The sequence below is a fragment of the Ursus americanus genome, chromosome 12 (assembly GCF_024610735.1).
Source record: "Ursus americanus isolate L20-20 chromosome 12, mUrsAme1.1.p, whole genome shotgun sequence".
NCBI lineage: Eukaryota > Metazoa > Chordata > Mammalia > Carnivora > Ursidae > Ursus > Ursus americanus.
In genome coordinates, this window is record NC_142138.1 from 64,044,827 (window position 1) to 64,156,875 (window position 112,049).

Below are 112,049 nucleotides of genomic sequence, written 5' to 3' on the forward strand. Positions count from 1 at the left end.
CAACTAGCTTAGATTTCCTTATAGGCCACCTTGACCATGCCTGTCCCTGGAGCAAGAACCTTCAAATGGTTCCCAGGGGCTGAGCCAGTGGCCTCTATGTGGCATGTGTGTGTCGTGATCAATTGGGATACAGAAAATAGATAGATTATCTTTAATACTTATTTGGCCTCTGCCTCAATTTCTAGTCCTGAATGGGTTGTATAACATACATCGTATGTTAGTACAGCTGTGATGAGTATTCATTTCAACCAGGGGTGTGCAAAAGGTGTCATATTTTGATCAGGTTGCATGATGAAAAAGGTTCGGAAGACTGGTCTAAGCAAGATGAACCACCTTAGCCTGCTGTTTGAGGTCCCCTGCAATTATCTGTCCTACCTCCTGTCCTGCCATTTCACTTCTCAGCGCACCCACTGTAAGAAAGTGGATCCGATCATCCGGAGAGTCCTGAGGTTTTTGGTCTGTGTTTGTTTTCAACACTTTCTTGCTTTTGCGTCTTGGCTGGTCGAACACCTGCAAATGAGGTCGTGTTCGCTTAGATCCATTGAGCCTCCAACCACTGTACCTACCAGCAGAGATTCCAGTCCTTTCTAGAATACCCCGTCCTAAATAAGCTCCCCAAGAGTCACTAAGGTGCTCGTAATTCTGCACGAAACAGAGCCCACTGTTGCCTGGATAGGTGGTGACTCAGCTATAATCAACTCTCATGGACAAATGCTACATTTACCACCTCCGCCACTCACAGCTGTCCCCAGTGCTTGGGAGACCACAAAGCATCAGTGTCATGGGAACGATTACCAGCTATGTACCTAGCCACACCAGCCTTGGTGATAAGATGCCGGTGTCATGAAGTAAAAATAATTCCAGGAGGTACAATATGGAGATCCAGAAAACATTCCTCTCCTTCAATTCACGCAGTCAGGGGTCTTCCCTGTGGCCAAGGGTGCCACATATGTTTCTGTAGCAGGCGCACTGCACGATGGTGCTCAGTGGGGCGGTAGATCAAGCCTTCAGTCTGCTAGCTTTTCCCAAGCCCCCTGGCAGCCTGCATTTTCCAAATATGATAGCCTTGATATCTCTTCTCCATCTTGTTCTTCTGACAACGTGACCTGGACCCTCCTCCCGTCTAGTGGTGAGGCCGAAATCCCCTCCGTTCAAGCATGGGGAGATCTCTGTGATTGCTTCTATTAACAGAGCATGGCGGAAATGACGTGTGACCTCTGAAGTTAGGTCATAAACATGCCATGCACTTCTACAAAGATCTCCCCAGATGCTTCATCGCCTGGGGCACCTACCACGGTACGATCCAGATGAGCTGTGTGACTGCGGCCAAGCTGCCTAAACTCTAGGAACCTTCATTTCCCCCATCCATAGAATGGGGATAATACTCATGCCTGTTACATGAGGGTGAAATAAGGCAATCCATGCGAGTGCTTAGTGCAATGCCCGGCATATAGTAAGCACTCATGGTTAGCAAGTCTTACGATCACCACCTGCCATTTGGTAAGTGGCCAACTGACATTTGCCCACTAATTAGTCAAATTGTGCTATCCACAGACTGAAAGAAGATAAGGATCCAATCTGTATGCAAAGGCACGGGAGGCTTTTTGTGTCCTGGCTCCGGGAATGCCTCCGGCCTCAAGCCTCTGCACCAGCGGCCAGGGCACACCACTCCATGGCATCACCGGGGCACCCCCTCCCCCAGGCTTCTTTGCGTCTGCCCTCAAACTCCATGTTGGCTCTGGGCATTGGCTTTCGCAGTTCCCTTTTCCTGAGGGATTCCCTTCAGCTCCTCATTCCCCTTTCAACTAATTTTTACCGGGACTTCAGTTCTCAGCCTTGAGGGCACCTCTTTAGAAGCCTTTGCTGACCTCAAGATTAGATAAAGTCCTCACTCCGCTCCTCCTGTTATGACAGGAGCTCCCCGTACGGCAATTGCTTGCTGATTCTCTGTCTCCTGCAGCACCCGAAAGCTCTGGGAGGGCAGGATTTGTGTCCTGTTCACCAGTGCATTCTCCGCGGGAGCAATAGTTACTTAATAAACACTTGTTGAACATATAATTGCAAATGAATAAGAACCCGAAATCATTAAACCCCAAATAGCTATGTAATATTCAGCACCATCACTTTAAGAAAACAGAGGCCTGTGTAATACATTTTGAAAAGATTTCCATCAAAACAGATTCAAATCAAATCTTGGCACATAATGGAGTAAGCTTCAGTTATCTGGAAAAATAATTTGCTTGCAATGCTTTAACAGAAGATGTTAAGTAAACGCGAGTGTTCTCCAGTTTTTTCATAGGTTTCTCAGATGGAGAAGCTCTTGGGAGGGTGGGGGGGGGGGGTGGGAAGGAAAAAAGCACATAATTTCCACTGTGCCAGGGATGGAGCACTGAACACTTGGTTGCACAATCAATACTTGATGACAGACTTGTAGAAATTTAAAGCTGAAAGGGACCTTGATGGCTGACAGAAGATTGTTTGGTTGAAAACTGAACCGATTAGGAGCCTGCGGAGAGGACCACAGAGCAGCTGTCACTGGCCAGGAGAAGAAGGGAATACCTCTGTTGCTCCAAGGATGTGGCCTCAGGTGTCTGCACTGAAGAGCTTTCCAGGAACCCCAGCGGTCCCTGCCAAGACTGCATTTTCTGGTTTAACTGCTACAGCTTTCTGTATGGAACAAGGAAATCTCTGCGATACTATTTGTCCAAATGTGATTAGCACAGCATTCTGTATATTCCTTCCCAAGGAAAGCACACCCTACTTATAAGGGCTGGGAAAACACCCCAAATTTCCATTGTGATAGGGTCCACCAGGGTGAGGCAAACTTCAATTACTGACATAAGTCAGGCCATTTAAATCTCCCACGGAAAGGTTTCTACCACCCACCCAAGGTTCCACCTTGGCTCGTGTGGCCAGAACCTGTTGGAGCACTGCGTGCCCTAACCTGTGCTCCTCGGTCTGCCGCCTCTTATCAGAAAGCCCGGGACTATGACATCATGGTGGTTCTCTGCAGAATGCCGAATGAGTCTCCTTCTTGCCTGGGAAAGCCCTCTTCTAGACAGGATGTGACATGTTGATCTGGGAGACCTCGGGTTACATTTTTCTGCCACCACCCAGGGGAATATGGAGGTCGGTATGTCCACTCACACTGGGTCCATTGTTTCTAAACCTTCTTTAGGTTCTTCTCCCCCCCTCCCCCCCAAAAGTACCACACTGACAGTCCTGCCCAATAAAGCCTAGGATAGGTGATTCAACACACATCATCAAGTTTTAGTACAATAGGAAAAAACGTGGGGGTCCAGAGAATCCAAGCACAACTCCAGGGGGCGTTGTTCACACACAGCTATTCTGCCGACAACTTGGAGTGGCTGTCTCACATCATTTCTTAGTTCTCTTGGCACAAATATAACATCTCTAACATCGGATTCCTAGATGTCTCTCTCCTCTTACAGCCCCTTCCTCTAGGCTGTGACCTTGGGAGTTGACATTTCTTCTGGTTAGTCATAATAGCTTGCTTACTTTCATTTACAGTTAAGAAAACACTTTCAAGTACTTCGTATCACTAGAAACTCAATACTCCTTTGAAGGGGCTAGGCAGTTATTGAGAACAGGCTCACAGAGGTCACGGACTCGCCAATGGTCCCCCAAGCCAGGAAAAGCAGAGTTCTTGACTCCTGGTTTATTGTTTATTCCATCAGACAAAGGAGCTTTAGGATGCAAGCAGAATTAGCTTTGTAAGTGCTATTGCTGGCTCTCCAATCAACCTCGAAGTCTCTCGTCCTTATTTTTGGGACCCCTGGAAAACGCATGTGTGCTCACCCACGAGCCCTTTCAGCTGTCACGTGACATCCTCCATTCTCTTCTCTGCTTTTCCATCCGTCCCAGATGCTCTGCTGCTGGTGCCGGGAGTGAGGAACCCTAGTCCTCAATGCCAGAGCTGCCATTCTGGGTCAGGATCACCATTCTAGAGTGGAAAGAGGAAGGGGAGGAAGCCAGGGAACAACCCAAGAGCCCCTGCTCTTGTCCTGGGGTAGAGGGGTATCGCCAGAGAATGGGAGGTCTGGGCACAAGATTGTAGGTCTCACTCTTTGGGATGACTCTTTTTCCAATAGTTGAAACACTCCCGGCCCCTTCATGCAAATCGTCTGCTGGCAGCCTGTGCTTTTAATCCTCCAGATATGCCCAGACGCATCTGAATTTCAATCAGAGATAGATTAAGAAGATCTAGCCAAGCAACTGCCCAGGGTAGCAGAACACCACTGTTAGAAATGGGAATGATTGCCACTTAATTCAGATATCCCCCCAAGTCATGTGAACATTGGTCTCTTTCCTGAAAACACACAGCATGCTTGAGTGATAAATTTAAAAACACTACCAGACTGACCTATCTCTGCGAATAAGACTCAGATAGGCCACCTCCACGTGCTTGATGCAACCAAACCGAAACCAAAAGTCGCAATTAAACAAATTCGGAACCAGAATGGGGCAGGGCACCCTAGTGCTACTTACTGAGACTGAGTGATCTAATTCTTTTTGTTTAAATTTTAAACCCTTTCATATTCTTCTCATGAAGCTGCCTTGTTTAGAAAATTGTGAAAGAAAACTGAATCGAGAACAAGGACATCAGAAGAGAGGAAAATATTTTGCCAAAAATTTTTTTTTTTTTTGCAAAAACATCGAGTCTGTGTTGGCCAGTGGGTGTAAATGAACAAGAGAATCTGTTTCTAGATGCAATTTTTATTAATAGAAGATCAGTTTATTCCTCGAGTCACTAAATAAATGTTGAACAAATATTTCAAAACAGCTCTGTAGCCTGCCAGGTGCTGACGGTTTTGGTCTAGCACCGATGCTGTGGGGGCAGAGCACACAGGCTCCTTCGACCTCAGTTGGCCTTTGGTTTGCGGTCCTGTGAAAGGAAGGAGTTAAAGTCGAAGCCTAACAAATGTTGGTTAATTGAGTACCTTTAAAAATCACATGAGTCTTTGAAGGTCTTCCTCGGGAGACATAGACAGTTAGCTGGAATGTAGAAATCGTGATGGTGCTAGGGATTCTGCGGTAATAAGATTGGATCTGAGGAAGGAGTGATGGTTTCATTGCGCTGAATGGAGCCCCACCCAGGCCGGCGGGATTCCCCTCCATTGCAGCTCATTTTTCGATACTTCTTATATAATTTAAGGAAACTGTGGACAAGACCAGAAGCCAGCTTGAGTGATCAGAGGGGATGCTTCTAGAGGCTGCCAATTAGGACCTCGCTTGGGGGTGGCCAGACCCCATAAAAAGTGCATGGGAATTCATAAACACAGGCTCACCATTCACCTCTATCAGCCTCTAAACCATGGCTTCTCAAAGTGGAATATGCATGCAGGTCGCCTGGGGATCCTGGAAAAGGCAGGTTCCGACTGAATCAGTCTGGGGGACGTGATGGGTCGGAGAGTCTGCACTGTTAATCAGCGGCCAAGGACGCCAGTGCTGCTGGTGTTCAGACCACACCTTGAGGAGAGAGGCTCTCATCTGACCTCAGAGCATAGCCCCCATGGCATTAGGGTCCAGGGACCGGGTTGAGTCAGGGAAATGAGTGTCTAGAACGGGAGATAAATATATAAGCCAGTGATTATATTAGAATGCAGGGAGTGTTAACAAAGGTTCATATAAATGCATGTAAGTACAGGGGCGAAAGGAACAGAGTAGTAGGGCACAAAGACTTGAAAACAAGAAAAAAAAAGAAAGAAAAGGTCAGGCAGAATTAGATGGATTTCTATCGATGGGTTCTCTGGACGGGGTCTAGGGAGGAAAGCAGGCCAGTCTGGCACGGCTGTATTTGGCACCTTGGAAGGGGACAGTAATACTTTGGACTCACTTCCGTATTCTGCTTAGTACAGCACTGGCATATAAGTTCTTCATAAATGCTTGTTGACTGAATGAGTTACTCAGTTACTTATTACATTTCATTTCGCTTTTTTGTAGTTGGTCAAATATACAAAACATACATTTACCAGTTTAACCATTTTTAGGTGAACAATTCAGATGGCATTAAGTATATTCACCTATGCTGTGTGACCAACACCAGTATCCATCTCCAGAATTTTCTCCTCATCGCAAACTGACGTGCCATACTCATTAACAATAACTCCCCATTCTCGCCTTCCCCCGGCAGCCACCATTCTATTGTCTGTCTTTCTCAATTTGACTACTCTAGGTACCTCATAAAAGTAGAATCATAAGACATTTGTGGGTTTTATGTTTGGCTTATTTACTGAGCATAATGTCTTCAAGGTCCATCCATGTTATAGCACGTGTCCCAATTGCCCTCCTTTTTAAGGCTGAATAATATTCCACTGTGTATTTATACCACATTTTGCTTATCTACCCACCTGTTGATGGACATTTGGGTTGTTTCCACCTTTTTGGCTATGGTGAATAGTGCTGCTGTGAACGTGGGTGTGCAAATATCTGTCTGAGTCCCTGCTTTCAATTCCCTGGTGGAATTGCTGGGTCATATGGTACTTCTATGTTTAACTTTTTTCAGGAACCTCCCTACCATTTGATTTCATTTTAAATTTTAAAAACTTAATTAAGTAGTACAGGAGATAAGCAATTTAAACATCTAGGTTCTCCTTGTTGGGAGAAAGGAGGAATGACCTTCAAATCTGGTGATTTATAAAATGGCTTAGCTTTGCTTCACCTCCCCTGTAAGATGCCCTAAAGGAAAAGCTGGAAGGCTGGCTGTGGGTCACATCATCCTACCCAGCCTGGATCATTTAGCAAGGGAACTGCCAGGCCTTCGCATTTCTTGACTGCCCAGCCCATGCCTTTCGGAAAGTCTCTCTGCTCACCCTCCAATGCAGAGAAGAGAGATGGCCCCATGTCAGTGCTGCGTGGCTTTCTCCCACGGGAGAGCCTGAGGAAAGCGAAGCCAGTGAGGCTCCTTATGCCAAAGGCAGTATGGTTTCCGCAACTGGTGACTCTAGCAGTAACATTTTCCAGGGAGCCAATCTAACTCAGAGACAGCCAAACCTCGGGAAGCACACATTCTGCCCAAAAAGCAAAACGCAGAGCGCCCTGAGGGTGTGGCTAAGGCCCCAGGGAGGGGCTGGTCCAGCAGCTGGAGGCCATTAAAATGTGGCAAAGGCTCCCTTCTTTGTTCTCAGGATCAATTTAAAGTGCTACCAGCCTCTTGGGCAGGGGCTTCAATTCCAGGAACAGGGACTCAGGGCTCTCCAGACAGAATCCTGACTCAAGCACAGGATGTCATTTTTAAAAAGCTCTTTTTTGAAATAACAGACTTAAGAAAAAAATCATGCACAGTCCCACCCCACACCCCAGCAAATTCACTGTTTTCATTTGTCCATGTTCTCCTCCATAGCTAAGGCAGTTTTTAGTGCTCTTTTTACTCAATCAGTCACACCCAGATTTCTCTTGTCTCCTCCCTACCTCTGAAGGCAGTTCTCCCCAAACTATTGTCATTTGCAGGTTTCTGGAATCAAAGGGGGGAAAGAGTGACGGTTCTCCTTCCTTCTCTATGTCTCTTGGCTCACTCCCCCCAACACACACATACACACACACACACACACACACACACACTCCCACACTCCTTCCCTCCAGGTGCCCTCCTTTCTGCTGGTGATGTGTCTTCAATGACCAGCTGACTCCAGCTCATTGCCCACCTTCTTTGGGAAGGGCACTTGTTAGGAACAGAAATGTGATTTTCCAGCCGCCTGCGCTGTCTGTGTGTGTCATTGCAGAAGGACGGGTAAGTGCAATTGACCTCCTGACCTCCGGGAGCCCAGCCTGGCATGCTGCCCCGGGCCAGAATCGCCCCTCCCCGTCCCTGCTCCCGCTCCACAGTTCTCTCTCCCTGTCCTCTGATAACAGCTCTCAGAACCTCCGTTTACATTAAGTGACTAAGGGAAGGGTTTTCAAAAGGATTTATAGTGTTTGTGTACCATCATAATGCATCCCATCTTTTACATTTCTCAAAGTCTTAAAACCATGACTTCGGTATTCCTAGCAGGCACAGACTATGATTTAGGGACGGTGGCTTTTTGCAGTATGTCTAAACTAGCACCGTTCAGGTTCTTGCCCATAACGGGACCACTGACACAGGTCTTGGGGCCTCCCTCCCCCCACCCCACTCCGCCCCTGCAAATTCTGTTTCCCACTTCCTGTGTCACTCACTCCCAGTCCTTCCTTAGGTTCTGAGCCCCCCCCCCCCCTCCGTGATGCTCCCCCTAGCTGCTCATTCCAACCTCACCACACATCCGTGCCTCTTGTTTCAGGGGACCTATTTCATGGGTGCTGGCTTGTTTAGGGTTTCTGTTGCAGTAACTGTCTGACTGCGCTGACTGTCATGACTTAGCAGAAGGTGTGCAACCCGGTAGCTCAGAAATGGGCAGGCGGGGAAGTTAGGACCCAGGACTCAGTTTGGAACTCTCCATCCGCTGAGTCTGGACTAATACTCGGTGTCCTGGATCCCTGTCTTGAAGGGTATTTCTTTTTCATTGATCAGTTTTCTACTTTTTAGTGAAAAGAACTTTGGTCTAGATTAAGTTCAAGGACCTGAAAACCAATGCTGGAAGACTAAATAACCGTGTAACTTTGAAGGCAGAGAGGCCGGGATTAGACCCTGGTCGTGCCATAGGCTAAACATTGTAAGCCTGAAAAATGTTCAGATCCTGCATGTGTAAAATGGGGTTACTACTAACTCCCTCGTAGGTTTGCTGTGATAGTAGGTGAGATAATGGGTGTAAAACTCTTAGCACACCACCTAGGTGGCACACAGTGCTTGACAATCCTATTTTAAAAATTACCTCCTGGCAATTACTAAGCAATCACAGTTTTATTAGTACACTAATTTGTATTAATTAGGGTACTTTTAATGTCAAATCGCAAAAATCCCAACTCTACTGGCTTAAAATTAAGAAAAAAAATTTTTTTTTTCACGTAGCAATAAGTCTCCGAAGTGGGGGGCTCCTGGGTTAATTGGATCAGTGGATCAACAATGTCACCAAGGACCCAGGTAATTTCCATCTTTGTTCTCTGCCATTCTTGTCATATTGGCTTTGTCTGTAGGCCAGCTCTCTTCATGTCTGTAAATTGGCTTACACATAACCAGCACCACAGCCAGGCACAACAACATCCAAGCAAGAGGAGAGCATATGTGTATATGAGTTTTTGTTTTGTTTTGTTAAAAATGAGACTTTTCCATTTCTGGCCATGAACGTGTGGCTGATATTGAAATTGCCTTTTGCCATAAAGAATTACAAAATTGGACAAAATATATGAAAAAACTGTTTTCCACCATTGTACACAGGCAGTGCAGGATGATTCTCAAGAGAAGTGGAAAAATTAGATGAACTCTACAATTGCCCTGGCTTTCTTCCTGGAGACACTTCTGGATCCCAGGGCAAGAGGCGGACCCACACAGAGCATGGCAACCTCTAAGTTTAGGAAACAGAGATCAGAGTTTGGGTACATGGAGTTTAGAATGGGGGGGGGGCAGTCAGAGCCCTGGAGAGATGAAAGCCACACAAAAAGTCGCCCCAGCAATCTGCTTGAGGGGAAATTTTGAGCCTTTGGTTGAAACTAAGCTGTGTGAATTCAGAGTAAAACTGCACGGGGCTGGGTAATAAAACAACTCTTGAAGCTGCCTAATTCTGTGTTCCCACGGGAATCACAGTTGTTTGTATCCTGGCTGGCTAGAGTGGAGAATCTTCTCTGGATGCCTGGGCATTCGCTAGGGACTCCTGAAGGGTCATGCCTTAGGAATAAGGCTAAACTAACTCCGGATTAAAAGCAACTTGCTTAACAATAGTTAAAAAGTGCTCAAAAGAATCAAGTTGTTTGTTTTTTGGGGTTGTTTTTGTTTTGTCTCATGCAATACTTAGGATATACTTGTACTAAAAAATTGCTCATTGAGGTTCAAGATTAACTGGGCATTCTGTGTTTTTAGTTGCTAAATCTGGCAACACTGGATAAATGTACTGGAGTTATGGAGATGTTAACATCAAGGGAAGCTAGGGGAAGGAGACGCAGGAACTCTGTGCTACCTTTATAACTCTTCTGTAATTCTAACATTACTTCAAAATAAAAGGCTAAAAAATTTGAGTTTATAAAAAATTTTCAATGACACAAGAAAACGTTCTTATGTGAAAAAGAGCAAGAGACAGAACTGTGTATTCATTATGATAATATCTATGTATTTTTAAAAATAAGATGTATCCTTTAAAAAGAGAAAAAAGACATTGAAAAGAAATCTATAAATATTAACAGGAGTTATTGTTGGATAATTATATTCTGGACTGCTTTATTTTATTTTTTTATACTTTCTAGATTTCTGACTCTTGTATAAAAAGGAAACATTACTGCTAATAATAAAAACATCTGAAGTAGTTAAAGAGAACTGAGCCGATCTGCAGGTAACCTAATTGCCTCTTCATGCAAAGCCTATCACTCTTTCAAGGAAGACAGCAAAATCCAAATACTTAACATAACACTCATAATACCTAGCATCCAATAGTTACTAAGCATGCAAAGGAGCAGAGAAATAGGACTCTTAACCAGAAGAAAAATCAGACTTAAAGGTGATAGTCATGGTGGAATTTTCAAAGAAGGAATTTAAATAGCTATTATAAACCTGTCCAAGAATTTAAGACCCAACATGAAAATAAGAAAGATATAAATGGGGGGCACCTGGGTGGCTCAGTCGTTAAGCATCTGATTTCGGCTCAGGGCGTGATCCCAGGGTCCTGGGATTGAGCCCTGCATCGGGCTCCCTGCTCTGCTGGGAGCCTGCTTCTTCCTCTCCCACTCCCCCTGCTTGTGTTCCCTCTCTTGCTGGCTGTCTCTCTGTCAAAAAAAAAAAAAAAAAAAAAAAAAAAAAAACTAAAAAAATAAAGATGAAAATGGAAACTACTACAAAAATAATGAAATAGAACTTCTAGAACTGAAAATACAATATCTGGAATAAAAAATTCACTGGATGGGCTTACCAGAATAATCAACACTGCAGAAGAAAAGATGAATGAACTTGAAGACATAGCAATAAAAGCTATCAAAACTGAAGCACAGACAGGAAAAGCTCTTCAAATAATGGGCAGAACTACAGAGACCCATGGAATAATATCAAATGACTAATATACATATAACTGGAGTTCGGAAAAAGAAAAAAGGACAATGAGGGCCAAAAATATATTTGAGGAAATAGTAGCCAAAATTTTTCAAAATTCACTAAAAACTATAAAAGCACAGATCTTAAAATTTTAATAAACTCCCGACAGGACAAACACAAAATCACAGCAGAACACATCAGAATAAAATTGCTGAAAACCAGTGATAAAGAGGAAAACATAAAGAGAAAGAGATACATTGTAAACAAGCAAACAAAGATAAGACTAACGGCTGACTTCTTTTCAAAAACCCTGCAAGCCAGAGACAATGAAATGACATCTTTAAAGTTCTGAGAGAAAAAGAAAGCTCACAACCTAGAATTCTATATCCAGGGGAAATAATATCCTTCAAAAATGAAGACGAAACAAAGACATTTTTAGGTAAACAAAAGCTGAGAGGATTTGTCACCAGCAGACTTACACTACAAGAAATGTTAAGAAAATTTTTGAAATGGAAGGAAAACCATACCAGATGGAAGCTGGGAACCACACACAGAAATGAAGAGCTCTAGAAATGTAAGGATGTGGACAAATAGGAGACATTTTTCTTATTAAAAATTTTTTTTAAAGTAATTGTCTAAAGCAAAAATAACAATGTTGTAGCCTGAGATTTATAACATATATAGAACAAAATTAATGGGAAAAATAGTACAAAGGAGGAAAAGAGGAAATGGAAGTACAATGTTGTAAGACTTTCATATTTACACGAGGTAGATCATGACGAGTTGAAGACACATATTGTAAACGCAGAAACCACTTTAAAAAAGGGTAGCAAAGAGGTATAGCTAAAAGCCAAAAGAAGAAATAAAATAGAATACTAAAATACATAATGAAAATCAGACCAAATAAAGGCAGAAAAAGAAAAGAACGGAACAGATGGGACAAATAGAAAACAAATAGCAGGGCGCCTGGGTGGCTCAGTGGATTAAGCATCTGCCTTCAGCTCAGGGTCCTGGGATCGAGCCCCATATCAGGCTCCCTGCTCAGCAGGGAGTCTGCTTCTCCCTCTCTCTCTGCCCCACCCTCCCTGCTCAGGCTCTCTCTCTCAAAATAAATAAATAAAATCTTAAAAAAAAAAAAGAAAACAAATAGCAGGATCATAGACTTAAACTCAATTACATTGAAAGTGCATTAAATGTAAATGTTTCAGATATCCTAATTATAAGGCAGAGATTGTCAGATTGGATAAGAAAGCAAAACCCAACTATATACGATCTAATAAAATTGCACTTTAAATATAAAGCCACCAACAGGTAAAGGTAAAAGGATGAAAAAAGATAAACCATGAAAACACAACTCTGGAAAAAACGTCTGTATAACATGTATTGGATGAAGAACTTGTATTCAAAATATCTAATGAACTTTTATAACTCATGAAGAAGGACACGAACATCCCAATTTAAAATTGGCAAAGTATTTAATTAGACATTTTACCAAAGAAGATATACAGATGGCAAATAAGCACATGAAAAGATACTCCACATAGTCAGCCACTAAGGAAATGCAAATTAAAACCCCAGTGAAATTCTATTACAGACCCACTAGGATAGTTTAAATTGAACATGTCTGACGATACCAAGTGTTGCCAAGGGCACAGAGGAACTGAAACGGTACTTCAGAAATAGTTGGGCAGTGTCTTATAAATTTAAACATAAAAGTTGACATATGATCCAATAGTACCATTTCCAGGTATTTTCTTAAGAGAAACAAAAAGGTATAGCCACACAAACACTTTCTTGCAAGTGTTCTAGTACCTTTATTCATAATAAACAAAAACTGGGAAGAACCCAAATATTCATCAGCTGGTAGATGGATAAGCAAATGGGGTTATATCTACATAATGGAATATTCCTCAGCAATAAAAGGGAGGGAAGTGCTGACCCATACAACAACATGGATGAAGCTTAGAAGCATTATGCTATGTGAAAGAAGCCAGCATACAAGACTCTATCTGTATGATTTGACTTACATAAAATTTGGGAAGGGTAAAACTATAGTGATAGAAAATTAATCAGTGGTTGCCAGGGCCTAGGTGTGAAGGGAGGGCATTGACTACAAATTGACTACAAAAGGGGGCACAGGGATCTTTAGTGGGAGATGGAAATATTCCTTTTTTTTTTTTTTAAGATTTTATTTTTTAAGTAATCTCTACATCCAACAGGGGACTTGAACTCACAACCCTGAGATCAAGAGTCACATACTGTTCTGACTGAGCCAGCCAGGTGCCCTGGAAATATTCTTTATCATGATTGTGGTGGTGATTACATGACTTTGTAAAAACTCCTCAAACTGTATACTTAAATTGGTGAATTTTATTAAATATGAATCATGCCTCAATAAAGCTTAAAAATGACTAAGAAGAAAAGAGAAACAAGGAAAAGCAATAATCATAAAAAAGCTGGAGGGACATTGATGTAGGAAGAGATCTTTGCAAGACCCCTCCCAGAAGACTTTGCCTTAGATCTCTATGGCCAGAGTTTTCTCACCTGGTCATGCTTAAACTGATCACTGACAAGGGAATTAAACTTATTAAGTCTTCAAGTTTAGAGCTTTAGGGACCTCTAGTTGTAGAGCAATCAAGAATTCCCCTGGGGATGGGGCCAGCCTCCCTTGGGGCATATGGTTCAACAGAGGTGGGCAGACTCCTTGGCAACAATGAGCTTTCTTAGAAAAGAAGGCGGGAGGTATACTATTTGGGGTAACTGTAGCAGCTGGAACAAAGAAGCCCCACATTCCAGTGACTTAACACCATCGAAGCTCATTTCTCCCTAGCATAACAGGACAACGCAGGTGTTCCTGGCTGGCGGCAGCTTTCCTCCGTGTAGCGATTTGGGGACACTTGTTTCTTTCCCATCTTGAGGATCTGTCATCGTAAGCCTCTGCTTCCAACTAGCAGATGGGAAGAGAGTATAAAAAAAGCCACATAACCACTTTTTAACCTACTCCCCTCCAAGTTACATGTGTAATTTCTGTCATATCATCTAGGTGGAAAGGGAGCTGGAATTGTAGTCTCCAGTGGGAGAACCCATTGCCAGTGATGATTCAACAATGGGGAAAGGGGCACAGATTTTGTTTGGTAGGCAGTCGTGGTGGAGGTGGGGACACTCACTGTTGAGGGACAAACCAACAGCTTCTACCGCATGAATATGTAATGAACCCTTTCTCAATTCCTAAAATAACGCTTTGCCATAAATATTATTATCGTTCCCATTTTACAGATGTGGAAACTGAGACCCAGAGAGGTTAAATAACTTGTGCCAGGTTGGAGGGCTTTTGTAAGTGGCAGAGCATGACCAGTCTCCTACACTGTGTGACTTCAGCCCTCGTAACCTTCATTTCTACATTGCCTGAAGAAGACTGTCACCACTTCTTTGTCACTTCACTTTTGGAGCTTCTGGCCGAGGTAAGTGTCAGAAGGAAAACTTTAGAGAACAGGCCATGCAGATGAGAAGCAGGAGTCTGCTTTACACTCATCAGGTTGTTTTTTTTGGGTTTTTGTCACAGTATTATGGACTCTGAAAACACTAAACCAGCTCCTCTTTTCTAGACTAATGTTGGTGCATGTCCGGGCAAATGAGAAAAGTTTAGTACAAGTTCAAATGAGTCCTAACTCTCTCATTTGGCAGGACGACTAGTTCTCCCACTGCCCGCTTAAGTTAAAGTTTTTCACTGTTGTTGTTGGTTTTGTTTTTGTTTTTGTTTTTAGCATGCAGTGAGAAATGGTAAACTTTTATTTTTCTTGGTTTTCATCATAATCTTTGACCATCCCTGGCATTCTGTCCCTCACACATGTGCTCAAGACTGCAGCAGCGGGTTTTCCAGGGGTAGGAAGGAGCACAGGTGAAGGGGAGGGCTTCGGAAGGTTTTTTCAATTTATTAAGATAGTAGAATCCACATCTCATTTTTGTATTAAAAACTAAACCGCCTCTCTCTATAGCTGCCACTGTCGGATGAATGGGTTGGAGGAAGAGAATGCTAAGTAAGTTCATTCTGATTCAAAGTCCTTGGTACATTACTTGAAAATGTGTTTACAGAGGGTGAATTCCTTCTCCTCGAAGAGAGAGCCCCATTCAAGCCATTCACCTCTTTAATCAGAGCTCAGGAACTTTCCAAGTTAATTTATTTTAAGCAATTTCCTGCTGGAAATTCAGCACAGAGTGGTCATACCCTCCATTTGAAGTGCTAATAATTTACATTGTAACTCCCACCGGCTCCCTTGTCCGCATTTGGCGTTCTTTGTGGAATCATTTTAATATTCCATAATCACTTTAATATACTGTGTAATCTCAGACAAGTTACTCAGGCTCTCTGGGCCTCCACTGCCTCATCTGTAAAACAAGGGAGTTGGACTAAATAAGTGGGTTTGGATTATTTTTTTTCCCAGATAAAATGTTATGGACACCAGTCCGAACGGACACATTTATTGAACAAATCTACCCTGTGTTAGGCACTGTGCTGGGCGCTGGGTACAAAGCTGAGCAGAATGCAGCCTCTGCTCTCACTAGCGGGGAGACAGACACATACAGGGCTGGCGTTTCACTCTAAGGCACACATTAAATGAAGAGCTAGGGATACCCACAGGGCATTGCGGGGGGAGGGACACCAGCCTGGAAATAAGAGCGAGGAGTGGCTATAGCAGATGCCCCGAGTCGCATCCCTTGGCCTCTCCTGTGGTTTCCACAAAGCTGTGGGGGACAGCTCAGTGCATGCCATCAGTGACCCACCTCCAGGACACCTGTGTCTGCTCCACCCCCCCCCCTCCACCTGCCTTCATCAAGACTCTAGGCTAGGACAGGGGCAGACCAGATGAATGGAGGAGTTAATGCCACGGAGAAGGGGGGAGCAACTCCAGCTGTTGAGGCTGGAGAACGAGAGAGTAATGCCTGAACCTTCTGTTTCCACTGGGGGCAGAGGGGACAGTAGAGAGGCCCGTTCTACACAGTCGACCCACAGCGGTACCCCGTCGGTAACACATGCTTTACTGACTCTCTCTCCCCCACGGACTGCCTCCCCCTGCTTCCTCACTGCGGCTTTCTGAGCTCACTTCCCAAATAAATGACTCACACCCAAGTCAGTGTCTCACGTTTTGCTTTCAAGGGAACCCAGCCCGGCAGAGTGGCCATGGGGAGAAGTATGAAGAGCATTTCAGAGGTTGGGCAGGGTGGCAGCAAACCAGAAGTGAGAAGCAGCAGAGGGTGGGGAACCCTGAGCAGTTCAGGGCTGGCTGGACCTTCACAGTTGAGCCGTTGACTGTGTAGAGCCCGAGGTCAGTGACCACCCATCCACCCAGGACCTGCTCGGACCCCTCCAACCCTCCACCCATCGTGTGCTTAGAGAAAGCAAGTGAATTCTAATATTCGCCAGCCAGTGTGGACAGGTGCCCAGGGCCCTGTGCTAGGGTGAGGGGAGGAGAGGCAGCTGTCTGCTAGTCTCAGAGAGGATGTCCTTTCTCAGGAGCTCGTGGATCTCTGATGGGATGCCACACCTTTCCCACACGGGAACCTCAAGTTCCCGTTCAGCCTCATCACATGCAGCCTTTCCCTGGAAGCAGAGTTCATTATGATTATTACCTCATTGTATTTAATCTGCAAATGAGGAGTTAGAGTGTAAAATGTCTCTTGAAGGGCAGGAGGTGTGCAATAGAATATGACGGTAGTAGGGAGGATGGGAAACGGTTCCTACCGTGTGCATGTGCATGAGACTAAAAGAAAGGACAATGGAGAGAGTCAAACGAGAGAAAGGGAAAATAACGGTGGCAAGTAAGGTTATTCAAAATTTGTGCTTTTTGTCCTATTCATCTGTTGGGGGAGGTGGGGGCAGCAAGGGAGGGGGGCATAGATCTGACCAGAAGTGTTCTAATACTGCCATGAAAAGAAAAACACCACCAGTTATAACATTTACAGAGTCTATAAGGTAAAAAGAAACCAGTCGCTAAGGAAAAGCACAGTCATTTGTAGTACTGAGAATAGAGTAAACATTTTCCACAAGTCCTAAGGAGAGAGGCTGGTGCCTGATGTAATGAAGAGCATCTGTAAACCTGTCCTTCCAGGGAAGACGATGACAAAGTGCACAGGACTGTTTGTTAGGTCATCCCTCAATATAAACTGATGGCATCATGACAAAATGGAATTCAGTAAAAGCAACTTTATGGGGGTGCCAATATGATCTAGCTAGGTATCAAACTTACGGATGGTCTACTTAATTCATAATTCAGGGGGATCTTACGGTAGCTAGAAGAATGTGCAGGCTGCATTTACTTCAGAGAATCTTCCATAAATATTGTTGCTCTCAGCTGGGCTTTTAAAAATATTGAGGAGCAGTAAGTTTGCAATTATCTGGATGATGGCTGTTCCGGGTGGCTGGTTGAGCACAGACACACTTACCCTACCCATCAATCAGCCCAGCTGGGGCGGGGCTGAAAGACTCTGGCGAAGACGCTGGGGCCACGCCCGGATAGCCCGCCGCGGTTCAGAAGTGGACCCCAGTGTTTCCATGGGCAAGGTGCCCAAGAGGGTCCTCAGAAAGGAACTCTGCGTTCTTCCTAACTCAGAGGCAAGTGGCTGATTAAGGCCCCCACAAGCTTTATGTCACAAAGCATGGATACAATTTCAGGCCAGAAAAAAATATTAAAGCAGGTGCTACAAAGCTGCTTCTGTGATAGGGGACAAAAGTCATTCGCTCAAGTACCATGAAGTGGCTGGCTGGCAAAATGCCACTCCCCACACACCTTCCAAGATAGACAAAATTGCAAAATGTACCCCTCTGCTAAGTGACTTGCTGAGGGGGATTATGAGCGACAGAGTGGATAAAAAATGGGAGACATCTCCCAAAAATAGCGGCTGGGTTTTAGAATAACTCATCTGAGTACTCTCCAGTAGACAGTAGGTAGCAGGGGTAGTAATCCTAGTTTTTCCACAATAAAACTGTGGCATCTGCATGAATTCGCTATGTTCTCTGAACTGCAGGACAGCCAGCCAGCCCAGCCCCAAGGGGTAGAAGTTCCAGAAAAGGGAGGAGCGGCATAGACAAAGATTTCACTTTGGAAGAGGGACTAGGAAAGAGTTGGCTGGCCTTAGATAAATCACACGATCTTGAGGTTGGAAACGATTGCCTCTGAGATCGGCTTCTCTGAACCCCCTATCCAATGCAGTAATCCCCCTGTGGCTGCCCTCACAGGTAGGCATTTAGTGTCTGGCGCACTGCTTTTTAGAGAGGAGAGGATTCCAGCAAATAATGCGGCTCCCCCATCACTGAGCTCCCTCTGGTTACGGCAAATGAGGCCAATTCTGTCTCTTGGCAATTTTTACCCAGTGACTCAACATAACGCCCCAGAGCGAGTCTATTCCTCCTTTGAAATGCAAAACTCCAAAATAATCGGAAGATAACTGCTTAGAGCTCCCTGTTGTCTTCCAGAAGAACCTATTCCCATATAAGGTAACTTCTCTCTGGTCAAGGGTTGCCAGATTCAGCAAATAAAAATACAGGATGCCTAGTTGACTTTGAGTTTCTGATAAATGAGGAATACTTTTTAGGTATGGTGGTGCTCTGTGCAATATCTGGGGACCTATTTATCCTAAAAAGCATTCCTCGTTTATTTGAAATTCAATTTAACTGGCCCTACTGTATTTTAGCTAGCAGCCTTACTCTGCATGCATTTTAGGTTGCAAATATTTTAAATATGTAGTGCCTAGGACTCGAGATGGTGTTCCAGTGGAACCCTGAAGCAGAGCTCAAATGGGGTGAGAGAGGCTGGTGGGAGGAAATGGTAAGGGGAAGGAAGGAGGACCTCCCTGCTTCACCTCCCGCCCCACCCATGCACACATGTGAATGCTGTGCTGAGGAGCCTTCCTAGGAGGGCATGAAGGCCCTGCCCTGGCCCATCAGCTGCCAGGCACAAGTCAGGCCTAGGGGGCAGCCGTGGTCTTGGGTAAAGAGCCTCCCATGACATCCTGAAGCCCCTTCTAGAGGCTTCTAACCTCTGGCACGTGGCAGCTCTTCTTCCTCATCACTGAGGCTGTTGTGTCTGTTCACTGGGGGAGGTGTTTCCAACCCAGGGAGGGTGTAGCTGCAGAATGCTACACACGTTGGCTGAGCCTCCCTTACCTACTTACTCCCCGTTGGATTTTCTTTGCTCTGGCCTCAGTCTTCTTCCCTTCCTTTGCAGCACTGCAGCTCTTCTTACACATTCAACTAGATTAGAAGCCCCTCTAGGGCAAGGTCCAGACAACGCTCTACTTCATGCGAATGCTTCACTTTTCTAGAGGGCTTTTATTGCAAAAGGCCTGCCTCCTGCTCTGGCTCTGCCGTGTCTTGGGGGGAGTCAGTGCTGCAGGGCGGGGACTCAGGAGACACTTTTGACCTGGTGGAAGTGCAATCAGCGGCAGGTCTGGTCATCTAAGAGCACTTTCTCCACTATCTCCCTGTCAGCCTGGGGCTGGAGGTCACAGAGCACAGCCCTTGGCAGGACTGTGCTTACCCCATTCAAAGAAATGAGGCCCTTACCGTTTTCCAAGCTGGTCGGTTGGGCATTTCATAACTTCCCCTGTGGGCTTCCCGGCGGTGGTGAATGACTGTCACTCCTCAGGAAAGGAAGGCCTCCTCTCCCCACTCTTCCCTTGTAATTCATTGTTTTTAAAGATTTTATTTATTTCTTTGAGAGAGAGAAAGAGAGCAGGAGAGGGGCAGGAGCAGAGGGATAGGGAGAGAATTTCAAGCAGACTCCACTCTGAGCACAGAGCCTGAGGAGCTGGGCCGCGATCTCCTGAGAGCATGACCTGAGCTGAAATCAAGAGTTGGTCGCTTCACTGAGCCACCCAGGTGTCCCCCTCTCTTAACTCTTAATTCCATCCTCTAATTCTATGATTAAATCTTATATTTCTTTTTAATTAGTAATCCCTTAACTTCCGTAGGGGAAAGACACCTGGAAAAAAAAAACAAGGGCTTATTTTAATGAAAATGATTAATGGAATGAAAGGTTGAACACACTCCTTCCCCTGCCACTCTGCTGAAATAGGGTCAGGGTCATCTGAAGACTTTGTGTGTGTGTGTATGTGTGTACATGGGCTGGTGGCATGGCAGAACTAACACACCAGGTCTCAGTGAATCTTAGAACAATCAGCAAATTCATTCATTGGGACCTTTTAATATTTCCATTGCCAACCTTAAATAATAGGGTGACTTTCCTGATCTCAGGAGGAAAATCTGTCAGGAGTGAGAGTGTGAGAACTTCATGGGGTTTTCAGAGGCAATGCCTGTAGGGAGATAGGTGTAATCAAGAGACAAGGATTGGCTGTTGTGACCAGAGCCTCCCAGGGTCACTGTGATCTGGCAAAGGAAACCCAGGGTAGGACTCACGTCCTTGGGGATGGGTGTGGGTCAAAGCTGTTGAAGAAATGAGCCCTTCTGCCCCAGGCAAGCCTGCAGACTAACCAAACTGAGAACAACTGGTTGGGGCGAAAGCCTTACCTGTATAGGAGGTTACTCACTCCGGCAAATAAATATCTTTCATAATAAAAGCATCATCGGATTCCAGAGTCGTGAATTAACAAAGTATGCTAGTCTGCTGTGGGTGTTCTGTTCCTTTAGGATTTTATCCTTTGGTAGTCAGGGCTATGCAAAGGGTGGTGGTTATGAGCGACTGTCTGGAGTTGACTTATTAATTTACACCCATTTTCTGCTACAAAATGGCTGTCTTGGGCTGACTCTTATGACACAGCTGACTGCCCACTACCAACAGGCTATCCACTTTAGTCCTCATTCTGCTTCCCTTGCCCGGACAGTCTTATTTATTATTTCCATTTCAACTACTAACCACTGTTATTTCCATGATTGAAAATGCACCATTAATTTAATAACACCTGGGGGTGAGAGAGGAGGGAGGAAGAATCCCTACCATATTAAATATACAACAACAGCTGTAAGCACATCCCCACACCTCACAGCTAAAGACTTCCTGATTGTTCCAAACTCATTTCACAGACATCCCCTCTGAACAAGTTTTTTGGACAACCTTTCCCAGGACTGACCACTCCCTGTGTCACACCTGCACCTCACATCTGCTGTCACACCTACCAAGTCATGAAGCACAGACTGTAAGGGCCTTAACGGTAGGGACTGTCTTCTCCATCTCTGTATTGCCAGGGTCTAGCCCAGTGCCTGGCATGAATTCAGTCTCTAAATATTTATTGAAGACCTATCACGTACCAGGCACACCTCCAGACTTGTACTTATTTGTTAAACAAAAGAGTTTTTGGCATTGACTCATTCCTTTATTAGACAAAAATGGGAGTGGTGTATATGTTGTGCTGTTTTAGTCGGCTCCAGGTGCCATGGCAAATGCCATAGACCAGGTGGCTTCAACGAGAAACATTTATCATAGTTTTGGAGGCTGGACGTCTGAGATTTAGTTCCTGATGAGGGCCTTCCTCCTGGTTTGCTCGCAGATACTGTCTAGCTGTATCCTTACACGGTGGAGAGATCATCTGTTCCGTGTTTCTTCTTATAAGGGCACTAATCGTGAGGGCTCTATCCCATCCTCAGGACCTAATTACCCCCCAGAGGTCCCACTAGGGATTAGGGCTTTAATATATGGGGGGGGGGATACAAACATTCAGTCCATAGCATGTGCTAACCTGAATGTGACCAAGTGCCACAATGTGTGGTCCAGACAGTAAGTGCTGTGGGTGGTTAAGAAAGGAAAAGATCCGTGTTTCCCGAGGGGCCAGGCCTTACTCTTCCTTTCTGTAGTTCCAGCATCTCCTAAGGCCTAACTTTAGGCTTGCATTTGAGGTCCATTGAATTCAATTCAAAAACTTCCCAGAGATATTCTAGAGGGTTCCATGAGATGGGAAGTAGAAAGGGATTTCAGGGTGGGTGAACAGTATGAAGAAAGGCTCGGTGGCAAAAATGAAATAAAATTTTTTTTCTTCATTGTGTTAAAACAGAATTTACCATTTTCACCATTTTTAAGTGTATGGTTCAGCGGCATTAGGGCATTCACAGTGTTGTGCTACCAGGAAAGAATTTTTGAGTCCCTTTCGGAGGGCTCCATACCTGGCTAATCACACACTTGTGAGTGGAAGTAAAAATGGTGGATCAGATGGATTAAAGCAGTGCTCCTCTCCCCAGGCTGGGCAGCTTGTCCATGCACATCTGTGATGTGTTTTGCTTGTATTAATGAAAGGCTGTGGTCTTGGGGGGCATTGGGCACGAGGGTTGCTCACTATAGGAGCACCCTTGTGAAGTTTTGAACAACGAACACTAATTTTTTTTTTCAATACTGGGCCTTTTGTATTCAAATTAGAAGCACAAAACCCTATTGTGGGGAAAGAAGTCTTTACTGGTAACCAGTTGTGTCCACTTCAAGTAACACATACTCAGCCTTAACAGTACATTCCATATGAAGAACTGTAGCTATTAATACACTTGGTTTGTTTGTTTTCTTCCCCATGGGTGTACTTGTGGGAAGTGTTCTAATCCATGCCATAGGCACCCTGGAGAGGGAAGGGAGGCCCAAAGCCTGTGAGGGCTAGGTTCTGCTCTTGCCACTTGGCTGCGAATCCTTGGGTAGGTCACCTGGACACTGACGGCCTCTGGACTACGAAGAGGTTGGAACCCATGACCTTTAAAGTCCTTTCATCTCTGGGAAAGTCCTACCTGAGTAATTTTTAGCAACAGCCCAGCGCGTGGTTGGTGGGATGCTGAGCCGGGGACGAGTGGGCGGACGGCGGGGAGGTAGCTGAGGGCATAGCAGACACGCGTGGGTGACTCCAGAGGGACCGGAACGCGGGGTGTCCCGGAATGGAGCTCAGGCGTTGGGGTTTCCAGACGAGTCCTTCCCAGGCCAACTTTTAAAGGTCGGAGGAAAGTTTGTCGTGGGGCGGGGGCCCGAGGGGAGAGCGGGGTGGGCTCCGACGCCTCCTCCCCTTTAAGCGGGTGGCTGGGCGCTGCCTCCGTTACCTGGAGCGGGGAGGGGCTTGGGAAAGTTTGTGTTTGTTGCTGGCAGAGCGCCGGATGGGAGGCGCGGGCGGGCGGGCGCTGCGGCTCTTCCCTTTTGCTTTCGGGAAGCGGCCGGGACTGCGCGCTCGGCTCGGCGGGGCGGCTCCGGCGCCCGGCTCCCGGTGCCCGGCCGGCGGGAGGCGGGAGGCGGGCGGCGGGCGGGGGTAGGCGGGCGGGCGGCGCGGAGCGAGGGGCGCGCGTACGGCCCAGCGCTGGGATTTCTCGGCTCGCGAGGAGAGCGGAGCAGGCGCGCGGCCCAGGCGGGGGAGCGCGGACTCTGGAGCAGCTGGAGCTGGAGGAGGAGGAGGAGGAGAGGCGGCGGGGACGCAGGAGGCGGGGGAGAGTCGCTCCCGCCCGGCGAGCATGGGGCGCCTGGCGCCGAGGCCGCTGCTGCTGGCGCTCCTGGGGCTGGGTGAGTGCGCGCGGGGCTCGGCGGGGCGCGGGGGCCGGGGGAGGCTCGGCGGGGCGCAGCCGCGCCGCGCGGCCTGGGGCGCCGAGGTGTCGGGCGGCTCCCGGGAGAGGCGGCGGGGTCCGCGGGCGGCGCGGGCCGGCGGGGAACGGCGCGGGGCCGCCCGGAGCCGGGCGCGAATCCGGCCGGGCCGCCCGGCCAGGCCGCGCCTCGCCCCACCTGTGCGGGGGGGAGTGGCCCGTGGCCGGCTTCCCCCAGCCCTCCCTACCTGTTGGCCGCCGGGAGCCCGGCTCACCTTGAACTCTGGGCCCCGAAGGTGCCCGCGGTCCCCCGCCGCGTCCCCAGCGGGGGGGGGGGGCGGAAATATGCGCCTTTGATGTGCCCCGCCATAGCCGAGACAGGCCGAATGGTCCCTGGCACATGCCAGCCCACGCTGAGTTGCCTTTCCAGGGAAGGGAGACAATCCGCCAACTTCCTTCTACGAAGGTCACGGGGTGGCCCAGAGCGCTACAGGAAAAATCGGTGTGCGCGTCCTTCGTCATGTTGGCGGTGGCTCGATATTCTGCCTCAGTCTTTTCCTTTAGCTCTTCTTGAGGCTGCCTAGCTGCACATTTGCACACAAAGACCTGAGAGCCTTGGCTTCTCCAACTTTTCCTACCTGTTACTTTTCTTCCCTTTATGGCCCCCTGTCTTCCACCCTCCCCGAACCTGGGTGCCTCTTGATAATTTGACCCAGCGCCGTCCCCCAACCCAAGGAATCTTTGGTGTTTTTTTTTTTTCCCTCCTCTCCATTTTCCTTTACCCCATACTCACAGACACCATTTTCGTGTAGATACACATGATTATGGTAATATGGTTATTTAACATAACTATGCAGTTATCAGCCATAGAAATACATGTTTGTTAAGTCCCCGTCCAGGTGCTGGAGGACTGACCTTAGTGTTTTGATATTCTTTAATATTCTTGGATCCCTTTGGTCTGTGTCAGCCAGGACAGAAGGAGTCCTGTGACATGACCCAGGGTTCCCTTCCAAGCCCCTAGAGAAGGCAGATCTGAATCTTTTGCAGAATGCATGGTGTGTGGTGTTTGTCCCAGCCAGGCCCCAGCTGCACACAGGGCAAATGACTACTCTGCACTTACAGTCAGAGGGTCCCAGTGGAAGCTTTCCACAGCCATTCCCATCCTGCTGACACCAGGGCCCACATTGTCCCCACCCCCATGACTCCTGCTGCTGGTGGGCCAGCCTTTCTAGCTGCTACTGTGTTTTCTTTCTTCATCTTTGAAGGGTTTTCTGGAATTCACTCCCCAAGAGAGCTCATCCAGCCATATTGCTTGAGCTGCAACCATGTCCAGAAAGCTACCAGATCTTTCACTTAGTTTTGTAGCATGCCTTGTATGGTCTCGGGTCCTAGAGCTTTCTCTTTCACGCTGGGACCCCTGAAGCTCTCCGTCTGTTGTGATAGTCCATACCCGTTAATTGGCTAATGTGTCTGGGTCAAGCCAGGCCATGCCCCATGGTCCCAGTTGTGCACTGCGCAACCCTAGGACTGCTCTTCCCTTTGTAGCCAAGGTGAATGACCCCCTAGAGTTGTGCGGTTGACAGCCCATGTGCCAGCTGAGATGGTGGGCTCACGGAGAAGTCTGGAAAGAATGCCCTTGAGGAACTATCATGGGGGAGAAGAAGGGAGAGGGGGCAGAGAGAGATTGGCAAAAGCAAAAATAGAAGTGGGGAAAGCATAGCTTGGAGAGGTCTTGGTTGTATGTGCACCCGTGTATCCTGTGCTGATGGGGCATTTCATGTTAACTACACGTAAGCAGGAGTCGCCAGCCAATGCCTTTCCACCCATCAGCTCCTGAACTTGGTGTTCAGGTGACAGACAGCTCTGCCTCCAGCATCTCACTACTGAGTGAGTCTTTGTGACCTCTGGGAAGCCCTCCATGTTATACTGGCTCCGGAAACTTAATATGTCGATAAACAAGCTCATCTTTCCTCTTGTATTGCATCCTGGGCATAATCTTGCCATCACTGCCCTCTGTGACCTCTGTGTTCACACTGTCCCTCAATTCTGTGGCTTTTCGCCTAGCACAGACTCAGGCTTTTTCCCATTCTTCCTGTTTCTACAGCTACTATCCTCACCCAGGTTCTGATAATTCCTCACACAGATAACTCCAGTTGACCTTTTCCTCCAGCCTCCCTTCTTAGTTCATCATTTTCCAGAAGGATCAGTTTTGTGGGTCCCACCTTTGCTCATTGGTTCTTTATGGTTTTTCTTCCCAGGCTATTCTGCCCCTTGTGTTCACTTCCCTCTGAATCAAACACTTCATTCTAAGGAATCTGTTTGTGTGAACCTTCTGGCCTTTCCCTTTTCCATGGCCTGGGAACGTCCCTCCTGCTTCTTTTCTCTCACCTATGTATTCCCTTTCCCCCTAAAACTCGTTTCCTCCACGAAATTTTCCTAAGTCTCCCTCTCAGCGATCACATCAGAACCTACTCAGCTTCATGGAGCAGGTGCGTGTGTCTGACCTGTCTTGTCCATCCATTCACTATGGCATTTCTTGAGTGCCCATCAGAGTCCACAGAACATCCCAGGCGCATGTCTCCCCGAGTGGTCGGTGCGGGTGGACAGACAGATAATAAGTAAAATGGTTAACTGCAAGACAGAGCGAAATACCTGACAGACATACCACGTGCTGGTAGGCATTAGGGAAGAGGATGATTAACTTTGACTTGGGGTTGGGGTTGATTTTGCCGAAGAGGTGACTTGTGAGCTGAGCCTTGAGGGTGATCAGAATTTTGAAAGAAGGGTGGGAGAGCATTTCAGGAAAGACATATTTGTGGAAGGGCGTCGAGTGTGGCCGAGTGAAAGTGCTCGGCTCATTCAGGAGGGGCGTGAAAGTTCCATGGAGCTGGAGGTCAGAGGGGGAGGTTCTGATGGGAGAGCAAGCTGGAAGGGTGGGTTTCTGAAGGCTTTTGGTGCCGGGCCGAGAAGTCTGGGCTGTGAGGGGTGCGTCAGTTGGTTTTGGTGAGGCTGCCAGGCAGCCTGTACTTTTCCTGTCGGGTCACCGATTGATCTCACTGTATATAATTGTCTGTTTCTGGTCTGAATCCCCACCCTGATTATATCCCCAGGGACAGGGATCACATTCATCCTGTTCACTGTAGTATTCCTGTTACTAATTGGGCTTCTGGCGGGCAGCGCATAGTAGGTATTTGGTAAATGTTGGCCAACTGAGAGGATATGTGCATATATCCCTTTATCTGTGGGTAATGGGTAGCCATTAGAAGCTCTCAGGGTGAAATGACCACAACACAGCAATGTGCTTGTGGAGGTCAGTCCTCACTAGTGTGCAGCATGAATTAGAGAGTGAAAGGTAGGAAGATTGTGGGGAGGGATTAAGATATTCTCTTCATTTGTGTCTTTAAAAAAAAATACTTTCAAATCCATTGAAATGGTTTTTAAATGACAAAAGCATTACATCTGTATTTTCATATTCAAATGAGATAGAAGAGTTTTATATTAATTAGGTAGGCCAAACTGCTTTAACAAAGGAAGAGACTCAAAGCATCCTGGTTCAAACAATAGAAGTGTCTTTCCTAACAGTGCCAAGGGGATTCTTCAGATGACAAGGTGAGGGGTATCCCTGCTCCTGGTAGCCATTCTGGGCCCAGGCTGAGGGCAGCTCTCCCGTCTTCAGCCCACCTAAGATCACTTTGGGTGTCCTCATCCCCTCTCCCACCCCGTAAAGGGGCAAGAGCATGGGGGAGAACACATGGAGGTTTCATAGGCCAGGCTTGGAAGGGGCACGCATCATTTCTGCACATATTCCACTCAAGAGAACTTAGTCTCATCACACTAGCTGCAAGGGAAGCCGAGAAATGCCAAGTAGTCTGGCAGCCAAGTGCCAGCCATGGTGGGAGAAAAGAATGGATTTGGGGGGAGAGCTAGCAGTCTCTGTGTCAGTTACGAAGGGTGTAAGGTAAGAAGCTTAGCCCCAGCTAAGCCACTGCTATAATGTGCGTGGGTCTGTCCTACTGAATGTTTTGTTTCTTCCCTTCTCTTAGTTTTTATAGAGGGGTCTGTACCGAACAGAGTAATAATAGTTGCTGTTTAGGGAGTACATATCGAGCATCAGGTTTTATGTGCATTCTCTTATTTAATAGTCACAACCCTTTGAGAAAGGTACTGTTCTTTGCTCCACATTGCCCATGAGGAAAGCGACGCCCCGGAAAGTTCAATCACGTGTCCGGAGTCCTCCAGCTGTTCGGAGGCAAAGCCAGGATGTGATCACCGGACTCCATTGTGCCTGTACTCAGAAAAAAGTTGACTGATGCTCGCCTTAACCTCATGCTGTGTGTTGCCTGAGACTAGTTATTGTACAGAAAAGGATGGTTGTGCCTTCACAGGCAGAGCGGAGTTGCAAATAAGAGGGTCTGAGGTAAGTGCAGTCCGGGGGCAATTCCCAGAGCGGCTGTACCAAGCACCACCTCCCGGATGTGGCGACTTCTAACCCCTGGCAGGTCACCACACCTGCTCAGAGGATTGGGACCCAAAGGCAGCTTCCTCCAGAAAGTACAGGGGGAAGGCTGGCAGGAGGAACCCTAGTGAATCCATCCAGCTTAACAGTCTTTGAAGTGCTGTGGCCTTCAGAGATTCCTTGGCACTCATTTTAACCTTGTTAACAGAATTCCTGTATCTGCCAAGCTGATTAATGCCTGCCCTGGCTATAATTATTCTTATTAGCCTGCTGAATAGGAACCCTAGTTGTCAGTGATCGTTTCTTACAAGGCAGTCGGGCTGGTCGGCATTTATATGGCTATTTTGTTTTAGTGACAAGCTGTGGAGCTGATTTTTAGCCTGTAGATTGGATGTACATTTTCATATTGGCGCTGTGTCTGGCAGTTAAATAAGGTGTGTGCTTGTCTGTCAGTGTGTGTCTGCGTCTCACTTTATCAGATGAAGTTGGGGGGAAGCTGTCAGGGCAGTTCATAGCCATTCAGTTTAATTGCATCGGTTTCTTAAAGGCAGGGTAGCAAGGCCATTCGACTCTCTGCTTTGGGAAAATAACTTGAACTGGCAAAAATTCTTCATAATTTATCTTCTGGAAAAGGCAAAGTGCTGCAGTTGGCACAGTCAGTGGTTTTTAGATCTTGGAATATTTTTCCCCCACACCAACTGTATAGTCTTTGCAAAGCAACAGACTTAGACCCAGTAGTTAACACTGTTGTGGACCAGCGATGTGATTTCCAATAGGCTAGAGGTAATGGCACTGTGTACACGTTTGTGTTCTTCGAATGCTGATGTCTCCACAATACTCCCTAAGTGTTTGTGTGAGATTGCGGAGTCGCTAAGCAGCATGATTGGAGTTTCAGCATGATGTTCTGGGACCTTAATTGCATCCTGCTTCGCACCTTTATAAGCAGCTGGAATGTGAGCATTTGCATCACGAAGGATATTTCAGGGGAGAAACACTGGCTAGTGTTGCTGTGTTTGGGATGAATTTGGCTTAGCACCGTGAAGAACAGAATTATGATTAAGGTTCAGGGCACATTTCAGAATGGGCGCTACCTTCGAATCCTAATGAACCAGAAGCGGTGCGCAGACAGTCGGGTTACTTCTCAGACCTCAATACGTACGCCAGGCCAAGAGCATCCTGACAGTGGCTCTTCTTTGTCCTGACTTCGAGCTCGACGGGGCCAGAACTTGGCAGCTTGTGGGCCATGGTAAGGGGACCCAGGTGGAGGTGTGTCGTGATGCCGAGGCGCTCGGCCCCCAGAGCCGAGGTCAGAGCTGCCTCTAAACCAGAAGCCCTGTTTACTGAAGAGAGTCATACAGACATTATCACTGCCCCTGTGTTCTCTGATCTGATGGGGATTGCTAGTTGTCTTTTACCCGGTGAACCGCAGCCCGTTAGCCCCAGCCTGGCCTTGGGATGAGCTGTTCGAAGATGGAAGTTGAGCGGCCCAGTGACCTGGCGAGGAGGTCATTTATTCATTCAGTGACTTCCGAGAGAGTGCACACTGCTTCAGCCCCAGCATTGTTCCCAGTGCTGATTCCTCAGTGACGCGAGCTGACTCAGGGCTGCCGTCCCGGGTGGGACAGGGTGCTGCACAGATGTGTGGTGGGTGATGTCACCACGAGGTGCGGCACCACCTGGATGATTGAGATGAGGGGCAAGGGCAAGTTCTTGGGAATGATGGCGGTGAGGGGGCAAGACCAGGAAAGGAGAGTTCTAGAAGGAGTAGTCAGGGATGGAGGGAGAGCCTGGAGAGCACTCTGTCAGAAGCAAGCCGAGAGGGTTTGAGGAGACTTGCTAAAGGGATTGGGCAGATGCTGATGAAAATGTGGGAAGATCGGGATGAAGAGACGCTCTGGACTGGGAGACTGTGAGTCTGACTCAGCAGTGAAGGAGGAGGCAGGATCACGGACGTGGAGGAGTGAGCGGGGTGGGGTCCCCCGTGGGAGACCACCGTGAGGGGAGAAGCTTGGGGTGCAGCAGGACCAGGGACTCCAGCGTGCCTACAGGGAGGGCCAGGCTGAGTCTGACTGCTGGGGCTGCACTCCGGGGAAAGTGGGGCAGTGTGGGGTGGGGGTGGGGGGCTCCCAGGGCACCCCTGGCCTTGGAGGTCAGAGTGCTAGGCCTTCTCCCAGAGAGGAGGGAAGGGTGAGGTGGAGGGTGGATGTACAGGGAGCACTGTGGTGTGGGAAACATGGTCTCCGCCATCCTCTCAACCCTTTTAGCCTGAAGAGTGACCACAAAGTCCCCAGACGTAGCAGTTAGAGGTTATCTGTGTGTTCCCTTTCATTCCCTGCACAAATGGAACGTTTTCCCCCCTGTTCCCCTGGATGTCTTCTTCCATGTTGATTGGTGGAATTAACCTACTTTCTGAGAGCTGCTTTTAGGCCTTCAGCTGTTAGGTGGCCTCGCCAGCACAGGGACTCTGTGGCCGTTTTATAACCCACCTTTATCTCATCCTCATCAACTAAGAAGATTGCGTGTTATGAATAAGCCATTCCATGTGCTTTTCTAAACGATTTCTGCTCCTGGAAATTCCTTATGTGGAGCAGAAGTAGGCGTCAGGCTTTGGAATCTGCCCCCTAGCAGCCCTCCGGCCTTGGACAGGTTTCTCACCCTCTCTGAACCTCAGTTTCTACAGCTGTAAAATGGGCTGAATATGTCTCTTGCAGTCTTGTCATGAAGATTAAAAAGAACAGATCTAGAACGATGCAAACATTGAACTCTATGTGATCCCTCAAACTCCGCCACTCAAAGTGGGGCCTGGGGACCAGCAGCGTTGGCAGCACCAGGGGGGATCTCAGGGCCCAGTCCAATCTGCTAAATTGGAGTCTGCATTTTAACCAGATCCCAGGGGATTCGGATGCCCGCTGAAGTCTGAGAAGCCCCAGTCCGGAAGAGAGCTTGTCATCTAGGTTGTCTGGTAGCCTTGGCTTCCTTGGTGAACTCTGAGGCAAAGGCCATGGTCAGAGTCAGAGCTAGAGGAGAAAGGGCCGGGGTGGGCTCCATGGCAATGTGGCAGGCCTCCAGTTAGCCGTGAAGGGTGAGGTTAGCATACGTCTGTTCTGGAGGCAGTCGGCCTCGTTTCTTGACTGTTCCACCAAGTTTGGCAGCCTGGGAGCGATGTGGTGTGATCTCTCCATGAGATGGGGGCTGCAGGAATCTTGTGGAAAGCTGCTGACAGCATCACAGAGAAGGTTGGTCAGGGAGTCCAGGTAGGACAGGCAGGTAAGCGAGGTTGGAAGGCCTTGTGGTTACAGGAGGTTTGAGGGACTAGAGTGCATGGTGAGGGTAAAAAAGCGGATCCCAAGGCTCATAGGAGTGGGTGGGGTTGGGAAGGTAGGAGGTCTGAGTCCACGGTCTCGGAAGTGGAAATCTGAAGGGGCAGCAGGCCAGGCGGGCAGTAGCCAAAATAGACACTTAGCCATAATTTGTACCTCTGGGGATCTTAGCCAGTTTACCTCTAATAACTGACTGGGTTGGGCCTGAATGGATGAAGAGGCAGCGGTGTGAGGTTTTAGATGCGTTATGTCCAGGTATTGTAGGGAAAAGGCGGTAACCTGTGATTAAGATGAACTGGGGCCTGGGGAGAAACCAGTATCCTCCCTAAGACATTCCTTCCTACCTTTTCCATAGTGCTTATCTTGTGCCAGGCACTGCACTTAGCACATATGACCTCATTCAGGAGGCTTCCATGAGATAGGTGGTTATTACCCCCAGTTGACAGATGCGAACACTGAGTCGCAGAGGCATGAAGTGACTTGCTCCAGATTACAAAGACTGACAGAGCTGCTGGGATTCAAACCCACAGGGCCCGGCTCCAGAGTCGGGGCTCATTACCACAGTAGGCTGTTCGCATCTCTGTGTCAGTATAGATACTCAGAGGCAAACGTGTGTCTGAAAACATTGGAGAGAAATTGATACAATTAGCCAAAATGCGATAACACATGTTTCCTTGGCTTTTAAAGCAAGAGGTGTAGACTCTGGCCCTTGACCTTCCATGCACCAGCTTTGTGTCCTTGGACAAGTCAAGACTAGCTCTCAGCCTCAGTCAAGTGGGGCCTGGGCTGGTTGATCCCAAAGACCCCCCTTCCATCTCCAGAGCTCACTGAATCCATGCTGACCCCTGCTGGTGGCCATATGGGCTGCTTCGTGCAGCCCTGGAGTCCCTGGCTGCTGGCCCATCCCTCTTCCCCAGCACTCCCCCTGTCTGCAGCCTGCCTTTCTCACCTCTCACCTGCCTGGTACCTGGTGCCTCGTGCCTCAGAGGGCTCTGGGAAGCGGTCCTTGTTTTGTCCCCATTTGGCAACTACTTCCTCCTTCCAGACTACTTCCCATGCTGGGAAACAGGGCATTTTCCCCTGTGGCTCTCCAGCTGATGGAGGTGTCCCCACCCCCAGGCTAACTGCACCTTCAGGCAGACTTCTGGGAGAAGTTGCAGAAACAATGAAACCAATAGGCTTATCTAGATGGCAGACTTTTTCTTATTGCTATTTGTTTTTTTGTTGTTGTTGTTTTCTGCACGTTTTTGAGGAAATCAGCCATGAGTAAGTTGGGGTTGAAATAATCGAGTCTCGGGGCGCCTGGGTGGCACAGCGGTTAAGCGTCTACCTTTGGCTCAGGGCGTGATCCCGGCGTTATGGGATCGAGCACCACATCAGGCTCCTCCGCTATGAGCCTGCTTCTTCCTCTCCCACTCCCCCTGCTTGTGTTCCCTCTCTTGCTGGCTGTCTCTATCTCTTTCGAATAGATAAATAAAATCTTTAAAAAAAAAAAAGAAATAATCGAGTCTCAGCCCTCAGAAATGTGACTTGTGGGTTCTTCCCCATTTAGGCTTCTAGTCTAGGGGAGAGCCTGGCAGACAGTCATGCTGCGTGAGCTCCCCTTTCCCGAATACTCTCCACACCACAGGGAGAAGAGACAAAGACATCCTCACTGTGTCCAAATATTGACACTAGTTTGGATTTTCCACTTTCCTAAAGGACAGGAGAGTCGAAACACAGACGTTTCCAATCAATAGCCTTAATTGGCTAAGAAATGTGTTCCTAGTGTTTGGGGACTTTCTTCCTTTTCACTCTCTTCATCTGAAAAATGACAGGGGATGCAACACCAGCTAAAAGGGTGTAACCTGGAGAACCTCCATGTTGTTGCTAGGGAGCCGTGTTTATGGCCTTCGTCTTCACTGCAGCCTGGCTACTTGGGGATGTGACGCTTACTGCTGACCCAATGGTGTTCTCTCACTCATTTTGGATGCGGAGATTTTTCAGGCTAAGCAAGAGCCTTCCAGGAGTGAGTTCTCGCAGATGTTTCAAGTGGCCTGCTGGCTTGCTCTGTTCTGGAGGTGAAGGCGTGGAGAGTGCTTTATAAATGCACTGTCCCCTAGGATGTCCTAAGAGCAGAATATTAGCCGATTTGGTGTCTGTCCAGTGTGCCGCGCCTTTGCTTAGGTTGCAGAGAGGACTTAAAAAAAGAAAACAAAACCAAGGCACTTTTGGCACAGCTATTCATTTTTCCATTTCCCGAAGGTTGGCACGTCCAAATGTTTTCTTATTTATTAGAAGACATTACAGTCCATCATCTTCGATTGAGAAATCCACCCAGTAAGTTTCAAGTTCAGACCATAGTGCCTAGCCCGGAGCCTGGCGCACGGTGGGCGTGCACGGTGGGCAAAGTGAACACGGTGGCGAGTAAATAATTTGTGCCCAACTACGACCCTACTTTACAACATAAGACATTGCTGCCCTTTCCTGTGATCTCAATTTTTAGAACTTCAGCAGCAGTTAGGGACTCTTTACCATGTGTCTGACACCAGGAGACTACAAAGGAATTAGGAAATGGGGGGCCAACATGGAAACTGAACCCATTGTATCAGAATGGATCATTGGTGCTTTTTAAACATCAAAGTGGCTGAGTCATTAGCTAGCTGTGCATATGGTTCTGTCAGAATCAGAGGGATGAAAGGGAGGCCAGGAGCTGTGATTATGGAAAGGCTCCACGGAGCAGGTGGGACGAGAAAGCAGTTTGAGCCAGGAGCAGGCGAGCGTTTCAGGTAGAATGACCAGCGCGGTTTCTCTGAGGTGGGAGTGGATCAGTGTGTGCGGGTTGGCATTCCATTCGGGAATTAGCTGACTTAAACCGGAACAGTAAGAGAGACCTCAGGGGATGTGGATATTAAACTCAGAGGAGGGGAGGTTGGCGGAGAGGCAGAATGTGAGCAAAGTCACCCTGGAAGGTGTTGGCAGTATCGTCAGCGCCCACAGAGCAGCTAAGAGCCCACGTGCATGAGGCTGGCGAGGTCTGCTGGGGCTTACAGGAAGCTAGCCTGCTAAATTAAGGTGATAAGTCAGGCCATAATCCTATTTTGGGTTGTTTCTTACAAGGAAAATGGCTCACAACACAATTACCGATACTCCCCTTAGGTAGTGTGTCGGAGCGTTTCTTCAGAGGACTAACACCTGATAAGAGACACAGATAAGTTTTAGAGGAAAGATGGGGAATTTTAGATGCTTTACTGTGGAAACAAGGTTTATGCAATCATGTGGCCTGTTCATCAGAGTCCCACTTTAATAACAGTTTATCCCACAAACAAGCTGCGTTCAGGGGCATCCGTGCGAGTCCCAGAAAGCTTAGCGCTGTATCTGGCTTGTCAGTAACCGGAGGAGGCACTTCTTGGCACATCTCTGGGATTTCACCGGGGTAGCAAGGTGGTGTGAGCCGTCCGTTTGTAGCCTCAGGAGCCACAGGCCTAACGGGGGCTCTCACAAAGCCACGTGTGAGTTTGGTCCTAAGAAAACAGCAGTGCTAAGGCAAGCTCTGTGTTCTGTCCAGCGTGTTCGTGGAGGGCATCTGGGCCTCCAGACAGAGAAGGGTGAAAACGGAGCACATAATGGAGTCGTGAGGACCCCTCTTGAAGTTTTCCCAAGTAAGCCTCGCTCCGTGTCCGTATGCAGCCCCTCCTTTGTGTATATGTTGTCTTGGAATTAATTCCATTGGTTTGAGTCTTTGGAGCCCAGGCCAAGCCTTGCTGCCCCAAGAGGCTGAGAGGACGACACATTCTGATCCAGGGGGAGGCTGCCAGGGGCACATTCCTTTGTCCGGGGCTCTCATTGAGTCCCGTCCCTTCAGAGCACAGCCGTCCATTGATAATGCTCATTGCAGCTGTAAGCACCATGCATCCCAGTATCTAGGGAATTCAAGTCTGTGAATGATCGGGTTAATTGATGTGCGTAGACAACACCTGTAGATCCATATACAGGTCCACGTAGCATCTGTGCTGTCTGTGACCTACGACACCCATGTGGAATGCATGTATAAAATCTGTATTGTGGGGGCGCCTGGGTGGCGCAGTCGTTAAGCGTCTGCCTTCGGCTCAGGGCGTGATCCCGGCTTTCGGGGGATTGAGTCCCACATCGGGCTCCTCCGCTGGAAGCCTGCTTCTTCCTCTCCCACTCCCCTCCTGTGTTCCCTCTCTCGCTGGCTGTCTCTCTGTCACATAAATAAATAAAATCTTTAAAAAAAAAAAATCTGTATTGTGGGACCATAAGTTGTAAAGGAGGCAGAGGTGAGCCATGTGTCCTTGCTTGCTTTTTTTTGTTACTCCCACACTATGTCTGAGAGAATGGCTTGTCACTCCATTTCTAGGACAGAGGTGTGTGGAGTAGGGTAGGCAAACATGGAGCCCGCATTCCATGAAATGAACGGATGGGAAAGTCTATTCTTCCTCGTGAGAGTTTTTCCAGTTTCTTCCTTGGCCGCTTGTGTGGAAGACAAATGACTCACAGGTCCTCATTATTGTCCCTGCGCTCCCTCTACCCCTTCCTCCCTTGGTGGGTTGACACAGCCTCTCCCATCCCAAACAAGCATCCTCCTCCCCTCCCGGGCTTGGTCTTGGTTGTCCACGGTGTGGAGAAGCAGACGTCTTTCTTTGCAGGACAGGCTTCAAGGGCTTTGAGGCTGCGTTAGTCCAGACCACAGATCGTCTGCTTGTCATCGCTGCTCCAGCCAGCGAGCAGCCAACTCTGGCCACGTCGGAGCAAACGGGCAGCAGTGCTGCTGCAGGCGACATACGCCTTGTCTCTCCGTCTGCCTGCTTCACCACTCCTCCTCGTTATCCACCTTATGCCACGCATTATTCTAGAGCTCTGGGCACAGAGGGACGTAGACACAGTCCCTCGACTCCTGTAGCTGCCCGTCTAGATGTGGAGGCGTGACACATGCACAGGAAGAGAGGTGGCATTGAAGAAGTGTCTAAGATGATTAGAGACAGAAAAAGGTCGGAAGTTTGGAGAAAAGGGAGAGTACTGGGGGCTAATTAGCAGAGGTGCTCTTGCAGAAAAGGTAAGATGACTGACATAATCCTCTATACTTGTTTGTATTACTACCTGTGTCTCTTCTGTACCTGTCAATGCATTTTTTAGGCTGCGGTGCCATGTCTGGAATGAGAACCTTCTAGAAGGTTCCAAAGCACCGAGGTACATTGGCTTCTCTAGCCCCGGCGAAGAGTGATAATAAAACCGATGTGTCAAACTTTGGGATTTGGAATATTGTGATTGTGTCACATCCGGAGGTGCTGAGGTCCCCACCCCAGGATCTCTTGACTGATCCTGTGTGTTATGGTGGCTCTAGCCATGGGCTCTTTGCTTCCTGTGATGAGCTTATTAGCAAAGAGCTTTTTTAAAAATGATTAATCCGGATCGTTTCTGATATAAATGGGATTAAGTAACGCCCGTTAACCCACCTAGACGATGACCCAAAGACCAGTTTTGGTTCTAAAATTCCAGTTTGCAGATGTTCCTTGAGATCCCAGTGATCACAGCATTCTATCACCAGGCGTGTTACTGGGCTGGGAATGTGATGATGAGCAGGGAATGAACCCCTTTGAGGGTTCCCAGTCCCGTGATGGAGGCAGATAAGCAAACAGGCTCAGGCGGTTAGCGGTGGCCGAGCCAAGTTGACCCTCTGCAGACACATTCAGAGCTCTGGCCGGGGACTGAGGCAGGGGAGGACCGGGAAAGGCCTCCGCAAGGTGGACTCACGTGAGCTCACTATGTCTTGGCCAGCACTGGGGTTTTGTCTGACAGAGAAGGAGTGGGTTGTTTGTTTCAGGCAGAAGGAAGACCTTGGGTAAAAAATAGACCTGTTTATAAGAGCACGCTGGTCTTGCATGGAGAAAACTTTTTGTGGTTGGAGTGGGGGGTTGCGTTGCGGATTCTTCAGAGGGAAAGAGTTGGGACTGGAGAGAAAGTCGTAAGATTGGGAAGCACTTTGAATGTCACCTGGAGGAGTTTAAGCCTGATGTCATGGGTGAATTTTTGTTTTTGTTTTTGTTTTCTGGTTCTGTCTTCCCTAGAATGCCCTAAGCCTCTCATGTCCTTTATTTACTTGTATTTTAAGATTCCCATTGTTGGAGAACTCATCTCCTCCAGGCCTTTCTGCATGGCTGCCACCCTGTTCCCTCCTCGTCAGCTCTGACACTTGGCTAGGCGTTGGCTCAGCAGCGTCCCTGGTGATGGGGTTCAGCACACAGGTGTGCAGTAAAGGTCTGCTGAGTGGAGGACTGAAACATCAGACTGATGGAGCCCAAGTCTTCTCCCTGAAGGACATGTGAACGCAGAGTCTTCTGTTCAAGCCAGATTACCACACTGTATTCCTCACTGGGCCTCCGTGGGGAAGCTGGGCAGAGACCTCCACACCACCCATGGCATCTGGCAACATGCCTGGAGATGTCGAGAGTGGGCTTAAGGCCTTGTTGGGAAAAAACGGTGGGCAAGGCAAAGGAAGAGCAGGAAAAGGGTACAGGAAACAGTCAAATAGGGAGAGAGGACAAAGCTGCCCACGGTAGGGAGCGGGGGAGAATTTCAACTGCTACCTCAGGGGCCTTTCATGCCCACATGCAAGTCTTAACCCAACATGAATCCCCCATTCTCTTTAAACTGGAGGCTGAAAGGAGGACCAGGTGTTCACACACAACTTGGCAGACTACATTGGCTAGTTCGAACATGGGGAGAATTGAAAATGGCTGAGTAGTGAGGGATGCTGGGCAGTGCTTGGTCTGCTAGCAGCTGTTAATTTTATAGAACGCTCTAGAGTAATCCTTGTGGATAGATCTTGCCTCAGCCTTTTAGGTCTCCAGTCCTCGAACAGAGAATTGTCTAAGTCATTCCATGTGTATTGAGTTATTTTGGTTACTCAGTGCAGATTGCTGCAAAGTGGTTTTTGCATCTGTCCTTTGGTCACCTGACTTCTCTGAACCTCAGTTTCCTTATTTAATCCTCTCAAGGTTGAGTATTCGATCATGTGAACAGGATTTGCAAACCGTAAAGCAGTGCTATAAATGTAAGGTGGTTTCTGTCAGTTCCTGAGTCCTTGAGGGCAAAGCTGTCTGCTTAGTTCTTGGCTTACTGTATCAGTTAGGGTTCCATCAGGGAAGCAGAGTCACAATAAGTATTACGGAATAAGGCATGTGTTGGAGGAATTAATCTTTACACAATTATGGGAGGAGCCAGGGAAGTGACAGCTTGGAAAGGCGAGCTGGAGATCAGAGGAAAACCACTAGTCAGCCCTCCTGAAGCACTGGTGGGCAGGTTGGGGCTTGCAGAGGAGCCTGGGAGCAACGCAGAGTGGAGCGGGGAAGGGGGGATGGCATAGGAATCTGTGGAAAGCTACCACCTCCTTAGAACTCTTCAGAGCTACCATCTGCGACTTTGCAGCCAAGCATCTGGTGGTGTTGGGGTCACGTTGGTTAGTAAGGATAGTATTTGGGAAGAAACATGGAGCAGAAAGAAGAACGAGGACAAACTAGTGCCCACCAGCACCTGTGCATCCGTCTCTCGCCACTGTTAACCATGGCGACCACCAGAGCATAATGGCTTCCCTTTCTTCCACCTCCCAAATCTCACATGCACTTCTGTTTTGTCTGACTCTTAACCCAGAACTGCACAGGGAGGAGGATTCTGGGAAATGTAGTTCCAACTTGGCCAAGCTGACATAGTACCCAACCTTACAATTTCATAGTAGAGAATTAAAGATTTGGCAAGGCTCTGGCCTCCCAGGATCTCTCAAAGGCCACGGAACTGGACGCGATGTCTTGGTTCTATGATACAGCATTTTACCAGTAAGAAGTTCAGTTAGTTAACGATCCAGTCTTTTAAGAGGTGACTTGCAGTTGTGTTTCTCAGTTGCTGGCGACCCTGCATCTCTCCTGGCTGATGGTTGTCTTGGCACCAAAAGCTAAGTAAAGGTGGATTGGTCCCGAAGAGCCTGTCCGTTCTGGTGGAGTCAGTCTCCTTTCTACTGGGGAGTTCTTGTTTGACCCAGGGAATGTAGATACTTAATCCTCCTCGCCCTGTGGGAAGACTCCAAGATTTCCAGTTGTGAATGGCTACAGACTAGAGCCAGAAGCTATCATGTAGAGGTTAGGTGAGAATGAGGTTTAGATCTCTGGACCACCCTTCTCCACCCCATGGTCTGTTAGGCACCCCTTCCTCATGCTTCCGCAGCCAGTCTGGGCCAGCAGGACCCAGGGAGTGCCTTCTATGGTAGTCTTAGCCCCTGCGAAAGAACACGATTTGTGAGATTTAACGGTCATACCTGGACCTTGTCGTCACTCAGAAGTCTTTCACCTTTTTGATGGTCATCTCTAAAATTGTCCTCTGTGACCACAATCTCTTCTCTTTACTCCTTCCAAATTCCCCCGTGTCTGTGGAACCTGCTCTTCATTCTCCCTGTGATCCCTTGATCCTGAACGTCCCTTTGTCCCGCCCACCAGGCCACTCTCACGGTCCTGGGCTGTGCCCACTCTCAGTCCTGGGCTCTGCTCCGGTCGTATGCATTGCAGCAGCGGGCTTGTAACATCCCAGGACCCTCTCCCGTGCTCCTCTGCCAGTCCTCACACTGTGGTTGAGTGATCCCCACTGACCATTGTCTCTGAGCCTCGGCTGTGTCATCTTGCTGTGGAAAATCTCAAACCCTGCCCACCTGAGTGTCCCAAAAGTCAAGGTCCCTGTATCTCATGTCAGCCCTCCCTTGTGTTCCTTCTGTGATGGCTTCTGATCACATTCCCTCTAATGCTCGTTCGGAACCTTTTCTGTGAGAAGGGTCGCAACCCCTCTCTGCTACTTTACTGACACATTGGAGACAGACCTAATGTGCCTCAAGCTTTTGCCTCAAAACTTTTCTATAATTTTACCCATCCTTTTCTCCTAAATTCGAACAAAAGTAAGGGCTCTATTTTTGGCTCCTTTTTCCTCTTTATGTATATTCTCTCTCCCTGTGTGAACCCATGTGACCTGTGGCTTTAGACGCCATCTATGTACTGATGACTCTTTAATGAAGGTCTCTGCATGGGCCTCCCCCCAGCTCCAGACACACACAGTTGACCTTGGAACAACATGGGTTTGAACTGCATATGTGGGTTCTCTTACGTGTGGATTTTGTGCAGTGTAGTACTATAAACGTATTTTCTCTGTCTTATGATTTTCTTAATATTTTCTTTCCTCTGCCTTACTTTATTGTAAGAATACATCATCCAGAGAACATACAAAATATGTGTTAATCGACTATTTATGTTATTAGTAAGGCTTTCAGTCGAGAGTAGGCTATTAGTAGCTAAGTTTTTGGAGAGTCAAAAATTATATGTGTATTTTGGGCAGTGTTTGGGGGGGTCAGCGCCCCTAATCCGCATGTAGTGTCAGGCTCCACTGTACAAGCTGGACCCTGCCTCCGACCACTCCTGGGAGTCACCACCACTACAGCCTGAGGCCAGGTGTCTTGTCCTTGGTCTACCGAGACTTCCCCATACTGGTGTCCTGGCTTCCCAATTCGCCCCACCGTAAGCCATCTTTCACACAGCAGCCGGCGCGAACTTTCTACAAAAAAGCAGGGTCTGTCATTCCCTAGCTTCTGTGCTTCCCATTTCAGCCCGAGTCCATTGTAATCTAGGCTTCTGTGCTTCCCATTTCAGCCCGAGTCCATTGTAATCTAGTCACGCTGATCTTTGTTTCTATCCCGGGGACACACCAAGCTTGCTCTGTCTTAGTGCCTTTATATTCGCTGTTCTCTGTGCCTGGAGCAGTCTTGCCCCAGAGTCCCCCCACCCCCAGCCTCCTTCTCATTCTGGTCTGAACTCAAGGTCAAGGTGACCTTGTGAGAGGGTCACCTTTCCTGACGGTGCTGGAACAGCCTACCCCCCCCCCCCCACCCGTCACTATCATATCAGGTTATCTATCTTGATAGCGTTTAGCCCTCTGGATCTGTTCCTCACTCCCTCTGTACTAGAAAAGCAGCTTCTGATGAGCAGGGACCCTGAGCTGCATGTCTGCAGGGCCTTGAAGGTACTTAGGGAACCAACAGGCTGACTTTCCAGAATAAACTTCCCACTTGCGCCCTTCATCTCCTCTTGCCTGCTTTGGATCTTTCTCGTGGTTGTGCCCTCTCTTTATGGCCTCCTTGATCGGTGCCTTTGCCCTGGCTCTTTCTCTGCAAATCCCACATGGCATCACTGCAAATGCATGTCTGCGGCGGTTACCAATGATCAGTGGTCATCAATTCCATCATCTTTTCTCAGCAGTTCTCTCCCTTGACTTTTCTGCAGGTTTGACATTGCTGTTCTTTTTTTTTTTTCTTCCCCAAACCGGAACATCACAGGAGTCTGCTCTAGACACCGTGCAGGATGCAGGGTGGGCAGGAAGCGGGTCCTGCCTGGCGGGCTTGTGGGCTACCGGGAGCAAGTAGGTGCGTATGTCCAGGAGTGAATGGCAGGTGTATTCTCAGCCCTTCCTTTTTGAGATCCTTGCGTCCTGTGGCTGGTAGGATATAAGCCTTTTCTGGTTTTCTTCCTAACTGCCTGTGATTTTTTTTTCTTTGCTAAGTCTTTTCATCCTGCTTGTGTCTTAAGTACACGAGTTCACGATGGTTTGTCCTTCCCTCTCTTCTCTGTACTCTGTCCCTTGGTGACCCCAGTGATCCCACATCTTCACCTTTAGGCAGATCTGCTCTTCACCTCCCTCCCTCCCTGCATGGGACTCCACATTCATTTTGGGCTCAGATACCTTTTGGGGTTCTCTATCCCCACTGCCTGGTGGACCTTTCAACTTGCCTAAATGTCACTGGCTCTTTCTCCCCTGTTAGCTTCCCCTCACTGTCTCTCATGCCTCAGGCCTGTCAACTGGGGCTGTGTTGAGCATGGTCCTCAGAGCTGCTGTCTTTCCATTCCCGGCATTGCCCTAGTTTGGGTTCTTATGTGTCCCCTGTCCTCTTATAGAGGGCTCCCAGCGGACCTCCCATGTGTCTGTTCCACTCTGCCCTTGGTATACTGCCCTCACCCCCTGGCTCCCCAATTGCCCCCTCCCCCCCCACTCCAGGTCTTTGCTGTTCCCTTCAGCTCTAGTCACCTTTGTTCTCAGTGTCCCCTGTCCCTGTCCAATGCCCTACCCCCCAGCCATTTCCCAAAGGCCTCATTTGAATGTTGACACCATGCGAAGCTTTCCACTGATCCCTTAGGACGGACACTCGCTCACTTTTGAACCCCGTGGCACTCGTTGGTACCTCTCTTTGCTTGCTTATATGCTTCCTTAGATTGCGGTTTTCACGTGGACCGCATGGCCCTTACCGTACTCTGAGTCTCTTAGAAGAAGATTCAGAGGCTGATTTACCGTTCCCACATCCTCTAGCACGCGGCTTCTTGCTTGATAGCTCTTTGTTGAATGAGTAATACCGTCTTGTATTTGTCTAGTGTACCTCAGTGAGGTCTTTGCTGAACCTTCGTCTTTTTTTCTTTTTAACGATTATACGGCCTGCTCTCGTAGAACCTTCTTTGCGTTCAGATGGGATTTTGAAGTACTGCCATATGTGACTTCATTACACATTCTCTGCTGGCTGTAACTTGTTTAATGTGTACATTGCTGCATTCTCCTCACTTAGGGAAAGCTGGCACGCTCTCTGCCTGCCAGACCTCTCAATGGCAGACGTGAAGAGACAAAGGTTTTTCATTTGTCGAGTCCGATACTCCAGGTAAGGCTCTGTGAGAGCTTACAGATTTGACCTTCTCTGAGCTCATCTCTAGCTCCCATGTGGACTGGGGACTGCACATGCAAATCCACAGCCCTCCAGCCTCTTTTGAGGGCGTCGTAAGGACTCAGAAGAATTTAGGTGTCCTTTGACAAGGCAAGCTGAAAGACCGTGAGCTCTCTGTTGCAGTGTTTCAGCTCTTCCTGTACCAATGGATTCCGTAACTGCCAATATTTATCTTACAAATGGCTTGGGTTGGAGAGTCAGATTGTTTGCTTCTAGGCAGCTCAGCGAGATGATAAAATTTGAGCAATAATAGAAACAATTGCGAAAAATCCTTCGCAGATATGCTGTTCTCTGTGGGTCTTGATTTAGAATAATGTTGATGATAGCCCAAGAAATAAAATCTACATATTTCCCATGGATATCATGAAGGGGTGGAAGAGGGTAGATAAATACAGTTTCGTCTTCATTAGCTCGTCTCTTTTAATGATTCCTCACGGTTGCCAGTAAGCACTTACTGAAATAAGCATTGTAGGAAGAGCTTACCTTGAAAAACTTGCCGGCCTTTCTTTCCTCTCCCCGTCCGTTCTACATGATAGAAGAGATAGAGGAAAGTTGAAGGCATTTGCTTATTTCCTTGAGTACTTCAAAGGTAGGGAAATGGTAATCTGGAAATGATTACCTCTTGCTTCATAGTTACTCCTACTGCTGAAAAGTCACAGCAGTTAGGATTCCAAAAGTCCTTCCTCTATGATTTGGGATAAAGTTCTTTTCACCTTTTTTTGAATATGAATGTGTGAGATGTTCGAGTTAGTATCAGTTAAAATAGTAAAGGCGATAGATCAGAAAAGGTTTTGAAGAAACTGGAAATTATCTGTAACAATTCTGTTTCTCTCGTCTATCCCTTTCATACTGAGGATCTGTAATATTTCCTCTCTTGGGCCCTCATTGTTGTTATTTTGCTGCCTATCTGGTTCACGTTGCCCTTGGGAGAATTTGAAATATTTTATGGGGAATTTCAAGCTGTTTCTTCTCCCTACTAAGGGCAAGGGCAAAACCAATGGAAGGTGGTAACATCAATAGTGCAATCGAAAACAGACCAATCCAGCCCATCTATGTCTTGACACGACAGCGTAGAGGCCAGATGAAGCTGGGTTCGGGTCTCTTATTTGATAGCTCTCGTGACCTTCAGCAAATTATTGAACTTCTCTGAATCTCAGTTTTCTCAGTTTCGGTTCTTAGTCTCATCAGTTCTATGATAGGGGAGGTAGTATCCACTCTGTGGTTCTGCTCTGTGGATCGATTAAAGTAAGTTACGAATGGCACCTAGCTCGGTGCGCGGTGTAAGAGACATGCAGCATATTATACCTCCTTATACTCCATCCCAACCTTATTGTTGAGAGATATTTGCTGATGAATCCAAGTGAACAGGTTATGAAATAAATGAGAAATGCTTATGTGGTTTTAGCTGAAATTATGGGTTCTTTGATTAATTAGATATTTTGTATTATTCCCCTCCTTCCATTAGTTTGTTATACATTCTTTCATTTTTGTGGCTATTTTAGAGATTAGAATATACATTGTTGACTTATTAGTATCAACTGGTGGTCCTTTTATCACTTCCAGGATCATGCAAGACCTTAGAACATGGAAGCTCCATTTGTTCCACTCTTTCTCTTACTTTTTGAGCCATTGATGTCGTATATTTTAATTGTGCATATATTTTAAATTCCAGAAGGTGTTACTAATACTGTGCTATATAGTCAGCATCCAGTTGATTTACCACATTGTTATCCTCCCCGCTCCCCCCCGCCCCCGTAGCGTTATCCTTTCTGTTGCTCTTTATGCCTTCTTACATTTCCATGATTCCATCTGGGATCATTTTCCTTCCATTTGAAGAACTCCCTTTAGTATGCCTTTTTGGTATTTCTTTAGTACTTTTTAAATTAATTCTCTTTCCCTTGTTGAGAGTTGGTTGAAAGCATATTTATTTTGCTTGCCTTTTAAGGAAATTTTTTTCTGCGTAGAGTTGTAGGTTGGCAGTTATGTTCTTTCATTACTTTAAAGATGTCATTCCATTGTCTTACGAGCAGCATCTGTTAAAAGTCAGCTGTCAGTTGTGTTGTTGCTCCATTCTCTGCCATTATAGAGTGTTACCACAATGTTCATAGGTGTGGTTTTCTCTGTGTGTATCCTGCGTAGGGTACATAGGACTTCTGAAGTCTGTGGCATGATGTCTTTTGTCAGTTTAACATCTTGGTCATTATCTCTTCAAAAATTAATTTTGCCTAATTCTACCACATTCTTTCTTTCTCCTGGAGGACTCTCTTACACATGTTTAACTTTTTTACTGTTTTGATGTGTATTGTACATGATTTTCTGTACTTTTCATCCTTTTTTTTTGCACCTTGGGCTTTAGTTTGGATAACTTGTACTGACTTTTTTTCTGCTACATCTAATCTGCTATCAAACCTATTTGAGCTTTTAATTTTGGTTTTATATATATATATATATATATATATATATATATATATATATATATTAATTTGATTATTTTAAGAGATTTTAATTAAGGGGTGAAATCCTGTTATCTGTTTCTTTAGTAAAATAATCATAGTTATTTTAAAGTCCCTACTGATAACACCAACATCTATTTCTGTTGTCTGTTTCTTTTCTCTTCTGTATCAGTCATTTGGTCCTGTCATCTGGAATGTCTAAGTTTTGGTTGGATACTGAAAAATTGTGGAGACTCTGCATGATGTTTTCTTTTTCCTAAGAAGATTCACTTGTTTTTCTGACAGTCCAATAGAATAAGAGAAGCTCACCATGATCCAGTGAAGAATTGAGAGGTTTTGACACTGGATTTCAGTGTGGATGAGAGCTAGTGTTGTCAGCTTTGCTCTCACTCCAAGGGCATGGCCCTTCCAGGGTTGTAACCAGAAGCTGGGGTGTTTACTATCGTCTACATTCCTTTGTAAAGTCAGAATTCCAATTTTTGTCTCCCCAGTACTGGGAGATGGTTGAAAACTTTGCTTAACCTTTTAACCTCCTACTATTTACTTTCTTCTTAGCTTCTCAGCCACTTACCCAACCCCAGTCCATACCCTCCCAGTGTAGCTTTCATATTGTCAGTTTGCAGCATGTCAGGCTTGCTTCTCTCCTGCTGCCTTTTTCTCTGGGGTTCTGGCTTCTCAAACTACGACTTTCTAAAAGGGTCCTTAACTTTACTTGTCTTCTTGGCCCTGGGAGGTGTTGGAAAGCTCTGGAGCTACACTAACTTCTACTTAGTCTCTCTGGCCTCCATCACTTAAACATTGGCAAATGTTTCAAGAGAAAAAGCAGTAGGGCCCACCTTGGTGTTTTTCTGTGATCTTGGCCCCCTGAGCCTATATACCTTAATTACTCACAGTGCATTCAATTAGCTGTTCCTTGTATTTTTTTTTTTAAAGATTTTATTTATTTATTTAACAGAGATAGAGACAGCCAGCGAGAGAGGGAACACAAGCAGGGGGTGTGGGAGAGGAAGAAGCAGGCTCATAGCGGAGGAGCCTGATGTGGGGCTCGATCCCAGAACGCCGGGATCACGCCCTGAGCCGAAGGCAGACGCTTAACCGCCGTGCCACCCAGGCGCCCCTGTTTCTTGTATTTTATCCATCTTTTGTAGTTGTTTTCAGGGCCAGAGTTGATCTGATGCAAGCTGCTCCATCACAGGAGAAAGCAAAAATCTCCTAGAAGAGGAAAGCTGAATTACTGATCTTTTGAAATTTATACCCTACTTACCTCTCCTCCTTCCAGGAAAGTATTTGAAGCAATTTACAATGAAATACACATACACATGCAAGAAAAACCTTAAAATAAAGGTAAAAAAAAAAAAGTGCAAGGGCAGCAGGGAGGACAAAGGAGGGTATAATATAGAGTTAGAGAAAGGGGATTATTAGAAGTTTAAACTATGTATGGTTCCCGTAGTTGACTATCATCTTTAGTACTGGACTTGAAGCTAAAGTACAAATGACACATGAATTTTTATATACGGTGGGGGAAATAGGACTTGGAAGTTGGGAGAGAAAAAAGAGAGATGAAGTTGGCAGTAACAATTACATTGGGTATTTTTTGTTTGTTTGTTTGTTTGTTTGTTTTGTAGCCTTAGGCAAATTTTTTTTTTAAAATAGGAGTTAGGAGACAGGAGAAGATACTGAGACTTACCTATAAGGGTCTAGCTGAATCAGGGCATTGGGATGTGGTGCTGGGCCACTTAGGAACTGGGAGTGCTAATGCTTTGGCCTAGAAGCCTTCGTACCACTGCACGGATGTGATGTTCAAGTGCCCTTATTTTGTCTTAAGTTTCAGAGGTACTCTGGGGCTGGCTTCAATGCAAGAGACACCTACATCTTGTTTTCTGGGGGAAAGAATGTACAGTGTTCCATCAATAGGTATTTTTTTTCTGGTGCTGAATTTTGAAGGAATTTTATCATATGGATTCTTGTGTCATTGAACAACACAGTAGTTTCCCCAATAGTACTTTTAAGGCTGATAAAGACATGCTTTTCATAGGAAGGTTTCTTATATTGACCCCTAAAAACAAATGAAACCGCAGTTTAAAATTGTTACTTTGAAAAGACATATTTATGGAGAGCTAAATTAATACAGTTCAGTCACCTTTAAGGGTGTGGGGCCCTTAATTTGAAATACTGGTAGAATTTGGAAAACCAGAGGAAAATTTTGTTCTTGTTCCCCTCAGTTATCAACTGTTGCAAGAGGTTTTGACAAAAATTGGCAATGGGTGGCTATGCAGATACTCTTTTTGATTTGAAAAGAGCCATATGCTTTAATTTTTTTACAAGTTCTATTTATTTAAAAATATTATTAGCTGTTATTTAACAATATTAAAGGAAATCTGTGCTGAATACCAGACTGCTCATAGCAAGTTGAAATTCTGTTACCGAAATTTAAAATCTTGATTTGTACGGATGAGGGGACATCTCTGTTCTGCATGCAAGACACTGCTTGGGTTTATATCTTTTTAGATTAGAATTTGATCTTTCAAGCATCTCTTCATACCTGCTTTACTTTTCCCAGTGACGCGATAACATAGCCAGCATTGGACGGATTTTTGCAGGTTGAGTTGGAACATGGAGGCAGGAGGGCCCAAGTGATCCCAGGAGAGATGGGGAGGGCTTCACAGAGGAGGTGGTGCTAGAGCAGTTCCTTGCTGGGGGATGAGGAGCATTTCAAGTGAAAGAGACACAGAAGCAGGGTCCGTGGGGCACAAGAAAGCAGGGCATTTCCAGAAAATGAAGGGCCGTTTGTTTTGTTGGAGGATGAACTTGAGAGGGTGGGAGAATGGCAGGAGATGAGAGGGTTGCTGTGGGCCAGACCCTGAATGATCTTGTATGTCTTTTATTATTCACTCATTGAGCAAATATTTATCGAACCACTGCTATGTACCAGGCCCCGTTCTAGGCACTGGTGTTCAGGGAACAAAGCAAATAAAAATCACTGCTCTTGTAGTGATTCTAGTAAGGAGAGACAGGCAATATACAATAGTAAAAATATACAAATACACATTAAGTATATTAGTGGTAAGTGATAAGAAAATTTGGCAGTGCAAGAGTGTGCATACGTGTGTGTGTGTGTGCATGCGTGTGCCCATGCATGCAGGAGGCTGACCCAGGAATAAAGGTCCGAAGCTGGTGAAGGAGCCTGTAGGGGTGTGCTGTGACTTGGGGAATGTGTAAGGGCCCCGAGGGGAGGTAGACCTGGTTTGTTCCAGAATTAGGGGGAAACCTGGCTGGCTGCAGTCGAGGGAGGGAGCCATGGGAGAGGAGCAGGGGGTTCTGGAAACAGAGGGCTGGGTCCTGTGAGGCCTCCGTGGGCTTGGGCTTTCACCTGGGATGGGGAGCAACGGGCGAGTGTGCAGCCGGGTGATGACATAATCGAGCGTCAGTGTTTAAAATAGCACATTGGCTGCCGTGATGGGAGTGGAGGGCACGAGTGGAAGCCAGAGGCCAGTTGGGAGGCTGTAATCATTCAGGTGACAGGGATGGTGGCTTGAACCGGGGTGATAGCGTGGGGGCTGCTGGGAAGATCGATTGTATCCTGGAGGTGATGAGGAGCTAATACAGACCTTGCCCAGTGAACTGACGCATGATTTGTGTGTTAAAAAGATGATTTTGGCAACCATGTGGAGGAAGGATTACAGAGCTGAGACTAGGGGCTGGGTCAGGTTCCAAAGCTCCAATCACGAAGAAGAAAGAGAGGGGCCTTATAAGGGCTCTAGACTCCTGCCTGAGGGTGTTGTGGGCAGCTTGTTAACCCTGGTCAACTTCTTGACAAGGGGACAGGAATTGACAAGATTACACGTTAGGGAATTCCTTTGTAAGCTTGCCAAGAGAGCGAGTCGAAGGCTCGTGATCAGGTTATTCTCGCACAGTCTGCAAAGCTGATAGCTACGGCTCCTTCCCAATGCAGGGCTCCGTGGGGAGGGTGCACAGTCTGGGGGTGGGGATGGGGGTTACTGCTGTCTCCGCTTCACAGATGAAGCGCATCGGCCCCAAGGAGGTTAAGCACCAGGTCGCACTGACTCTGAAGGGTCTCCCCCCACGACAGTTCCTTCTGAAAGGTCTCTTAGGGAGATTCAGAATTGTCTGGTCATGGCTAAAATTAAACATAAAAAAGAGATCGCCTATTTCCTTTGTGAACTCTGGTGACGGACGGCTTCAGGGCTGGATAGTTCTGTATTATTTCAAGGCCCTGGGTTGCGAGTGACAGAAATTCACCAAAGGAATGTAAGCGGAGAGGAGAGAAATTACAAGAGACTGAAAGGTGCGGGGGAGGAAATGTGTGCGTGTGTGTGTGTGTGTGTGTGTGTGGAATGATTAAATGGTGTGGCTGGGTCCAGTGATGCTGTTGGGTCACTAGGTCACATTCATTCCACCTCTCTGGTCCAGGTGCTGGCCTGGCTCTCTTCACTCTGGATGGCCTCCTCACCTAGTCAGGAGGGGTGCCCAAGTGAGGCTTCACAGCAAATCATCTTTCTCTTTTTTAAAATGAAGTATAATTGACATAAAGTATCAGATTTGTATCAGGTGTACAGAACGGTGATTCAGCCTTTGTGTATATTGTAAAATGATCGCCTCAATAAGTCTAGTTACCATCTGTCAACATACAGAGTTAATATAATACTATTGACTGTATTCCTCATGTTGCACATTGTTTCCGCATGACATACTTATTTTATAACTGAAAGTTTGTACGTCTTGATTCCCTTCACCCATTTCACCTCCCCCAACTCCCCTCTGGGCAGCCACCCGCCTGGGCAACCACCAGTCTGTTCTCTGTGTCTAGGAGTCTGGCTTTTGTTTGATTGCTTTGTTTTTTAGATTCCACGTTTAAGTGAGATCATATGGTATTTGTCTTTTTCTGTCTGATTTGTTTCATTTAGCAGGACACCCTCAAGGTCGGGTAGATACCCAGAAGTGAAATTGCTGGAAAATACAGTGGTTCTATTTTCACTTTTTTGAGTGACCTCAGTACTGGTTTCCACAGTGGCTGCAACAATTTACATCCCCACCAACAGTGCTCGAGGGTTCCTTTTCTGCTCATCCTGGTCAACACTTATTTCTTCTCTTTTTGGTAATACCCATTCTGACAGTTTTAAGGTGATATCTCATTGTGGTTTGGATTTGCATTTCCCTGATGATCAGTGATCTTGACCATCCTTTCATAGGCCTGTTGGCCATCTGTATATTTTCTTTAGAAAAATGCCTGTGCAGATTTTTTTACCCATTTTTAAATCAGATTGTTTGGTCTTCTTTGCTATTGTATGAGTTCTTTATATGTTTTGGATATTAACTCCTTATTGGATATATGATTTGCAAATATCTTCTGTCCAGTCTGTAGCCTTTCCATGTTGCTGATGGTTATCTTTGTTGGGCAGGAGCTTTTTTTTAGTTTGATGTAGTCCCATTTGTTTATTTTTGCTTTTGTTGCCCATGCCTTTGAAGTCAGATCCCCCCAAAAAACATCACTAAGACCAAAGTCAAGAAGCTTACCACCTATGTTTTCTTCCAGGAGCTAGGTGGTTTAATGCTTACATTCAAGCCCTAAATCCATTTTGAGTTGGTTTTTGTATATGGTGTACGATAGAGGTCCAGTTACATTTGTTTGCTTGTAGCTGTTCAGTTTTGCCCGGCACCACTGTATATTCTTGCCTTTTTGGTGGTAAATTAATCGACCAGGTATGCATGGGTTTATTGCTGGGCTCTATTCTGTTCCATTGATCTGTGTGTCTGTTTTTATGCCAGTAACATACCATTTTGATTACTATAGCTTTGTAGTATAGGTTGAAATCTGGGAGTGTGGTACTTTCTGACTTTGTTCTTGTTTCTCAAGATTGCTTTGGTGATATTGGGTCTTGGGGTCTTTTGTGATTTCCTAAAAATTTTAGAGTATTTGTTCTAGTTTTATGAAAAATGCCATTGGAATTTTGATAGGGATTATACCGAATCTGTAGATTGCTTTGGGTAGTATGGACATTTTAGCAATGTTAATTCTTCCAATCCATGAGCATGGAATATCTTTCCATTTATTTGTGTCTTCTTCAGTTTCTTTTTTCAATGTCTTACAGTCTTCAATGTCTTTCATCTCCTTGATTAAATTTATTCTTAGGTATTTTATTCTTTTTGATGCAATCATAAATGGGATTGTTTTCTTGATTTCTCTTTCTAATGTTTTATTATTACTGTATAGAAGTGCAGCAGATTTTTGTATATAAATTTTGTATCCTGCAACTTTCCTGAATTCATTTCTTCTAGCAGTTTTTTTGTGCAGTCCTTATGTTTTTCTATCTCTAGCACCCTGTCATCTGCAAATAGTGAAAGTTTTACCTTTTTTAATTTGGGTGTCTTTTATTTCTTTTTCTTGCCCAATTGTTGTGGCTAGAACTCCCAATACTATGTTGAATAAAAGTGGGGAGAGTGCGCTTATTGTCTTATTCCTGATATTAGAGGAAAAGCTTGGACTTAGCTGTGGACTTGTCATGTATGGCCTTTGTTGGGGTGTGTTTCTTCAGTACCCACTTTGTTGAGAGTTTTTATCATAAATGGATATTGAATTTTATCAAATGCTTTTTCTGGATATATTGAGATCATATGATTTTTATCTTTCATTTTATTAATATGGTATATCATATTGATTGATTTGTGGGTGTTGAACCAGCCTTGCTCCCTGGAATAAATCCCACTTGATGGTGGTGATCCATTGAATGTATTGTTGATGGTATATGATGGTGTGGGTGTGAGTGTTGTGTGGTGCATTCAGTTTGCAGATATTTTATTGAGGATTTTTGCATCTGTGTTCATCAGGGATATTGGCCTGTAATTTTCTTTTCTTTTCTTTTTTTTTTTTTTTTTATTGTGGCAGTGTCTGGTTTTGGTATCAGGGAAATGTTGGCCTCATAAAATGAATTTGGAAGCACTCCATCCTCTTCAGTTTTTTGGAAGAGTTTGTGAAGGATAGGTATTAAAGCTTCTTAGAATGTGTGGTAGAATTCACCAGAGAAGCCATCTGGTCATGGACTTTTGTTAGGAGATTTTTGATTACTGATTCAATCTCCTTACTAGTAATCAGTCTTTTCAGATTTTCTGTTTCTTCCTGATTGAATCTTAGAAGATTGAATGTTTCTAGGAGTTGATCCATTTCTTCTAGGTTGTCCAATTTGTTGGCATATGTTTGTTCACAATAGTCTCATTATCCTTTGTGTTCTGTGGTATCAGTTGTAACTTCTCTTTATTTATTTATCTAATTTCTATTTATTTGATTCCTCTTTTTTTCTTGGTGAGTCCAGCTAAAGACTTGTTGGTTTCATTTATTAAAGAATTTTGTTTATCTTCTCAAAGTTCTTAGCTTCATTGATTTTTTTCCCCTATTATCTTTTTAGTCTTTATTTCATTTATTTCCACTCATGATCTTTATTATTTCCTTCCTTCTACTAAGTTTGGGCTTCTTTTATTCTTCTTTTTCTAGTTCCTTTAGGCATAAAGTTGGAGTTCTTATTTGATATTTTTCTTGTTTCTTGAGATAGCCTGCATTGCTATGAATTTACCTCTTAGAATCATTTTGCTGTATCCCGTGGATTTTGGTATGTCATATTTCTGTTAATTTTTCTCTAGGTTTTTAAAAAAAATTTCTCTTTTGATTTCTTTGTTGACCCAATGGTATTCAGTAGCATGTTGTTTAATCTCCATGTAATTGTGGGTTTTTTCATTTTCTTTTTGTAATTAATTTCTAGTTTCATACCATTGTGGTTGGAAAAGGTGCTTGATATGATTTCAGTCTTCCTGAATTTATTGAGACTTGTTTCATGGCCTAACATGTGAGCTGTCCTGGAGAATATACCATGTGCACATGAAAAGAATGTGTATTTTGCTGCTTTTGGATGGAATGTTCTGTATATATCTATTAAGTCCAACTGGCCCAGTAATGTGTTGTTTAAAGCTGATGTTCCTTACTGATTATCAGTCTAGATGATCTATCTACTGATGTAAGTGGGGGGTTAATGTCCTCTACTCTGATTGTATTGCTTTCGGTTTCCCTCTTTCAGTCTGTTAATATTTGCTTTAAATACTTTGGTGCTCCTATGTTGGGTGCGTGAAAATATATAAATGTTATATCTTCTTGCTTGCTTGAACGCTTTATCTTTTGTAGTGGCCCTCTTTGTCTTTTATTACAGTCTTTGCTTTAAAGTCTATTTTGTGTGATGTGAGTATAGCTATACCAGCTTTGTGTTGTTTTCCATTTGCATGGACTATCTTTTCCCGTCCCTTCACCTTTATTCTTTTTGTGCCCTAAAGTGAGTCTCTTGTAGGTGGTGTATAGATGAGACTTGTTTTTAAAAATCCATTCAGCTACTCTCTGTCTTTGTTTGGGAAATTTAGTCCATTTACATTCATAGAGAGGTATGTACTTCTTGCCATTTTGTTCATTGTTTTCTGGCTGTTTTTGCAGTTCCTCTCTTCTATTTTTCTCTTCCCTTGTGGTATAGATTTCTTTCTTTAGTGTTACATTCCTTTCTCATTTTCGTTTGTATTTACTGTAAGTTTCTGCTTTGTGGTTACTGTGAGGTATGTATTTACTGTCCTAAGTATATAACAGTCTGTTTGGATTGACAGCAACTTAAATGTGAACACTATCCAAAACTCTACAGTTTAACTCCCTGCTGGCCCGTGTTTTGGTTTCGATGTCACATTTTACCTCTTTTTATTTTATGCATTTATTAACTAATTATTGTAATTTTAATTTTACTACTTTTGTCTTTCAACTTTCATACTAGCTTTATAAGTGGTTAATCTACTAGTTTATCCCACATTTACCTTTTCTAGTGAGATTTTTACTTTTGTATGTTTTCTTGTTGTTAATTAGTGACATTTCTTTTCAGCTTAAAGAAGTCCCTTTAACATTTCTTGTAAGGCTGGTTTATGTGATAACCTCCTTTAGCTTTTGCTTATCTGGGAGACTCTATTTCTCCTTCAATTCAGAATAATACCCATGCCAGGTGTAGAGTATTCTTGGTCGGAAGTTTTTTCAGCATTTTGAATATGTCACTCCACCCTCTTCTGGCCTGCAAAATTTCTGCTGAAAAATCTGCTGATAGCTTTATGAGGGTTCCCTTGTATGTAACAAGTTGCTTTTCTCTTCCTGCTTTTAAGGTTCTCTCTTTATCTTTAACTTTTGACATTTTAATTATAATACGTCTTGGTGTGGCTCTCTTTGGGTTTATTTTATTTGAAATTCTCTGGACTTGCTGGACCTGAATGTCTTGTTTCTGTCTACACGTTAGAGAAGTTTTCAGCCATTATTTCTGGAAGTAAGTTTTCTGCCCCTTTCTTTGCCTCTCCTCCTTCTGGGACCCTTATGATGTGAATGTTATTCCACTTGATAGTGTCCTGTAGATCTCGCATCTTCATTTTTTTTTTTTTAATTCTTTTTTTTTGTTTTTGTTTCTGTTTTTTCTTTTTGCTGCTCTGGGTGATTTCCAGTGCTTTGTCTTCTAGTTCACTGATTCATTCTTCTGCTTCAGCCAATCTGTTCTTGAACCCATATAGTGTGTATTTCAGTTCAGTTATTGTATTCTTTAGCTCTGTGACTTTTGCTTGGTACCTTTCTTTTTCTTTCTTTCTTTCTTTCTTTCTTTCTTTCTTTCTTTCTTTCTTTCTTTCTTTCTTTCTTTCTTTCTTTCTTTCTTTCTTTCTTTCTTTCTTTCTTTCTTTCTTTCTTTCTTTCTTTCTTTCTTTCTTTCTTTCTTTTTTTGCTTTTTAAGTAAGTTCCATGCTGGGCCAACACGGGTTTGAACTCATGACCCTGAGATCAAGACCTGAGCTGAGATCAAGAGTTGGATGCTTAACCAACTAATCCAGGCACCCTGCTTGGTACTTTCTCATATCTTATCTTTGTTGAAGTTCTCACTGGGTTCATGCATTCTTCTCCCAAGTTTGGCAAGCATCTTTATGACCACTACTTTGAATTCTTTATCAGGTTGTTTACTATCTCCATATCATTTAGGTCTCTTTCCAAGGTTTGTGTGTGTGTGTGTGTGTGTGTATTCTCTTGCTTGGAACATATTTCTCTGTTTCTTCGTTTTGCTTGACACTCTGTTTCTGTGTATTTGGTGAAACAGCTACCTCTCTCTGTCTTGAAGGAGTGGCCTTGTATAGATAATGATCCTTCTTGTTCAACCTTGCCCTAGCCCTTGGTTGTCTCTCAAACCTTTGAGATTGTCTAAGTAGCCTGATTTATTCTGGATATGTCCCTGTTGTTGAGGGTATGCCAAGACTTGTCAGTGTTCCAAGGGGACAAATCTCATTTATCACCTAGTTTCAGGTTGATTCGAAGCCAGACCCTTAGGCAGCAGTTTTTAAAGTATGCAAATATATACAGTCCCGCGGGGCTGCACTTGTAAACCCTGCTGGCCTCCAGACCAGGAGATTTGCAGGTGTTCCCTGGGCAACAGTTGCAAAAATTGGGGCTCCAAGGGAGTGTATAATCTCACTGGAAAGTCTCATCAAGCTGCAGTGAGGCCAGTGGGGTGGACAGGGATGGTATCTCTTTGAGAGATACCCAGGCACTTCCCTGGGAGTGCCTTCATAGCCTCTAGATGTGTTGGAAACCTGAGGGTTGTCCCTCAGGCTGAAGCTTCAGGATAAGTAAATAGGCCTTTTTCACAGGAAGACGGTATGTGTGTTTCAGTCTGCTGTCTGTGCAGTGCCCCATGGGTGTTGACCTGCTAAGAACTATCTTGCTGATTGTTATAGTCCCTTGGAGCTCAGGAATGCTAGCCCCCTTGGCCAGCAGGGCCAGGCAAAGAAGGGGTGTCTCCTGTGTGGTTTCTGCGTGTCTGCTGACTTTAGCAGGGCAATCGGAGGTTGTAGGGGTGGGGCACACCCACCAGCTTCAGAAAGGCAGCGGGAAAGTGCCCTCGCCGTGCATGCCTACCGGGTTCAGCAGCGCAGCAGGAGCAGGCCCTGTCTGCATGCGTGCTTGGGCCCAAGTTGGGGATGGGGAATGCCATGACCGCTGGTGCTCACCAGCCCCAGGCAGGGGGTGGGGGAGTGTCACAACTGCCACCTGCACTGACCGACTTTAGCACAGGAGGGAGAGAATGCTGTGATTGTTCATGCTCGCTTGCCCCTGCCAGGAAGCCGGGCAGTGCTGCAGCCCCCCAAGATCTCCGGCCTCAGCAAGGCCCAGGACAGTGTCATAACCATTCACCCCTGCCCGCCCCAATGAGGCAGTGGCGGGGTGTGTGCCCAAGCCCCCAGTCTGCGCTAGCAGGGCAGGTGGAGAGCTACAAACGGTGTCCACCAGCGCCTCCATCTCTGGAGAGAGCACCGACTGTCCCCTGCCCCCCCAGCAGATGCCCCCAGGCCAGCAAATGAATCTCCTTTACATACAGTCCAGGTGCTTTTGAAATGGGTGCTTTTTTGCTGGATTCTGGGGCAAGTGAGACTGCAGGTGATCCCTTTAAAAGGCGGATCTCAGTTTCCTGTGGCACTTTGGGTGCCTTGGATGTCAGCTCTTGGTTTTCTAAGCCAGATGTTTTTGGGAGCTCGACTCTCTGATACAGATCCCAAGGGTTGGGTGCCTGCATGTGGGCCACTGTGACCCCCCACTCCTCCAGGAGAAGTGCCCAACTAGTGAGATCCTTCCCTCTGGTGGGTCACTGCAGTGGGGGTGGCTGTTTTGGAGAGACCATGTCCCTGCCTCCCCCACCCATCTCAATGAAGTCCTTTTCTCTTTTGTTGTGGAGAGCAGTTCATCTAGTTTTCAAATCTTTACCAGAGGGAAATTGTCCGTAGGTAGCTGTTGATTTCGTGGGCCTTGGCAGGAGGTGAGTTCAGGATCTTACTGTACGACCGTCTTGAACTCTTTTTTCGCATATCATCTTTATAGTACCCTGACTCTGGAGGAATTGAAAGTTTCTGAATAGCTGCAGCAAAAATGAGCCGGGAGGAGCCCGACTGACCTAGTTTGAGCCGGTGTCCATCCCCGGGGCTGGGGCATTCAGGGTCAGCCCCATCAGAGGAGCGGTTGAGGAACGCTGGGCGGCGGGCACAGATATGCTGCGGGTTTGCCAGAAGTAGTAAGTGTGAGGTCATGGGCATCATCCTATAGGCACCGAGCTGCCTTAGGAAGAAAGTAGCATGTTTCGGCACTGCTCCGCAAGACTATTTGGGGTTGGTTCTATCGTCTGCAGGAAGAGATGTGACCCAGAGGCCCGGGTTGTGACTCTGTTTTTAAGAAGAGTGGTTTAGGGTGCAGCGTCTTTTCTTCGAATTGAGCAGCAGTCTGGACTTGCCCCCCCGCCGGGCTGGCTCACAGCCCCCTGCTCAGAGCACACACTAACGTTATCACCATTTCTCTCCTGTGGAGGCTTTCCCTTTTCCAGGGTAATGGTAATGGGCGGAGAAAACAAGACATGGCTTTTAAAAAGTCTTCAACTTCTTTTTCCTTTTTTACTCCAACACAAATTAAGATAAATGTTTTCATCGTGATCTGGTACACACACACCTCTGTGTATTTAAAATTGAACAACCGTATTTACTCCTTACTAAATGCAGTGGACTCTAGTATTTCCTCTTCTGTTTCACTGTATTCACACACACACACACACACACACACACGCTGGTCACAAGCACCATAAATTCATTTCACAACCGCTAAATGGGAACTCAGACCTTGAAAAACATGAATTAAATCATTGAAAAACAAGCAACAATGGTATATTCGTTTGCTCGGGCCGCTATCACAAAGAGCCACTGACTGGGTGGCCTAACCAGCAGAAACGTGCCCTCTCGCAGCTCTGGAGACGAGCAGTCCACTTGTTGCTCCCTTGGCGGGGGGAGGGGGAGTCTGCCCCAGGCCTCCCCACCCGCTCCTGGTGGTTTGTGGGCCATCTTTGCTGTTCCTCGGCTTGTAGACACTTCACCCCCATCCCTGCCTTCATCCTCACCTGGTGTTCTCCCCGTATGCGTGTCTGTGTGCAGGCTTCCCCCTTTTTAAAGATACCAGTCATTGGATTAGGGTCCCACCCTCTTCTCACCCAGTGGTGTCTAATAACCACTGATAACGTCTGCAGTGACCCCGTTCCCAAGTCAGGTCACGTGTTGAGGTCCTGAGGCTGGGACTTCATCATATCCGTTTTGTTGGGGGAAACAGAACTCAAACCATCACAAATGATAAAAATACAAAATTGAAAAGATATAATAGAAGTTCCCATCTTATTGAGCTCTTATTACATGGCAGACTGTCAGCCAGGCATTTTATTTCATGAACTCAGTCAATCTTTCTTGCCCCATATGATAGTTGAGGAAGCCAAAGCTGAGAGAGGTCAGTCTCTCAGATATAAACTTAGGTCTCCTTCAGAGTGTATCCGTGAGGGTAAATCTGGTGTGGTAGTTGCTCTTGCAGCTAAACTTTTTGGGGAAATTACTCGATTTTGTGTGTGATTTCTGCATAAAACATAACATTCCCTTATAAAAATGTAATCTCTTTGTATCAAGAATGAGTTCTTTCCAGTCATTCTAACGACTTCATGCTTCCTTTTCTTTCCGTTATAATTGTTAGCATAGTGTTGATTTTGTTCAGTTTTTTAAACAATGAGTATTTTTTTAAATTCTTATAATTTTTGAGTGATTTTTTGAAAGATTTTATTTATTTTAGAGAGAGAGAACTTGAGCTGGGAGAGGGGCAGAGGGAGAAGGAGAGAGAGAATCTCAAGCTGACTCCGCACTGAGCGCAGAGCCCAATGTTGGCTGGATCCCACAACCCTGAGACCATAACCTGAGCCGAAATCAAGAGTTGGACACTCAACCGACTGAGCCACCCAGGCGCCCCAAGTGATGTTTCTTTTGACATAGCTATGCCTGATGTTAACATTGAAGAAGAAGAAGTTAATTCAGAGAAACTTCGTGAACGTGCCCTATCCTCGTACAAGGAATATGTGTGGAATGCGTGTGTTTTATTTTGTGTTATGTCACTCAAATACAAAAGAAATTTTTGAATTAAGAAACAAACTTAGGTCTCCTGAATTTCAGAGCCCATGCTTTGCCCTGTTTGCGTTAGTGCTGTACCTGTTTGTGGAGCATTAGGCAGAAGCCAGACAAGCACATTTGGTCCAAATTGAAATGCTATGCACAGGTAATAAACGCACTACAAAATCACACTGAGGTTCGTGGCAAGGGTGACCCCTTAAAGGACACTCAGGTGAGGGTCCCTATCAGAGGCCTGGGAGGTATGTGCTCTTGGGGCAGGGAGTGCCAGTAAACTCTTGGCTTTGTCCACTGAACTCATCCCCAGCAAGCTGCTGCATTCCCAACGCCGCCCAGCAACCCGCCAGACAAGGCACCGTCTCCCTTTGTGCTTCCCTATCCTCATTCTGAATTTAGATCAGGGTGAAGAGTGGAGAGAAGGAAATGAGCCAGAAAATAGAAAATTAATACTTGGTGGAGTCGTCATATTTTAATATTAATTTATAGGCAATGTCAGATAACCAGAGTTAAATCTTTTTATCAGCAGGCTGCTCTAGGGTTTAAAAATTGGCATCCATCATTGTAAATCAGGTCTCAGGAGCCCTGGGGAATGGTCTCTAGGGATGAGGGTTGATCTAGGGTGGACAGAAATGTAAATACTTGATTAGCTGTGTCCTTTTCTTTCACACCAACCCTGAAATACTTCTACGTCCCGTTGAGTGACAATGGTATGTTAAATAGTAACGGGAGGGAAGAAGCTATTCAGGTTTATGGTTAGCCTACTTTTAGTACTTGTCTTCTTCCCTGTCAATCCTAGGAGACTGTTGTGTGAGAGGCACTCGCTTCAGGATCGTGTTCCTGGCTTGCGGTTCTAGGGGTGGGCTTAACCTCTCTCTGCTCTGGCCCAGGCAGCACACCAATTGTCCCAGCTGGCTGGATGTCACTTCTTTTTTTTGGGGGGGGGCCACGAGCCCGTGAGCAGGAGCACCCACAGGTTTGACACATTTATACTGGGATGACCTTCCGTGACTCAGGTCCCGCCTCTCATCTCTTGTCATTGCAGCTCTTTGTCGCGGGCGCGTGGTGAGAGTCCCCACAGGGAGCCTGGTGCGGGTGGTGGGCACTGAGCTGGTCATCCCCTGCAACGTCAGTGACTACGACGGCCCCAGCGAGCAGAACTTCGACTGGAGCTTCTCGTCTTCGGGGAGCAGCTTCGTGGAGCTTGCCAGCACCTGGGAGGCGGGCTTCGCGGCCCAGCTGTACCGTGAGCGCCTGCAGAGGGGCGAGATCGCGTTGCGGAGGACTGCCAACGATGCCGTGGAACTCCACATCAAGAACGTCCAGCCCTCGGACGAGGGCCACTATAAATGTTCCACCCCCAGCACAGACGCCACTGTCCAGGGCAACTATGAGGATACAGTGCAGGTTAAAGGTAACATCCTCATGGGGCTCATCACGTCAGGGGCCAGACTTTTCTCTGCCACCCGGCTTTGTCAAGATACTGAACTCCCCTGCGACTCTGCTCCCTCCTCTGTCTAAAGGACAGCAGTGTCTCACCTGATTAAAAGCAGAGGGTAGGCCAGGGCATCTGTGAGGGCCCTTTCCCTGCACTTGGATTCTGAACCATCCGTGTGGCTGGCATGGTGGCAGAGCCCAGCTCTGAGCCAGGTTGCCTGCACTCAGTCCAACTGCTGGCTCTGTCAGTTGTCACCAAGTGGCCGTGGGCATGTTCCGTGCCTCAGCCTCCTCCCCTGAAACAGTGCTTCCCTTCAAGATTATGAGGACAAGGTGAGTTAGCATGTGTCCGGCCTCAGAGCAGTTCCATAGTAAGCATTCATGAGGTTTGCACTGGGAAGGTGAGGTGAGTTAGCATGTGTCCGGCCTCAGAGCGGTTCCATAGTAAGCATTCATGAGGTTTGCACTGGGAAGGTGAGGTGAGTTAGCATGTGTCCGGCCTCAGAGCAGTTCCATAGTAAGCATTCATGAGGTTTGCACTGGGAAGGTGAGGTGAGTTAGCATGTGTCCGGCCTCAGAGCAGTTCCATAGTAAGCACTCATGAGGTTTGCACTGGGAAGGTGACGGTCATGGTGATGTTCACTTTTATGGGAATAGCAGATAACTTCGAAACTCATGACTTTCTTTGGGCCCTTCATGATTTAAGTGCCAGTTTGTTCTGGAATTTGTGTGGGTTAGATGTAGAGAAAGAACGACGGTAGTCGCTACTAGCTTATGATGGAACCCTGCTAGCTTATTGGCCTGACTCTGCAGAGTCACACCTCATATATCTGGAAGGTTTGGGGTTTTGTGGGTTTTTTTTTTCCATTTTCCATGTCCTATTAGATTTAGTCCCACATTCAGTTCTCTAACCCAATGAAGATCCAGTAGGATAGTTCCCTGACTTACATGTGAGGAAACGGAAGAGCATAGGTTAATTACTTGCCCCAAAATCAAACAGCTACTTGGTAAATGAACAAGAACTAGCTATTTTAATTTGGGGCCAACAAAACAGAAACACGATTATTGTTATTACCTAACTATGCATTTATTTGTATCCTGCCTTATTCCAAAAAGCATATATATCAGAGTAGGGAATGTAGGGAACGATCGGGAAAGTAGATGTACGAGATGCTCTAAAAGGAAGGGGCTGATCCCGGTGTTCATCCCCTCGGTAATGGTGTACGGAACCCTGCCATGTCTCGGGGGCTATTCTCCCCATTTGACGTGGGAGGGAATAAAATAGCCATATCCATTATATAGGTATTAAAACATCAAATCTACCTCTTCTTTATAGAAAATCCTGAAGATGATTTTTTAGAAAAAAGTCCTGTGAGACATTCTTGCATTTCAGTTAAGTAACATGTTGCTTTTAGTCCTCACACGCGTGCTGTCCCTGCCATTAGGTCAGATGCATGCTTGTCTCCCCTGTAATTCTCATCTTGAGGAGTAGGGGGCAGCAGAATTCCCCCTGCCCCTGTCCCCCAGTGTCTTCCTGTTTCTTCTCCAGTCTTTGGAAGGAAGGAGCAAGGAGAGGCTTTCCATGAGTGAGGAAAGCAGATAGATGGCCATGAATGAGACTGGCTGGCTGCCCAGGTAGGGCCTCTGGTGGTTGCCATGCCGGGTCCAGGGTCTGCCTGGCCTTCAGCTTTGTGGGTCTTGCCACTGTTCAGCCAGTTGCTGACAGATACCTGGCCACGAGAACTGAGTCCTGTTAACTGGCTTGCAGACTGGTGGATATACTAGAAGGTCATTATACTCATTTTGCAGTAGAGATGGGTCTTTGGGATAGGTCTTTCTAAAGATGGAGCAGTTTTTTTTCAAGGACACTGAATTAGTTTCTAAGTGTGGAATTTCGAGAAAAACCAAAGGCATAATGAACAGTAGCGTTGGAGGGTTCTTTTATCCAGCTTGTAGACAAGCCTCAGAGATTGTCCACACCCCTGGGGAGAGGCCTTTCTTCTGGTTATCTCCATTATCACTTCCCGTCCTAAATAGCACTCACCAGGACTTTCTGGATTTCTGGCCTCTTCATTCTAGACTCTTTAAAGAGCCAGCCTTTCCCCAAATGGCCCTAATAGGCTACATAGCTGAGGTTCAGTTTTCCTTGATGGGTTCCTTTCCTGCTCGCACTTTGTGCTCACCCTACTTGTTCTTAGGCATTTCCCAGGCCTCGGTGCACAGGCAACTCCTGCCACGCTTTAGCCCTCTTTGGATCATGCTGCTTTAACTGGTAGAAGATTCTTCAGGCTCCCTACTGGAGCCTACTGCTCTAACAGAGGAGTGGTTTTTTTTTGTTTTTGTTTTTGATTTTTTATTATATTATGTTAGTCACCATACATTACATCCCCGGTTTCCGATGTAAGGCTCGATGATTCATTAGTTGTGTATAACACCCAGTGCACCATGCAATACGTGCCCTCCTTACTACCCATCACCAGCCTATCCCATTCCCCCACCCCCTCCCCTCTGAGGCCCTCAGTTTGTTTCTCATAGTCCATAGTCTCTCATGTTTCATTCCGCCTTCTGATTACCCCCCTTTCTTTATCCCTTTCTTCCCCTACCAATCATCCTAGTTCTTATGTTCCATAGATGAGAGAAATCATATGATAGTTGTCTTTCTCTGCTTGACTTATTTCACTTAGCTTTATCTCCTCCAGTGACGTCCATGTTGCACCAAATGTTGAGAACTCGTTCTTTCTGATAGCTGAGTAATATTCCATTGTATATATGGAGCACAACTCCTTAATCCAGTCATAACAGAGGAGTGTTTGACCCTAACAGCTGTTGCTGAGCGCCAGGCACCTCTGCTCACCATGCCTTCAACTCTGTCATTTCCCTGAGATAGGTCCACTTGTCAGCCCTTTTTAGAGATGAGGAAACTTAGGCACAGAGGAGTGAAGTACCTTGCTCAAGGGTGGCAAAAACCCATCCGCAAGGCACAACTCCGAAAAGGGAGTGTTCTCCACCCAGTTCTAGCAACGGGGGTCTTTTAGTGCCTCTTCTTCTTTTTCTTTTCTTTTTTTTTTCTTTTTTCTTCCTTTTCTTCCCCTTCTTTTTCTTTTTTCCCTTTCCTCCTCCTCTTCTTCCTCCTCCTCTTCCTCCTCCTCTTCTTCCTCCCCCTCCTCCTCTTCTTCTTCCTCTTCCTCTTCTTTTTTTTCATTTTTTCCTCCTTTTCTTCCCCCTTTTTCTTTTTTCCCTTTCCTCCTCCTCCTCCTCCTCCTCCTTCTTCTCCTCCTCCTCCCCCTCCTCCCCGTCCCCCCTCCTCCCCCTCCTCCCCCTCCTCCTCACCTCCTCCTCCTCTTCTTTCTCTTCTTCCTCTTCTCCTTCTCCTGTTTTTTCTTTCTTTTTTCTTTTCTTTTCCTTTTCAGGTCAGAAAGTCGGTTGGGGTTACACACGAATGAATGGGAGAGCGTTCCCCCGCGGGCATTAGAGCAGGGTGGGGGCGCCGCGCCCCGGGGTACAGCAAGCCCCACAGGGGCCGGGGCGCGGCGCGGCTCACGGCTGTGCTTCCTCCCGCAGTGCTGGCCGATGCCCTGCGCGTGGACGCCGGCCCGCCGCCCGCCCCCAGCCTCAGCCTGCGCCTGGGCGAGCCGTTCGAGCTGCGCTGTGCGGCCTCCACGGCGTCGCCGCTGCACACACACCTGGCGCTGCTGTGGGAGGTGCAGCGCGGCGCGGCCCGGCGGAGCGTGCTGGCCCTGAGCCACGAGGGCCGCTTCCGCCCGGGGCCCGGCTACGAGCAGCGCTACCGCGCCGGCGACGTGCGCCTGGACACCGTGGGCGGTGACGGCTACCGCCTGTCGGTGGCCCGCGCCCTGGCCTCGGACCAGGGCTCCTACAGGTGCGTGGTCAGCGAGTGGATCGGCGAGCAGGGCAACTGGCAAGAGATTCAAGAGAAAGCCGTGGAGGTGGCCACCGTGCTGATCCAGCCAACAGGTGAGCTTCTGGAACTTGTCTGGCTTACACTCTGGCCTCTGTTTTGGCCAGGGACGGGGTAAAGAACCAGGCGGGAGTCGGGTCCTTTGCTGACGAGGTCGGTGCTGGACACGTGAGGCCTTGCGTTGCGGTGGTGGGGAGAGTTTGGGAAAGGTGTATTTGTTTTATGCCGGGTGCCTACGGTTTTGCTTTACAGCGGCTTCTCGTCGGGATTTGTACTCCGGGACTCTGCAGGTTGCCTAAAATACTAAGACAATTTGTTGACTGAAAGATTAAGTCCCTTCAAGTCCCAGAATGAGGTCTGGACTGGTGTTCAGGGGGGCTTTGGGGCAGAGCTGCCCCCACTCTGCTCCCTTTATTTTGTTTTGGCCTTATCTTATTTGGGTGTTTCCTGAATTTCTGGATCTGCCATTTTGCACAGCTGTTGGAGTGTGTCTGGCTTACCCCCAGACGTCTGGTCTACCGTGGATCCTCTAGATGGGCCATCCCAGCTAGGTGAGACTTCTCTCCGGCTGGGTCTTTTCTTGTTCTGTGTATGACACATACCCCAGGAATGTGCATCCAGCCCTGGGGTCTCACTGCAAGAGGTTCTCAGCCCTCTCACCTGTGAACCAGCCTTTGTTTTTGGAAAAACACATGTGTACTTTCCTATTCCTACTAGAAAGCAAGAAAATACAAGATACATTTTAGAAAACCCATAAAAAGAAAAGTAAGAGAGGAGAAACAAGCTATCATTGACTGTGTCCAACAAGCATTAATAAAGAAGCTCCTGGATGATCAGCTCTGTCTGGGCCCTGGGGTTAGAGGTGCTTGAGGAATGTTCCCTGGGCCCCATAGAGCTCCAGCCTCGGCAGACACAGTGTAAAGAGACCATCTCAGGATGATGTCATTGCTGTGGATGGATGGATGGCTGTCCTTGGTTTTCTGGGAGGCTAACATCTTCAGATCTGTTGCTGCCGCCTCCTGCTTTGTAAACTGGGAAGACCTTGGGCAGACTCATTTCCTGAGTATAAATGTGAATGTGTGGCCGCTCTGTTGCTCAGATGGAAAGGAAAGCAGGAGACAGTCCTCACGGGGAGTATTTTTCCCCTGCAGGCTGCACGGTCCTGAGCACTCCACTCTGCATTTATACCACTGCACAGGAGTTGAATTCGGTAAAAAGCAAGGCTGAGGTTCTTGAGTGACTGCGGCCATCAGTGAGGTGGGAGGTGCTCTTGCCAAGGAAAGGGGCTACCCATCATGCTCAGTCTTCCAGTGGCCATAGAAATCACCTTCTGAGTGGACTCAGGTCAGCTTCCTTTGAGGATGTGATCTGCCTGAAATATGTCCTAAGAAACTGGGGTCTTCAGTTTGCATCACACAGCTGTTCCCAGGGGAACAGAACAATTAAGAGTTTCAGATTTGCAACGAGTTGTCTTCTTATGTGGAATTTCAATTGTAAAGGTATTCTTTATTTCAGACAGGCCACAAAACCCATAATATCAAGTGTAAGACTTGAAAACTCTGAACCTCTTAGGCACGTAGTAGCACCTGGCTCTGCCCTAAGCCTGGGGTTCATAACCATTTTGTTGCCATGGGCTTCTTTGACAGACTTGAAGCCCACAGAACCCTTCTCAGAATTAATGTGTTTTAATTCATTAAAAATGTATATAAGATGACAAAGGAAAATGATTCTACTGAAATAGTTATCAAAATATTTTAAGACAAATTTGTTACATAGTAATATTGTGCTTTATTAACGCATTAAATGATATATAGTGGCAGGCTTAAATTACCGCCGTAATTTCCAAGTAGCAACGAGTGCAAATGATATTTTAAGATATCTGCAACAATTGCAATGTAATTTGAAAATTTCCCTGACTGCTATTGGGCCTAAGTCCCAGGGACAGATAATACTATAGTGGTTTGTTGCTTGGTTTCGTAATGAGAGGAGATGCTGTATTTCAGGTAGAGATTAGTAAAAACAAAGACAAGATTTTTTTCCCACCCAGGTCACAGACTTCCTAAATTATCTTCTTGGACCCCAGGTTAAGAACCACCACACTAGAGTGCTGGCCTCTCTCTTTTTGTCAACACCTACATTATCCATAACTAGCTTCTTAAATATTCTTATTGCGTTATGTAAACAGCCCAAAGCTCCTTACGCAGTGGGGCTGTGTTATGTATGCAGCAGTACCCCTCCCCCCATGTTAGGAGTGGTCCGCTTCATGTGGATCTTGGTATCTAATTTATGGCTTCAGTTATATCCAACCAGAGAAAGCTTCACCACCACAGGCTTTGTCCGGGGTATCCCCTTGCATTACAAACCCTTAGAAATTACTCTTTTTTTTCCTCCCACCTGCTCCATCCTGTCTCCCAGCTGTGAATTGCCCCCCAATCCAGAACCTTCCAGGAACAATGGTTAGGGATGTGGCTAGCTATTTAGCAACTTGCAGGGAGAAGATTACAAAGTGAACTATTTGGTTGAAGAGACATTTCTGCCAATATTCCTAATGCTAAGAATCCTCTTTCTCTGTACGTGCAGTCCACAGTGTGTATTTACCCCTTCTTCGCTCCACATGGTCCCCTCCTGAGCCTTCTTTGACTTCCAGCCGGCACAGAGGGCCTCCAACAGTGTTCCAGGATCTTTGACCATAGGCATTTTTCTTGGAGGTGTTCAAACCCCACACCGTGCAGGCTCAGAGCTTGGTTTCCATACTGACTCCTCTCAAAAGATGCCCTCCAATTACTTTTGGCCCCTTTAAAGGGGTGAAGGAGATGGAAGAATTTGGAGGGTGGGTGGAGGTGGGAAATCAGACTTTTTCAATTCCCTTTTATAATACTATACCCACATCATTTTCTGTCTTCGTCATGGTGGGTCTTGAACTCGGCCTGTAATCCTTGTTGGAAATGTTGTCAGGCTTTGGAAAAACTCATATGAAAGCAATCTGCTCGAAAGGGCATGGGCTTTGGGGTTGGGCCTTTTCTGGGCCAGGCAGCAGCCTTTGTTGCTGGGTTTACTCAGGATAGCTACTGATGCTGAGCCAGTCTTGGAAGACCAGGGCTGTGCCTTCACTCGAATCCCCTGGGAGGTGTTAGCTATTTCTCATCTAAGCCGTGGTTCCCAGAGCATTACCACGAATTGAATGTTTTTCTACTCTGATTACAGATGTTCAACTTCCTTTTTTTAAAAAAAAGCACTTGAATAAAGTAAAATGTTTGTATGTAAAAAGCTTTGACAGGGGAATGCTGAAACCAGATCTGCCTTGAGACTGACACCAAATACTTCAGTGCTTCATCTAAATATAGGCTACTTTTAATTATCCACACTCATGTGAGAAGGCAGTGTCGTGGATGATCCAAAAGTCATTGTGTTTTGGTTTTAGAAAATCTGCTTTATGTTTGGCTTCAAGGTGGGGGTGTCTAATGGAATAAATGAGGCTCTGCATTTATCCCATTACATTGCATTTCGAGGGCTTGACTCACAAGGCATATTGTCTGGTTTCACTTTCCCGGTCCTTCTGTTTAAGATTTTCTCCTCTTTTACCCAGAAGATGGTTTCACCCTTAGCTCCTGCAGTCCAGCCTCCAACCCCCAGCCCCTGGTCCCCAACTAATAATACACGCCAGTCAGCACGAGCTGTCCTTTCTCTGTAAAATCACCCAAGTCTTAACCATGCACATGGAGAAACTATCATTTTAGTTTGGTGATGTTCCAACTTCTCTTCAAACAAGTGTTAACAGTTAAGAGCAGAGTCCCTGGAGGCAGACAGCCTGCTTTTGAATCCCTGATTTGCCGTGTATTACCTGTGTGACCTTGGGCAAGTTATTTAACTTCTCTGTGCTTCGGTTCCCTTATCAGCAAAATGAAGATAATAATAGTACTTAGCTCCCAGTGTTGTTTGGAAGGTAAACATTTCCAAGGCACTCAGAGCAGTGCCTGGCATTTAGTAAGTGTACGTAAGCGTTTGCTGCTGTTAGTATTTTCATGGAATGAAAAGAAATGTGTTATAATTTCCTTAATTTATTCAGTAACTATTTCTCAAGCACTTAGAATTGCACAAAGCTTTCTAACTTTAATGCCATAAATAAGAACCTAGAAGGAGATGATCTAAAGGGAGGGAGGGGCAAACCTAACCCAGATGATCTAGATGTATTTTGTTTTCCAAGTTCTGCGAGCGGCCGTGGCCAGGAGTGTGTCTGTGGCTGAGGGAAAGGAGCTGGATCTGACCTGCAACATCACAACGGACCGAACAGACGATGTCCGACCCGAGGTCACGTGGTACTTCAGCAGGTCACCCGACAGCACTATGCCTGGCTTGCCCGTGTTGGCGCGGCTGGACCGGGATTCCCTGGTGCACAGCTCTCCTCACGTTGCTTTGAGCCATGTGGATGCACGCTCCTACCATTTACTGGTTCGAGATGTTAGCAAAGAAAACTCCGGCTACTATTTCTGCCACGTGGCGCTCTGGGCACCTGGACACAACAGGAGCTGGCACAAGGTGGCGGAGGCCAGGTCTGCGCCGGCCAGTGTGGACGTGACCTGGCTAGGTGAGTGTCCGGGAAGAGGGCTCTTAGCCTCTGGGGCTTTCCTCCCTCCTCTGGGATATCAGGACTGGTCAGAACGCTGCACCTTTTGCATTATCTTGGCGTTCTTTACATCGGGACAAGCATACCTTAGCCTGGAGAGAGCCCAAGCTGGGGGGAAAGCAAAGCGGGCTGAAATAGAATCTGGCAGGCAAGGGAAATGTTTAGATAATGTGGCCTCAGTTGTCTCAATGCCCTCATTTGAGAGGATATAGTTTCCTTTTGTTGTCAAGATTTGCAGGGTCAGCCCTGCTGAATGGCTCTTTGAAATGGATCTTTGTTGGAGTGAGAGCACTGCTATTCTTCCTTTCCTTTTCCTAGATTCTGAGGTGCTCTCTGGCGGGAGCGGGTGCTTTCCTAAAGCCAGAACAGAAAGAGAATTCCTTCAGTTAACGGAATGTGGTGTTTTTGGTGGTGGTGGTGGTTTTTTTGTTTTTTGTTTTTTCTTAAACCTGAATGCCTTGAAATCCCAAAATGATTTTCTTTGCAGATACCAGTTAAATGGAAGGGCCTTCCTGCCTCCCCAGGCCGTCCTGGTGGGCTCTTTCACCCAGTGGAGGAGCAGAGTGGCTCTCAGCTGTTGGCCTACCGTGACCCTTACTTTATAACAACTTGGCATATATGTGAAATTGTCATACCTTTCTTTCATTCTCATCTTCCCTGGCCCTTATTTTCCTAAATGCTTGCCCTTCAGGCCTATCTTTTCTAATTTTTGTTACTATCTTATAATGGAATACAGGTAAGCTTAAGCAGGATAGGGGCAAGTAGGGGATGGGGTGCTTCGCCTCCCAGCTCTGCCATCACAGAGGTGGAGATGGGCCTACCAGTCAGACGCTTCTGTTCTGAGCTTGCTGTCTCTGCTGTCCCACGGCTGTTCTGAGCCCTGATGCGGGCATTTGGCAACGCTCTGATGTCAGTAGGTATACCAGCACTTTCAAAGCCAGGAAATCATTTCCTCCATCGTCTCATGCTAAACATCCTCCCACCGTGACCCCCGTCTCACACTTCGCTCTTCCTTGTCTCCGCGTCAGATACTCCCGGGTTCGTGGCACATTCACTGTCTGTTTCTTCCTAATAAGCCTTTATTTGGCAGAGAGGGGGAGTTGGCAAGTGGGGATGGGGGTGGGGGGCAGGGAGAAGAGGAGGAATAAGCGAGTGAGCAGAAGGTATGGCCAATTCAGAGTGAGCCCAGGCAGGGTGTTAATCATCCCTGGTAGCAAAGTGATTCTTTGATATCTGCACAGTAAAAGGAGCAGGGTGTATCTGGCGAGCTTTTATTCCTGCCGTCTGAACCCTGTGCGAGAGTCTCGCTATGAAGTACTGAACTGGAACAATGTTGGCCCAGCTAGAACTCTCCTTAGCAACCTTCAAAATAAAACAGATGTTGTCAGCGCCGAAAGAAGATTTTTCATCTCTGGAGCTGAATTTGTCTCACGGCTCTGATGCTTGGTGCATTGTGTGGTGCCGTCAAATCCCAGCGCTGATTCCCGCTACCCCCCCGCCCCCCCTCCACTTAGAATCACAGCTCCGGTGGATTTTTTTTTTTTTTTTTTTTTTTTTTTTTAGAAAGCGCTGCCTGCACTCCAGTGTGAGGGCCTCTTTGAAGTGCTGGTGCACTGATCCCGGCATCGCCCGGGGGAGACGCAGGGACTGTCAGAAAGCAGGAGGGTTGCTCCAAGAGGGAATGGGGCTCTTTTCACTGGAAGGGATTTGTTGGTGGCTATGTCCTCCAGACAGTGAGAAGACATAAAGAGGCTAAATTGTGGGGAAAGGCTCCATTATGATCCTGAGGATCCAGTCGTTTGTTTTCCTGCAGAGTGCCAGCACCCCTGTCATGAGAGTCAGCAGCGTGCTTTAGCTTGACCCACGGAAGGGACGCAGAACCCGCACCTTGCGCAGTGCTTTGCACGTGATGGGCACTGGGTAAACGTTGGCTGAATGTATAGAGAAACCTGGCTAGTGTGAAAGTGTGTGTCTAGGAAAACAAGAGTTGCAAAGACAGCAATAACGTTCAACTTACAGAATATGCAGAGATGTTTGCACGTGGGTAAACCTTCTGGGCACAGCACCTGACCTTTCTCCAGCACCTCCAGTCTGGATTCTGCCCGGAGATGGATGGGCCTGGCCTGCTGCTCTACGATTGTCTCTAGATACACACCATGTATGTGGACGCCTTACCGCATGATCCTGGGGCCTTGAGAAGTGTCCTAAAGAGACAGGAAGACAGGTGACCTTCCAAGGACTCTATTTATGTAGGTCATCTTACGTGATGTGATTATGGGATGTTGGCACAAAAGAGTGCTTGAGAAAGTTGATTCTCTGTGCAGGTGTTATCCAGAACTTCCAGTTTTGCTGCTTGATAGATTAAAAATAAAAATTACTGTATTTCAAACACTCACTGTACACTGGGCCTGGGGCTAAGGGCTTTACATGCGTTAAATATCTGAACCCCACAGTAACCTTGTGAGTGAGGTACTGCCCCTATACCCATCTGAAAACCACTGATTTTTATTTTGCTTATGATTTTGACGGTCAGGATTTAGGGAAGGACTCAACAGAGTTCATCTCTCATGGACACAGGGACAGCTGGGACGAGTAGGGCTGGGGATCCCCTTCTGGGTAGCTTTCTCATGTGCATGACGCTGTGCCCCCAGCCCTCTCCATGTCCACGTGGCATCTCATTCAGGCCCTTTCCACGTGGCTTGGGCTTCTCGCAGCATGCTGTGCTTGGGACAGTCACACTTCTTACATGGTGACTGGCTTCCAAGAGGCAGGAAGTGGAAGTGCCCAGCCAGCGGAAAGCTGTCCCAGGGACTGGCACAGTGTCACTTTAGCTGTTTTCTACGGGTCGGAGCCATCACAGCGTCTGCCCAAGTTCAAGGGGGTAAGGAAGGAGACCCCATCTCTTAATGAGAGAGTAGCAAGGTCACATGGCAAAAGGGCATGGGGGATGGGAAACATTACTGCAGACATCTTTGAAAAATAGAATCTACCAAATGTTGAATGCTGGTTTCTTTTATTTCAAAAGAAATGTTTAAAATGACTTACAGAATTATGTCCCAAAGTCGTCTGTCTCAAGTATTGTCATGTGGAAACATTATGGCTTTGGGAGTCAGCTTTATTCCTGAAACGCTAGAGCCCAGAGTCCTCAAAGCTGGGCCATTCTTGCCCGTGTTTGCTTGGGGTTGGTGCACAGAGCAGAAGAGGGAGTTGAAGCTAATTGGGGTCTTCTCATATGTTCCATCGTGTTAACCAGACAGAGATCAGGGCAGGGATGTGCGTGGGTCCAGTGAGTCCAAGAGCACTTGCAGCAGCGGGAGGTCTGATGATTTTGTAGAGGGTAAGAAAAAGCCTCTTTTACTAGGATTTATGTCCTACTTTTGCAGGAGGGGAAAAAAAAGATTCAAGTTGGCTTGCAAAATGAAGCCCGATTTAAAGTAAGAGGCGTAAAAATAAAATCAAGATCAAAAGGGGTAAAAACAAACCAAAGAATAGATATCGCATGGTGGTTGGGATGCATTCGTTAGCCGCACTTGAGCACTGAATTTGCCTCTGAAGTTTTGAAGAGTTGGAGCAAAGAGAAATGTGACTGCACAGTTCACCTCTGATGAAGGAAACCCGGGAGAGCCAAACTTTTTGTTGGCACTGAATTTATCATGCGCTTTTTTACGTAAGGGCATTGGATAACATAATGGACAGTGCTTTCAACTGTTCTTTTATGAAAGGCTCTGAGTGATTGTTTAAATGGATGTTTCTCATATCCACTCCTTATAAAAGCCGAGGGCATAAATCTTCAGTGTGGGAAGGAGTTTCTGTAAGAAGCTGAGTTACTATGGAGGACAAACGTTGCTTTGTGTCGATCCAATTTAGTATATGGCTAAAACTAAGACTCTGAGGAGGCATGGCTAGCTAATGTGCATAGTAGGCCATCTCTCTCTGCAATCAGCTGTCTCAAATGAGTCTTTGGCACGAGTTGGATACTAATCAGTTTATGGTTGAGCTCTCTGCCCAAAGTACCAGGCTTCTGTGGTGTTAATTGGAGGGCGTTCCACGGGTTTCAGCTACAAGAGCAGGAGGAGGCAGAGCTGAGCTGGGCTTTTTAGTCTTAAGAACCTGATTTGCATTCCTCCCCACTAGAGGACTGTCCCCTCTTCCAGCAGTGTGCCAGCAAGGAAGGTAATTATTTTTCTTTAAAAGGAGCTGCTAATCTGCTCAGTACTTGGTAGAGACTTCAGAGTCCTGGTCCATCCACAGGAGATAAGATTCAGATCTGCAGACGTTATGGGCAAGTATTCTCAGCTCTCCATCCGCGGTTCTCTCTGAGGGCAGAGTAGCAATGGGCAAGTGCTGGAGTCCTGCTCCATCACTTTCTAGGCGTGTTATCTTGGGTGGGTTGCTTTGGTTTCCTTGGTTTCTTGAGATAATGCATATGAAGTGCTTAGCACAGTGCCTGGCACTCAAGGTCTCTGTACGTTCTCAGGGTGGTGATAATGACACTGGTGTTTGGGGAAGGCAGGGTCAGTATGTAACATACTCTTCCACACCGAGTTCTTAACCTAGCTAAGACATACACGTCTGTCTTAGGGCATGGAGGGACGAGGGATGCGTGTTCTGGAAGCAGCTGCTCCCAAGGAGAAGGGGTTAGGCTTACCACACCCAGCCCCCTTCCTGCCCCTGCTCCCCAACCTGGGAATTCATTCTTCCTCCTCTGGGTGCAGCGAGTGAGGATGAAGAGAGAAAAACTGCACCAACGGTCATCCCAATGATACTATTTCCTCCGAAATGGCTAATGCTGAAAGTAGCCTCATAATAAAGGTTCTACGCAGGTGGGGTGAAATGTCTCCCCCAAACAGCAGGCTTTAATAGCCTTGTCTGTTTAAATGTGAGAGAACATTGTTATACAAATGACGGGAGCAGCAACTCTGACAATTAGTCAAGTTGCTCAGCTGCCCCCAGAGCACCTGCCCAGTTCAAGAGAATAGAACCAGCGTCAGCAGAGACAAGGGCACACCTTCTCCTGGTTTCCTTTAACTCGTGCACGCAGCCTGCTTCTCTGATGAGCTCTCCCAAGTTAACGAAGCTTCAAAGCGGATATTAGAACAGGGCCCTGTTGTACACGGTTCGGGATTAGTGCCTCGGCTATGATTACCACTCTCGCCTTCTGGGACAGAGTGGCTTCGAGAAAGCATTAATAACCGGGTGTGTAAGGAGGTTGTGTGGTTTGGTTCTGATGGGAGCCAGGCCATAATTCTGCTCACACGCACCGTGCAAAACCTGAGGCTTCCAACCTGACTCCTCTGGGCTTTGGGTTTTTTGTTTTGCTTTGTTTTTTTTTTTTTCCATTTAGGAAACGTACATGAAAATTGTACCTGTGTCATAAGGTTGTTAAGCTTAAGTGAGAGAAGGCAAGGAAAGCGTACGGCACGGCCCCTGGCATATAGGAAGCCCTCAGTCAACGCCAGCTGCTGTGATCGTCGTTGTCAAACAGGGATGATGATAATACCGCCCTTACGGAATTATTGTGAGAGAAAAAGGCAGTCTATGTGAAAACCTCCAGTGCAGGTCCCTGCACACAGTAGGCACAAAGTATCTGCTTTAATAAATTAGCCAAGGATTCTGACAGTTTTTCACTGTTTTTGAAAGTTGTAACAAGGGAGTTTAGACCCGAAGTCTTTCCTTGGGCAGGGGGCAGGGAGAGGGTTACAGTGTTGGAGGCCCTAGCTTCAGGGGGTGGTGTGTGTATGAGCAGACAGCATCCTGGAGCCAGATTTAGGGAGCAGATCCTTATTTCTAAGAATAGAAGTGATGATGTCATGGTTAGACTGGCCTCAGTATTCTGTGAAAGGGCTTACAATGTGGGTGGGTTGGTTGTTAGTTTTTTTTGTTTTGTTTTGTTTTTTACTTTATATTTTGGAATATAAATTAAAAAAAAAAAAACTAACACAGAAGTAGAAAGAAGCACCAGCTTCAATAATTACCAGTATTTTGCTAATCTATTTCATCTCTCCTCCCTCCTGCATAGAGAGAGACACACACACACACTCTCTTTCTCTCTCTCTCTTTTTCTTCTTCTGGAAGAATTTAAAGCATATCCCAGACACATGTCATTTTGACATTAAGTACTTTAGTATGCATCCTTAACTGATAAGCATTTTTTAAACATCACCACCATTGCATTCTTAGCTGATTTCTTGATGAGATCGAGCAGGATATAGCAGTAATCAGTAGTGATGAAATGCTTATGCCAAAAATGAGCATTTTTATGCAAAATATTGAATATACTCCAATTCAGCAAGCGTGTTAATGTCTTTTATGTACAAGGCGCTACAGGCATAGCACATACAGATGAATTAGGTAGGGGGTCCCTGACCCCAGGCAGAGTCCTATAGAAGGTCCATACGACATATATACAATAATAATCAAAGTTCAAGCAGCATTGAGATAAAATCCTTAGAGAGCAGTAAGCCTGGTGGGTGGTAGGGTCTCTGTGAAGGTTTGTTGAACACGAAGTAGAGGTATGACAGGTGAGTTCAAGGTAGGCATTCTCCGGGACGTAGGAAAGGCTATATAGGAGAGGTACGTGCGCGATGGATTTCAAGGAACAGGCACAGTTTCTGCACAGAATGGTTAAAATTGTCCAACAGCAATAAAGGAAAATGTCTACACGTGCACTAAAACAAAAACCAAAGAAGAACCCACCTGCACTCCCACCACTGTGACTTAGTGGAGCCATTGCTTCTTCAGGAGTGCAAGTCCAAAGTCGACCTGAAAGCCTGGCGGGTAGTTCAGATGACCTTTGAACGTCCTTTAAATGCCTCAAACCTGGGCCATATGAGTTCCCAAGCCAAGAACCCACTGATTTTTGTTTGTCTTTGCATTAGGGTCCTCCCTTTTGGGGGCCTGAGATTTAGTCTTAACAGAGGATGAGACCAACCAGTCAACGAAGAGATTCTTGTCTCCTGCCCGGCTGCAAGTCCTATAACTAGACGTGCACACGCCACAACCCCGCTGTGCTCCCCCTTCTCTCTATTTGGATCCATGGGGTTTAAGCTGACTCACTTGGAGGTGGAGGATGGAGTAGAACAGGGGGGTCTGTTCAGTCATCCATTCAGCAACCAACAGAGTAGGTGTCCCAGGTGCTGAGGCAGAGGGAACAGCAGGAAGGGAGGCAGACAACCGGGAAGCATAGGAGGAGGTGGTTAGGGAATGGCGAGAGGTGTGGTCTCAGTGGAGCGTAGAAAATATATCAGAAGGCAGGAGGCCGTGAGCCCGGACAAATGGGTTAGACTCACACTGATGGGCACTTCGCATGCCAGGCTGGGGAGTGTGTTCTACTCAGGAGGTGAGAAGAAAAGCCACAGGATTGCGCAGCTGGCCTGATTACTGTGTCTGCCTAGACGTGCATTGGGAGGTTATCGTAATTGTCTTGGCTGGAGGCAAAGAGAGCCCGTATGAGGATGGTGCTCATGAGGTTTCCACTTTTGTTCACAGATATTTATAGAGCATCTACTGTGTGGAAGCCCCGGAATGGGAGCGGTGTGAGAGTTAGGGACCCTCAGTGGAGAGTCCAAGATGACACACATTTTAAGCAGAGGTGACCGGGAGAGTGAATGGTGGGTGTGGCAGCAGGAACAGTAATTGGCTAGTTAGGAGGAGGAGTTGGCCATGTCTGTTTGGAGTGGGAGTCATCCGTGTGCACGCGCGTGTGTGTGTGTGAGTGTGTGTATGCATATGAACATGTGCTTGTGTACGTGTGCATGGATATATGAGTGTGTATGTGTATGTGTGTGTGCCTGTATGAATGAGTGTGCCTGTGTATGAATGTGTGTGTGCATGCACGTGTGAGTGTATGTGTGTATGAATATATACTTGTGTATGTACACTGGCACGTGTGTGTGTGTGTGCCTGTGTGCATGTGTGTGCATTGGCAGAGGCGGGGGGGCAGTGAGGGGGTCAGGGTACAAATGTGCTATGCTGGTGACGCCATGGAAGCACGAAACCGAGATGCCTAGAAGGCTGCTCTGTGCCCGTGTTAGGGTCTGAGCCTAAGGAAGAACCCAGGGGAACAGCTGGGTTCTGGAACAAGGAGTGCGCCCTGGATGTGGCCTGGCCAGGGTGTAGGAGGAGAGGGCAAGGGCTGCTCAAGTGGTTGGTGCGGGGGCTAGTTTTGCCCACCTCTTCCACGTGTCCCATAGTCTGACACTGACGTCACTGCTTCTCTACCGTCTTTCGTGCTAGCTTGGACAGCCTTTATTTTCAGAGTGCCACTTTGGAGGACTACGCTCGGGGAAGGAAGTAAACCCTGAAGGACCGAAGGGTTTCTTTTTAAGAGCTGGTGACTGATAAGGAGACAGACAGGAAATTCGACAGGTTGCCTCCTGGCCGGTTGGGTTGTGCTGGTCATCCAGGCTGAGGGGCCTGCCTGTGGGGAGCGGTCTTCCTGGATCAGATCCCTGGTGGCAGGACCACAGCCGTATCATTGCCAGTGACAGCATTCCGTGTTGCTTCAGGTCACGAGCCAGTCAGTGGTCGTGAGAAAATAGGCACTTTAGAAGACAGGGAGCTTGGCTCACCTGTGAGGTGCAGTTGTCCTTGAAAGGTGATAGAAGGGGCATGACCCTGGGTTCAGATTTGCCACTTTTGAGCTGTACGGTCACGTGACTGACCTCTTCAAAGCTCTGGGTGGTGAACAGTAGTTCACAAATACGTACGTATGTGTGTATATACATGTATGACTATGTGGGTCATACACATACGCACATGTACCAGGCACTAGTTGAAGCACTTTTGTGTCTAGTTTTAAGCCTTTTTTAAAAAATGCTTTATTTTTAGGGTGGGGGGATGGATTAGCCCGGTGATGGAACGTATTGCATGGAGCACTGGGTGTTATATGCAAGCAATGAATCACGGAACACTACATCAAAAACTAATGAATTACTGTAGCAGTTCAATAAAGTCTCAAAGGATTTAAAAAAATAAATAAAAATAAAAAATACTTTATTTTTAAGTAATCTCTACACCCAGCATAGGACTCGAATTTACAACCCCGAGATTAAGAGGCGCGTGCTGTGCTGAGCCAGCCGGGCACCCCCGCATATTTTAGCTCTTAATCCTCCCAGCCAGCTTGTGAGCTAGTCACTGTTCCTGTCTCATTTTTACAAGTGAGGCACCAGAGAGGTGAAGGAATGTGCCCAAGCACACAGCAAGCAGATGGCAGAGCCAGGATCCCCACAGGCTGGCTGCACACCCCTGGCTCTTCACCCCTGCTCTATACAGCCTCAGTTTGTCGTGGAGGGTAGCCTGGGAACACGGGAAGGGCCCCTGTGTCATGCTGCACATGGGAGGTGGGCTTCGTGAGTGGCAGCGGCGGCCGCTGCCGTGTCCCAAGCATTGTTGATGGTGCGGCCTTCCGGGCCAGTCCTGACAGAGGGGCGCCATCTTGCCCGGCGCACAGCCAGTTCCTTCCATGGAAGGAACCTGGTTGCCCTGCCGGAGTCCACCAGGAGAGAAGGGTCTGAGGTGTGGGATGTGGGGTCATTCGGAACACCTTGTCTTTTGCACGTGATGGCGCAAAGGCATTTCGGTGGTATTTACTCCACAGTAGGTGTTCCTGCAGAGGCAGCGTCGGGGGGGGGGGGGGGGGACACGCCCGAGCTGTCCAACTGCGGCACACTCGCCTGTCAGGAGGAGGGGCCAGGGTGACGTTCTAGCAGCCCGTGGTGTCTGCACAGTGCCCCCCTCACGACGAGGCGTGCTCCTGCTGGCGGCCGGGTCCCGTTGGTTTGACTGTGTATGCCACAGGGACCACCCTCATTGCGGTTAAATGCTCGTGAAGATGACATTTGAAGGAGTTAGGATTTTGAGTTCTTTCCATTTCCTGGCCACTGAATCATTCTTGGAGAAGTCACGATGTTACACATTTTATTAGAAGCGTAAATCACAAAAGAACAGTTCTTTGACCTCAGCGGTTTATAATCTGAATGAGTCATAAATAAAAGCAACGTTAAATGAAACTAAACAGTTTGATAGAGGTGATGGGAATAAAGATAGTGGTGGCAGATGGAAAGTTCTGTGTAGGGAGAATTCGTGTTCTCCTAGCAGGCCATGGGCCACAAGAGAAAAAACATAGCCTTCTCTAAAAGCCAGGCAGCACACACTGACTGAGTGCCTACTGTCTACAAGGCTGTGTATTTGGAGCTTGGGGACAAGAACTTCAACAAGGCGTCATAACAGGGAGGGGCTGTTGCTGATCAGTGTCCTTCCATGGCTTGTGGGAGCATGGAGAAAGGGGGCCACATTCTGGAGATCCGGGAGGGGACCCCAGAGGAGGTTACACTGAAGAATGAATGGAAGTTTGTAGGGTGATCAAGGGGAGAAGGCCACTGCTGGTAGGCGACCACAGTGGTGTGACACGGTGTGGGGGCTGGAGATCCTCCGGTCATCGGAATGACCTGGGGAGGGGGTGGGGACAGAGGGAGGAAGGAGACAAAGAGGTTCCGATACCAGTTCTTAGCAAGCGTGGAGGAAGGCCTAGCGGTCAGTGAAGACAGACGTGTGGAGTTACAAAAATGGATGAAACGGGCACGGTGAATGTCAGAGGAAGAAGGGATTTCCACGCAAAGGAAGACGAAGAGGGCTGCGACGATGGCAGGGGACACCAGGAGAGGGCTGGCTTTCCTCCCACCCCTGTCAGAGTTTGTACCGGGCCGGGGAGTGGGGTGGTCCTAAGGGAGCAGGCTTTACTAGAGCCAGGATCCGCAGGAGCCAGCTCCGGGGTTGGCAGAATCGTGTGGGAGGGTCTCGTGCGGCCGTGTGAACAGTGTCGTCTGGAGTGTGAGGATGGGTGTTTATTGACCGCTGAGCACAGACTGAGCGGAAAAAGTCAGAGGACCAGGAAAGTGAGAATGAGAATCGGCAGGGGAAATGATGACCTGAGGGCCTTGCGTTTGGAGCCTGGCCAGGGATGGCAGGAACCCAGGCCAGGGTGGGGATTGGCCTCGAGTGCTGGAACGTACTCTGGGTTGGGGTTTTCCTGTGCTGCCCCAGTGGAGCCTCTGGAGGTCTGTGGGCACCGCTTGGCATTCCGCACAAAACCTTGGTGGAGCGTGAGCACCGAGCGTCTTAGATCCTTCTTGGAGGACTAACTTCCTAGGGAAACCCTATGGAAAGGTCCAGACTCTCGGATTGCGGACGTTTGGCTTCTGGCTTTGGAAGGTGGCCTGGGGACTGTAGTGGTGGCAGCATCGTACAAGGTTTGCCATAACAACCTCTTTCTGGATCCTTCCTCTCCAGGGTGAAGACTTTCATTTCCATCACTGTAGTTAGTAGGAGGGGCATTTGCTTGTCAGGACAAGAGTGGCACTCGTCTTGTTCCTTTTGCTAATTCTTAGTGCGTTGCTGTCTGATTTTTCTTTTTTTTTTTTAATCCCGGCCCCTCTCTTGTTCAGAACCAGACTACCAGGTGTACTTGAATGCTTCGAAAGTCCCCGAGTTTTCAGACGACCTCACAGAGCTGGAGTGCCGCATAGTGGACATGAAGAGCTCGGAGGCCAGCGTCCGCTTCACCGTGTCCTGGTACTACAGGGTGAACCGGCGCAGTGACGACGTGGTGGCCAGCGAGCTGCTTGCGGTCATGAACGGGGACTGGACGCTGAAGTACGGAGACAGGAGCAAGCAGCGCGCCCAGGACGGAGACTTCATTTTTTCTAAGGAGCACACGGACACGTTCAGTTTCCGAATCCAAAGGACTACAGAGGAAGACAGGGGCAATTATTACTGTGTTGTGTCTGCGTGGACCAGGCAGCGTAACGACAGCTGGGTGAAGAGCAAGGATGTCTTCTCCAAACCCGTCACCATATTTTGGGCGTCCGAAGGTAGGCGCTTTATTCTTGTTCACGGAGGTTTGGGGTTTTCGTTTTGGCCCAGGTATCCCACTGTGTGGTTTTAGATGCTGGGTCTCCCTGCTAGGAATCCAAGAACATGCTAGGAATCCAGAATAGGATGAACCCCTTTAAGATGCTGATGCTGGCGAAGGCTCAGTCCAGTGAGAGAGCTGGTGCCTGGTGGGTGGTAGACGATCATCTCAACGGTGCCCCTTGACACTGTTGCTCTGCTGGGTGGTCTTGGGCCTTGGGGGTGTGTTCATGTCTGCAAGCTCCTGCAAATTTGGGGGGGGGGGACAGACCATCACACCTGCCCCTGAGGTGCCAGTCATCTCTTCAGAGAGATGGTTTCCGGGCAGGGCTGACAAGAACTTGAGGGAAACAGTGTCTTTGTGACATCTCCACCCGATGCTCAGAGCACTGTGTGCCCTGGGACATCAGACTTGTCCAGTCTGACACTACAGGAAGCCCAGGCCTCCTAGGTCCCCCTTGTGCCCTGGGTGTGAAGTACCACATACCCCTCGACACACCTCAGTTGACTGATTGGCACCCCCTGCCTGTCCCCGACCCCAAACAGGGCCCTCTCGGACTCGGCAGACTCTCCTGTTGCCTGCCACTCAGCTTGGAAAGTTCCTTTCTCTTTCCCACATTAAACAGGACCAACCTCGCTCTCCACTGAGACCGCCGTTCGTCCTGGGGTCTCCTGAGCGGAGGTGTTTTCTCCCCATGTTCCTCATACAGTGGGGCCTGTTCATCAGCTCGTCCCCCCCACCTTGGACTCCTGGGTCCTCCTCGTTCCCTCGGGGAAGTGGTTAACTTTTGTTTTGCAGCCACGCTCTCAAGTACTCTCACTGACTCGTAGCTTCTTCCATGCACAACGCTGGCCCACACTTGGAATGTGCCTCAGATTACCTAAGGACCTTTAAAAAAAAACACTGATGCTTGAGTCCCACCCAAGGTCCTATCTTAGTTGGCCTGAGGGTGTGTGCAGTCTGAGCATTGGAATTTTTTCTTTTTAAGATTTTATTTATTTATTTATTTATTTATTTATTTATTTATTTATTTATTTATTTATTTATTTATTTATTTATGGGAGAGAGCATGCGTGCACACAAATGGGGAGAGGGACAGAGGGGGAGAGAGAATCTCCAACAGACTCCAGCCAAGCATGGATCCCTATGCGGGGCTCTATGCCACAACCCTGAGATCATGACCTGAGCAGAAACCAGGAGTTGGATGCCTAACCGACTGAGCCACCCAGGCACCCCTGGGCATTGGAATTTTTAAGCCAGTTCTCCTGAGCAGCGAGGGTTGGGAACCCTGGTGAAGATCAGCCTTTCCTTCTCAGTCCCCTGTCCTCCTCTTGAATCATCATGTCTTCTGTCTGGTTTGGTCATTTCCTCCTGTGCTCACACCGTACAGGAGACCATCTCAGTTGTGACAACTGAAAGCCCTCCGTGCTCTCAATTCCAGGCATCCTGTTCTCTAAACATACCTTCTGTTTTTCTACATCACTCCCTCCACTACTCTAGCATCACCCCTTCAACCCCACCAGACTGGCTGTCCATGAACCCTACCATCTTATGTTGGCCCCCATTTCTCTCTCATGTAGCCGGACTAGTTGTCCAGGGCAGCCCAGTCTACACCTGTTGCCCTGTGTCATCTCTAATAGCACCCTCTCCATTCTTAGATATGTTCAGGGGTGGAAGGGAGGATAAGATGGGCAGTCACCCACTTAAATTCCCGGCCAGCTGTAACACCCGTTGCACCCCGAGCTTCCTTGTCCCGCTCTTGTTTGCATTATATTCTGGCCAAACCACAAGCCAGTTCAAAGCCAACCTTCTGCTACCTCCCTGCCTACATTTGTCGTTGGATAAAAACATTTAAACGTGTTGACTAGCTTCACTTTAAATCTGTGATCATTTATGTCAACGGGGCTCTCAGCGCTGCCTGGAAATTGTTCTGCATTTCCATAATCTGTTTACTTCCCTCCTCTCCAAAACGATTATTGCATACCACCTTCTCTGTCTGAAAACCTCCTCTCCCAGCTTATTCTCCAGCTGTTGGTCCTGGGTTCCCTTTCCTTAAAGAAACAGAAACAATCAGGAGAATTTCTACACACTTGCCCCCGGCCCGTGTCCTAGCAAAAGCCAACCCCTCTCACTGGTCGGGTGCGTGGCCCCTCTCTCTTATGTCATCAACATTCCTCTCTTTTCTGGACCTTTCCTGTGGGCCTATAAACATTGTTAGACCTCCTGTTCCTGTTTTTGTACTTTATAAAGTAATTTTGATCTCACTTCTCCCTCTGTCTTCCCTTCCCCAAACCCCTTTGCCCCCACCCATTGCTCTTTCTTTCCTTTTATAGCCAAAGCATTTGATTTGTCTGTATTCCGTGTCTCCACTTTCTCTCTTCCTGTTCTCTCTGGCAGACTTTTGCCCCTGGTCCTCGTGTTAAGATCAGTAGTGACTGACATCCTGCAAAATCCAATTGTTTGTTATCTCACTTGGCTTAGCAGGATTTAACACAGGTGGTCATTCCCTCCTCCCAGAAATACCTTGGTTTTTCCTTGGCTGTGGGATGCCACCCGCTCTGGGCTTTCCTCCCACCTCACAGCAACTCCTTCTCCGCCTCCTTTGCTGGATCCTCTTCATTTCCTGACCCTGAGACATGAGACTGCCTGAGGACATAGTCCTTGGACTTCTTTTCGTTGACTTCCCTCCCTTGGTGATGTCTTCTAACCTCGTGAATTGAAATGTCACTTACACACCAGTAACTCCCAAATGTATATTTCTGCCCCAGACTTCTTTCCAGAATGCCAGATTCAGCACTCTGTTGCCTTGTTGACACCTCCGTTTGCCTAAGGGGCATCTCAAACTCTTGTTCAAAATGGCGCTTCTAGTCTTCTTTTGGCCTTCTCTGGCACCTTCGTTGTAGTCGTTCAGTCTAAAACCTTCATCCTCCATTCCTCATTCTTCTGGGGCAAGGCTCTCAGAGTCTTGCCACTGCCACGCTCCCCTGTTAGCAAGCCACCACCATCTCCTGCCTGGATTGTATCACGGCTCTCCTGACTGTTCTTGCTTCCGCCCTTGCACGCGGCAGCTGGAGCAGTCTTGTTAAAATGTCAGTCAGATCATGAGACTCCTCTGCCCTAACCTTCAAAGGCTACCCATCTCACTCAAAGCAAAACCCAGAGTCCTGTTGGTAGCCTTGCACGCCCTGTGGCAACTAGCTGCCATTACCTTCTGACCTCACCTATAACTCTCCCCAGCGCTCCCTCCTCTTCATCTCCTCTGCCTTGCCCATGGTTCCTCCAACACAACAGGCATACCTCTGCCTTTTGGCTTTCTGCTTGCTCTTCCCTCCGCCTAGAATGCTGTTCCCCGACATGGATACAGGGCTTGTTCCCTCACCTTCTCAACTCCTTGATGACTTGTCGCTCGATCCCTGGCTACTCTCTCTAAAATTGCGTTGTCTCTCCCTGCCCCCCCCCCCACTCTTTCTCCTCTTTCCATGCTTTATTCTCTCAAACATTTACCACCATCTAACCATACTATATATTTTACTTATTTATTTTGTTCACCTTCTTCCACTAGAATATAAATGGAGGGACTTCTGTATGCTTTGTTTACGGTGGCATTCCCAGTGCCTGGAATACGGGAGGCTCTCACTCAGTACTTGTTTAATGAGTGGGTGGATTGCCAAACTCACAGGAGAATCGGGAAAGAATGTGGCTGGCTCAGTGGAACCTTAGGAATCTGTGATCCTGGAGAAACACTATAACACACGTGTTCTGCTTAATAGGTTTGGTGGAACAACTTTTCCCACAAAGCCCAACATAAAAAATTCATTTTCTAACTAGACAGATTATAGAATTAATAATCTTATTAAAGGATAAAAAGTATGTGTTTAATTCATTTATTCATTCATTCAACAAATATTTAAGTACCCTCCAAGTGCCCGACATTGAGCAGTTGTAATAGAGATGGCTTCTAATGTATATATGCTCAGGGATTTCCTTTTTCACAGAGAAGCAGGGAGTAACGTACTTAAACCTAAAGTTAGTGTAGCCATGGACACTTGCTCAAAATGTTAAAATGGCATCTCTGTAGAAATCACTAGATCGGCAGGTGTGTGTTCCAGTCACCTGACTAATCATCTGTTCTGTACCGTGACCATGATATGATTAAACAGAAGGAACCCATTGCTGTGCTTTTCCAAGCAGACATTCCCTGCACCCGGCAGAACCTCGGGCTGAGGAGGCCCCTGGCATGGGTCTAGGGCCTGCCCTGGGTGTTCAGGCACAGTTCGTCCTATTCATGAAGAGTGAGCCCTGCCTCACATCCTGGAGGGTACCGGCAGCCTCCCAGATTCCCTCACACCCATTAAATCGTTGCACACCGTTCTGCTTCCTCCAGCGTGGTGCTTTGTAGCCTGCTTCCAGATACACGTGATTTTCTTTCTGAGTTTCCAGGTTTTCTGAAGTGCTATTGTGCGGCAGTTTGCGAATAAATTCCAATTTCCTTGTCGTGCTTTCAGATGCCTATCCATTTTCACTGGCCCTGTTGGAAATCACCTCTTTCTGGTACTTCATTCCAGATTCTGTGCTCGTGGTGAAGGCAAGGCAGCCAAAGCCTTTCTTTGCTGCAGGAAATACATTTGAGATGACTTGCAAAGTGTCTTCTAAGAATATTAAGTCACCACGCTACTCTGTTCTCATCACCGCTGAGAAGCCTGTGGGGGACCTCTCCAGTCCCAACGAAACCAAGTACATCATCTCCCTGGACCAGGATTCTGTGGTAAAGCTGGAGAATTGGACAGACGCATCACGGGTGGATGGCGTTGTGTTAGAGAAAGTGCAGGAAGATGAATTTCGCTACCGAATGTACCAGACTCAGGTCTCGGATGCGGGGCTGTACCGCTGCATGGTGACAGCCTGGTCTCCTGTCAGGGGCAGCCTGTGGCGAGAAGCAGCCACCAGTCTCTCCAATCCCATTGAGATTGACTTCCAAACTGCAGGTGAGCCGGGAACCCTGTTGAACCATGGACTGAACTAGAACGCAACCCTAGGATTTTGAGCCAGTGGCCAATTTCTCTTAAACAGCTTTCTTTATTGAGATGTAATTCACATGCCATACAGTTTACCCATTTAAAGGGTATCATTCAGTGGCTTCCAGTATATTCACAGAGTTGTGCAACCATCACCACATTTGATTTGTAGAGCATTTTCATTATACCCTGAAGAAATGCTGTCTCCCTTAGCTGACACCCTTCAATTCCCAGCCCTCCAGCAACCACTCATGTACTTTCTGTCTCTATCAGCTTGCCTGTTCTGGACGTTTTACATTACATTGATGGAATATAATACATGGTCCTCATGTCTGTTTTCTTTCACTGTAACATAGTGTTTTTCTCTTTCTTTCCTCTCCTTTCCTCTCCTTTCCTTTTTTTCTTTCTTTCTCTTTCTCTTTCTTTTCTTTTTTCTTTTCTTTCCTTTCCTTTTCTTCCTTTCCTTCCTTCCTTCCTTCCTTCCTTCCTTCCTTCCTTCCTTCCTTCCTTCCTTCTTTTCTTTTTCTTTCTTTCTTTCTTTCTTTCTTTCTTTCTTTCTTTCTTTCTTTCTTTCTTTCTTTCTTTCTTTCTTTCTTTCTTTTTCTTGTCCCTATTCTTAGTTGTTATACAGTGTTTTCGAGAATCATCTCTGTTATAGCATGTATCACTACGTCACTCCTTTTTATGACTGAATAATACTCCACAGTCTGGAGACACACATGTTGTTTGTCCGTTTATCAGCTAATGGCCATTCGGGTGTTTCCAGTTCTTGGACTATTAGGAATGATCCTGTGAACATTTGTGTACAAATTTTTGTGTGCACCTACCACCCTTATTTCCTTTTTTAAATAGATGAACCCAAACTCAGCTATTTTAGCTCCTTTAGAGAACACAGTGGAGTGTAAATAAAGAGAAGAGGGCACTGGACCTCCAGAGGGCTTCCGTGATTTGTCACACATGCAAGGAAGGTCCAGAGCCAAGTTCATCAGGGATCCCTAGGACTGAAGATGATGGGCACTATTTTTGGCCTGACTTACAGAGCAGTCTTTCGACACAGGGGATAAGTATCCCAGCCTTGTTCCTCACCTGGCTTTGGGACTGGAAAAAATGTCCCATCAATTAGTCGAGTTGCCAGAGCTGTGGTGGTATGGATGAATGTATCTGTCAGCCAGCTCGTTAAGGATAGTTACTGGTGGTGTTCATGTGTGGCAGGGTTAATTAAAACAAGGGCATTTTTGTGTCTATTTGGAATTGATTTTGTTCTTGGTTAACTAAAATGTTTTTATGTTATAGGATGGAAAGAAAGGTCAACTTTTTTAAATGGTATGGACACATATTCTCAAGTAGAAATATTTCTTATCTGTGTAATTCATTAAACTCCTCTGAAATATCTGTGTGTGTGTGTGTGTGTGTGTGTGTGTGTGTGTGTGTGTGTGTGTGTTTTAGCAGGTAGATATTTAAAAGTTTTTGATTCCCCAATTTTATTTAGGATATAAAGATAAAAAATCATCATTTATGAGTTTAGTACTGAATGTTTTCACTATATCTGCCGTAGATTCTAGTTAGAAAATTCTGAATGTGTAAATTTATACTCACCTGTAAAAATTCATGTATTAATTGAATCAGCATAATGAATACTAGATATTTGTTGAATTACATGATTACCTTTTAGAGTAAAGGTAAACTAGACCTTAAAGTTAATTTTTTTCTATTAAAGTTTTTTATTGATATTATTTTGTATTAATATAGACTATTTCTATATATGTATAATGAAATTATCTTCTAGCATCCTCCAAGCTGTTAACATTTAGATTAATAAAGAGAAAATATTGACTTAAACGCTTAGATTTGGAAAGAGCAAAGAAAGTGCAGGTTTCTTTTATTGTGTATCTGCTTGTTTGTTTTCTAATAATAGCTTCATTGAATTATAGTTAAAATAAAATTCACCCATGTAGAGTGTACAATTGAGTGGTTTTTAGTATATTCACAGAGTCGTGTGGCCATCGCCACGATCTTATTCCAGAGTTTTTAACCACTCCAGAAAGAAACTGTATACCCGTGAGTACTCACTCCCCACCCCCAGCCCCTGACAGCCACTAATCTTTCTATCGCTGGAGATTTATCTCTTCTCGACGTTTCACATAAATTGAATCATGTATGCGGACTTTTGGAACTGGCTTCTTTCATTTGACATAACGTTTTCCAGGTCCATCCTCGTTATAGCATGCGTCCGTACTTCGTTCTTTTCTGTGGCTGAACAATACTCCCTCGTGTGGATGGACCACGTGTTGTTGGTTAGGTTGTTTCCACCCTTGCGGCTACTGTGAATAATGCTGACATACATATTAGTGTACAAGTTTTGGGGAGGATGTCAGAGTTCATTTCTCACTTAGGAGCGGTGCTGGGTCCTACAGGCTCTGTTTAACTCTGAGGAACCTCCAAACTGTGTTCCAAAGCAGCTGTACCGTGTTATATCCCCACCGTGATGCATGAGGGCTCTGCGCGCACCACATCCTCACTAACCCTGTTATCCTCTGTCATTGTCATCCTGGGCAACCTGGTGAGCCTGAGGGCATGAAGCTGTAGTTTATTGTGGTTTTAATTTGCATTTTTCTAACGACGGTTGATGTTAAGCATCTTTTCATGTAGTTATTGGTCGTGTGTATATCTTCTGTGGAGAAATGTCTGTTCGGATTGTTTGCCCATTTTTAAATTGACTTATTTATCTTTTCATTGTTGATTAGTCCGGTTTTTCACAGAGGCTGGATACAAGCCCCTTAACAGATACATGGTTTAAAAATATCTTCCCCCACTCTGTGGGTAGTTTTTTCATTTTGCTCATGGTGTCCCTTGAAGCACCCAAGCTTGTCATTTTGACGAAGTCCAATTTATTTTTCTTTTTGTTGCTTATGTGTTTTGTGCCTTATCTAAGAAACCATTGCCTGATCCAAGGTTGTGAAGATTTATGCCTCTGTTTTCTTCTAAGGAATTTGACAGTTTCAGCTCTTACATTTAGTGCTGTGACCTGTTCTAGTTAATTTTTATAAGATATTTTATTTATTTATTTGAGAGAGAGAGAGAGAGAGCACACATGAGCCAGGGTGGAGGGGTGGCTGGCAGGGAGGGACAAAGGGAGAAGGAGAAGCAGACTCCCTGCTGAGCAGGGAGCCCAACGCAGGGCTTGATCCCAGGACCCTGAGATCATGACCTGAGCCGAAGGCAGATGCTTAACTGACTGAGCCACCCACGTGCCCTGATTTTTGTGTGTAGTAGAGGATAGGATTCAGCTTTATTCTTTTGCATGTGAACACCCAGCTGTTCTCACACCATTTGTTGAATAGCCTCTTCCTTCCCCCTTGACTTGTCTTGGCACACTTGTCAAGAATCATTTAACCATGAATGTAAGGAGTTTTATTGACTGCCAGTTCCGTTGCATTGCTCTGTATGCCTTTTCCTATACCGGGACCACATTGTTTGATTACTGTAGCTTTGTAGTAAATCTTGAAATCAAGAAGTATGAGCCTTCCAACTTTGTTCTTTTTCAAGTTTGTTTTGGGTTATTCTAGGTCCCTTGTATTTCTGTATGAATTTTAGGCTCACCCATTAATTTCTGCAAAGATGACAGCTGGGACTTTGCTAGGAATTGTGTTGAATCTGTAGACCAGTTTGGAGAGTATTGCCATTTAACAGTATTCCTTCCGGTCCATCAACATGGAACATCTTTCTCTTTATTTGGGTCTTTAATTTCTGTCAGTGGTGTTCTGTAGTTGTCAGTGTATAAATCTTGAACTTATTTCATTAAATTTCTCCGAAGTATTTTATTTTTTGATGCTATCGTAAATGGAATTGTTCTCAATTTCCTTTTCTGTTTATTCGTTGCAAATATATAGAAACACAGCTGACTTATATATATGATGTTGGATTCTGCAAGCTTGCTGGACTTACTATTAGTTTTAATTGTTTTTTGGTTGATTCCTTAGGGTGTTTTAAATACAATAAAACAGCATCTGTGAATAAAGACAATTTTACTTTTTCCCTTCCAAACTGAATACCTTCTAATTCTTTTTCTTGCGTAATTGCCCTGGCTAGTGCCTCTAGGATAATGTAGAATAGTAGTGGCACAAGTGGACATCCTTGTCTTGTTCCTGATCTTACAGGGAAAGTTCTCAGTCTTTTTGCATTAAAAATCATTGTAACTGTGGGTTTGTTTGTTTGTTTGTTTGTTTCCTCATAGATGTCTTTTATTGAGTTGGGGAAGTTTCCCTTCATCAGTGGTTTGTTGAGTGTTTTTACCATGAAGAGATGTTGGATGTTGTCAGATGCTCTTTCTGTGTCTATTGAGAGTCAGATGATTATGTGGTTTTTGTCTTTTATTTGTGTGTCTGTGTTATATAGTCTGTAGGAGTTTATTCCATCTTGTTTTACATTTGTTATTTGATGTTTCTCTAGAATTGTTATGGGAAACAGGGGAGACATAAAATCTTCTGTATTTCTGGGTGAGGGATGGGTATTGAATCTATTTCTCAATTCTTTACATCTCTGCATAACAGACAAAATGACTGTAGCTTCCAGGTTGAATACACTGGCTAAGATTTTTATTTTATTTAGTCCACGGAGTTGTCATGGCCAGTTTATGGTTTAATTAGGAGAAGTTGCCTTCCGATTCACCCAGCACCGTGCCCTCTCCCTGAATGGCTCCCAGAAAATACTGACTTGCTCCTAAAGGGTCTTCACTTCCTAAAAATCAGCAGCAACACCGTAAGACACAGATAGCAAAGGGGTCCTTCCTGGTGTCTACCTTTCTATCCCCTGGTTTTGGGGTACTTGCCTCTTGGTATGAGGACCGTGTTTCCCAAAGGGTGCTGCTGAGTCATGAATTTCACTGACCCAAAGTGTCAGGGAGGAAATACGGATTAAATGTTATGGTGTTCAAGGTGTTGGCCTTTAAAAAAGGATAATAATAAAGTTTTTCTCCTTAGTAGAGAAAACTTGAAAATATGGTAAAGTAGAAAGAAGAAAGAGAATTAGCTAAAACCTACCCAACCCTGTTAATATGTGTTGTTTATCGTCGTAGAAATTTTCCCTTGCATGTTTTCTTCATGGCTGTATATACAATTTTGTGGTCTGCTTTCCTCCCTTTAACCTTCTAAGATAAGCGGTTTTCATGTTAAAACTAATTCTAGGTAAATAACAACTTTAATGACTACACCTCCTAGAATTTATTTAGTCATTTTACCCTGTTGATGGATGTGCAGATGGTCTGCCATTTTGGCTTTCACAAGAATACTCCTATTTACAGCGCTTTTTAGGGGCTGGAGTTAGAACATGGTTCTGTCAATGTTTGTGTTTAAAAGCTGAGTGTGGGCCATGTACTCTCTGCAGACTAGGAATTGCGGGACATCTAGTGACTCTGGTCCACTTAAATTTTCCGTGCTGTAGTCTGTCATCCGTGAAGTTAACCAGACAAATACCCTCGCAAAAACAGCATTACCACAGAAATTGACCATAATAAAAATATTTCCAAGCCTGGGATAATGACCCACATTAACAGTGCGTTGTTGATTTCATTAGAAGGAAATCCACTGCTGTGACTATTTTACAATGAAGGCCTTTTCCCAGACCCATGTCCGCATGGTGAGCCCCAGCACAAATGCTCTGTTGTTCCCACAGCCGCAGCCACTAGGGGAAATGAGAGCCATAACTTGTGACCTAGAAGGCATTTAGGGTTTTCTTTGGAAATATAAAGAAAAGAAAGTGAAATTTGTCCAAATTGGTAAGTCTTTCTGTGCTGTTTCAAATTTAGAAACCTAAATCCATTACGAGGATCTTAATGTTTTATCATTTTGTGGTCCCTTAGAAGGGGTCTCGGACACTTGAAGAAAACCCTTTGGTGTAGCTCTGTTTATTACCATGAAATTTCTAGTCAGAGAAAAAACATGGTCCTTGTTGTTCACCTGTTTTGCTGCTAACCTGTCCTCCCAGGTGGCCATATGTGGTATGAAGTGCTCCGCAGTCATGAACACTGGGCCTAGTCAGAGTCACTGGCTTAATCCTGTCCCACCTCGCTGCAATAATCCGAGCAAATCCAGGGTGGTCGGGACCTGTGGGAACTGTGGCTGGGAGAGGGGTTGATTGAACGGCAGGCTACCCACAAGTAGGTCAGGTTTCCTCGTCCTCTCTGCTTTCCTCCCTTTCCCGATGCCCCGTGACCACCATTCTGTTATGTTCTCCCCTGCGCCCAGAGTTGATGCCCTCCTGCCGCTCTCTGGTTAATCTGAACTCTCCACCACCTGCTCAGGGCTGCCCCACCTCCCTGGGTTGCCATCTCCTCCACCTGCCGTTCGCCTTTCTCCCAGCAGAACTCCAGCTGCTACAGTTCTTGGTTTGAGGAAAGCAGTCCGATGAGTTCATCTTAGCATTCACGGTGAAGTGAAGATACAGCCTTTTTAGGTCTTTGCCTCATTGGTTTGTGTGACCTTTACACACTTTCTCAGTCTTTTTTTTTTTTTTTTTTGTATGTTAAAGTACTTTTTCCTTTTTGGTGATCTCATTTAAAAGGTAGTAACACTTGTATTCTTAGCTTCTAATGAGTTTCAGAATCAGTGTCCAGGGCCCTCTCTTTTTGCGTCCCAGGAAACCGAAGGGAAATCGCATGGCACTGGTATTCTGGAACCTTTTTCAGGTTTGCTTGTTCTTATTAGGATAAGGTAAATATCGGGCTCTTAGGATCAGGTTGACTTAAAGCTATGCAATGCTGTCACCTAAAACTGAGGAGTAAAGGGTTTAAATATATATATATATATATATATATATATATATATATATATATATATAGTACGTAGCCCGTCTCTCTAAGAAGGGGATAGGAGCCAGATTCCTTCCATGCAAGGCATACTTTTTTAAATTTAATAAATCACTTATTTATGCCTAGTCATCAAATAGCATCATAATAATTGTACCTTCAGTCACCTGCATCTAACTGACTCTGTGGTAAATATTACTAAATTCTAGCACTAAATTCTATGTCTTCAGTCTTTATACTTCATATCTTGTTGCTCATTTTTATGCTCACAACTCAAGAAGTAGGAGCGTCTCGGCCCTGCACAGTTAGCTCAGTTTGGGTAGACACGTCTTTTGGCCTCTGCAAGAAGGAAAGAGTCTTTTTTAAAGCAAACTGAATATCAAGGGGGTGTTTTCAGGAAGGTGTGCGAGTCTGGGTAGTGTTTTGAAGCGATACCGTGCTGCCTCGATTTCCCCTGACAGATTGGAGCCGTGCCTCTGGTGCTCCCACCGTCCCCTACCGAGTGTCGTCATGGATGGCATGTCTGTCTGCTGACTGCATTTCAGCCTGCTAATGGCAGAGCCCCTGTCCCCAGCACGGCAAGGCCTCCTGCCCCATTGGGGCCAGAAGTGTCACCGATTCAGTCCCGTTCACGTCTAGGCCGAGGAAGTGAACCATGCAGAACCAGAAGCGGCAGCCGGTAGCAGGTGGGGGTGGCCTTCCAAGGGGACCGTGGCTGTCATCAGAGAGGGGGTAAAGGAAAAGCCAGAAGCAAAGGGCATTCTGGAGGCAGAGTTCTGTTGTGGTTGTAATTCAGATCATGCTCATTTTGGCTCTGCCTGATGCACGGTGTCTCTGAAGAGAGGAAAGGCAGCCTGAGAACACCACCCAGCCCAGTTCCGAGGAAGGTGGGCTGCCTGTGGATGCCCCGTGAGAACGCCAGCAATGGAAGTGAGACAAAAGCGTGAGCGGGACTAATGAGGTGATGTCACTCTCTTCCAGGGCCTGTATTTAATGCCTCCGTGCATTCGGACACACCATCGGTCATCCGGGGAGATCTGATCAGACTGTTTTGTATCATCACTGTCGAAGGAGCAGCACTGGACCCAGGTATCTCTGTCTCCTTGCCTCTGTCGCTTTCTCAAAATGCCCCTCATGTCATCCCCACTGTGTGAAACAGACGTGGAGGGGACGGGTTGGACGGTGTGACTCCCCAAACTGCCTCGCTCTGTACTTGGTACTCAGTAGGTGTTGAATAAATCCTTGTCGATGGACACATCTGTTAGATGATCTGGAGCCCATCCGGACATTGGAGTCGGCGTCGTCAGGGCGGTCGGTGGGCCTCTTCCAGCGCAGCTTCAAGTTCACACTGGTTTGAAACCTGCCGGCCACGTCCAGCCCCTTTACCTTGTCTTTCATGCACTGATTCATTCAGATATTTATTGGGCGTCTTCTAGTAACAGGTCCTGGGAATAGAGGAGGGACCAAGGGCTCCCCATCATGGAGCTTGCAGCCTGGTTAAGGAGACGGACGAGAAAGCAGTCCTCATATAATATATTAGATGGTGTTAAGTCTATGGTGGAGGACAGAGCAGAGCAAACTACTCGTTTAGTGACCAGGCGGTGCTTTGGTAGTTTAAATTCTTGGGAAATCTTTGTAGACCTTTTCTTGGCAAAAAATATTAGCATTGCCAGCAGAGGGCCCGAGAGCTGTGGGCCGTCAATCTTACACCTTGTCTTCAGTGGCCAGTTGGTGTCCCTGTCTCACTCATAGACCCTTGGGATTTGAAAGAACATGAAAGCATGTAAGGTGTCTGTTGCTGAGCAGGACGGTACCCACCACTGCCTTCTCCTGAAGAGGCTGTGGAGAACCCGATTCACTGCGTGGGGGCTGCGCTCTCTCCCGCATGCGTTGTCTTTGGACATCTTTGTACCGCCCACCCCATCACAGGCAGAGCCCGGGCTTCTCACCAATCGGCGCCTTGAAGAGGCCAGATTGTGTAAGGCTCTCAGCGTTCTCTGCAGAGACCATTGGGTGTGTGGCCCTGGGGTGGAAACTGGAAGCGGGTTTTCATTCCGTGGTAAGGGCAAAGAGAGGATGGCCCGCAGTGAAACCAGAGTGGACAGCATGAGCAGGACTGGGTGGCCGCCAGCCGAGGTCTAGCTCTTACGGGACTGCCGATCAGAGGGGCAAGTGGTAACTAGTTCCAGGTCGCCAATTACTCCGGTAGGAAGTCTCTTTGGCCCCGTGGGCCAGATGGTCTCCGCAGCAACTACTCGGGTCTGTTGCGGTTGGCGTGGAAGCAGCTGTAGAGAGTAGGTAAGCAAATGGGCTTGACTGTGTTCCAGTGAAGCTTTGCAGACAAACACCGGCGGTGGGCTGGCTTTGGCTGCGGGCTGTAGGCTCCTGAGCCCTGCATGAGCTGATGGATACCGGGTTGGTGCTCTTGGGGAACCTGAACATGGCTGAGCTGCAGAGGTAGGAAAAAGAAGGTAGAAGAAAAGGGAAAAGAATCCATCCATCCAAGCCACCAGTGGGTGAGCTGTGTTCTCAAGGGCACAGGGTGGGGAGCCCTGGTCTTGAATAAGCTGAGGTGCAGAGGATCAAGGACACAGGGTGGGATTCTCAAGGGAAAACGAAAGTGAAAGTAGACGAGGCTGCCAGGAAACTGGGGAGGGAATCCGTTCAGAAGTTGGCACCATGTTTACCCTCGAAGCTCATGGATGATATACACAAAAATAAATCATTGAAATGTTCTTTCTCAGTAAATTAATGGGTCACCAGTTGTGCCCTTAATATAAAAGTCTTTTCCTCCAGGGTAATTACAGAAGCTATAGGTGGCTGTTCTCATGCAGATCACAGTTTTCCAGAACTTTGCACTCTTGGACTGTGTGGGTGGAAGATTCTGAATAATTAAGCACACGCTGTAATTTACTTTTTCCTCACGCACCCGATGGGCTGTGAAGGAATTCTCTTTTGGAAAGGACATACCGCGTCAGTGGGCCGAGCGCCAAGGCACTCCTGTGCCCAGAGGGGGAGGGACAGGGCACATCACTGCCCTTTGGAGGCAGTGTCTTAGGTCAGGTTCTCTAGAAGCAAAGCCTGAGACAGGCGTGCAAGTGATTAATTGAGGACATGCTCCCAGGGAGCGAGGGAGTCAGAGCAGGGAAAGAAGCCAGGCCAAGATGTGCATTCAGAGCAAGTCTGACCCCCCTGGGGAGCTCTGGAGCGTGGGTGGTGCCACAGAGGACGGCCTCCGTGAGGTAGGGTGCTGGGCTTTTAGACTCCGCCACTCCTCACTGTCCACAGGCTGAGTGGTTGGGGAGCAAGGGTGTTTCTTGACCTCCAGGAGGTGGCTCCCATCAGTCGAAGCTGGTCCTCTGGAAGAGGGCACGGGTGCGAGAATGTTAGCAGCCAGCAGCCTCAGCAGCTGGCCAGCTTTCTCCTCTGCCGCGGCGGTAAGGGCTCCCTGTTCGCAGCGTCTGTCCATGGACCGTGTATGCTGTAGTGTGGAGCTGAGGACGTCCGTGGTGGGCAGGCAGTGAGCACTTACTGTGTGCCAGGCAGGTGCAGTTCTAAGCATTTCGCAGAGATGACTAACTTAACCGTGGGCGAAGTCGTGATATTCCTTCTACAGCAGAGGAAACCGAGTGGCAGAGTTAAGTCACTCCTGCAGGCCACGTGGCTAGCAGGTACTGGTGCTGGGAGTCTAGCGCGGTAGGTGGCCCTGCAGGTGGCCACAGCCCCGTGAGGCATGGCGGGCCTGGGGCTAGAATCTGCGCCCACGTAATGGGGACACAGTTGTGACTTCTTGCCGTCAGAACCCACCCAGCCCCTGCAGGTGACGGCAGTGCACCGTGGGGGTGTGAGGGCACGAGGGCGTTGACAGCACTCCCTCTGCCCCCAGGGAGTTGGTCTCTTGGTAAGAGATGACCCTGGCACTGGCAACAATCACATTTCTGCTCAAGTGCCACAGCGGGCCGATGGGGAGGAAAAGAAGGTACTTGGAGCGTTGCAGTGGAGAGCTGTCATCCTGTAGGAGGGGTTGAGGTTTGCCCTGGCCCTTCACGTGTTCAGAGTGAGTTAGAAAGGAATCATTTCATCTGGATAATTTTGTAGAAAGTCTTGCTTTTCATTTTGCTTCTCTATTCCTTTCTAATACAGAAGCACCTGAATATGATTTGCCTTAAGATAGTGCTTTTTGAGGTTATTAGTGTATTTTCACGAAGCCAGTAAATGTGACTTTTTGTGTAACAAAAGTGGTGTCATTTAACATAGAGAAAGCCTTCTCAGGCGAATTGAAGATAAAAAGTGTGCGTGGCCTTGCCGCCCTTCCTTGCCGTGCTGAATGCGCCCGGGCCCGCCACAGCTGGTGTCAGTAGGGAATGGCCAGAAGAGGAGGTCAGCGGCTTACGATGCGTGCTCCGTCTTCATGTGCCAGGGTCATCTTCCTCCTGTGCCCATGTGAATGTGTTTGAGGCTGTCAGGACCTTAATTTTGCAGAGTGCTTTCACAGCAGCATCCTCCCTGGGACTGTGCACCTGTGTTCCACTTTCTCAGCTGGACGTGTTTTTCCTCTTGCTTTGAACTTAAGCACATCTGCAGGGGAAAAAACACAGCGAACAATAAAACCTAAACTGTTGGGACGCCTGGGTGGCTCAGTCAGTGAAGCGTCTGCCTTCGGCTCAGGTCATGATCCCGGGGTCCTGGGATCAAGTCCCACATCGGGCTCCCTGGGAGCCTCTCCCTCTGCCGCTCCCCCTGCTTGTGCTTGCTCTCTCTCTGACAAGTAAATAAATAAGATCTAAAAAAACAAAAACCAAACAAACAAAAACCCAAAAAAGCCCTAAACTGTTTACAACTCTAAATTTTGTACGGTTCACTTTACGTAACGTACCTTTTGTCCTTGACTGCGTTAGTGTCCTCCCGGTCTTGGGCTCTTCTGCCTGAAATGTCAGAGGATCCTGCTTTGGGAAACGGAGCATGCAGTGTCGCCACCTAGCCGCTTTACGTCCTGTGTTCCCGGGAGATGGTTTTGGGTGTTCCTTAGGTTGGGTGGTGGCGGCGACGTGGTTAAGAGGCCGACTCTGGAGCTACACTCCGGGTGAAGCCGCGTGTTGTGCTGCTCCTGGCTCTGTGACCTGGAATGAGGTGTTTGGCCCCACCATAGAGGGGGGAGTGTGGTGTACCTTCATCGTGGGGCTGGCCTAAGCTGGCCCCCGGTGACGTGACGTGCGTGGTAGCCACACGTGGGATTTCTGCCCATGGCACTGACCCAGGGTTTCAGCTTGGTCTGTCCTCCACAGACGACATGGCCTTTGACGTGTCCTGGTTTGCGGTGCACTCCTTCGGTCTGGACAAGGCTCCCGTCCTCCTGTCTTCCCTGGATCGGAAGGGAATTGTGACCACGGCCGAGAGAGACGGGAAGAGCGAGCTCAGCCTGGAGCGCGTGAGCGTGCTGGAATTCTTGCTGCAAGTCCACGGCTCCGAGGACCAGGACTTTGGCAACTACTACTGCTCCGTGACTCCGTGGGTCAAGTCCCCAACGGGTTCCTGGCAGAAGGAGGCCGAGATCTACTCCAAGCCCATCTTTGTAACTGTGAAGATGGATGGTAAGAATGACGTGCGGTGAAGTGTCGGTGCTGCGCCGCGGCTGACGGAGTCAGGTGGCCACCGTTTGAGAATGTGCCGCAGCACGGCCTGCTCTCTCCAGACCTGGCCTGGGCCCGTACCCCGAAGGAGCGCACACAGTTCTTGCTGTTTCCCCAGGTGTGGTACTGTGCGTGGGAGGCACCACTGGGAAACGATTTTTAAGACTTCCTGGAGAGATTTCTGATGCTTTCTGTAAATTCTTTGCAAACCCACTTTCCTTGTCATTGGGTTGGCATGGATTCTGCCCGGCAGAGGCAGAGAACATCATCGAGAGAGTGGGTTCTGGTCCCCAGCGGAGGCAGTGAGTGGGTTCCTGCCGCTTCTGCCCTCCTCTTGGTTTTGCTTCTTGGAAAAAGAAGGCTCCACCTGGTATCATTAGCATAGAGGGGGTTCTTTCTGGAACCCTGAGATGGGAAGGGTGCTCCCTGCTTTGTTAGCCCACACTGCCTCCAGAGTCATTCTAACTTGGTGGTCAAGGGCCCCCTTCCCACCCCTGTGTTCTCCGAGCATCCAGGAGGGGGGCAGTTGTCCCTTGGCTAGTGAGAAACTAGTCTTCTTTGCAAAAAGCTTCAGAGTGAATGTTAATGGGGAAATTCCACAGAGAGCATTAAAACCCTAGCACTTCCGAGAGTTGGGCGGGGCCTTGGAGTGTGTTTCCCTGATGGGATGTGGGTCTGGGGGAGACTGGAATTGGAACCCCAGCTTGTCCGCAGATGACTTAGCCCTTGTGATCCTTTGTTTCCTCTCTCGTACAATGGGGTAACAGTCCTTCGTCGGGCTCTTCTGAAAGGTGAGCCGTGTGAAATGTGAGGCAGCAGCCAGCATGCCAGCATCCGCCCCAGGAGTGCTGGTGCTTCTGGGAGGAGAGACTCGGGGTTTGAATGCGGGCGATCTGTGCAGTGTTTGTGCCTTCCTGAAACGTCGTCATTTATACCCTGTTTGCATCTTAGAAATTCCTTGCTTGAGGTAGCTCCATGTGAAAACCCAGATTTCCCGAACAAGGGAGCGATTATTCACTTTGCTGGATAATTTACTGTAGTGTTACTTAAAATAGCTCCCCGAGTACACTTCAGTTATCTGATGCATCGCGTTGAGTTATGAACCGGTTTTTTAAGGGTGCATCTGCTGCTGAATGCACGGTGCCCTTAGCCTGACTTTTAAAAATCCATCTCCTGCCAAAACCCTAAAAAGCAAGTTGACATTCAAAGACATCAAATGAATTCTTTTTCCTGGTTTTTTTGTGTCTCCCCCACACAACCGGGTGGGGTGTGGTCTGCTCACTTCGTGCACAGATAAGAGTGCTCCTGTCGAGAGAAAGAGAGAGAGAGAGAGAGAGAGAGAGCGAGCGCTCGCAGGCTGTGCTAGGTGCTGGATACAGCTCCAGCCCCCTGGGGTGGGGGGTGGGGGGCGGAGACCCACTCCTGTAGGGAGGGGAGGGAAGGGAGGAGGGGACGGGAAGGGAGGCCAGGTGGCGGGCTTCCCGTGGCCACCTCCTGCACCACTGACCGGGCATCCCTTTGCTCCCGCCCTCCAGTGCTGAACGCCTTCAAGTACCCACTGCTGATCGGCGTGGGCCTGTCCACCGTCATCGGGCTCCTGTCCTGCCTCATCGGGTACTGCAGCTCGCACTGGTGCTGCAAGAAGGAGGTCCAGGAGACGAGGCGCGAGCGCCGCCGGCTCATGTCCATGGAGATGGACTAGGGCCCCGCCGGGGAGCGGCCGGCGGGCCGGTGTCGGAGCGATTTGGGCGGGAAGAGGACAGCGAGCTTTTCACGCGCAGTGTGTGACACTAAAAACCAGTCCTCTCTAATCTCAGGTGGGACCTGGCGCGCTCCTTCTCTGCATGTCCAGTTCTGAGCGCGGACACGTTTACCAGCACACGGCTCTTCTTCCCACGGCACTTTCTGGTAGAACAATCGCGTGTGTGTTTTCCCAGCTGCGGCTTTTTAATGGTTACCCCTTCATCTAATTTTTTTTGTCCTGCCGGTTTATAGATCTCTGACCTGTGTGTGTTTGTATGTTTGGTTCCGAGGGGTTGCGGGGAGGAAGGACGATGCTCTCAGAGTTCTTGGTCTCAGGGGGGAGGATGGAGCTGCCCGCCGGGAGCCAGCTCCCCCACGGGGGGTCCGTGTTCCGAGAGCTGCCAGTGCAACCCTCTGCCCTGCACAGACCTGTGCCGAAGGCTAACTGGTGGCTTTTACCACCCTACCCACCCCGGATTTTCAGGGGTTTAGACGACATTTGAAATCTAAACTTGCAGTATGTAACTTCTTACTGAGCCCAAATGCTTTTCTTTTTTTCCTTTATTTTTTCTTTTTTTAATGCTTCTTTGCCCCCTTTCCATTTCTTTCGTATTTGCTTTTATGTGAGCGTGCTGACATGGCCCTGGAATCTAGAATTTGGCTCTCCACCAAGCACCTTATCTTGCCACCTTAGCCTTAAGAATGAATATGAATATGAAGAAAAATACACAGCCGCCTCTATCCAGGGCAGTCAGACGGTGCTCCAGGAAGAGGAGGTGGGGGACAAGGGAAGGAGGAGGCACTCGCTGCAGTGGTTCCAAGGCCACTGTGCCTCAGGGGCCCCCTGGGAGAGCGGAAGAGGGTCCTGGGTGTTAGATGTCCGCAGCTCGTGCCGCGAGGGGGCGGTGGTGCCTGGGCTGTGTCCGGAGGAGGGAGCCACTCCCGTCCCCCTCTCCTGCCCTTTGCGGGCGGCCAAGGCCTCGGCCACCGAGGGACCACCAGCGGCGCCCACGGGCTGCTTGGGCTCCTTCACAGGAAGGTGTATTGCTGCTTGCAAGACTGCCTGACTTCACAGAATCAGAAATCGCCTGGAAGAAAACCATGCATTTTCCATGACCTTTTCAGTCCTTCAAGTCTTTGTAAGATCCCTGCAGGGGGTTAGCGAGAAGGGGTATGCTTTGTGATATGTTTGCTTTCCTGTTAGGAACACGGAGGAAACCAGCAATTTACTGCCGTGTGAACAGCCTACAAAGTAGATCTGAGAGCAATCCGTTTTGCCCGATTGCTCGTACCCGGAGTAGGACACGAACCAAAAGAGATCCTCTGCTCCCGGAGGCGGCTGCCCCTGCATAGCCCTGGCCTTTCGGAAGCATCCCAGTGGGGCTTTCTGAGGCTCCCTGGTGACTCATGCCCTGCATTGCAATCCTCTGTGCTTTTATCCTGGCTCTGACGGATCTAACACTGCTCTGTCTTCCAAAGGGAAAAAAGATTCGTTTGTTTTGAGCAATAAAGTCATACAAATGATGGCCATTCATGTGTGGCTCTTTGTCACAATGGGCCGGACGAGCCACACTCCTCCCACTCGGCTCACCATCGTCCCAGTCCCCGCCACTTCCCTCACTGTGCTGCCCACAGTCCATTCTGCCCTTGTCACTGAGTCTCCCCTCCCCCTCCGGGGGGGGGGGGCGGGGTGTGTGCAGAGCGCCACCCAGCTTCCCCTTTTTGTTCTGCCCACCTAGGGGACCCCTCCTGGTCGACGCTGTGCTCACGGTAGCGGCCCAGATGATTCCAGGCTCAGTGTCTGCCCCACCCGAGCACGGGCGACCAGAGGAAGAGGGGGAGGCCTTGACAGTGCCAGATTCAGGTCTTTTCTACCCGTCGTTTCCCAACGATGCGATTTCAGAGGAGCTGGGACACAGGTGATTGTATATTCAGGAATGCAAGAGAGAACACGTATTCACAAGGTGCTATGTTAGTGACACTAGTGCCCTTTGAGCCCACATGGTTATCACTCCTAAAAGAAGATTCAGGGGTGTTGTAGTGCAGGTCCTTCTTAGTAGAGGAGAGGGTACTTAGCTGTGAGTGTGACCAGGTGGCCCCGGGTCGACGTAAGACCATGGATGGGTCCCAGCGGACACTCAGCAGGAGAAGTAACCTGTGCTCACGCACTGTACCGTCTCCTTTCAAACTGCCGTTGCAGCTCAAGGCCAGGGTGGTTCAGGCATTGACCCCCACCCCACCCTCTGATCGTGGGCCCAATGGCAAGTCACCTATAGGGGCCGGGCCGGAGGAGGAAGAAATCCCAGGGTCTTGTCCCAGGGAGCACATTCCTTCCAGAGGCAGAAACTGGCCTGGAATGTGTGTCCTTTTAAAAGTGTGAGATGCACTCTTTAGCTGTACCAAATAGGGCTCCCCACAAAGTGCTCTTCTGCAAGGGGTTCCTGCCAGAGGCACTTGTATGAATGGAAGAAGAACCTAGCCACAATTCACGCGGATGACATTGCACTTCTTAACAAAAAAGAAATTTTATCGAAAGTTTGGGTTTTTGTTTTTTTTTCTAATCACAAAAATATCCCCAGAAAGAGCCTGAGGTGCGTTCAGATAGAAGCCTCGAAATTACTTTAAATTGTTTACTTTTTAATGTTTACATACACTTTTCACTTTTTAAAAAAAGAAAAAAAGAAAAAATGCAAACTCTGACTTTTTAAAACTTTTCAGATTTTTTCATGGGACGGTGGAACTCTGACTCACCAACTGGATTTAAATCTTACTTTAGAAATGTATTTATTTGTGTGTTTTTTTCCCCTCCCTACCCATGTGGCTTTCCCCTAAGATCCTGGCAAAGGACTCCCCTCCTGCCCAGACCCTTGTCTGTTCTCCCTGGTGGCTCTTGCTTCTTGTTTTGCAGACTGCCTGCAGCCATGATTTTGTCACTGACATCCGTGAGCCAAAGACTGAGCCTTTTTGGCAGGAATAATAAGCAATACTACACAACTTGCTACTTTCAGAAAACTTTTTTTTTTTTTTAGCTTCACCGATGACCACAGAGGAAGAAGGGAACTAGGATTTGGGTAAGTTCTCCTCTGCTGTTTGAGCAGATTCTCAGTGATAAATATTGTATGCAGATCACTAAGAGAACAAAAGTTGACCTTCCGTCTTTCTTAGCGTGGCACATAAGGATCTGCCGGATTTTACGTAGACAAAGAAAGGGTCTTGTGTATTTTTGTCCATATCCGATGTTATCTGAACTAATTGTATTGTTTTATACTGTGACCACAAATATTATGCAATGCACCATTTGTTTTTTATTTCATTAAAGGAAGTTTAATTTAAAGTGAAGTTGTGTGAGGAACTTGATCTTGGTCTCCTTGCCCTTTCATCTCCTCTGCGTGAGGGACCGTGGCTGAATTCGAGGGGCATCTCCAGCACCTTCCAGGCTCTCTGAGTGCTGTGATAGTGCTGGAGGTTTTCCCTCAAGATAAAAGAAGTGGATTTAACAGGATCGGTACTGGACCCCCGCCAAGCGGACAGCTGAGGGCCAGGGTCCTGTTGCCTAGCAAGGTCTCCTGGTTCTTTGGTGAATTCTCATGACCTTATGAGTCTCTCGTCATGAAAGGGGGAAGTTAGATGTTGTTCCTGTCTGTGGATGAGGAAACAAACACAAGGTTCTGTGACCGTATCGTGACTGGAACACAGCGGCTCTTCTGACTCATGACCCGGTTTGGAGCCAAACTGGTCCAGAAGGTGCCAGCCCCTGTGATGTAAAAACAGTGCTCCTTCCCAGGCCGCCGGCTTCCGGAGTCCAGACAGGAGAGGACACTGAGAACCTGACTCCCTGCTGGCCTCCAGCCCAGGACACACACAGGGCCCTGGACAGGGAGCATCTCTAATTGTGAGGTCTTCAGGGGCTGGGGCTGTGTCCTCGTTCCTAACCTTGCTGAGAGACTGGCAGTTCCAGGCACGTAGAAGGTACATGCGTTCTATCAATGCACCATTAATGCTCCGCTGGGGGAAATGGCCCATCACTGCGTGCTGCTCGCTGAACTGGGGGGGATGCTGCCCACATCAGAATGGGACATGGTCAGAGCTGGGTTTTCTCAGTCCCCTACTGATGACTGAAACTGTTCTTGCCTCGGTTTAAATTAAAAACAAATCGAAAATTTACTTACACACGTACCGTGTGCCTCAGCATTGGGCTGATCAGCACAGGGAACTTGCCACTTACTTAGGGGTCCGCAGGCCGCGGCACATACTGTTTGCTTGCTTGGAAGCCTCTTCCTGCCCGTGTGGCTCGGACTTCTCCTTCGGGGCCCAGGAAGCCTTTTCTGCCCCCTCTAGGCTAGGCGAGGGTCCTCTGACAAATGCTCTGGGAGTCCGAAAGTGGTGTGAGGGCAGGGACCATTCCCTGCTGTGTCCCCCACCCCCTGACCCCAGGGCCTAATTAAGGCAATAGCTGACCCTGGGATGCTTACACCGTGCCATGGACCAGGCTCAGTGCCTGAAGTCGTCCCAGGGTGGCTCCCTAGAAGCTCTCTTAACTGCTCTCCATGAAGCTGGATCATCCAGAGAGAAGCTACTCCTTTCCTCCAACCCACAGCCCAATGCGTGTGGCGCCCTGTTTTTTAAGATACAGGTTTTGTTGTTATTAGGTAGTACAGGCATGGCAGAACCAAGACAGTGTGTTCTACTCACAGATCCCAAGGGGAGGGGGCGCACCACACCACAGTCTGGAAGGCCACACGGGGAAGGCGAGGGGCCATCGGTTGATGGAGGGAGGGAGAAGCACGGGCAACAGCCTTTCTTGTGGTTTTCACAGGAAGAACAGGCGAGTCAGGGTCCGCAGGCATAGGGGTGATTCGTTTGGATCATTTCAGTGGGCTCTGGGGTGCAGGGGTTGTCCCTAGTTTTCTGGTACCTGGTCGTGGGGTGAGCAGGGCAGGGGACAGTGGCCTTGAGTGGGAGCAGCGATGGAGAGGGTAGCAGGGTGGTGGGCTCTGGATCGGTGGCTTTGGACGTGAAAGGCGTGCTCACGGTGAATCAGTTCCTCTCTCTGGGAACTGGCTAGCTCCGGGAGGGGCAGTCCCCGGGATCAACGAGCCCCGGATATCAAAGCCACACAAAACAGTATAGAATGACATGATTAATACACTCGCCACCTGAGGCTGGCCGAGCTCCCCCCGCGGAGCTGAGGTTCGCCTGAGTCCTCCCTGTTCCGTGTATCCACCGCCAGCACCGCTTACTGTGGTTACGTAAATCCGTTCCATAGTATGGGCACCGATGAAGTGTGAGTGCCACAGAGGTGCGCGGAGAGGCCTAGGCATGTGACAGGTAACAGCACTACTCACGCCCAGAATGTGGACACTCAGCTAAGCACTGGAGTTTAGGAATCCTGCCGTAGTTCCTGCTTTGCTTTTCCCTGGGTACCTTTTCAAATAACCACGTTGGGGCAAGCCCTAGAGAAGTTAGTGACCTCTACCCCGAGCTCCTTAAAAGTAACAGGTGCTTGCTACCCTGCTCTCTGTCTCCTGCTCCCTCGTGACCTGGCGTGGAGGGCTACCCTGACCCCAGCTCGTTGCTCCCGCCCCTGCTCCTGGGATGTGTAAGTAATAAATCTTGTGACTTGACTTCCTTTGTGTGAGTGCACTGACACTACACCATCCGTCAGAACGACCCTGGGGAGCTTGGGTGCAGAGGAAGCTACCTGCTGACCTCGTGTGCGTGGCTTGTGTCCCTTCATTCAGCAGGTCATAACCCGCATAGTCTTAATTCAATACACCAGCGGCAGCTTCCCAACCAAGTGTTGGTAAATGTAAGATGAATTCTCTGGGAGGGCTCAGCAGAGGCAAATTGCTTTATTATTTTTTTTAAGATTTTATATATTTATTTGACAGAGAGCACAAGAAGGGGGAGCAGCAGAGGGAGAGGGAGAAGCAGGCTCCCCGCTGAGCAGGGAGCCTGATGAGGGACTCGATCCCAGGACCCCGGGATCATGACCTGAGCTGAAGGCAGACACTTAACTGAGCCACCCAGGCGCCCTGGCAAATTACTTGCCAAAAAAAAAAAAAAAAAAAAAAAGCTATCAGTAGGTCCAGGCAAAGCTGTTAACGACTGATGGGGAACAAACCACCAAAATATGGAAGGATTCTATACTTTGTTGGCTTCACAGATGTTTGTTAAATTCTGACTTCATTTGAAAGAAATCCTAAATTCTGACTTCGTTTGAAAGAAATCAAAGCTGAAAGCTTTAGATAAGGCACGATAGGTTTGGTTTATGCGGGGGTGGGATAGGAGGCTCCGGACAGCAGGCCCATACCCAAAGGAAAGACCTGGGCTTCTGTCCAGAGCTTGGCGAATGAGTGTGTTGGTTGAGGTGAGAATACCCTGTGTAAGACACACAGGAATCCTTCTACAGTTCTCAGCTTCACCTGACGTGTTCTGTTAATTGATGAACAGCTCTAGTTATCTCAGATAATGGAGTTCTACTGTTACAGTTCCCATTCTCAGAGATAAGGAGATTCAGACAGACATTAATTTGCTCAAATGAAGCAAGATTGGAACCCAGACCTTTCTGACTCCAAAGTCTGCACACTGGTGCCCCCCCCCTTACCTTCAGAGGACACATTCCAGGACCCCCAGTGGATGCCTGAAACCCCTGATAGGGCCGAACCCTGTATTTACCATGTTTTTCTTTTTTTTCCTGTAAGTACCTTAATACAATTTAACTTATAAATTATGCACGGTAAGAAGTTAACAACAAGAGCCACTAATAAAATAGAACAGTTATAACAATATTCAATAATACAACTAGCAAATGTGGTTTTTGTCTCTCTCAAAATATCTTACTGTCCTGTACTCACCCTTCTTGTGCTGACGTGAGATGGTACATGCCTACGTGGTGAGGTGAAGTGAGGGGAATGACATAGACACTGGGACGCAGCGTGAGGCTACTCTTGACCTGGTGAAGCACGTGACAGAAGGCGGATCGTCTGTTTGCAAAAGGCCGGGTTGCCTGCCCAAAGCGAAGCTGTGGACGAGGCGGGGAGACGACTGTCCATGTTCTGAATCAGTACCCAGCCACAGTGCCCGGATATTTTAAGCCCTCAGCAAGTATTTGTTGAACAGATAGAAAGATGAGTAAGCACTGGACCCTGTCATTATGCAATTTCTGGTCTCCTGGGGGAGGGAGGCACGTAAGTAATTCATGTTATTATCATATAAAAATTATACAGTCTACAAACCTAGATTTTAAGTTTCTTGAATGAACAGGCATTTACCAGGTAGGGAGGGGGCAAGGTTCGAAGCAGAGGGGATAGCCTTTGCACAGGTGGGAGGGACGTGATGGTAAGACACAGCAAAAGTACAAGTGGTTCTGTGTCTGAAGGGCGAGGTGGTGGGAGAGTTTGCAAGGGCCAGCTTGTAAAGGTCAAGTCAAGGAGTTTGGACTTGATCTTCTAGAAATACCCGGGGAGTCACTGGGACACTTGAATCAGGAGAATGCATGGCGATGTTGACATGTTAGATCACGCTGGTATCGGGGGTAGAGTGTATAGGCAAGGCCAGAAGATGAAGTGAACTGCATGAGTCCAGCGGAAAAATTGAGGCCCTCGGTTGTGACAGCAACAGGTAAGATGAGTTCATAGAAGATTTGAGGAAGAAGTGATGGGACTTTATAAGTGGCTGTGGAGTGTGGAGGCCAAGCGTGGCTCTGGGTGGGTATTGGTGCATCCGACCACAACGGAATCGCCGACGAGAGAGAAGACGAGGATTTCAGCGTCAGGCTCCAGTCTGAGTTTCCTGGGGGAGCTTCAGATGGAGATGTTCTACCAGCGAGGTGGCTGGTCTGGCCCCGAAGGGAGAAGGTGCGGTTGGAAGTGTATCTGTGGTGTCTGCGTACAGATGGGGGATGAGAGTGGCGTGAGGGGCAAAGGGCTGCTGAAGCCCAGGAGAAGACCACGCCATTGGCGGTGGGCTGGGAGGAGGATCCAGTAAGAAGGGGCCCACGGGGCTGAGGGAAGATCCTGGAGAGAGTGCAATCGGAGGAGGATGGATAGAATTCCGAGCCGGTTTCCCTGGTTTTTGCCTCTGCCCACGGAAGTCCAGTTCAGGCTTTTCCCCACAGATAGGAGGGGTTGCCACGCACCTTGAACAGCTCTTCTGCCTAGGTTGACTAGTTGTCAGCTTTTGGTGGAGCCGGGAAAGTAGGAAGAGACCTAGGTATCATTCTCCATTATGGGGGCAAGGTCATGGCTCAGGGGCAAGGTCGTCACCCAGGGCCAGCTCGCAGCTGGGCCACCTCAAGGCCTGTTTCTTCCTCTGCTCCACGAGGGCGTTGACTGAGGTCACCGCCAGCCCTTCCTGTGGGGTCATTGCTTGATGTCCCAGGAATGTAGGCTCAGTCCCCGGGCTTCCTATATCCTGGCAAGTTCAGCACTTGTGGAGTGACGCTCAGTTTAACCCGGATTGTAAGAGCGCAAGCAGGGGGAATCATGCCCAGCTTTCTGCTGACCCCTTGGGGTTTTTCTTTACCATCCTCTAGTCACACTCTATCTCACACACATCCTGCCTTCTGAAATCAAGAATGGCAAGCTAGAAGTACAATGGAAAGAGCACTGTCACCTCACACCTGTCAGAATGGCTAAAATCAACAACACAAGAAACAGGTGTTGGTGGGGATGTGGAGAAAGGGGAACCCTCTCGCGCTGTTGGTGGGAAGGCAAACTGATGTGGCCATCGTGGAAAACAGTGTGGAGGTTCCTCAAAAGTTAAAAATAGAATTGCCTCTGAGGCCCTCAGTTTGTTTCTCATAGTCCATAGTGACCGGTGATGGGTAGCAAGGAGGGCACGTATTGCATGGTGCACTGGGTGTTATACGCAACTAATGAATCATCGAACTTTACATCGGAAACTGGGGATGTACTGTATGGCAACTAACATAACATAATAAAAAAACATTAAAAAAAATAGAATTGCCTTACGACCTAGTAATTCCTATACTGGGTGTTTACCCAAAGAATACGAAAATACTAATTCCAAAAGATATGTGCATGGCTATGTTTACTGCAGCATTATTGACAATAGCCGAATTATGGAAGCAGCCCAAGTGTCCGTCACTGGATGAATGGATAAAGAAGATCTGGTATGTATATACCATGGAATATCACTCAGCCATAAAAAAGAAAGAAATCTTGCCATTTGCAACACCATGAATGACTCTAGAGGGTATAACGCTAAGTGAAGTAAGTCAGAGAAAGACAAACACCATCAGATTTCACCCGTGTGGGATTTAAGAAACAAAATAAACAAAGGGAAAAAAGACAGACCAAGAAACAGACTCTGAACTATAGAGAACACACTGATGGTTACCAGAGGGGAGGTGGGTGAAACGGGATGGGAATTAAAAAGTACACTTGTCACAGTAAGCACTGGGTGATGTGTGGAATTGTTGGATCGCTATATTGTACACCTGAAACCGATAAAACACTGAATATTAACTATACTGGAATTAAAAAATAAAAGCACTGAGCCAAGAGCAAGAAGGCAGCCATTTCCTAGCCATACAATCTTGGCCAGTTGATTTTTCTGAGCCTCAGTTTCCTCATCTGTAAAATGGGATTTGTAATACCTGTCACATGGTGATGTGAGCTCTTCTATAAAATTGCCTATGTGAAAATGTCCCTGTTGAAATAGTTTTGGGCCCACATGCTTCAGAGAGGAGGCCACGATACCTGGGATTTCTGTGGAATATTTGTGCATGTCAAATATGAAAAAAAATACATCTTTTTTTATTAATCTTCCAGAAACTGGAACAGAATTTTTTCTTTAGTACATTCCTGTGTCGCTCTGTCCATTCCTGGCTCTCTCCCTCCATCTGACTCAGGAAGTGCGTTTTTACATTCTTTTCAGCTGATACAATTACAATGCAGTGATTCCCAAGGTAATAGAATAACACTCTGTCTCCCTGGCTCTATTTTTTCTTTCTTCTTTTTTCCCCCTTGACAACAGAAAACTGCTTCTTCCGCTTTTTTTCCTCCAGAAAAGAAGCGACATCCCTCTGTCAATGTTAATTCTGGCAGAAACGGAGCCACTTAAAATGGAAAGAGGAAAGAAAAAATTTTTTTGGCAACAGCTAGAAATGAGAAGTTGTATAGCATTTACTTGGTTGAATGTATTTCAGGAATACCGATACTGTGTATTATTGGCAATGATTGTCTCTGGGGTCAATGCTCACTTTGAAAAGAATTCTCTTGTCAGTGCATGTAGCCGATTGATTGTAACAGTGGTTCAAAGTCTCTACCTCTCCTTTTGCCCTGTCACTTTGCAGTTCCCCTCACTAAAAAGATGGAGCCTGTTAACCCATCTCTTGCCTTTGGACTTGGCCATGTGACTTGCTTTAATCTATGAGGTGTTAGCAGCCGTGATAAAAGGAGAAGCTTTAAAAAGTGCTGTTGTGTTTCCACGAGTTCTTTTGGACCCCTGACATCACCATAAAAACCTGCTCAGGCTAGCCTATTGGAGGGATGGGCGAGGGATACAAGCCAAGGCTGGTCCAGGACAGGTGACCCACGGGCTTGTGAACAAAAGTAAATGTTAACTGTTGTCAGCCACCAAAGTGTTGTGGTTTGTTCCACATCAATAACTAACTGATAGAGTGTATTTGCCTAAAATTTCGGTGCCGGGGGATGACCCATATTTTCTCCCACTGAAATGATGGACAAATTACTGTACATCGAGCCCCACTGATACTATAGTCAACGGCCTGGGGAGGAAGTTCGAAAGGCCCATTCAAGGTAAACTACCCTTTAATTGTTCCCTGAATATAACCTGCACATCCCTGCCTCTGTATCTTTGTACATTTCATTTCTCCCTATTGGAATTTCCTTCCCTCCCTCCTCTGCCTATTTGAATCATACCGGATCCCCAAGGACCTACTTAAAACCAGCCTTTTCTGAATGACCTATGGCTGCTCCCTGCCTACAGCAGCCCCTCCAGCCTATTAACTCTTAGGAGATTTCTTGTTTGAGCCGTAAATTGGATACTCAACACGTGCTGCCTCATTTGGTTACTCTTCCTTCCTCTCCCTTCCCCCCCGCCCCTCCCTCTCTCTCCTCCTCTCTCTCTTTCCCTCTTCCTTTCTTTCTTTCTTTTTCTTTCTCTCTAACAAATACAACATAGTCTCACACACATATGATAAAACACATATGGAAAAATGTTAAAAATTTTTAGTAGGTTTATGGTGGTTTTACATCCACAAATTCTCGACACTCCTCCTTTCAAAAGGCACAGCCTAATTTCCCTCCCCTTGAGTGTGGGCTGGAATTAATGATTCACTTTT

At 47.2% G+C, this 112,049-nt stretch overlaps 1 protein-coding gene across 1 annotated transcript; it reads left to right on the plus strand.

The window, feature by feature from the left end:
- The first annotated feature begins 23,340 nt into the window (after positions 1–23,340).
- On the plus strand, positions 23,341–104,056 carry PTGFRN (prostaglandin F2 receptor inhibitor). Its single transcript, XM_045801418.2, has 9 exons — positions 23,341–23,574; positions 60,682–61,050; positions 64,635–65,048; positions 69,197–69,577; positions 81,061–81,486; positions 86,093–86,512; positions 94,326–94,433; positions 98,630–98,935; positions 100,510–104,056. Exons 1-9 carry the CDS (start codon positions 23,526–23,528, stop codon positions 100,674–100,676), a joined length of 2,640 nt encoding a protein of 879 aa, XP_045657374.1. The 5' UTR covers positions 23,341–23,525; the 3' UTR covers positions 100,677–104,056.
- The last annotated feature ends 7,993 nt before the right edge of the window (positions 104,057–112,049 follow it).

Coding starts and splice junctions, on each gene's coding strand:
- PTGFRN (XM_045801418.2), top strand. CDS start 23,526: ATGGGGCGCCTGGCGCCGAGGCCGCTGCTGCTGGCGCTCCTGGGGCTG. Junction 65,049..69,196: donor CGTGCTGATCCAGCCAACAG/GTGAGCTTCTGG, acceptor TTGTTTTCCAAG/TTCTGCGAGCGGCCGTGGCC. Junction 86,513..94,325: donor GATTGACTTCCAAACTGCAG/GTGAGCCGGGAA, acceptor ACTCTCTTCCAG/GGCCTGTATTTAATGCCTCC.